The 121,896-nt window shown below is 43.3% G+C and overlaps 6 protein-coding genes across 8 annotated transcripts in view; 3 read left to right on the top strand and 3 right to left on the bottom strand.

The window, feature by feature from the left end:
- Positions 1-398: 398 nt before the first annotated feature.
- On the top strand, positions 399-9,887 carry LOC118389031 (ubiquitin-conjugating enzyme E2 R2-like). Of its 2 annotated transcripts, none has more exons than XM_035778724.2 (6): positions 399-480; positions 1,448-1,637; positions 8,006-8,092; positions 8,178-8,275; positions 9,119-9,253; positions 9,377-9,887. In XM_035778724.2, exons 2-6 carry the CDS (start codon positions 1,461-1,463, stop codon positions 9,666-9,668), a joined length of 789 nt encoding a protein of 262 aa, XP_035634617.1. In that variant the 5' UTR covers positions 399-480; positions 1,448-1,460; the 3' UTR covers positions 9,669-9,887. The 2 variants fall into 2 exon arrangements, with proteins under 2 accessions (XP_035634617.1, XP_035634616.1); XM_035778723.2 differs by having other exon boundaries at positions 437-1,064.
- Positions 9,888-17,917: 8,030 nt separating this feature from the next.
- rfesd (Rieske (Fe-S) domain containing) lies at positions 17,918-23,521 on the top strand. Its single transcript, XM_035778721.2, has 4 exons — positions 17,918-18,076; positions 18,638-18,828; positions 20,919-20,953; positions 22,691-23,521. Exons 2-4 carry the CDS (start codon positions 18,663-18,665, stop codon positions 22,991-22,993), a joined length of 504 nt encoding a protein of 167 aa, XP_035634614.1. The 5' UTR covers positions 17,918-18,076; positions 18,638-18,662; the 3' UTR covers positions 22,994-23,521.
- Positions 23,522-44,555: 21,034 nt separating this feature from the next.
- LOC118389029 (rho-related BTB domain-containing protein 3-like) lies at positions 44,556-71,712 on the top strand. Its single transcript, XM_035778720.2, has 12 exons — positions 44,556-45,102; positions 45,610-45,838; positions 46,663-46,855; positions 48,584-48,741; positions 48,968-49,076; positions 50,992-51,396; positions 61,511-61,620; positions 62,379-62,484; positions 63,672-63,845; positions 66,364-66,530; positions 70,641-70,737; positions 71,587-71,712. Coding segments are annotated over exons 1-12 (1,869 nt in total). The 5' UTR covers positions 44,556-45,100; the 3' UTR covers positions 71,706-71,712.
- glrx (glutaredoxin (thioltransferase)) lies at positions 71,238-76,879 on the bottom strand. Its single transcript, XM_035778718.2, has 3 exons — positions 76,577-76,879; positions 74,879-75,007; positions 71,238-71,725 (listed from the first exon to the last, which is right to left on the bottom strand). Exons 1-2 carry the CDS (start codon positions 76,781-76,783, stop codon positions 74,894-74,896), a joined length of 321 nt encoding a protein of 106 aa, XP_035634611.1. The 5' UTR covers positions 76,784-76,879; the 3' UTR covers positions 71,238-71,725; positions 74,879-74,893.
- An 8,611-nt stretch (positions 76,880-85,490) lies between these two features.
- LOC118389027 (RNA polymerase II elongation factor ELL2-like) lies at positions 85,491-107,173 on the bottom strand. Of its 2 annotated transcripts, none has more exons than XM_035778717.2 (12): positions 106,975-107,173; positions 101,614-101,661; positions 100,494-100,615; positions 100,121-100,284; positions 97,016-97,275; positions 95,344-95,468; positions 95,133-95,205; positions 94,106-94,889; positions 91,177-91,243; positions 90,811-90,982; positions 90,161-90,205; positions 85,491-88,439 (listed from the first exon to the last, which is right to left on the bottom strand). In XM_035778717.2, exons 1-12 carry the CDS (start codon positions 107,146-107,148, stop codon positions 88,323-88,325), a joined length of 2,151 nt encoding a protein of 716 aa, XP_035634610.1. In that variant the 5' UTR covers positions 107,149-107,173; the 3' UTR covers positions 85,491-88,322. The 2 variants fall into 2 exon arrangements, with proteins under 2 accessions (XP_035634610.1, XP_035634609.1); XM_035778716.2 differs by having other exon boundaries at positions 94,106-94,892; positions 106,975-107,172.
- An 8,086-nt stretch (positions 107,174-115,259) lies between these two features.
- The window catches only part of LOC118389556 (globoside alpha-1,3-N-acetylgalactosaminyltransferase 1-like), a 10,876-nt gene continuing 4,239 nt past the window's right edge, over positions 115,260-121,896 (bottom strand). Inside the window, exon 3 of the mRNA XM_035779453.2 lies at positions 115,260-121,878. Coding sequence (XP_035635346.1) covers positions 120,917-121,878 — 962 coding nt within the window. The 3' untranslated portion in view covers positions 115,260-120,916. The remainder of the gene's footprint in view (positions 121,879-121,896) is intronic.

Below are 121,896 nucleotides of genomic sequence, written 5' to 3'. Positions count from 1 at the left end.
AGATTGAAATGTGTCATAGGCCGGATTCGGCCCGTGGGGCTTGTGTTTGATACGATACGTGTTCTAGAGTGACTCTAACTTGTTTTGTTATTGCTTTAATGGTATGAATTGTAAATGGGTTTGTCCTTGTCTCCCTCGGCAGAAGGGGTTCCTCACACATTAATTGCCCTAGGTCTGTGATTTCCCGAGACTAGGGTATAGAGACTAATTACCATTGAGGGTTTTATACCCATCATCTGGGTGCCGATTCACCATATTTTGTTGTCACTATTGAAAATCCATTGTCTATCAACTCTATCTGTAAATTATACGTGAGGAAAAACTATAGGCTTTAATTACACGAAATTATGTTATTGTCGATACATTAAAAACATGCCAAAGTGCACATCATTCTGAGAAGACCGCGCACGTTGGACGTGAGTCTAGCTACGCAAGTACGTCGTGGAGACACGCGCAATGATAGCCGGAAGCATCGATAGGGTGAGACTATAATTCGATGAAATTCACTGTATTTCGTAAGTGCAAAGCTTTCACTGTCTTTCTTTTTCACGAAAGTTAGCTCGATAAAATACAGACCTCTCGACGTGGCGGTGGAGGAAATGCTGTGGAGAAGGCAGTTCCTTTTTTCGACTTAGTTACTCGGTGGGGTTTGAGCTGACGTGGGGAGAAGTTCGAGATGCCAGAAAAGAGCAGATAAACAAACAGCCAGCGGATTAATCAACTGAGCGACTGTCCGAACGGGGGCTAAGCAGGGGACACGGGGGAATTATCAACGAGACCAATTCGTCGCTAGAGTTTTGGACCCAAGAATGTCTCAAATAATTTTCTAACGTTGTTGTTTATCCCCATGCCAAGTGCCAGCAGTGGCACAAAGAAGAAAAATACCACGCGAGGAGAGAATTTTTTCCCCCAATGTGTTCCTGTCCAGCTTGTCAAGATAGAACACTTCTGTCAATATGAAACTTGACATGATTTGACTGTATGCTTCACCAGTTACAAACTAAATAGCTTGCTATATCCCATTGAAAACAGTACAAGATAGTACAAACACTGCGTGGATATAGGTAATTAAATGTTTAATTAGCTTGAATCCATTTGAGTTGTCAAAGGCCTAATCGTTGCAGTCAGCCCCAGGCTTTGCTACACGATACAAAACATGTCCTACTTTGAATTCGACATGAATTCGCTATTTGCCAGCCTTGTCACTGCTTTCTCTGTACTCAAACTGCATGCAAACCTTCCTTAATAGCCTAATTAAACTATTGTTTAATATTGCTCCTGAGGTTGTATAGGAGCCAACCGTATAAATGTATGGCCTGTGTATTTTTTTTTTGTAGCCAGTAAGTCAACAAGGTCAAGTTATTAGTTGATTTGGTTGTCATTATACGTCAAACAGTAAACTTAGAAGGAGGAAATAAATGAATTCTGAAATGTCCCCTGGTGTCAGAAGTGGGATAGCCATGGCCCACCATTCGACGCCCAGTTCCCAGAAGGCCCTGATGATGGAGCTGAAGTCCCTGCAGGAGCAGCCAGTGGAGGGCTTCCGCATCGGCCTGGTGGAGGAGTCGGACCTTTACAACTGGGAGGTGGCCATCTTTGGCCCCCCCAACACACTGTACGAGGGAGGCTATTTTAAGGTGAGGTTACTATGTAGGGGTGTAGCAGGTTTATGTGTGGTGAGCCAACCGCGGAGGGAGGGGGGTGGGTCATGGGTGGGATGTACAACAAGCTGCTTTGTTGCCTAAGGGTGTAGCAGGTTTGTGTATGTCTTCAGGTGTTTCTCCCTCCAATCTCGCTCGCTTTGTCTGTTTCTCGCTTCCTTTCTTTCCCACTCACCCCTCCCTACCCAGCCTCCTTCCCCCTTGCAGTTTGATCGTTATGCTCCAGACTCCTATTTTTAGCTGTGGACGGATATAAATGGCACCTAAGCATAGAGCGAGTGAGGAAGAGAAGGGCATGATGAGACTCTTCTCCTTTCCCCTGAGTGACTTATTCAGTGTGTCTAGTACACCACATTAGCATAAAAGTCTTGTGAGCGGGAGCCCACATCCAGGCCATGGCATGTACTCTTCCAAGTGTGCAAAACTGGTTGCAATGACATCAGTGCAATGATTATTATAACATATTTTGTGAGTGATGTCATTGTCAGGTTGTATACTGGTTGTAAAGTGAAGTTTTGTAAATGTTTTTCTAGCAACCACAAAGTATCTATTTATCTGGTTATCGGACCAAATAACTACTAGGGCTGTGATGATACCAGTGTCGCAATATATTTTTTTTCAAAAATGAAAGCCGAAGCTTGGAAAATAAATAATTACTCATGTGATTCTGGATGACAACATGTTTGTTTCCAACATTAGGGTTGTTTTGCTAAAGAAGTTAAATCCGCTTCGTGATTTGTTTCCTTGCCGCGATACTAACGAGTATCACAATACTGGTATCGTCCCGGTTCTAATAACTACCAGTATTATCAGATAGCCTAACAACTAAAATGTGACGTATTTCTGAGGAACAAAGATGCCATGTGACTAATCTAGTTGCATGACGTCTTCTCAACCAGAAAACCGGTTTACAATTAGAGAACGACCAATCTTGATTTATTTTATTATTATTTTTGTGTCTCTACCGATTTCTGGGCCTCAAGGAGGCTGATATTTTAGACTGATATTCAATATAATAAAAATGTTAATAATTTGGTGACAATTTGCCAGAAACAGCCATGTATGCATTAATAAATCAATTTGAAAATCAAACAATACATTTAACTTTGGTAACAACAACGATCTAACTACATACCAGCATGGTAATAATTTAATATTTTATAATGGTAAATCTCTTTATAAACTGTGTAAATTAAAAGATTGCATAGTCCTACTCACAATATAGGTTAATACATATTTAATAGGAGTGTGTGCATGCATTGAGTTACTGAGCTTGTTTTGGCTCACCAGTTGTGTCTATGGTGCTACAGATGACAAACAACATTTGCGTAGAAGCACCACTCCAGCGTGTCGTTCCTGTATGTAAGGACATCATATAGGCACTGCTGTTAGTTTGAGAATATAAAACGACATATATTAAATGGAAATTGGTCCAATATAACGTCATGATTTGTGATCACAGATAGTATTTTTGTTAATTTTCTGTTATCGGGGAAACGTGTTTTTATTTCAGCTGTCAGGACACATCTCTAAACAACTCAGCTGCCAGGACAAAATTAGAAACGACTCAGTTGGCTAGTTCAACTATCTGTCACGAAACAGGCAGGTTGTAACTTGAACCTATTGCTACGATTGGCTAGAGCGAGGCTCTCTTTCACATCCCCTCACAGCTCTCTCCATTGCTCATATCACTTGTTACTGTTTATTGCTACTATGAGAACTAGCTCAAAGGCGATGACATTTGCTTCCAAGCCATAAATATGGATAATATCTAACAATTAGAGCGAGGGTTGGAAAACAGATGAAACGACGATGCACGTTCTGTCTAAATTACTCTAATCTGCCCATAGTTTGAGAAGTGAGAATGCACACATGTTTGCTGATCTAACGCTTATTGGTCTATAAACATGCAGGAAAATTCTTAGGTAGCTAAACCTATTGTCAACCTTTATTTTGATATTTTAAAACACTACTATCCCTGTTACGACAATCATCTAATCCAACTATTAACTGTCAATTTACGGATATGATTGTGGCTGGTCAGATCAACGCACCAGGAAATGGCTAATGTTACACTGCAAGTCAGATGGCTCGTTGCCAAAAAGTTTGCATGTTCAAAATGATAACCAGCTAACATTAGCTAACTATGTTGGGTATTAGCTCCTATCTGATCTTAGCACCATGTTTATCTAGTCAGCTTGCTAGTATAGTAGCTAATATAGCTATCTAACACCACAGATGAAAGGTGTTAGTTAGCAAAATAACATGAAGTCTATTGTTTGCACATGTTAAAAGTGCTCTGTTTGGTAAAAACAATTTAGGGGCCATATGAATAAAATTGTATTGGTCACATACATGTGTTAAGCATATGTTATTGTGGGTGTAGCAAAATGCTTGTGCTTCTAGCTCCGCCAGTGCAGTAATATCTAACAAGTAATATCTAACAGTTTCACAACGTATACACCAAAAAACACGTAAATCTAAGTACAAAATGGATTAAGTATATGTATGTGCGCATATATATATATATATTAGTTAAGTTTGCATACACATATGTTGGAGTCTTTAAAACTCATTTTCAACCACTCCACAAATTTCTTGTTAACAAACTATAGTTTTGTGAAGTCCGTTAGGACATCTACTTTGTGCATGACACAAATAATTTTTCCAACTATTGTTTACAGACAGATTATTTCACTTATAATTCACTATCACAATTCAAGGTATTGGAATGGCCATCACAAAGCCCTGACCTAAATCCTATAGAAAATTTGTGGGCAGAACTGAAAAAGTGTGTGCGAGTAAGGAGGCCTACTAACCTGACTAAGTTACACCAGCTCTGTCCGGAGGAATGGGCCAAAATTCACCCAGCTTATTGTGGGAAGCTTGTAGAAGCGTTGGACTAGTAACCGAAAGGTTGCAAGTTCGAATCCCCGAGCTGACAAGGTACAAATCTGTCGTTCTGCCCCTGAACAGGCAGTTAACCCACTGTTCCTAGGCCGTCATTGAAAATAAGAATTTGTTCTTCACTGACTTGCCTAGTAAAATAAAGGTTTAAAAAAAAGGCTACCCAAAAATGTTTGACCCAAGTTAAACAATTTAAAGGCAATGCTACCACATACTAATTGAGTGTATGTAAACTACTGACCCACTGGGAATGTGATGAAAGAAATAAAAGCTGAAATAAATCACTCTCAACTATTCACACATTTCACATTTTTAAAATAAAGTGGTGATTCTAACTGACCTAAAACATGGAATTTTTACTCTGATTCAATGTCAGGAATTGTGAAAAACTGAGTTTAAATGTGTTTTGCTAAAGTGTATGTAAACCTCTGACTTCAACTGTATGCGCACACACACACACATACATATTTATATGTATGTATGTCAGAGCAGCATTGGACTAAGAAAGTGGCATTTATATAGAGTACAGTATATACATATGAGATGGCTGATGCAATATTTAAACGGGTAAAGTGACTAAGATAATGTAGAATAGTGTATAGTTTACACTCGAGATGAGTAATGCAAGATACGGAGACATTATTAAAGTGGCCAGTGATTCCTAATCTGTCTATAGGCAGCCGCCCCTGACGTGCTAGTGATGGCTGTTTAGCAGTCTGATGGCCTTGAGATTGAAAACTAGCTTCTGTCTCTCGGTCTTAGCTTTGATGCACTTGTACTGACCTCGCCTTCTGGATGATAGCGGGGTGAACGGGCAGTGGCTCGGGTGGTTGATCTTTTTGGCCTTCCTGTGACATGGGGTGCTGTAGGTGTCCAGGAGGGGGATGTTTGGCCCCAGTAATGCATTGGGCAGACCGCACCACCCTCTGGAGAGCTTTGCAGTTGTGAGCGGTGCAGTTGCCATACCAGGCGGTGATACAGCCCGGCAGGATGCTCTCAATTGTGCATCTATAAAAGTTTGTGGTGGTTTTAAGCCTAATTTCGTTAGCCTCCTGAGGTTGAAGAGGCGCTATTGCGCCTTCACTACACTGTCTGTGTGGGTGGACCATTTCAGTTTGTCAGTGATGTGAACGCCAAGGAAGTTTTCCACCTTTTCCACTGCGGTCCCATCGACGTGGATAGGGGGGTGCTCCCTCTGCTGTTTCCTGAAGTCCATGATCATCTCCTTTTAGTTTTGTTGACTTTGAGTGAGAGGTTATTTTCCTGGCACCACACTCCGAGACCTCCCCTTCTCTCATTGTTGTTGATAATCATGTTTACTACTGTTGTGTCGTCTGCAAACTTGATTGAGTTGGAGGCGTGCTTTGCCACTCAGTCATGGGTGAACAGGGAGTACAGGAGGGGGCTGAGCACGCACCCTTGCGGGGCCCCATTCCATTCTTGAGGATCAGCGAAGATGTGGTTTCCTACCTTCACCCACTGAGGGTGACCCGTCAGGAAGTTCAGGACCCAGTTGCACAGGTCGGGGTTCAGACTCAGGGCCTCGAGCTTGATGATGAGTTTGGAGGGTACTATGGTGTTGAATGCAGAGCTATAGTCAATGAACAGCATTCTTACATAGGTATGCTTCTTGTCCAGATGGGACAGGGCAGTGTGGTGGTGATTTTATCGTCTGTGGATCTATTGGGGTGGTAAGAAAGTTGAAGAGGGTCTAGGGTGGCAGCTAAGGTTGAGGTGATATGATCCTTGACTAGTCTCAAAGCACTTCATGTTGACATGGGTGAGTGCTATGGGGAGATTGTCATTTAGTTCAGTTACCTTTGCTTTCTTATGTACAGGGACAATGGTGGCCATCTTGAAGCATGTGGGAACAGCAGACTGGGATAGGGAGAGATTGAATAGCTCTGTGAACACACAAGCCAGCTGGTCTGCGCATGCTCTGAGGACACTGCTAGGGATACCATCTGGGCTGGCAGCCTTGCAAGGTTTAACACTTAAATGTCTTACTCACGTCGGGCATGGAGAAGAAGAGCCCACAGGTCCTACCACTTACGTCTTGTCTGAGCTGCTGAACTGTGACTGAGCTTTATCCCTATACTGACGTTTAGCCGGCTTGATTGCTTTGAGGAGGGAATAACTACACTGTTTGTATTCTTCCATATTCCTAGTCTTCTTGCCTTGGTTAATTGCGGTGGTCCGCGCTTTCAGTTTGGCATGAATGCTCCCATCTATCCACGGTTTCTGGTTGGGGTAGGTTTTAATAGTCACAGTCGGTACAACATCTCCAATGCACTTCCTGATAAACTCATTCGACGTATCTGTATACACTACCATTCAAAAGTTTGGGGTCACTTAGAAATGTCTTTTTTGTTTTTTAAAGAAGCAAATTCTCAATTTTTAAAATAACATCAAATTGTTCAGAAATACAGTAGACATTGTTAATGTTGTAAGTGACTATTACAGATGGAAACGTCAGATTTTTTAACTTTATTTTTATTGTATGCCTATGTAGCTATCAGAGAGGCCCATTATCAGCAACCATCAATCAATCCTGTGTTCCAATGGCATGCTGTGTTAGCTAATCCAAGTTTAGTATACAGCATTATACGAGATCTTCAGTTTCTTGCCAATTTCTTGCATGGAAAAACCTTCATTTCTCAGAACAAGAATAGACTGACGAGTTTCAGAAGACAGGCCTTTGTTTCTGGCTATTTTGAGCCTGTAATCGAACCCACAAATGCTGATGCTCCAGATACTCACTAGTCTAAAGGTGAGTTTTATTGCTTCTTTAATTAGATCAACAGTTTTCAGCTGTGCTAACATAATTGCTAAAGGGTTTTCTAATGATCAATTGACCTTATAAAATGATAAACTTGGATAAGCTAACACAACGTGCCATTGGAACCCAGGAGTGATGGTTGTTGATAGTGGTCCTATGTAGTTATCAATAAAAAAAAGCAGCCGTTTACCGCTACAATAGTCATTCACAACATTAACAATGTCTACACAGTATTTCTGATCAATTTTATGTAATTTTAATGGACAAAAGCTACAACAAAAATATTTTAACTTTTCCAGGGACCTGATCCAAAAGGGAAGCAGTGAAGTGTATCAAGTAAAACTCACAACGAGCTTATCATGTCTGCACAGGGCATGTTTTGAAACGGTGATAATACTATCTGATGTGAAGCAGAGCAGTGCCTCTCCCCAAAGGGCTAGCGCTGCTGGACACAATGTTCTCACAGACCTCCATGCTTGCTCATACATACGGACACACACTTGGCCCCCAATAGCTCATACACACTAATATGACAAACTAGGGGATCATTCTCATGCTCTCTGAATTGTATCCAACTAATTTTTTAAGGGTTATTTGGCTTTAATAAATGGAATTAAATATGTCTGAAGCTGATGGTCATTTCTGTTGTCTCTATCAGTCTCACATCAAGTTCCCCATCGACTACCCCTACTCCCCTCCGACCTTCCGTTTTCTCACCAAGATGTGGCATCCCAACATCTACGAGGTAAGTGTATTCCCAAAGTATATGAATCTTAACATATTTCAAGAGTTTTCTCCATCCAGAATTTGACTTTTTTGTGTTCCAACAGAATGGTGACGTGTGCATCTCCATCCTCCACCCTCCCGTTGATGACCCCCAGAGCGGGGAGCTCCCCTCAGAGAGGTGGAACCCCACCCAGAACATCAGGTACCTCAACCCGCTTACAAACCTTGTGTTCTTTAATTATGGCATGCAATTGAAAACATTTAGGTGTTTCGCTACGGAAAACAAAAATAAGCTTTTAATAAGAATTTTATTTGCTGCCTAATGAGTACACTTTGGCTCAACCACAAAGCTCAAACACTTTGTTACTCAAGATGCACTTGATATAGCTTGATGAAATGGTAGAATCAAGCGAGTAGTTCCAAAAGGGCAAACATTGCACACCTGTATTTCTAATGATTTCCCATTTGTATTTGACCTAGGTCAGGTCTATCGCACTTCACATTTTTACCTAATTTGAGCACAAAAAAATGTAAATGAAAAGACAATCAACTTTTAGACTATACGTTGAAACAAATGACAGAGGACTACGCATGCAGAAAAAGCCATTGACATCACAACCTTACAGATCTTTGGGGGAGACCAAAAGACAATATGGAGTGTCATCATAATGCCTCAATTGGGGGTGTCAAAGGTTTAAAGGGCAGTGCTCGGGAGTAGACAGTCCCTAACAGTCAAAGTGCCAAAAGGATAATGCATGCCAGTCGGCGAGACACTTTCTCAACCCCCGGGGCAGGTTGAAAGTGCTGAGTGTGTGTTTAACCAAACATCCAGAGAGGAAGTAGCATCTAATGGAGCCACATGGGTGAAATGGTGAGGTAACATTGCTGTCACAGAGGAAGTCCGTTCAAATAACTCAATCATTCAAGGAAATCAAGTAAAGCCACATTACTTAGAAACTAAGGTAAAGGACCCATTGTCAATGAAATATTCAGGTAATGTTTTAGAGGACATAAAGTCAAATTAGTAACGTGTGTGTGTGTACAGGACCATCTTGTTGAGTGTGATCTCTCTGCTGAACGAGCCCAACACATTTTCACCGGCCAACGTGGATGCCTCCGTTATGTTCCGCAAGTGGAGGGACAGCAAGGGCAAGGACAAAGAATACGCTGAAATTATCAGGTAGGAAGGACATGCACACTAACCCAACCATTTGATTGACCTTTTTCACAACAAAGTTGACACACACAGTCACAGTGAGTGAACCCTTTGCGATGTTTCTCTCCCCAACCCCGCCCCCAACAGGAAGCAGGTGGTGTCCACGGTGGCAGAGGCGGAGCGCGACGGTGTCAAGGTTCCCACTACGCTGGCTGAGTACTGCGTTCAGACTCGGGTTCCCTCCCAAGACAGCAGCTCAGACCTGCTCTACGATGACCTCTATGACGATGATATGGAGGAGGAGGAAGAGGAGGATGAAGACGAGGAGAGCGACATGGAGTCAGGAGGAGAGGCAGGGGGGACCAGTGGAGGAGAAGGAGGGGTCACTACTGGCTGCTATGACGACGACCAGGAGGATTCTGGAAACGAGGACTCTTGATGATGATGATGATGATGATGAACGCCCCAAATTGACGCCCCACTCCCTGCCACATCCGATCCTAGCCCCCTCCTGGTCCTGTTAAGCCTGGATCATCACCTAAAACAAATACTTGTACATCTGGTACATTGATAGTAAATTAATAACTGGACAAATTAGTGGATTCCAAATACAGACGTGGTCGACCGCAAAATAAAACAAAAATATCTCCAAATATAATTTGTCTAGTTGAGAGCAGTCGGAAATGTCTTAATTTGTCCTTTTGATATTTGACTTGACCGCATGGTTTTGGTTTCCTTATTCGATGGTCACATAGTCAAAGCATGCCTCCCTCGTCTGATGGATTGATAGAAAGCAGACAGTCGATGATGAACACAAACAAACAGCTGAGCCCACAGGAGTTTGTTTTGTTGCGAGATGCGCAGATATCTGCTTTTTGCAGAGGATCAAGTATAGTATCTGTTCATACCAGTTTAATATCCAAATGGAATTGATGAACAAGGAGTCGGAAAAGGGGCTTGCTCCATGTAAACGACCCAGTATTGCAGTGCATCTGGGAACGGAGCACACACAAAAAGATGCAGCTGAATGGAATGTGTGCTACTGAGGTTGCTATATTGTTTCTGTTCAACTGTCTGCGTTTTATCATGTCAGTAGACTCATTTGCTTTAAGTATGTTCCGAGCTTAAGTCTTTAATTTTCTAACCAAATTCTCAGAATCCAGACACCTCTTGGCCCATTCACACCCTGGTAGTCTTTCATATTCAAGTGTAAGCTGGTTGGCTTTCTGTCTGGATGGCTGAAATTTTGTATTTTTGTTAGCCTGGCAGGCTGTGTTGCTCAGTCAATGTGCCCCTCTTTCCGTCTCTGGCTTGTCTCACCCTCGTTGTCAGCCAGCCAGCCTCAGTCGTTATGACTGTTTGACAAACACCCAAATATACAGACAAACTGCCCTGACTGACCCCACCCCACACCTCCTTTCACCTCTGACCTCTCCAGAGCTGGGGTGTGTTCATTAGGAACCAAACGGCAGAAAACAGACAAACGGGGAAGGACTACCACTTGTTTTTGTTTTCCATTGCAAAACAGTTTGCTACAGTGTTCCCTAATGAGTACAACCCTGTATATGGCACTAGGAGGAAGTGCTGTCTCGGACATGGAACCAAAGGAGTTCATTCTCCTCTCCCGCCCTCCCTCTCTATCCATCCTTTCCCTGCCTCCAAACCTCAGGGCCTCCATAGACTCTCACTGGGAGAAAACCAGGGATGTAGTGGAGGACAAACGCACCTTAACACCGTCTACGCAACTATATGTTATGAAAAGTGTTCCTGCGCCTATTACGCTAAATTAGCGTTGTTAGCGTCCGCATCATTCATTCATTCAGCGTTTACCCACCTTATTTCTTTACGACTACATCCCTGGAGAGAGCTCACACTCAAACTGCTCCTCAGCTTGAGCTTGGTATTGTTTTAAAGGGTGTGTTTTTTGCAGGGGGTTTAGAGGGAACTTCAGATCTCCAACACCATCGGTCCCCATGTCTCCTACCTTTTTCCCTTCCAACCTCTTTGTGAGTTAGTCAGAGTAGGTTGGTGGGAGGAGCTATAGGAGGATGGGCTCATTGTTATTGCTGCAATGGGATAAATGGACCAGATTCAAACATGTGGCTTCCATATATTTGATGTGTTTGGAGAAGCTATAGAGCCTGTCCTCTATAGCTTCTCCCACAAGCCTCCTCTGGATTCAGTGTGTTTTTTTTTCTTTTTCTCATCGCCACCCATTTCTGTGTGTTGCCCTCTTCCATTGGCCATGCTTCACAAAACTACACCTGAAAAGGCTTCTCATCATACATGCTTGATATGCTTTCTTGGAATTGGCGCAAACTCCTGGAATTCTAGTTAGCAAGCCAGTTAGGTGGTCAAAATGGAAAGTGAAGTTAAATGAGTGGGATTCTGTATTTTAATCAACTATTTACACATGCCAAGAGGCATTAGCCATTGTTTGTTAGTTAGCACATATAGCTAAAAGAGCACATTTAGTTGTCATCAACATTTATCAGCTATGACTTGAGCACATGCCACATTGGTGATTCAGAGCTACATGGGCACTATTGCATTTTGTGTGTGAAAAAGGATGTTTCTTGAAACTCTGCTGCAAATACTTTGTCTAAAGAACAGCATAGGCCCTAAGTAGTAATGTTGAAGTTGTGTAAGTGGGGCAAAGTCAGTCAGGCCAACCCATCAACTGTGCTCATTAGGCCTGCAGTTTTCATATGGGTGCGTGTGTTTTACCATTACCTGTTTAAAGGAACACAGGACCCGTTACACCTTTCACTCACATGGAGGTGCTGGCCTGGATTGTATGCCAAGGAGATTACGTTTCATCACCGCTTCCAGTGACACTACAATCAATCAGTTATAGATAGGTGTGGAGTATTCATTTTCTGTTTGTAATAGGGAGAGACTTGACTATTCAGTCTGAGGAAGACTAACAGAATCAAAATGAGAACTTTCCTCCTACCTTGTTCTGTTGAACTGGGGCTGGCGTCAAGTCAAAAATGAGTTGACCGATGGATCACATGGATTGTTCTTCTCCTCAGCCACTGGCTGTTCAGGGATGTGATGTCAATGACCTGGGTGAGCCATGTCTCAATACTCTAAAATGACTTCCTCTCTTCACCCCCTTTTCTTCATGATCACTGATCGGTGAAAGGAGTGGATGCATTTCCACCATATTGCTTTTTTCCCCCCAACCTGCCATGTTCTTTCAGATCTGTGGTAATAAAGAGGGCAAGGAGAAGAGGGAAGGAAGCCATTGAAGAGTCCTGAGATGCAGCCGGGGGTACTGTCTCATGCTCACTGACATTTTGCCTTGTGTGTATTAACTAGTAGGAGACTGTTGGAACAGTGTTTACCTGGTTGAAATGACACTCGACTAGAAGGACCACATGCTAAGCTGTCAGACTCAGTGTTGCAAAGGTGGAGAGCAGTGGACATTTTTTCTCATGTATTGTGTGGGTAAGTGTGTGTGTGTGTGTGGTGATTTTTATTTTATTATTTTTTTAAAGGAGATTTTCCCTCTGAGGCTGAAAATGGTCTCATTTGGACAAAAATCAACTGTCACAGCCAGTGATGTGGACAATGCAGTCCTCCTTTTTAATTTCATTTTCTCTACCTTTTGTGTTGAGGATGCAAATGTCACCTATAACATGTATATTATAAAATGTTGAATGGACAGGATTGTCTGAAATGTCTTCAAATGTTCATTTATTATCTGTTGTGAATGATGACATTTGTTTCCTAGAAAGCATCAGCTGCTGTACTTTGACATGGAAAAACTGGGAATGACAAATTGTTTTTCAAAGCAGGTAGTAACCGTTGTAAAGACACTGGGCCCTGTTTGAGTAGTTTTCAAATGAGTCTTTCCTTGAACCATTACTGAATCATCATGATTGTGTAGGTGAAAACCGGGGTTACACTTACATACTAAAACACTGATCTGACATGAGATTGTATCCTCATCTTGAAAGTATCCAAACACTGCCCCAGTTTCTCACTGAATTTACCACAACTGTGCAACACAATTCTCCTGCCCTTTTTAATAAAATTCCTAATTAAAATGGTATGAACCATTGGGCTATGCAATTATGGAAATTAAGCTTGAAGAGGGAAAGTGTAGGACAATTAAATAAGTTTAAACTCCCAACTTTTTGTCCCAACTTTCAAAGGACACACTGAAAATTAATTTAAGGTTAAATCAACCATGTCCTTTTACAGTGTCGAGAACTGGCTCACTGCTCTTGGCTCTTCTCAAATACGTTTACCACAGGAGTGCACATGTCCCCAATGGATGTAAAGACCTGCTCATTTTAATTTAAATATGAATCAAGATTAATTATTGTCAAAAGTACGTACCTTAATCTGATTTCGCAAGCATGAAATGAGCCACCGGCTGAATGATACCCTGGCTGGCCTGAGACTTAACTGGTGCACCTCCTGTGAACTACAATTTTTTGTCTCCACCTAGTGTTGATATTTGTTGCAGGAGCACATCTTGCTGACAGTGGAGTTGGGATTTATACACTACTGTGTGATAGTTAATTGGATAAGGTAACTACTGCTGACATTGAGATCATAAACATAAATCACCATTTTACTGTGTATTTTCAATAAATATCTCAGGAGTAAAGCTGGAATATTGGAGACAAGTTATGTAATAAAGGTCAATTTTGAAGAGATGGTTTTTATTCTTGTTTAAAGTGCAAGACAAGTAGGCTATTAGGCATAACAATGTTAATGTGCAATTCTGCCACTTTTTAACCTCATCTCCAGCACCCTACCAGTGTCTGCATATGTGAAAACGGTGCGTTTCTATGATCTATGGTTAAGATAAAGGTCCTAAAACATGCTCCTCTGTAGCTAGGTTTCCATCCTATTGGAGACAGATTTGAATGCGAATATTCTCAAATCTGCTCAAAACTATATGTGCATTTTCAAAACCAGAGATTTTTCTATCAAAATGACTTATTGCGTGATGACGTAGGTCACATAAAATAACTTTACATTTACATTTACATTTAAGTCATTTAGCAGACGCTCTTATCCAGAGCGACTTACAAATTGGTGCATTCACCTTATGACATCCAGTGGAACAGCCACTTTACAATAGTGCATCTAAATCTTTTAAGGGGGGGGGGGGTGAGAAGGATTACTTTATCCTATCCTAGGTATTCCTTAAAAAGTTTCAGGTGTCTCCGGAAGGTGGTGATTGACTCCGCTGTCCTGGCGTCGTGAGGGAGTTTGTTCCACCATTGGGGAGCCAGAGCAGCGAACAGTTTTGACTGGACTGAGCGGGAACTGTACTTCCTCAGTGGTAGGGAGGCGAGCAGGCCAGAGGTGGATGAACGCAGTGCCCTTGTTTGGGTGTAGGGCCTGATCAGAGCCTGGAGGTACTGAGGTGCCGTTCCCCTCACAGCTCCGTAGGCAAGCACCATGGTCTTGTAGCGGATGCGAGCTTCAACTGGAAGCCAGTGGAGAGAGCGGAGGAGCGGGGTGACGTGAGAGAACTTGGGAAGGTTGAACACCAGACGGGTGTTTAACTTGGGTTAAATTCCCATGTACTGAATTAAAAATACAAATGAAATGGATTTCCATCGGTTTTGTCACAGCTGTTGCGTTAGCACATTATAACCTATATACCTTACATTTGACTGTTTCCACTATCCAGTCTTTACTTTTTTAATGCATCAGTTAATTCATCGGTATGACATGCTTGGATGGAAACATGGTTTGTGACATCACAGGGTATAGGATTAGAAGTGATTTTCAAAACCTGCAACGAGTTTCTAGTCAGAAGGCATAGCACACACCGGCCACGAAATATGTGTTTACAATACAGCGTTGGTAATAAGGCATTATTTGTTCGACCGCAACTTCAGGGGTAGCTAGCTTTAGCTTGGTACCTAGCTAGCACCAATACAACCACCCTAAAAACAATGAACAGTAGAAACTGCAGTCATTTTTATTAATCTTAGCCATGATTTTGGAATTCTTGTAAGTATTAGCTAGGTAGCCACTTGTTGTTCGCCCATTGAAATTGAACTTCAGTTCATTAAATAAATAGCTAGCCAGTGACTTAACCCTGTTGCCCAAAGCTAACGTTTGTGAGCAGCCAGCTAGCTTCATCTGGCTAGGGATGCTCGACCGGACCGGGTTATGTGTTGTGAAAATAGCCACAATAAGGATTAGGCACAATAGTGAAATTTGCGTTTTGCCTTCAAAATAAAAGTTCATATTTGAAAGTGATGCAGAATACTACAATTGATGGAATCACGCCATATGTAGCCTAGATCAGGTTAAACAATGCTAGAGTGTGGAGCAATTCAATTATAAATAAGTCTACTCAATGACACCCACAGAACACAACTGTGAAGAATTTATGCAAATATGAGCATCTTAGTTCTTATTGTGGGAAATCACCTCCCCAGTCAGTGCGTATTGACATTCATATTTTTATTTATTTAACTAGGCAAGTCTGTTAAGAAATTCTTATTTATAATGACGGCCTAGGAACAGTGGGTTAATTGCCTTGTTCAGGGGCAGAACAACAGATGTTTACCTTGTCAGCTCTGGGATTCAATCTAGCAACCTTTCGGTTACTGGCCCAACGCTTTAACCATTAGGATACCTGCCGCCCCATGTCATTGATCCACAATCCATAGGTATGGCTGTACAGTGAAATAAGTATGCCCCCGTTGCAATTCTATAGTCTTAACACATTCACAGTGTGATTTCAACCGATTTTTGTCAAATGAACAAATTATTGTCTATTGTTGAATTTATATAAGAACATTCCAACCTCGTTAAGCATGATCTATTCCATTATGTCATGATTCCACTATTTGTATTCATTTGCATTACTTTCTTTGGTAGACTTTTATTTTGAAGGCGAATCACAAATCCACTTTGTGGCTAATCCTTATTGTGGCTAGCTTCACATAGGTGGGTCCGAACAACATTAATCAAATAAGAACTGTCTTCGAAATTAGGGGTATTTTAGATGATGCCACCTAGCTAGAAAGTTAGCTAACTATAGCTACTAAAATAGGTTGTCGTTTTGCTATGTTTTTGGGGAATAACATTGTTTGCGTCCATCAGCTAGCTAGCTTTTTTTTATGACAAGCACTGTTCATAGTTTGGGGAAGTGTGACAGCGGCAGGTGCGCGAGACAACTTTACCAGCGTCATAGCATACGTATCGGTGAATGGTTGTGACATGAAATACAAGTGATTGTGTAATCAACGTGTAAAAAATGTATGAGCGTGTTAAATTATAAAGACCAAAACGGCGGGTATTTTCTTACTCCTCACGTTACCGCGAATCTCATGTTTGAAAATAACTTTTGATGATGTCATCGGGATTATTCTTTTTTTTCTTTTTTTTTTTCTACAAAACAGAAATGCGCCGTTTTCACATATGTAGACACTGGTATTGTCCTGGAGATACTTTATGAGTTTGAAAAGTGACGGAATTACCATTTAACACAAAAACAGTGGTAGTCAATGATTGGAAATACATTAGCATTTTCTGCCCATTCGTTTGCTGTCTATTCCTTGGGTGTATAGCTCACAGAAGGGAGAGTGGGGTATGTTGAGCCATTTTTACAGTCAGCATCACTACGTCAAGGGAAATATAGTATTCTTTCAAACAAAAATATCTACATATATTTCAAGATGTGTATCCCTGGAAATAATCAGAAGTCATGTAAACATAGTTTGTCCAAAAATTGGGTAAATTGAGCATCGGGACAGGGTAAAATGAGCCGCCTTATTTGTCCGCTAAATTCTTGATATGTTTAGCATGCCCAGAATCCATTTTGTTAGACAAGATCTTGTGTGCCTCTGCGACTCTATCATAGCCTCTCTTTCGCACAGGTACATGGTAATTTTATTTTTTGCAATGCCAACGTACCTCATCAGTGTCATTCGGTCAATTTTTAAAATCCCTTGCTGCTGATCGTATGTACTTTTTCTCTTCATTCACTTTCTTGGTTGCTCTTTTAAGAACCTCAAGAGGGGCCAGACTTCTGCTTGTTATACGTTTGTATACACGGGACATGATGGTGTCTGCTCTGTTAACAATAAATTCATATGCATGACAAACTGCAGAAACACTATGCATATTATGCATAAAACGGACACATGTAATCAGTATTTGTATGGGGTATGTTGAGCAATTGGCTAGTTTGTTCCCACAATAATCTCAAATGTATTTTTATACGAAGTTGTATACATTCACAACACTTACTTTGAAATTAGCCACTTTTTTTTAGAAATACATTTCTTGATTTCAGACACTGGACGTAGATCTCCTCATTCTCGCGTTCCGATTGCCTGAATGGCTACTGGCTATGTAATCTGAAAAAGGGGTCTGGAGTGTTCATAGTGAACATAGATTAAAGGTCCGCTCTCCGAAGGTCATCGCATTAAAAAAATATATATACGAATTAATTAACAACAACAAAAATGACAGCACACATCTTAAGAGAATTAACATGTTGATAGTTAAGATGATTGTTGTATTTTGAAATATTTAGCAGGCTATCACTTTGCAATTCATGTATGATATATCCATTTACTAAATAATACTGATTGATTCATTTTAAAATACGTCATCCTTTATTTTACAGAGAAAATATTAGTCTGTCTGTGTGAATATCCACCTTGTGTTAGACAGAGATAAGAACAACATCCCCCCCTTCAGAAAGTGAGATGGGTAGATAGGGACAACTGAAATGGACCGGAGGGGCAAGATAACGACATGGTATACCGCCTTATTAGACTAGGCCTCTGGGTTACATATAAAATGAGCTCATTACAACTTCTGCAAGAGAGGAAACAAGCTGCTACCAAGGTAAACATTTAAAAAACACAATTTAACATTGATTTGAAACTGGGAATGGAAACCTGTTTTCACTTTCTGATGGAGAGAGAGGGAGATTAAGGATTCATTAAGGATAAAATACATGTATCTTGTTAGCGTCAATTGATTATCTAAATAGGCCTATTAAATAGAATGCATCAGGGCAACATGAAATATGCAGTTTACTAAATTACATGGTTTAGCCAGAGGGTGTTGGACATGTGGCACAGGCTCCTGCTAATCATACTATTTATGTGCTCTCAGAAATGACTCAACTTGAACTGATATGCTCATTATCTGTAATACATCAAATATGCTCATTATTTGATTTATTTGCATAAAATACTTAAGGGTCAGATTCCATCAAGTATCCGTGACTGTGACTTTTTAATTATATGGACATGCTCACAGACAAATGTTTTGAAGATGTGAGAAATCAAATACATTATGAATTGCATCTGCCTTTTAATCCAAAACATTTTGTTGATGTTTTGTTGATGTTGATGTATACAACATTAAATATTGAACTGGCACTATATTTTGTACTACAAGCAGTGTTTGGAGTATCATCATACCCATGGAGGACAGGGGAGAGGGGGGAGAGCCTGCAGCCGGTCTGCACTTTGTGGGCACGAAGGAAGACCTGATAAAAGCCAAGCGGTCGTTCAGGACCCTGGAGGGCAGGGACATACTGGTGCTCTATCACCAGGAGATTTTCTATGCTCTGGACTTCCACTGTTACCGTGAGTAGAATAGATGGTCCTTCCTGTGCTTTAAAGATAGCCTAAGTCCCAGATCTGTTTGTGCTGTCTTGACAATTGCCATTACCAACTCCTGGCACCCTGTATATGTGGCGCTAACATGCATCTTTTGTACTGATATTGTCAACATTATGATTGTGACCACATTTTTTTGATAGGTGTAGACGGTTAATTAATATTGTGATCTAATTGTGATCAGATCTTCCTGCCTACCTACGGAGGTACACTCTTTAAAAAAAGGTTCTATCTAGATCCAAAAGGGGTTTTAAGAACCCATTTTGCTTCCAGGTAGAACCCTTTACGTTCCAGATAGAACATAGAACTCTTTCCATGTAGAACCCTTTCCATAGAGGTGTAAAATAGCACTTTTGTTTGTTGTGCCAATGATAGGAGTTGGGCAAGTCTGCACAAACAGATCTTTGACTCAAGCTAATTCGAAGATGCATTCTGGAACATTCTCAGTAGCGGTTGTTAATGTACAGTGCCTTCAGAAAGTATTCAGACCCCTTGACTTTTTCGTAATTTTGTTACGTTATAGCCTTATTCTAAAATATATATATTTTTATATTCTCAGCAATCTACACACAATACACACAATACCCGATAATAACAAAGCGAAAACAGTTTTTTAGACATGCAATGTATTAAATGTATTAAAAACAGAAATAACTTATTTACATAAGTATTCCGACCCTTTGCTGTGAGACTCGAAATTGAGCTCAGATGCCTCCTGTTTCTATTGGTACACAACTGTCTATAAAAGGTCCCACAGTTGACAGTGCATGTCACAGCAAAAACCAAGCCATGAGGTCGAAGGAATCATCCGTAGACCTCCAAGACAGGATTGTGTCGAGGCACAGATCTGGGGAAGGGTACCAAAAAATGTATGCAGCATTGAAGGTCCCAAAAAACACAGTGGCCTCCATCATTCTTAAATGGAAGAAGTTTGGAACCACCAAGACTCTTCCTAGAGCTGGCCGCCCGGCCAAACTGAGCAATCGGGAGAGAAAGGCCTTGGTCAGGGAGGTGACCAAGAACCCGATGGTCACTCTGACAGGGCTCCAGAGTTCCTCTGTGGAGATGGGATAACCTTCCAGAAGGACATCCATCTCTGCAGCACTCCATTAATTAGGCCTTTATGGTAGAGTGGCCAGAGGGAAGCCACTCCTCAGTAAAAGGCACATGACAGCCTGCTTGGAGTTTGCCAAAGGCACCTAAAGACTCTCATAACTTGAGAAACAAGATTCTCTGATCTGATGAAACCAAGATTGAACTCTTTGGCCTGAATGCCAAGCGTCACATCTGGAGGAAACCTGCCACCATGGAGGTGGCAGCATCATGCTGTGGGGATGTTTTTCAGCGGCAGGGACTGGGAGACTAGCCGGGATCGAGGCAAAGATGAACAGATCAAAATACAGAGAGAGCTTTGATGAACACCTGCTCAGGACCTCAGACTGGGGTGAAGGTTCACCTTCCAACAGGACAATGAACCTAAGCACATAGCCAAGACAACGCAGGAGTGGCTTCGGGACAAGTCTCTGAATGTCCTTGAGTGGTCCAGCCAGAGCCCGGACTTGAACCCGATTGAACATCTCTGGAGAGACCTGAAAATAGCTGTGCAGCAACGCTCCCCATCCAACCCGACAGAGCTTGAGAGGATCTGCAGAGAAGAATGGGAGAAACTCTCCAAATACAGGTATGCCAAGCTTGTAGCGTCATGCCCAAGAAGACCCAAGGCTGTAATCACTCCCAAAGGTGCTCCAACAAAGCCCTCAGCAAAGTCTCTAAGTACTTATGTAAATGTGATATTTCAGTTTTTTTTGTCATTATGGGGTATTGTGTGTACATTGAGGGGGGGGGGACGGGACAATTTAATCCATTTTAGAACAAGACAGAAAGTCATGGGGTTTGCAATGGGGAGCATCTTTATACCGGTGTGGTAGATTTACTTTGTTTTCTATGGGATATTTTCCCACATAACATCTGAATGGTGTGTCCAGTCAGCAAATTGTTACAGTGCCATAAACTGTTTTCTTATTCTGCAATACTCTGATCCTTTCCTCCTTGGACAGATGCTGGGGGACCATTGCAAAATGGAGACATAGAGGTGAGTGACTTAGTATTGTAAGCTTGATCCAAATGAATGATCCAGATTAATAAATATCTCAGGTGCCACATACAGCCGTGGTGCCTTTGATCAAGGCACTTAACTCCCAAACTGCTCCAGGGTCGCTGCTCTGCAGCTGGCCCTGTGCCTCTCCCGGCCTGAGTGTGTGTTCATGTGTGCGCAGGGCTGTAACCAGGGTTTGAGTTTAGTGAGGTCCCCCACCCCCTCATTTACTGCATTTATATACAATTAAAACACTTTAAAATGCTATTGGGAGAACAGAAAAAACAAGCAAAAATGACCCCAGCCTCGATCACGCCTCGAGCACACCGACAGTGTCTTTGCATTTTGGTACACCAGAAGTATTCATTTCCAATGGGACGCTGCGTTTGCCTTGCAGCATTGCATTGCAGAGGCAGTTGCAGTGGGTTCTGTGTGGTGCATTGGTTGGATTTGTCGAATTTACGCCTTGATCACACCTACAGTGTTTTGCGCAAAATGGTATGCAGCATCATCTGGATATGTGTGCAACAAAAGTTCAACACTCACCTTCTGCTACCATTTCTGTCAAAACGTCTACGCATACAGTTTGACGCATATGATTGATAAGTCAAATGTATGCACCACACAGAACGCACTGCAACTGCCTCTGCAACGCAATGCTACAAAGCAAACGCAGCGTTCCATTGGAAATGAATGTACTTCTGTTGTACCGAAATGCCTGACGCTGTCGGTGCGTCGAGGCATTATGGATGGTGTGACGCAATGCTGAGCCTCCAGAGGCAGACAAAGGCAAAATTGAGCTCTGTGCCGCATCACCGAGCGCCTCTCAAATGTTTTAACAATACGGAGGGCTTCCTATAGCTCTGCATTGACATGATTGGTTGACGTTAGGTGAGGGCGGGAGGTCCTGTATAACACAAACTCTCTTCCTTGACAACTTTCCTCACAACAGCTCTGAGCTGCTCCGAGAAACACAAGAAGTATGATGCCCTGACCTCTGCATAGGCCAGATCACCTTAAATGCTGCACGGCCAATGCAGACTTCGGATTGACCCATGTAGCGCCTTCCACTACAATATAAATCTCTGCCCGCTGCTTGACACCTGACTATTCATACGCAGCCACTCATCAGTTGTGCACTAATTTCCAGAGAGTCGGTTTAAAAATGGCCTTTTATCCGGCGTCTCGCAAACACATCTCGCTTACTTGAGCCGACTCTTAGCTGGTGTTGTTGGTTTCACAGAGTTAACCGTTTGAGAGATTGGTGAATGTAGGCTACTGCTAAAAACGTAAATCTGGGGGATGCAGGCTAATGTAATGAACAATTCACTGTTCATGATTCTTGTCTACTTGTTCGCAAAGAGTCAGGCGCGATTAGAACTCAGTCAGATCAAAAATATAAGCATTCTGAGCTTTGATCACCGCTGGGACCAACATAACCGTAATTGATTTTCTTTGTGTTCAAAATATTTATTTTTATTCTTATACTTTTTTTCAAATTAGAAAAGAAGACCTTAGTGTCCTCATAGGTAGTTACGGCCCTGTGTGTGTTCCAGGTTGGTAACTGTGTCAGCAAAGAAGTAATTGGTTTCACATTTACAGTTTGCTCCACTATTCATGTACCCTGATTGGAAACGAGCTACTAGCGACATACCTTTTCCTCTGTACGTGCATGCCCAATCTAAATATAATCTATTTGATAAATACCTTTTCTTGATTTCATTCTTCTTGCAGGAATTTGACGGCAAGCTGTGCATAGTGTGTCCAAAGCACAAGTACAAGATCTCTCTCGCTGAGGGGGAGGGCATCTACAGGGCCACCAACCCTTATGCCCCGGTGCCCACAAAAAAGTGGTACTCCAAGGGCATCAAGCAAAGAGTCCACACGGTGACCGAGACTGACGGGGACGTTTATGTCACACTGTCCCACATGTCCCGTTTTATCGAGTCTGACTACTTCCAGGGAGAGAAGGGCAAAGTAGAGAGGGAGAGAATGGAGGCCGAAGATTCTTCTAAGAAATCTAACACAACCTCCTGATGGACTGTATGTCAATAGTCTAAAATGGCTTCCTCTCCTTGCCTCCTCATCTGCACTGATCTGAAGGGAAGGTAAAGGAGGGAAGGAGTCGAGGAGAGGAAGCCAGGTCCAACTATTAACATACATTTGGGGTTTTCCTGAAGTTTACTTGTCTTCAAATGGGGATGTAGTAATTATGGCAACCTTGACATTTGATTTGTGTCCAGAGACTTGAGCAGCCAATCAGATCTCTGACATAAATATGCTAAAGGAAGGATGTGAGTGAACTGAGTTTAAAAACAACCAATCACATGTTTCCTTAATGTATGGGGTAGGGGTAACATTATCAGTTTTATTTTGGTGTACATTTCATACATTCCACAAGAATCTGTTTTTATGTGTTTTAGGCTGTTACGTTATCTTATACAGATGATCTCACTCACTGCTCAGCCGACTTGTGAATTGTAGCTCCTTCTCACGTGGGATGAGTTAAGTCTACAGAGCACAACACTCCTGGGGTTCAGTAATAAAGCTAATAAAATGAGTGCTGATGGCTTGTTTTCTTTTGGTTTGGATGTGTAGCAGCCTATTTATTATATAATGGCATTATGTCCCAGTGGGGATGAGCAGGATTAAGAAGTAGGCCTAAGTAAGATGTGTATTCAGTGCTTCACAGCAGCCTTGAACTCCCCTTTCTCTTGTTCATAGGAACACCTATTGATATTGTTAACATTGAACTCAATTAAATCTGTGGAAAGACAAAATAACCCATAAACTCATTGATTACAATAATGCAGAAAAATACACTGAGTACACAAAACATTAAGAACACCTGCTCTTTCCAAGACATACTGACCAGGTGAATCCAGGTGAAAGCTATGATTCTTTATTGATGTCACTTGTGAAATTCACTTTAACCTGTCTCCTCCCCTTCATCTACACTGATTTAAGAAGGATTTTCAAGCTTTGAGACATGAATTGTGTATGTATGCCATTCAGAGGGTGAATGGGCAAGACAAAATATTGAAGTGCCTTTGAATGGGATATGGTAGTAGGTGTCAGGTGCACCGGCTTGCGTCAAGAACTGCAACACTGCTGGGTTTTTCACCATCAACGGTTTCCCATGTGTATCAAGAATGGTCCACCACCCAAAGGATATCCAGCCAACTTGACACAACTGTAGGAAGCATTGGGGTCAACATGGGCCATCATCCCTGTGGAACACTCGACACCTTGTAGATTCCATGCCCCGATGAATTTAGTCAATTTAGTGTATCTGCATGCATGTATTGCTATTGTAATAGGCTACATGTGTATCTTGAAAGGATAGCCGATAGACATGTATCAGTTACCTCTCTCTGAGAACGTTTTCAGCAGGTTGCAGCAGAACCAACCCAGCCGCTGCATCAATGGTCTGCAATAAGCACCAAATTAACATTATCCCCGGGACATAAATTCATTAATTTAAGAAAAATATATTAATACAAGAAAAACGTTCTGATGGGATGAAATGTTAACCAAAAACATGGAAAATGTAAACTGTTCAAATAGAAAGACTCAAAACACCATCATTGTGTACTGAAACCATGAAAAGTAGTGCACCTTAACTAAGATCTGGTGTTTGGATGGGCTTTGAATGTAAACCTAATGTAAGTATTTTGTTTTAAAACAGAATGGAAGTACTCTGAAACACTCAAAAGTGGATCTTCAATATGAATGTTGGTGTTTTTAAAAGTATTGTGGGAAAAAATGTGGGGTTTCAGTACAAAAATATTTTTGCAGACTCTCACACAATCCTTTCCAGTGACTCATTTTAGAAATGTATTGAGTGTAAGAGCCAGGGCTGATATATTTCTCCATGGTTTGCTGAAATATGTTAATATTTTAAAGAGGATACAATACTCTTCCTAGGGTAGACAATGGCACTAGGTATAGATTATTACAGTTTCCAGGCTCATTGTGAGATTATAAATTATATTACAATCAAAATATTTCAAGTAAGTAAGTTATAGTAGAGGACACATGTATAAAGCTGGTGTATGTGTGATAATATGGATTTGAACCTGGGTCTCCTGCTTGTCAAAACACTGCCTTAGTCCATTCAGCCAGTCTTCAGTCTTAACAGCTGTGCTGACCACCATTGTTGCATTGAGCACATTGGGGCCGATTCAGTCTTGAGATAAATAGACTTAACATGGATTTGAGTCAATAAAACATGGACATTTGTTTTACTTGATCCATGTTAAATCAACATATGTGCACCTATATTTTTGTTCAATAATTTATTTAGACAGATTAGAAACAGAAGGAGTGAAGGTGAGATATGCGGAAGTGGGGATTAAACCCACTCAAGCATATATCCACATGACTTGTAAGGAACTTGAAAATCACATTGAGTTAAACTCTGGGTCCCCATATCAGAAGACACATGTTTAGATTAAAGGTCAAATGTGAATTTCAAACATTGTGCTGCCATACTGATCAGAATTCCCACAGTCTGGGGCATGGGAGGTGGAGAGAGGGCATTCACAGCAGGAGTGATTATTCTTTATTCTTGTCTAAAAAACAGGCAAGTTTGTGTGCCTCCCCTCTTTTCGGGTCCTTCGAAAAATCAGACAGGCGAAAGCACACCAAAAGCTCAGGTGAAACTTTCCAAAACAATCCAAGAAAGTGTGCGTTAATGAAAACTTCAGTACAAAATGTTTTCAAATTGAAGAAGGAAACAGAAAAGGAATTCACTCAACATGAACATGTGTTTTGTGTAGCATTTCGGACGCTAATGGTTCAAGTCAAGCTGTCAAGTCAGGTTTAAGTCAATAGTGTAATAAGTCCAAGCCAAGCAGCCATTTTGATTAATTGATCAGTTTTCTTTACGCTAAATGTAGTTGTCAATTGACACGTTGTTGTTTGCACCGTTTGTGCATGTTTTTTTTAATGCAAATTGCATCCGTTTTAGTTAATACTGCTGGCTTGTTTGCCTACTAGCTTTATGAGCTTCATAATTTTTTTATGCTTGCCCCACATGCTGCTACAGTGAATAGCCACTGCTAGTCTGCTCTAGGTTTCGCCTTTCATGCCACATTATACCCTACTTTAAAATGTAATGTTATCTTGTTGCTATATTTGCATAGCTTTATTCACATATTTGGATTTTGCTTATTGATAATGATATGTGTAATAATTGTGTATTCATATCTATGTATTAATATTATAACAGTTAATAAGTAATGATGTATTGTGATACTATTTCTCTGTCTCCACCCAGAAAATCATGAATATGGGTCAATTCTAATCAAAGCCAATCAAGACAAGGATCAGACTAATGCAAATTTTCTCATCTAGCTCAACTGTACTGTGATTCAATCCATTGCAACATGTACCATCTGAATATAAATACTCAGGTCAGAGATGTAGTTTGTACATGTGTAGAGTCATAACTACATATCTGCCTATCTTCTCTAACCAGAATCCCACCGTAGATGGTCATCTTTCAGCAGCCCTATCTATACCACTCATTCTTTATATGTATATTGTAGTACACTTAAGCCTCTTTCTATTGGCACTTTGAAGTCAACCCAGGTTGGGCTGGTATTGGTGGGCTAGCTCAAATTGCGTTTCCACTGCCTCCAGAAATGAGAAATTATGTCATGTTGCGAGATAGCCAATATGTGACTGCAGTTGGCTTCGCTGATGTTGCTAGCTAGCAGAATGTTGAAGAATTTAATTCGCCCTCACCATGCTGCATTTAACTTTACTCTATACTGCTTTCAGTGCCAGTCAGACTCCGAGCCATGCATTTAGCTTGCTAACGTTAGCTAGCTGTTTAGCGTCGTCGCTAGCATTACAAGCTAGCTAGCTTAATTCCTACCTTGACATTGGCTATTAGCTAGCTAGCTAACCAGACGACAGGCTTGATAACATGTAGCTAGTTAGCTAGCTTTCAATGCGACCAGGACTGCTAAAATTCCTGCTTAGTTCGCCTGCTAGTTTTTTTCAACTCTGATTGGCTAGCTAACTTTAGATAGCTAGCATTTGAGGTCTGACTGGTCTCATACGCGTTTATTGTGTCGTGCAAAAATGAAGAATCCAGCTATGGTGGTAATTTGTGTCATGTCTGACTACTGCAGTCCTGCTTGTCCATGAACTAGCTAACAGCAACAAGCCCAGAATAGCTATCTATATGTTGTCAGTATCCAGCAGTAATGAACTTGGTGGTTGTAAAAAATATATAACAACCTTGGTGGTTGTATAGTAATGGCGTCACCAGCCCGTCATTCGACCCAACTCGAATTTGGCCGTAATCGGAAATTGGGCTTTTAGAGGTAGCCCTTATTCAGGACTCCAATTACATTAGAGTGGAGCCATTCCACGTCGCCTTTTGCCTTGTAAGGGAAATGCCCAGACGCTCCGACGCTGACAAGGTCCTGTACTTTCCCCAATCAAGCATTGGACCTGCAATTTACTGTACAACAACACCCAATCCTGAGAATACGAATACGCTAAATATGTTTCAGATCTTGGAACTGTCTTTATCAATCTACAAATGTGAATGACCTGTTAATGTTTTGTCATTTTATAAAATGCAAAGAAAATAAAGCATTTAAAGCTTCAATGTACTCATGAAATATTACTCTGGACAAACTTACAAAAGTATATTTTCACCAAACAATCCTTTCTCGTGTTCTTTGTTTGAGCATAATACTTTGACCTTTTGGAATTACCAATGAGAGGTTTATCAGCACCCCATACAAGAGCAGGGAACACAATAAGAGCGACTCTCATTTACAGTATTTTGAAACTCCAGAAGAAGGGATCTAATTCTGCACTACACAGGATTCGAAACACCAAAATAGTGTTTTGCAGCTTTAAAGAAAGGAAACAACACCAAACGAGAAGGGAACTAATTCTGTGCTAGACAGGATTCTGAACACATAGTATTTAGAAGCTTTAAAGAGGAAACGACACCAAAAGAGTAGGGAACTCATTCTGTGCTAGATAGGATTCTAAACATTGTTATAGTATTTAGAAGCTTTAAAGAGAGGATATGACAACAAAAAGAAGGGAGCTAATTCTGTGCTAGACAGGATTCTAAACACTGTTAAAGTATTTAGAAACTTTAAAGAGGAAACAACACCAAAAGAGAATGGAACTCATTCTGTGCTAGACAGGATTCTACACACTATTATAATATTTTGAAGCTTTTAAAGAGGAAAATACACACTATAACAGTGTTTAGAATCTTTAAAGAGAGGAAACAACACCAAAAGGGAAATTATTTAATTCTGCACTAAACAGGACTTGAAACACCATAATGTTTTCAACCCTTTCCGGCAGTGCTCCCTGTCTCTGGCAAGGTCTTGCACAACTCTTGATTAAGTGGTACAACACACTGTATCGTGTTTCAGAACATCTCAGGGTCATGTTTTATTAATACTCCAACAAAGTTAAGGTTTTGTCTCCTTTAAGTTGGTGGCATCTCAGTTGCCACTAGTTTTAGTGTTTCAAAGCACTTCATTTTAACAGTGGAGCATGTGACAGGTGTAAAGGGACCAACCAGGAAGTTACCAAACTACTGAAGAAGATTATCCCCTAAAATGGGTTTAGGGGATAGCTAGCAACTTATGAATAATTACCCATTCCTATAAATGAGCAGTGGCGACCCATCATTCAGGGCTACCCCACCTGTTTTGAGACCCACATTTTTAGCATGTTATTTTGGAATTAATACGTGTCACATATATGTTTGCAAACAATGTAAGAAAAAACATAATTGAGTTAACAAAGCCGTATACAAATATGGTCACTATTTTGCTTAATTGAGTAAGGTATCTCCAAAATGCAGGTGTTTCAGCCTAGCTCAGTGCTTACTGTGGTAGTGGGGCAGCCAGCGGAAATATGGAGCGTAGGGGTTGGTAATGTTCTCTTGTTGTGCTGTGATTGGCTCAGTGTTCTGTCACTCATGGGAACACTAAAAAAATCCAAGCCCCTTGGGTGCTGCCATAGAGTTACATTAGAAGTGCCCATCCATGAAGGCACAGGGGCATTGGCCACAGATAAAATTATGTCACATCACGTTATATCTACCGTAACTTTGATTGGACTGATCATCTCAAAATCATACTTTCAAAATTATAGTAAACTAGCAGTCATCATCATGAATCAAGTGGACAATCAACTGGCAAATCCTTTTCAATCCTTGTCATATGAAGAGGAATTATAAAGATAAATGAAAGATAAAACGTATCGGTGCTCATCGGCCATTGGACATAAACATAAACATTGCACAACAAGTTGGAAATTGCAAATTCAACAATGAGTGGTTTGGAAGGAATCAGTGGCTAACTGCAAGTTTTGCAAAGTAATCACAAGCCTGCTATTCAGTGGAGTGGGTGCATAGTTCAAGTCTAAAATTAGCCCACGAAGGACCACCACGCCACCTTCCTGTTCATGTGAGCACATCACAACAAGGTGAGTCCAAACATGTATTTTATGCTGCTGAGTTAATTATGTAATATGCCAGGGAGATATCTATACTCTAGCTAAGAAAGTAATACTAAATGTATGTTGTATCGTAAGCTGTTAGTAGCCCATGTGACTCCCCCTAACAATTTGGTCCCTTTCCCCCTTTGGTCCCTTAGCCTATTGTTCTGACTTGGTGGTGCACATGTAGCCTATAGCATGTTTTAGAGAAAAGTAATGATCAAATATTGTAAGAGATTTCATTGTCTGCTTATATGCACCCTTTATTCATCCTACGGTCCTGAATTGGTGTACAGGGAGAATACTGTAAGAACGGCCCGTGTTCTGTATTCTGTCGCTGTACATTTCAAAAGTGCTTAACAAATAGTTATATTGACTACGTCCATCCTAACTCGCTCATTACTGTCTGAAATAAAATTATGGATTGCCTCTTATCCATTTGTCATCCCCTTATGACATTGTTTGTTCATTTCAATTGTCAGTAGAAACCACATTTGTTTAAGCAAGTCAGCCATATCAGCTATGTTTTTTTAAAAGGCAGTAAATGAGTCAGAATGAACTGTTTTGCTGCCAGACAAGGCTTCGCTGATAGCCAGGTGTAGCAGTGGTAAGGATTCACTCCATGGTGCTGAAAATAAAGCTCTGCTGTTGGGACAGGTTTATGTAGACCCTAACAGTTTGTGGGCACCGATTGTCACCATTATAGTGCAATTAATGTGTTGTGTAGTGGCTTTGCTGGCATGCCTCTAAAAATGTTTTTGTTGAGATTGCCGCACCAAGATTTACATGCTAAAATCGCCATTGTAAATGAGTACTATTTTAATAGTATTGTAATGACCTGACTAGATCATAAATGAACAATTGTCCAGACAGAGGCTTGAGTTTACGAATTGACGGTTTATTACACCAACTTTACACAGGCTACTGTTTGGGCCGTAGCACACGCCAAATAGATGACAGATAACCCACAAGCCAATCGTGACCTTCTCTTGTGAAACCCAGACGTAAGAGAGAGAGAACAAAGGCTGAACCTGGTCTTAACTTCCAATGCTCCACCCCCCTGCCCAACCCCCCTCCACGCCACTCCGCCAACCACCAGGATGCCCGGCATCAGAACATTCCAGGCATTCCCGTGATTGGCAGATAGCAGGTTGATTGACAGGCCGGACCCCGCGAACACCGGGTACTGGTCAGTACAACACAACCACCTCCTAGCCTAACACATAACACACAGCTGTCTGTGCGGGTCGCTACAGTATGTTAAAAAATAATACATATTGGCTGTTAAGCCAATTATAGGTTACTTTATGAATGTTGCCTCCTGTTTTAGTTTATTGTGTTGGTAATGACTTTTGTTTAGTTTTTGATGATAATTGTTAGGTAGAGTGGAGGTCGCTCGCTACAGTATAGCCTAGCTTTTAGAAGGCGGCTCTGTAAGCTAGTTTAACTTGCTAGAAAGTTATAGAAACAAGTTGAGGAAAAAGTAACCTAACTGAACAAAACATGTTTTATTATCAACTGAAACAGTATGTTTCCCCTGTCTTAAATAAAAAGGTCACCTTTTACAATCTCCCAAAATAAATGCAATCCCTGACGAGAGACTAGGCCACTGTAACGGTCTTGAGCCGACAGACGCTGGGAGACAGGAGGAAAGTACAGAGTCAAGATTTAATAATAAATAGACATGAAACAAAGCAAAAACAGAGTCTGGACAAAATAAACAAAACGGCATCAATGCAGAGACGAGGAAGAAACTGAGGAAGTGACAGATACAGGAGAGGCAATCTATGACATCATGGAGTGCAGGTGAGTCCGGTGAAGCGCTAACACACGTAATGATGGTGACAGGTGTGCGTAATGATGAGCAGCCTAGCCGCCTTGAGAGCCAGAGAGCGGGAGCTGGAGCGGACATGACAGCCACAGATCGAACAATTAGCAAGATATTTCACTGGATGTATAAATGTGAAGTATCTGGTTGCCGTTTCCACTCACTACCAAATATGGTGACTGATGAGCATAATCCCAGTGGCTGGCGGTGGGAGAAGATGGAGTGAGATAGATTTTGGCCGACATTCTGCACATTTTCTCATCGATGAAACATTTGATCTCAATACAGTTTTCTGTTTCCAAAATTAGAATCTATAACAAACAGAGTGGACTATGTTTTGTAGACTTTACCCTTTGCCAAAGTTTCCTTGCTTTTTCTGCCCACTATGATTAATTTGCTCCAATTGGAAATTACATGCAATGGTCTATCTTGGTTTAGTTATAAAAAATATTTGACTCTCCTCCATCTTGTCTTGCATTGTGAAACGCTCCCTATGCTCTCTGTCCAGTAGCGGAACGAGATTGCATGAAGATGACTTACAGCGTAATGAAATAGGGCATAATGAAATAAGTCAAGATGTTAACAGGACATTAGAAAAAGAAAACTTAGGCAGAATTTTGTTTAGACCTAGGCCTATGCAATGATGTGTGAATAAATGTTTAGTAACAAAGTCTAAGAACAGTATTGCAATAATAACATTCTAGCTTATTTATTTCCAATATATTCACAATTCAAATTTTCAGGGGAAAGAGGAACGAGAACAATAGTAAAAGCATGGCAGGATGTCTTATTAGCAGGCCTTCCTGCAACCACAGGCCCAACCATTGCATGAGCAGCCTGCCAGGGGCGCCGCACTGTTCAATGGACGTGGTGCTGAATTGTGGTGCCCTAATCTTGGCACTGTCCAGAATGTTTCTGCACCGGATTTCCGCAGGCTAGTAATGTGCTGTCACAGGCTTCTTATTTGAGTTTGCAAAAATAGTAGTAGGCTATCTAATTTCAAACCCAAATAAATATAATTTAGGTCAACAGGCCTCGATATATAGGATACAGTTGAAGTCGGAAGTTTACAAACACCTTAGCCAAATACATTTAAACTCAGTTTTTCACAATTACTGACATTTAATCCAAGTAAAATTTCCCTTTCTTAGGTCAGATAGGATCACCACTTTATTTTAAGAATGTGAAATGTCAGAATAATAGTAGAGAGAATGATTTATTCCAGTTCTTTCTTTCATCAAATTCCCAGTGGGTCAGAAGTTTACATACACTCAATTAGTATTTGGTAGCATTGCCTTTAAATTGTTTAACTTGGGTCAAACGTTATGGGTTGCCTTCCACAAGCTTTCCACAAGCTTGAGTGAATTTTGGCCTTTTCCTCCTGACAGAGTTTGTAGGCCTCCTTGCTCGCATACACTTTTTCAGTTCTGCTCACAAATCTTCTATAGGATTGAGGTCAGGGCTTTGAGATGGCAACTCCAATACCTTGACTTTGTTGTCCTTAAGCCATTTTGCCACAACTTTGGAAGTATGCTTGTGGTCGTTATCCATTTGGCAAACCCATTTGTGACCAAGCTTTAACTTCCTGACTGATGTCTTGAGATGTTGCTTCAATATATCCACATAATGTTCCTCCCTCATGATGCCATCTATTTTGTGCTCATGATGCCATCTATTTTGTGAAGTGCACCAGTCCCTCTTGCAGAAAAGCACACAGACAACATGATGCTGCCACCCCCGTGTTTCACAGTTGGGATGGTGTTCTTCGGCTTGCAAGCCTCCCCATTTTTCCTCCAAACATAACGATGGTCATTATGACCAAACAGTTATATTTTTGTTTCAACAGACCAGAGGACATTTCTCCAAAAAGTACGATCTTTGTCCCCATGAGCAGTTGCAAACCCCAGAGCGGCCTTTCAGGTTATGTCGATATAGGACTCGTTTTACTGTGGATATAGATACTTTTGTACCTGTTTCCTCCAGCATCATCACAAGGTCCTTTGCTGTTGTTCTGGGATTGATTTGCACTTTTCGCACTAAAGTATGTTCATCTCTAGGAGACAGAACGCGTCTACTTCCTGAGCGGTATGACGGCTGCGTGGTCCCATGGTGTTTATACTTGCGTACTATTGTTTGTACAGATGGTACCTTCAGGCGTTTGGAAATTGCTCCCAAGGATGAAACAGATTTGTGGAGGTCTAAAAAACCCATTTCAGAGGTCTTGGATGATTTATTTTGATTTTTCCATGATGTCAAGCAAAGAGGCACTGAGTTTGAAGGTATTCCTTGAAATACATCCACAGGTACACCTCCAATTGACTCAAATGATGTCAGTTAGCCTATCAGAAGCTTCTAAAGCCATGACATCATTTTCTGCAATTTTCCAAGCTGTGTAAAGGCACAGTCAACTTAATGTGTATGTTAACTTCTGACCCACTAGAATTGTGATACAGTGAATTATAAGTGAAATAATCTGTCTGTAAACAATTGTTGGAAAAATTACTTGTGTCTTGAACAAAGTAGATGTCTGATACGACTTGCCAAAACTATAGTTTGTTAACAAGACATTTGTGGAGTGGTTGACAAATTAGTTTTAATGACTTTTAATGAAAATAAATATAAATGCAACATGTAAAGTGTTGGTCCCATGTTTCATGAGCTGAAATAAAAGATCCCAGAATTTTTCCATACGTACAAAAAGCTTATTTCTCTCAAATTTTGTGCAAATTTGTTTGTCATCCCTGTTAGTAATCATTTCTCCTTTGCCAAGACAATCCATCCACCTGAAAGGTGTGGCATATCTAGAAGCTGATTAAACAGCATGTGAATTACACAGGTGCACCTTGTGCTGGGGACAATAAAAGGCCACTTTAAAATGTGCAGTGTTGTCACACAACACAATGCTACACAAGTTTTGAGGGACCGTACAATTGGCATGCTGACTGCAGGAATGTCCACCAGAGCTGTTACCAGATTTCTCTACCATAAGCCGCTTTCAACGTCGTTTTAGAGAATGTGGCAGTCCGTTCAGCCGGCCTCACAACCACAGACCATGTGTAACTACGCCAGCCCGGGACTTCCATTTCCCGGCTTCTTCACCTGCGGAAACGTCTGAGACCAGCCAATCGGGCAGCTGATGAAACTGAAGAATATTTCTGTCTGTAATAAAGCCCTTTTGTGGGGACATTCTCTGATTGGTTGGGCCTGGCTCCCCAGTGGTTGGGCCTGGCTCCCAAGTGAGTGGGCCTATGCCCTTCCAGGCCCACCCATGGCTGCGCCCCTGCCCAGTCATGTGAAATCCATAGATTAGGGCCTAATGAATTTATTTAAATTGACTGGTTTCCTTATCTGAACTGTAACTCAGTAAAATCGTTGAAATTGGTGCATGTTGCATTTCTATTTTTGTTCAGTATAGAATAGTGCAATGCGACTTCAAATTCAACATGCAAACTAAAGAGGTCCGTAAAATAATCTTAGTGTCCCCTTTGTCTCTTTGAATAGCAACATACTATGAGCCAGTTTCTCACCACAAAGGAGCATAATTATCAGTCGGGTTGAGAGTGATAGGCTTAGCTGTGCTTAATCGCCTGTGGAATAGCAGAAGTCAGTGGCCAGAAATTTGTGTGGGGGGCATATGAATATGCTCTTGTTAATGATCCCGTTCTCTTCTGCTGACCTGCAGTAACCTCCGATGCACGCTGATAGAGCCTCTATCCCCTTATGTGACGCATTGTATTGCATCAAGACAAGACAAAGCCCAAGGTAACACGAATAAGAAAGCTGAACACGAAATAACTAAGAAATGGAATATTAAAATATGCTAATGCTTTTAACAAACATTGGGGTGCACAGTCAAACAATGCTGAATTAGCAAAAAATATATATTTTTAGGGGTCATGCCATGAAAAGGTAGTCTAATAGGCTCTTATGCCTTGATCCACTGATAGATTTATTGCGCAAAATAGTATACAGCATCATCTGAATATGTTTGTAACAGAAGTTCAACATTCACCTTCTGCTACCATTTCTGTCGAGCCGGCTATGCATACAGTTTGACACATATGTTTGATAAATACAAGGTAGGCACCACACAGAACGCACTGCAACTGAATCTGCAACAGAATGCTGCAAGACAAACATAGCGTTCCATTGGAAATTAATGTACTTCTGGTGTACCAAATTGCAACAGCACTTTCAGTGTGACCGAGTCATTATGTGCTGACCACACCGCACATTATGTGCTGACCACACCACTCGAGTTACAAAATAAATGTACACATTCTTGTTATTCAATCATTGCGTCCAAACTGCTTGCTTGTCAATGAGCGTCTGCAAAGCCAGACACTAAAATAGAACTTGGTTCTATTTGTGATGCTTGAAGCGCTGCAAGAACTGCCTCACCCATCTCCTCATTGATTTTTAGGAGCATATACCACTTGGGTGATTGTTAAGGGAATTTTTATCAATGATGACTAATTATGTATACATTTCAATCAGGACTGACTAATCCGAATACTATTATGTTACTGTACATGTATGAATTTTCTCTCTTGCTCCCAGTATTGAATATAATGTAGTCAAGAGTTTAGAACGGTCTGTTCCTTGGTACAAATGAATGAACTATCTCCAGACTGTCTAGAATGCTTAACTACACTGACTGACCTTGGCTCTAGACGAGGAGGGAAGGCTTGAGAGCTATAGAGCCTTTCTACCAGTGTCAAGAAGAGACGGAACATTTAGAAAACGCTGACGTCATTTTCAGTTTATAAACTGTGGTAAAATGTGTATGTACTCAGTACTCTCTTGAATAAAGGCTGTTACTTGACTTCAAGACCGGGACTCTGTCCATTCCTATAAAATAAGGGTCTTACAAATCCTTATGAATTGACAGTGTTTCATTTTAATTGTGAATTAAAACAGAGGAATTAAATTCCTTCAACAGTGATTTAAGCAATAAGGCCCGAGGTGGTGTGGTATATGGCCAATATACCACGGCTAAGGGGTGTTCTTATGCATGACGCAACACGGAGTGCCTGGACACAGCCCTTAGCCATGGTATATTGGCCATATATCACAAATCCCATAGGTGCCTTATTGCTATTGTAAATGGGTTACTGACATAATTAGAGAAGTAAAAATGTATGTTCTGTCATACCCGTGGTATACGGTCTAATATACCACAGCTGTCAGCCAATCAGCATTCAGGGCTCGATCCACCCAATTTATAATGAAAGATGAACTGATGTCCACACTTCAGTCCAGTTGGTGGTGGTAATGCACTTTAAAGTTGGTTGCCAACCACCATATAAAGTCCAAAGAAGAACAAGATGACTGAAGGAGGAGAGATTACTAGAAATTTACTCGGTTTACCCTTTTATCTGTGGATTAATTGTCGGAGTAGAGGACCTTGTGCATTTCAGGTAAAATAACAACCCAATGTTTATATCCCAGGACAAATTAACTAGCAACAGCAAGCTAGCTAGCTAAATTTCCATGAATATTTAATGCTTTTCGACCTGTCCCCAAATTACTATAGTTGGTTCAGAGTTTGTTTGATATTTGAACCTGCATGTCCTGATCACGTCTGGTGTGGATGGACAAAATCAACATGAGCATGATGGTGCACACAGAGCATGCGCACACCCGGTCTAGTCAGCATCTTAGGCTACACACACAAAAAAATTGTTGTAGTGCCAAATTGGGGTTATTTGGCTTGTAATCATAGCAGATACCTTTTGGGTGCTATATTGAACTATTTTTTTGAAGGTTCTATAAAGAACCATGCTCATGGGGTTCTAAATGGAACATTAATGGTGCTATAAAGAACCCTTTCCTAAGGTTCTACAAAGAACGGTTCTATATAGCAAGAAAAACGGCTCCGCTATTGTTCCAACCTTTTTTGGGTTTATATAGAACCCTTGTTAATGGTTCTATAAAGAACTTTTCTCAATCTCAAAGGTTAAAAAAACGTTTGAAGAACCATACATGTTTTTTTCCTTCTGGTTAGCTATATTATAGTGTTAAAATTACATAGGTGTTAATATTGTGTTAATTGACAAGTTGAATCATGTGTGCTGGTGTCATGACTCCTACCGAAGGTGGCTCCCCTTCTTGTTCGGGTGGCACCTGGCGGTCGTCGTCACCGGCCTACTAGCTGACACTGATCCTTTTGTTTGGGTGGCGTCGTTTTCACCGGTGTTGTGAATTAAAAAGTATCGCTATCTTGAACTCTCTGTTTCCTGCGCCTGACTTCTTCCTCCACTACACCCCAGGCATTACAGAATCCCGCACCATTAAGAATGGAGTCAGCAGGAGCAGCTGCCAACCCCCTCCCATCGATGGAGGAACGTGTCCTCCACCACACCACCGTCCTCCATCGGATCGGATCAGGAATGGACCAGATGATGGAGAGAATGGACCGATGGGAGAGGAGTGGTCTCCTCTCTCCACCTTCAGGTCCCCCAGCTCTGGATTCCCCTTCTCCTCTCTCCCCATACCCCCGGCTCCAGCGCTCTCCGTCTTGCGCTCCGGAGGGATTATGATGGAGCGGCGGCGGGGTGTCAAGTGTTCTTGCTCCAACTAGAACCTTACCTGGCGACCGTGAAGCCCACTCCCTCGGGAGCGGAGAGGGTGAGTGTCCTCGTCTCCTGCCTGACGGGTCGTGCTCTGGAGTGGGCAAACGCGGTCTGGAATGGCCCAGACTCGGCGAAGGAGCACTACCCGGAATTCACCTGGAGAGCGACTGTTCCACCTTCGGCAGGAGAAGAGGAGTGCCCAGGATTACGCCTTGGAGTTCCGGACCTTGGCCGCTGGGTCTGGGTGGAACGACAGGGCCCTGATAGACCACTACCGGTGTAATCTCCGGGAGGACATTCGCAGGGAGCTAGCGTGTCGGGACACCGCTCTCTCCCTAGATTAACTTATTGACTATCCTTACATGTCTATCCGGCTGGACAATCTGCTGGCTGCCCCCGGGCGTTCGGAGAGGTTCCTGTGCGCTCCACCGCCCAGGGCCCCCGCTCCCATTCCTATGGAGTTGGGGGGGCCGTGCTGAGGGGTACCGGAGGAGGAGGCTCCCCCTGCACCAGCTGTGGTCGGAGAGGGCACACGGCTGATCGGTGCTGGGGGGCCCGTCTGGGAGTCGAGATGGCAGGCGGAACGCTTCTCGGTCCCCCCAGGTAAGTCAGCACCAAACTCACCCAGAACCCCCTGTTGGTCACATGTTTGTCTTGATTTTGTTTCTTGATTTTTTCCCCTCTTCCCAGCATAAGGCGCTAGTCGATTCAGGTGCAGCTGGGAACTTTATGGATCGCGGCCTTGCTAACAAGTTGGGTGTTCCGCTCGTGCCGATAGATTCTCCCTTCCCTGTGCACTCCCTAGATAGCCGGCCATTATGGTCAGGGTTGGTCAGGGAGGCCACGGTTCCACTGGACATGGTGACGCAGGGGAATCATAGGGAGCGAATTAGTCTCTTCATTATCGATTTGCCTGCGTTTCCAGTGGTGCTGGGGATTCCCTGGCTGGCCAATCACAATCCCAAGATTTCGCAGAGACAGGGGATTCTCCAGGGGTGGTCAGAGGAGTGTTCTGGGAGGTGTCTGGGAGTTTCCATCTGTGCCACGTCGGTGGAGAGTCCAGACCAGGGTTCCACGGTGCGCATCCCCCCCGAATATGCCGATTTGGCAATCGCTTTCAGTAAAAAGAGAGCGACTAAATTACCACCTCATCGACCGGGAGGGGATTGTGCGATAAATCTCCAGGTAAATGCTGGGCTTCCCAAGAGTCACGTGTACCCATTGTCCCAGGAGGAGACGTTGGCTATGGAGTCATATGTTACGGAATCTCTGGGACATTCAGCCCTAATCTCACCCGTCTCCTCGAGTTTCTTTTTTGTGAAGAAAAAGGAGGGAGGTCTGCATCCGTGCATTGATTATAGAGGTCTAAATGCCATCACAGTGGGGTTTAGTTACTGTTAGGAATTTTATGAATAAATGACTAAACAATATCCCCATTTTAAATAGAACTGTAACTAAGTAAACTATACCATGTTTTACAATATCTGATTAATAATGTTAGTTCATAAAGAAGGGATTATGTGGCATGAACAAGGAGTAATTAAACATAATGAACACCATTCCAACTAGTCTGGGGAGGAATGGGTTGTGGGTTAAGTAAGCAGATAGGGTCGTTAACCTATGGTTGAACCGACGAGACATAGATAAGGCAGTGAGTGCATTCCTAGGTTTTCTGTTAACTAGAACTGTCAGCTAAGTGGTGATTGATAATGGTGAGGGGTCAAGAGTTAACCTGTTACTCCTACCCCCTACTTTTTCGAACATTCTGTTAAAAATCGCGCAACATTTCAGCGCCCTGCTGCTCATGCCAGGAATATAGTATATGCATATGATCAGTATGTGTGGATAGAAAACACTCAGATGTTTATAAAACTGGTTAAATCACGGCTGTGACTATAACAGAGCGTGCGTTTCATCGAAAAGTGCAGGAAAATCTGATCACTGAAAATGGAAAAATATATCCATGCGCGACTTGAACCCATTGATAAAGGTGAACCACATTTAATGGGGCTGAGGTTGCAATACCTACAGCTTCCACACGTTGTCTAGAGTCTTGTCATTTGCCTACTATTTGTTTCTTGGTCAAACAGACGCAAGGAAGCGCATTTCTTCCGGTCTCCGACCGGATATTTTGGTTGAGATTTACCAGGACATTATTTCCAGACAGACAGCTAAAGAATATACTTCGCCTCGTGATCAATTTGATCGCTTATTAACGTTTACTAATACCTAAAGTTGCATTACAAAAGTATTTTGAAGTGTTTTGTGAAAGTTTATCGTCGACTTTTTTTATTTAAAAAAATTATGTTACGTTATAAGACGCTATTTTTTTTCGTTTATCAAAAAAAGTTGAAAAAATCGAAAAAAAAAAAGACCCAATAATGATTATGGAACATCTAGGAGTGCCAACAAAGAAGATGGTCAAAGGTAATGAATGTTTTATATTTTATTTGTGCGGTTTGTGTAGCGACGACTATGCTAATTATTTTGTTTACGTCCCCTGCGGGTCTTTTGGGGTGTTACATGCTATCAGATAATAGCTTCTCATGCTTTCGCCGAAAAGCATTTTAAAAATCGGACTTGTTGCCTGGATTCACAACGAGTGTAGCTTTAATTCAATACCCTGCATGTGTATTTTAATGAACGTTTGAGTTTTAACTAGTACTATTAGCATTTAGCGTAGCGCATTTGCATTTCCAGATGTCTAGATGGGACGCCTGTGTGTCAGGTAGGAGCAAGAGGTTAATTCAGTTATGTTGTGTGTCCTGCGTGTGTGCTAGTGGGTCAGAATTAACTTTTAAAGTTGCTCTGTCTTGGTCGGGAGAAGGAGATTCATTCACCAATGACGTCATATTTTGTATATAAGCTGTTGTTCATGGTAACATGGTAGCGCGCTCCGCAAATAAATACTTTTATCAATTTTTGATAAGACTGGTCTCTGTCTATTTTATGCAAATAAGAATCTTACAAATTCTCATAAAATAGACTAAGTGAATTCAATTAATGAAAACATATTGGAAATAATGAAATTACAGTAACAGTTACCCACTACCTCTCATCGCTACGGCGGTGGAATCATTTCACGGAAAACAGTTTTTCACAAAACTGGATCTCAGAGCGTGTATAGTCTGGTGCGTATTCGGGATAGAGACGAGTGGAAAACCACGTTTAGTACCACATCGGGCCACTATGAGTACCTCGCCATGCTGTATGGGTTAAAGAATGCTCCCGCCGTCTTTCAATCCTTTGTAAACGAGATTCTCAGGGACCTGCATGGGCAGGGTGTGGTTGTTTATATCGATGATATTCTGATCTTTTCCGCCACCCGCGCTGCGCATGTATATGCCATTTAATGTGTCTCTGGTACGCAAGGTGCTTGGTAGACTGCTGGAGCATGACCTATACATCAAGGCTGAGAAGTGTGTGTTCTCCAAACGAGCCGTCTCCTTCCTGGGTTATCGCATTTCCACCTCGGGGGTGGTGATGGAGTGTGACTGCATTAAGGCTGTGCGTAATTGGCTGACTCCTACCACGGTGAAGGAGGTGCAGCAGTTCTTGGGGTTTGCCAATTACTACTGGAGGTTTATCCAGGGTTTTGGCCAGTTAGCGGCCCCATTACCTCACTGCTGAAGGGGGGGGCGATGCATTTGCGGTGGTCGGCAGAGGCGGATGCACCCGTGTTGGCGCACCCGGACCCCTCTCTAGCATTCATAGTGGAGGTGGACGCGTCTGAGGCTGGGGTGGGTGCCGTGCTATCACAGAGCTCGGGTACGCCACCAAAACTCTGCCCCTGCACTTTCTTTTCGAGGAAGCTCAGTCCGGTGGAGCGTAACTATGATATGGGGGACCTGGAGTTGTTAGCGGTGGTCAAGGCCCTGAGGGTGTGGAGGCACTGGCTTGAGGGGGCTAAGCACCCCTTTCTCATCTGGACCGACCACCAGAATCTGGAATATATTTGGGCAGCTAGGAGACTGAATCCACGTCAGGCAAGGTGGGCCATGTTCTTCACCCGATTCAGGTTTACTCTGTCGTATAGACCAGGCTCCCTGAACGTAAAGGCTCACGCGCTATTCCGTCTATATGACACGGAGGATCGGTCCACCGAGTCTACTCCCATCCTTCCAGCCTCGAGTCTGATGGCACCAGTGGTATGGGAGGTGGACTCGGACATCGAGCGGGCGTTACGGGCGGAGCCTGTGCCTCCTCAGTGTCCGGCTGGGCGTAAGTATGTGCCGCTTGGTGTTCGGGAACAACTGATTTGGTGGGCTCACACCCTACCCTCATCGGGTCATCCTGGGGTGGTGAGGACAGTGCGGGGCCTCCGGGGGAAGTATTGGTGGCCTTGGCTAGGGACGTTAGGGTTTATGTCTCTTCCTGTTCAGTGTGCGCCCAGAGTAAGGCTCCTAGGCACCTTCCTAGAGGGAAGTTACACCCCCTCCCCGTTCCACAACGGCCATGGTCTCACTTATCAGTAGATTTCCTGACCGATCTCCCCATGTCTCAAGGGAAAACTACGGTTTTGCTGGTTGTGGATCGGTTTTCTAAGTTCTGCCGTCTCCTCCCGTTGCCCGGTCTCCCTACAGCCCTACAGACTGCGGAGGCGTTATTCACCCACGTCTTCCGGCACTACGGGGTGCCGGAGGACATCGTCTCTGATCAGGGTCCCCAGTTCACGTCCCGGGTATGGAGGGCGTTCATGGAGCGTCTGGGGGTCTCGGTCAGCCTGACCTCCGGTTATCACCCCGAGAGTAATGGGCAGGTGGAGAGAGTGAGCCAGGAGGTGGGTAGGTTTCTGCGGTCGTATTGCCAGGACCGACCCAGCGAGTGGTCTAGGTATGTCCCATAGGCGAAAACCTACCCCTCCGCTTGCCCTGCCGGAAGCTGGCGCCGCAATGTGTGGGGCCCTTCAAAGTCCTGAGGAGGATAAACGAGGTGTGTTATCGATTACAACTCCCTTCCTATTATCGTATTAACCCCTCGTTTCATGTGTCTCTCCTCAGGCCGGTGGTAGCTGGTCCCCTGCAGGATGGTGAGGTGCCGGAGGTCCCTCCTCCCCCTCTGGACATCGAGGGGTCCCCGGCGTACACGATACGGGCCATTCTGGACTCGAGACGCCGGGTGAGGGGCCTGCAGTACCTCGTGGACTGGGAGGGGTACGGTCCGGAGGAGAGGTGCTGGGTACCGGTGGGGGACATCTTGGATCCGTCAATGTTGAGGGATTTCCATCGCCTCCATCCGGATCGCCCTGCGCTTCGCCCTCCAGGTCGCCCTCGAGGCCGGTGTCGGCGTTGCTAAGCATTTGAGTGCAAAGTTTGCAACTCTTTCTTCTGAAGACATTAATATAAATATGTAAACATAGGCTACTATGTCAGTCATAGTGAAGGTCTTTGACTCCTCTGCATCAATAGGGTTGGAACCATAGCCACGGGAAGTAGGGGTGTTGAGGGCGCTGCAGCACCCAGGATAATATACAAAAATACAAAAAATATATATTAAATCATCACTGCACCCCCACCCCCAAACTACTTCCCGTGGCTATGGTTGGAACCATGGTCTTCCATACACTGAACTAAAGCAAACGCATCACACAATCCAAAACATGTTACACTTCACCCCCTTTTGACCTCTACATCCAAGTCAGAACACCACTGTGACTGCGGACTCAGACTGTGTTAGCCCACTGAGCTAAAGCCGGTAGCCTAGCGGTTAGAGTGTTGGGCCAGTAACCGAAAGGTCGCTGGTTTGAATATCAGAGCCAGCAAAGTGAAAAGTCTGTCGATGTGCCATTCAGCTAGGAACTTTACCCTAATTTGCTCCAGGGGATCTATACTACTATGGGTGACCCTGTAAAACAACACATGCACCTATATGGTGTATGTGACAATAACAAAAAAAATGTGTATAGGCATTAGCTCTGAGTGTCAACGCAGGTCTTCAGGTCTCACTCAGGCAAGGTTATTATCTGAGCGTGGTTCACCGCTTGTCTTGAGGTCCATCCCTCACAGTGAACAACCCCCTTAGGTCCTACAGACTCTACTTATACTGCACATAACTCATTAGAATTGACTATAGTATCACACCGCATCAACCCTAACACCAATTATTCCACCGACTCAAGATTAATCAGCATAACAGCCCACTTCAACACTTCTTCATTATCATGTCATTATCATTGTATAGGGCAACATGTCTTGGTGTGCACATGGTGTCTTGGTGTATAGGCCCTATTAGCAATCATGTCATAAACTTAAAGTATTGCAAGTCAATTCCATACATTGGAAGAGTAAATTAGGCTTATTCGTTATATATGATCCTGAGAGACACAATGTTGGAGCGGTCAAATAGCCTACAGTGAGAATAGAGCCGTGTTTGTCACTTTTGTCGATGTTCCATGTTTTAAAGATTATCCGGCCTAATTACATTTTATTGGAATGTATTTGTGTTCACAGCCACTGAATAATGCTAATCTAAGACCATGTTGGGAAACTCCATCCCTTGCATTAATTAATAATGGGAGCTGGAATAATGAGAATAAATAAGATTAGGTTAACCAACGGGCGAGATTTTTTTTCGCAGTCCGGAGAAAACACAGTGGGTGTGTGGTTCGCCTAATGAGGTAAGGACATAACAATAGCAATTTGTGCTGCGCGTCATTTTGTGGCTGTAGATGTGTACTGCTGTTGGCGTGCGTGTGCGCGTGTATTGTTTGCTGCTGAGTCAGGCGCGTCCACTCTCCATCAACACGGTCTGTTGCTCTATCCCAGTCTCTCTCGCTCTCTCCGTGCATTACCTCCCCACTTTTCTTCCTCTGCCCAGTGGACTTTGTTTTATACAGCGACGTCAATTGTCATTGGATAAACGGTGGCATGAGTGCCAGGAATATTGAGGTGCTGGTTTCTCCGCGTCGTTTATTAAAAAAAATATTTTTTAGCTATTGACAACTTGTTTATTTTTTAGCGCAGTGGTAGTCCACGGCGCCGGCTGGATCCAACCAGTAGTGTTTACATTCCTTTACATTACCGTAAACTGTAAGAGGTTTTGCTTTATGAATGAACAACGAGAAGGAAATACACGGGATTGTGAAACTCTTCAACCACGGTCGCGGGGAGCGAGTCACGGATATGAGGGATTAACGTCCCCATACTCCGGACTCATTGCGGAAAAGCCTCTCACTGCGGACCCATGTGAAAACGCACGGTGGGAGAACGTGTTCAAGGCATTGACCAGCAGAAACCCGTGGTGACCATGTAAGTTGCTGTCTGCACCTCATGAATTGATGCAAAAGACAGGGTAGCCTACTTTCCTCCCGCGTTTCTACTGTGCCCTTGTACCACGCATGTTTTTGCCAATAATGGGCTATGAATGGGATAATTGCATAATAACAATTCATTTCTCAATTGTTTTTTAATCTAAACATCCGACAGAGCAACGCCTGTCGGTGTCATTCGCTCAATGACACAACCTGATGCAGTGTCTCCGTGATAGACATGTATAATAAGAGGAAAAGGCTCTTAATTCCCTTCTTGTTGCATCTCTCACAGGCGCAGTATTAGAGACACGTTCACCTGACTTCCCCCTAATTCCCTCCTTTGCAGCATCCCACACTGCATTTGAGAGACACATCACATTCACCCTACCTACCCCCATAGTGTACCAGGCAGCACACCATATCTGTCAGCCCATCTCTGCTTGTCTGGTTCTTAATGGGTCTGACCCTGACTGTGTCCCCCCCATCTGGTGTGCTTTACTTACAGGTCCATTCATATTGTTGCGCTGGGCAGTGAGTGCCCCGGGGGAGTGGGGCCAGGAGAAGAGGCCATGGGTCAGGGCCAGCTCCAGGGGGGCCTGCTGTGGAGTTATTTGGGCCACGGCGCCATGGCCGGAGGGCCTGAGGAGAGCAGCCTGTCCAACCCGGCCTTCATGGAGTACACGTCCCACGTTTTTGGAGACGTCACTGTGGTGGTGCAGGACTGCCCTAGCTGGGTAAGTGTGTGTGTGTGTTTTGGCTCTGGAGATGTTGGGGTGGGTGATTATTTTTTACATTATTTCAAAATGTTTTTCGCTGCATTGTTGGGAAGGGCCCTATAAAGTAAGCATTTCACTGTTAGTCTACTTTCCTGAGCTTTGTCTTCACCCAACGGTGGCTAATCTTTTCCCTTTCAGAATAGATTTCATTAGTGGAGACAGATGTAGGTTATCAGGGGCCAAGCCAGACCAATAAGCAGGCAGGGAAAAATGCATTTGTATTGTCAGATGAATATTGTCGTTAGAAAGGAGTGAGTCACTCTTCCAGTCACTGTTTGTGTTTGTTTACCTGGCTTCCTTGAGTGTGAGGAGCGCTCTTGAGATGCACATGCATTTTGAATTCCGAAACTGTTTTCAGCAAGGGCAGTGGAACAAATCTGACCACTTCTTCTCAGGTCTGATGGAGACTGATTACAAGTCGCAATTAACAGTTATTTTTTTTAGGGGGAGTGGGGCTTAAACTGGATCTGGGAAACGGGCCCTATAATGTTGATACTAAAAACACCAGCCCCTTGTGTCACACTTAAACAGCCTTGGTTATCAGTGCAACTTGTAGTGCATATATTTAGGGGTCTCGGGCATGACAGTACATGGCCTTCAGATTGCAGGACTGCATAGGACAAAGGCAAAGCAGCTAGCAAAGTACTGCTCTGTGTCAGCTGTCATGGGCAGCCTAGCAGTTTGGAGAAAAATATATCCGTGTCCTGTAAAATGTTTGAATCCTCGACTGTAATGTGATTTGTGGATTCAAAAATGTGTGTATGTACTCTGTGTGTGGACAGGATCTGTTGGACAGTGACTGGGCCAGTGTGCGGAGCGTTCTAGAACAGGCTGACATCCTGGTCATCAAGTACTCGATCAACGACAAGATGGCCTTCCAGCAGGTGCGCAATGGATATGCCCCTAGACTCCGCCCCCTGCTACGTCACTGGGGCGTGCCCGTCATTTTGGTTGCTGTGGGCGCACGCCTAAACGGTGAGATCCCATTGGTCTATCCTTGACCACAACACCATTTTGTCCTGTTGGGACATGTTGTGTCTTCTTGTGCTGTATTACCATGCACTTACCACATGCCAGGTCATCATCTTAAATAAAATACAAATCTTAATGGACCTGCCTGGCTAAATAAGGATGATATTTTGTATCATGAGTCAAGTGGTGAAGTTTTGCTAGGCAGTCTTACATTCCGTTGCAGTCAGTGGTTGCCTCATAGCACTTAAGAGTATAGAGATATTGACAATGATTGGTTATGTGGCCTCACACCATTCATAAAAGGTTATGACATCCAACCATGTTTATGACATTTGACTCAACACTGTTTTTACGATCCAATAAACCCAAACTAATATCATACAAAAATCACAGAATTTTGAGTCTCAGAATTTTGAAATAGTCTTAATTAATTGATCTTTATATTTGCACATTTTACAAATATTGCTTACCAAACGAATGCTACATTACATACTCTCGGAGCAGGGAAAATTGCTGAAGGAGTGGATGTGTCTTTTCCCTGTCCTCTCAGTTAAGAGCATGATGCTCATCTTATGATTCAATCTCAAACAGGCCCCAGGATTTTGTCTCTAAGTAATGTCTTTGTGGCTAAAACGGCAAACAAACCAAACATCATTTGGTGCAAGAAAGAAGTAGGCAAAGTCCAAAGCCTGACACACACACACACACACACACACACACACACACACACACACACACACACACACACACACACACACACACACACACACACACACACACACACACACACACACACACACACACACACACACACACACACACACACACACACACACACACAAAGAACCACAGTACATTTTGGTGGTACAGTGTGACATGTAGCATTGCCCAGGTCGGTGGTATTAAACTAGCAAAGTATTAACCATGAAGCCCACTTTAATGTCTATATGCGTGACCATAAGTCATTTTCATTTCAACGGTATAAACAATTCCAGGACATTCATGATGGGTTACTTTTTAGCACAGTGAGATGGTTTTAGATCTTGCCAGAGCTTCATTGCAAGATGATAATAGTATTTGATAACTCTTTGGTGGTGAAAGAGGGGCCTTGTGGGATAGTGGTGGACCTGACACTATGACCTACACATGTTTTTTGTGTTGTTTTGTCACTGCTTTTATTGTCTATGCTAAAACTATCCCCTAATGAATGTGGAGAATGACAGCTGTGTTTCCTGTTGCCTTGGTTTAGGAGACCACCTAGGGCAGAGTCATTGCAGGAGAGTCACACACACATACCACAGACAGTGTCTGGCTTTCACTCTATGCCTGTAGTTTTATTATCAGAGTGATTTATCCCTTGCATTTGGCACTGAGCAGACCGCCACACTCTTTCTGTCTCTCTCTCTGGCTCCTTCTCTGCTTTTATGCTGTTTCTGTATCTCTTTACTCCTCCCTCCATTTCCCTGTAATTTTCTCTTCATATTCTCACACGCTGACTGTCTCTCTGCATGTAGGCTACAGTATGTGCATGCACGGTGTGCCTCTGTGCATGCATTGTAAATCTGTCTGAATTTCAGTATGTGGTTATATCTTTGATGGATAAAAGAAAATCTTGATATGTTCTGCTGGAAGTTCTGTGGGTAATATCTATTTTTTGCAGGTGTGCGTTTAGAGGAGGTAAATGTTGTCCTGTCTCACTCACCTCTTCTCCTCTGTCCCCTCACTGTCCAGATGAGGGGCCCCCCTGCACGTGCCCCCTGTGTGCATCAGACTGGAGCAGCTGTGTCCCCCATAGTGAGGGCCTGCAGCTCTCTAGGGACCTGGGGGCCACTTACCTGGAGCTGCCCTCTCTGAACCATGTCTTTGTGGGTCGCTACTTTGGCAGCGTGGTGAGTGTCGGCATCAGCCAGTTATGAACGGATTATATTGTTTGATGGTGTGATATATGATTGGAGTGTTCTATGTTATCAATCATCATCGATGATGCAGATGGCAAATTATTGGCCATTGTACTAGTGAAGATAAGAATGGGGACCGGCTGCTATGTGATAAAAAAAAATGTATTGGTGTGTGTGGGTTTATTCTAACAAGCGTGTGTTTTGTGTATGTTTTCAGCTGGAGTACTTCATGATTCAGTGTTTGAAGCAGAAGGCCAAAGAGAGGCCGGAGAAGAGGCGGAGCAACAAGCTGAATGAGCCCCACCCCCCTCATCTGGAACAGCCAGGTGAGAGACTGGCATTGCAAGATGAGAAGCCCCTTTAAATAATTTATATGCGTCTTTGTATGGTATCAACTTTACTTGTGGTGTTCCTCAAATGGTTTAATTCTCAACCCTTTCTTGTTCTCTCTGCACATGCTGCTGTTGTTGTTAACATGCTACTAGATATTATTGTTAACTTAAATTATATTTAACATTTTTAAATCAGCCAACAGTTTGAGTTTGAACTAAATCGATAGCAGACACAGATTAGTGGAATAGTGTTAAGATTTCTTCGACAATTGCTCCAGTATAGTAGATTCATTACTTTTGGGGATTTATTATTGCATGGATCCAAAGTCTGTGAGATCTGAGATGAGAACGCCAGGGCTATTTTGGGCTCATGGACTTAATTTTGAATTATGAAAAGAGAGTAATTGCACACATCCAAACATGCCACAGGAGACAAATAAAGCAATGAAAATGAATACAGACTCACCGTTTGCTGCTCCTAAAGAACAGTTAGTGAAGCTTAGTGATAGTACTACAATACTCAAGTGACGAAGATCATATCATGTTGGTTGAAACCTTGTTGAAACGTTGTCACTTCAATAGAAGATAGCATTTCTGTGTAGCAAACAGTTAGTGGACAATTTTCTTCCTTTACTAAATATAGAATATAGACTTTCATTGCTTTATCAAAGTGTCGAATCATCTGTTAGTCAGCCCTTCACCCTATAGTGTTTATTATTTTATTCTTTATTCCTGTAAATGTGCTATTACAAATTTGACACCTATCTGTGTTCATGGACACAGAAATAGAACACACGGCTAAGCCGGCCGTGACCACGAGTCCCATAGGGTGGTGCACAATTGGCCCAGCGTCGTCCAGGTTTAGGGAGGGTTTGGCCGGGGTGCTTTACTTGGCTCATCGCATTCTAGTTACTCCTTGTGACGGGCTGGGCGCCTGCAGGCGGATTTCGGTCGTCAGTTGAACTGTATTTCCTCCAACACATTGGTGCAGCTGGCTTCCGGTTTAAGCGAGCGGGTGTTAAGAGATACGGCTTCGGCGGGTCATGTTTCGGAGAATGCATGACTCAACCTTCGACTCTCCTGAGCCTGTTGGGGAGTTGCAGCGATGAAATAAGATCATAATCACGTAATTGGGGAGAAAAAGGGGGCAGAAATTACAAAAATAAAATCTAAAATAAAAATACGAACACATGGCTAAGCTACAGTTAACGTACTGAATATAGCAGCCTTCCATTTTGCTATGTCTGATGAACTTTGGCCTGGTGATTGACAGATAAGAGCAACACTGCCAAAGTGGGTGCGTGGGTGGGCTGGCTTGGCTGGTGCCCGTCCAACTACTTAACTTTCTCTCGTTATAGTGCACAGTCCATGAAATATGAAGTGCATTGATTCCTGGACAGCCTTGCCTGTATACCAGGCTAAAACAGAGTGGCCATAAAAAAGTGATGAGGTGCACAGGGGTACAGCATGGATTAAGCATAAATAGGTTTATAATAGAACAGTGATTTACATACCTTCACACTCTCTCGCTCTGTTTACCTTTTACTTAATATTCTCTGCTTTCCCTCATCCCTCGTTCCCACGCCCAACTCCCTAAGCTAACTGTCTGATCATCTTTCTGTTCTCCCTCTTTTTTTCCCTCATCAATCCTTTATTCTTTCGCCCCCTCTTTCAACCTTCTCCCCTCCATCCATTTTCTGTCTGTTTCTTTCTCTTGATCTCTCTCTCGCTAACCTTCCCCATTTTTATTCCATCCGAGCCACATACGTAACAATGTTGACACTTACTCCTCCCCTTTTCCCTCTGTGCTTTTTACTCTCCTCTCTCATTCCAACATCTCATCTCCTCTCTTCCCTTTTCTCCCACGACTCCCCCTTTCCTGTACCCATCTCTCACTCCATCCCTTCAGCGCGTCTTCCCCCCATCCGAGTGGAGGAGTCCAGCTTCTCTAAGGACCTACAGTGGCTGCTGGAGCGTGGCGGCCAGTTCGCCGACGTGGCCTTCTACTCTGGGGACTCTGGCAAGGAACTGGGCTGGGGGCACGCCGCTGTGCTCTGTGCTGTCAGTCCCTATTTCAGACAGCTGCTGCTGGGCCCCAAGGCCAGGGAGAGGCCCATATCGCGCTGCGCCTGCCGGGGGGATGGCCGGGGGGATGGTGGCCCCCCATCGCTGCTCTCCACCTGGGATGGGGGCCTGGGCATGGAGGACGGGTCGCGGCCCGACGGGCATCTGGCTGGACGGCTATCGCGCCTGGTGGTGAAGGACCCACTGCTGTGCTTGTGTCTATGGGAGACACTCATGTTCCTCTACCGAGGTAAACTACTGGTTTAAGTGCTGTTGTTTTGAAACAAGCTTAAATGTCAAAGTTAGTTTAAGTGCCAAGTGCTTGAAGCATGCGGATCAGCACTAGAGAGCGAGGCTTTAGCTAAGTGAGCTAATGTCTGCTTTGGTAGGTGCAATCATTTGCAGTGGATAATTTCCCATCACTGTATGAAACATCCTGCTATGACTCTATCCGTAGTCTCCGTTGTGTGTGTGTGTGTGTGTGTGTGTGTGTGTGTGTGTGTGTGTGTGTGTGTGTGTGTGTGTGTGTGTGTGTGTGTGTGTTGGCTGTGCTTAGTCATGGTACCACATAAAGATCATCAGTGTTTAATTAAGATGATCTTACCCTCCATTTACCCTGCATTGTGGACCAAACTAACCAATTAACCCTTTGCCTTGAGTCGACCTACCGTTGTCTTGGAGGAAATTTCAGCAGTTGATTTTCTGCGAGAAAGCTTTATGTCACAGCTTGGAATTAATCTCCCGAATGAGGTGTTTGTGGGATATTACCCTGCGCTGGGTGTTTAAATTAATCCTTGTATCAGCTAAAGTACCTCCATAAAAAGTGATGAGCTAATACCCCTATAACTCACCTCCTCCTGCTGCAATGGTCTGTTTGCCTTCATATATGAAGGAATACTCCACCCACCCCTTCCACCTTCAAGGCTGCCTGAAGGACTGTTGTTTGATGATTTCAAGGAATATGCTAATTGAAAGAGTTTTCCTGCCTATTCCTTGGGATACTAACTCACGGTCAATGGTTTTTCTTTCTCGCAGGTACTTTCGGAAAAGTAGGCCACTGTGATGTAGTTATGAGTGTGACTCCTATGCGACTCTGTGGATCTTTTCGTATTTGCATTGGTGTTCCTACAATATTATGTTATATGAGAGAGAGTACACAAAGTTGTTTATATTTGAGTCAATAACCATGTTTCCAACCACAGTTTTTATGCGAGCGATGGAAGTTTCGGTACAATTTCATTCTGGTGACATGATGATGGAAGCTTGACTGCCATTTGACAAATAAATATTCTCGCTCTTATCCATAATAATCTCATCATTTAGACTACCCGCACTGTATCTGCGAGCTGTTGTCTAGAATGCATGTCAAGACTAGAATAGGCCCATATTCTATTTAACGCAACAGTTTTTGTGACAAAACCATCGGTAGAGTTGAAAATGCGATGGAAACATATTGCAATTTAGATTTGTATTCGGTAGATGAAAATGTAAGCGAAAAAGTAAATTTTTATCCGTAAACAAGTCAGTTGGTGAAAACACTCCACTGGTGGGGAAATTAGCATATTTTCTTTATGCAGATTTATGTGGTAGCATATGTATTCGTTTTTCTGTGGTAGCCTATATATTAGTATTAGGGTTTATGTGAGTCTGTGTCCGGGGTATATATGAGTATATCTGTTTCCGTGGTATGAGTATTATAGTGTTTCTATGGTATGCATGAGTGTTTATACACTGAGTATACCAAACATTAGGAACACCTTCCTAATATTGAGTTACACCCTTCCCCCCCAATTTGTCGGGCCGTATACTCTACAAGGTGTCAAGCGTTCCACAGGGATGCTGGCCCATGTTGACTCCAATGCTTCTCACACTTGTGTCAAGTTGACTGGATGTTCTTTGGGTAGTGGACCATTCATGAGACACACGGAAAACTGTTGAGTGTGAAAAATCCAGCAGTATTGCAGTTCTTGACACAAACCGGTGCACCTGGCACCTACTACTGTACCCCGTTTGAAGGCACTTAAATCTTTTGTCTTGACCCATTCACCCTCTGAATGGCACACATGCACAATCCATGTCTCAATTGTCTCAATCTTCTTTAATCTGTCTCCTCCCCTTCATCTACACTGATTGAAGTGGATTTAACAAGTGACATCAATAAGGGATCATGGCTTTCACCTGGTCAGTCTGTCATGGAAATAGCAGGTGTTCTTAATGTTTTGTATACAGACTCAATACTGTATATGAGTGTCTGTTTTTGTGGTATACAGTGGCAGGAAAAAGTATGTGAACCCTTTGCAATTACCTGGATTTCTGCATAAATTGGTCATCAAATTTGATCTGGTCTTCATCTAAGTCACAATAGACAAACACAGTGTGCTTAAACTAATAACACACAAAGTATTTTTCTTGTCTATATTGAATATATAATTTAAACATTCACAGTGTAGGTTAGAAAAAGTATGTGAACCCCAAGGCTAATGACTTCTCCAAAAGCTAATTGGAGTCAGGAGTCATCTAACCTGGAGTCCAATCAATGAGACGAGTTTGGAGATGGTTGGTTAGAGCTGCCCTATAAAAATACTCACAAAATTTGAGTTTGCTATTCACAAGAATCATTGCCTGATGTAAACCATGCCTTGAACAAAAGAGATCTCAGAAGACCTACGATTAATAATTATTGACTTGCATAAAGCTGGAAAGGGTTACAAAAGTATCTCTAAAAGCCTTAATGTTCATCAGTCCACGATAAGACAAATTGTCTATAAATTGAGAAAATTCAGCACTGTTGCTACTCTCCCTAGGAGTGGCCATCCTGTAAAGATGACTGCAAGAGCACAGCGCAGAATGCTCAATGAAGTTTAGAAGAATCCTAGTGTCAGCTAAAGACTTATAGAAATCTCTGGAACATGCTAACATCTCTTGACGAGTCTACGACACGTAAAACACTAAACAAGAATAGTGTTCATTGGAGGACACCATGGAAGAAGCCACTGTTGTCCAAAAAAAACATTGCTGCACGTCTGAAGTTAGCAAATGAGAACCAGGATGTTCCACAGCGCTACTGGCAAAATATTCTGTGGACAGATTAAGCTAAAGTTGAGTTGTTTGGAAAGAACAGACAACACTATGTGTGGAGATAAAAAGGCACAGCACACCAACATCAAACCTCATCCCAACTGTAAAGTATGGGGGAGGGAGCATCATGGTTTGGGGCTGCTTTGCTGCCTCAGGGCCTGGACAGCTTGCTATCATCTACAGAAAAATGAATTCCCGAGTTTATCAAGGCATTTTGCAGGAGAATGTAAGGCTATCTGTCCGCCAATTGAAGCTCAACAGACGTTGGGTGATGCAACAGGACAACGACCCGAAACAGAGAAGTAAATCAACAACAGAATGTCTTCAACAGAAGAAAATACGCCTTCTGGACCTCAACATGATTGAGATGCTGTGGCATGACCTTGAGAGCGGTTCACACCAGACATCCCAAGAATATTTCTGAACTAAAACAGTTTTGTAAAGAGGAACGGTCCAAAATTCTGCCTGATCCGCAACTACAGAAAATGTTTAGTTGAGGTTATTGCTGCCAAAGGAGAGTCAACCGGATATTAAATCCAAGGGTTCACATACTTTGCCCACCCTGCACTGTGAATGTTTACACGGTGTGTTCAATAAAGACAAGAAAACATATAATTGTGTGTGTTATAAGTGTAAAGCAAATTGTGTTTGTCTATTGTTGTGACTTAGATGAAGATCCAATTTTATGACCAATTCATGCAGAAATCCAGGTAATTCCAAGGGGTTCACATACTTTTTCTTGCCACTGTACATGCGTTAAAAAGATCAATTGAACTCGGACAAATCAATGGAAACACCCCTATCAGGTCCCGCCGTGTGGGAAAGATTCTGAATCTCCTTATTGTCTCCCAGCAGAATTAGCATTAAGGCTAATGTTTATGTGTATTCACACTATTTTGGGGTAAAGATCAGAGTATAATGCTGATATGGATGTCAACACGAGTACATGTCCACGTCATTGTTACCAGTCAACTGCATTACACTTACAAAAGACTCCAACTACCACTTCCCATTTCTATATGGCTAGCCATGCTACCAGCTTACATGAACTGGAGTTAGCATTTAGCAAAAGGACAAATATTTTCATTTTAGTAACCACATTGTGGGCTTGTTAGAATGCTGACATCGTGACGGATTTGAGGAATATCCACTTTGTTAGATCAGATTTTTTGAATGGGCACCAATTTATTTCCCAATGGTCTGCGTTCCATTGACCTCTTTGCCGCATCTATATATACACTACTGGTCAAAAGCTTTAGAACACCTACTCATTCAAGGGTTTTTCTTTATTTGTACTATGTTCTACATTGTAGAATAATAGTGAAGACATCAACACTATGAAATAACACATATGGAATCATGTAGTAACCAAAAAAAGTGTTAAACAAATCAAAATACACTGCTCAAAGAAATAAAGGTGGCTCAGGTAGTGCAGCTCATCCAGGATGGCACATCAATGCGAGCTGTGGCAAGAATGTTTGCTGTGTCTGTCAGCGTAGTGTCCAGAGCATGAAGGGGCTACATGGAGACAGACCAGTATATCAGGAGGCCGTAGGAGGGCAACAACCCAGCAGCAGGACCGCTACCTCCGCCTTTGTGCAAGGAGGAGCAGGAGGAGCATTGCCAGAGCCCTGCAAAATGACCTCCAGCAGGCCACAAATGTGCATGTGTCTGCTCAAACGGTCAGAAACAGACTCCATGAGGGTGGTATGAGGGCCCGACGTCCACAGGTGGGGGGTTGTGCTTACAGCCCAACACCGTGCAGGACGTTTGGCATTTGCCAGAGAACACCAAGATTGGCAAATTTGCCACTGGTGCCCTGTGCTCTTCACAGATGAAGTCATGGTGTGGGGTGGCATTTCTTTGTGGGGCCGCACAGCCCTCCATGTGCTCGCCAGAGGTAGCCTGACTGCCATTAGGTACCGAGATGAGATTCTCAAATCCCTTGTGAGACCATATGCTGGTGCTGTTGGCCCTGGGTTCCTCCTAATGCAAGACAATGCTAGACCTCATGTGGCTGGAGTGTGTCAGCAGTTCCTGCAAGAGGAAGGCATTGATGCTATGGACTGGCCCGCCCGTTCCCCAGACCTGAATCAAATTGAGCACATCTGGGACATCATGTCTCGCTCCATTGCATCACAGACTGTCCAGAAGTTGGCGGATGCTTTAGTCCAGGTCTGGGAGGAGATCCCTCAGGAGACCATCCGCCACCTCATCAGGAGCATGCCCAGGCATTGTACGGAGGTCATACAGGCACGTGGAGGCCACACACACTACTGAGCCTCATTTTGACTTGTTTTAAGGACATTACATCAAAGTTGGATCAGCCTGTAGTGTGGTTTTCCACTTTAATTTTGAGTGTGACTCCAAATCCAGACTTCCATGGGTTGATAAATTTGATTTCCATTGATAATTTGTGTGTGATTGTATTGTCAGCACATTCAACTATGTAAATAAAAAAGTATTTAATAAGAATATTTCATTCATTCAGATCTAGGATGTGTTATTTTAGTGTTCCCTTTATTTTTTTGAGCAGTGTATATTTTACATTTGAGATTCTTCAAATATCCACCCTTTGCCTTGATGACAACTTTGCAAACTATTGGCATTCTCTCAACCAGCTTCACCTGGAATGATTTCCAACAGTCTTGAAGGAGTTCCCACATATGCCTTGCACTTGTTGGCTGCTTTTCCTTCACTCTGCGGTCCGACTCATCCCAAACCATCTCAATTTGGTTGAGGTCGGGGGATTGTGGAGACCAGGTCATCTGATGCAGCACTCCATCACTCTCACACAGCCTGGCGGTGTGTTGGGTCATTGATCTGTTGAAAAATAAATTATAGTCCCATTAAGCCCAAACCAGATTGGATGGCGTATCGCTGCGGAATGCTGTGGTAGCTATGCTGGTTAAGTGTGCCTTGAAGTTTAAATAAATCACAGACAGTGTCACCAGCAAAGCACCTACACACCATCTATAGCACATGCGGAGATCATCCGTTCACCCACACAAATCTCCAATTTGGACTCCATACCAAAATACACATTTCCACCGGTCTAATGTCAATTGCTCGTGTTTCTTGGCCCAATCAAGTCTCTTCTTCTTATTGGTGTCCTTTAGTAGTGTTTTTTGCAGCAATTCAACCATGAAGGCCTGATTCACACAGTCTCCTCTGAACAGTTGATGTTGAGATGTGGCTGTTACTTGAAGTCTGTGAAGCATTTATTTGGGCTGCAATTTATGAGGCAGGCAACTCTAATAAACGTGTCCTCTGCAGCAGAGGTAACTCTGGGTCTTCCATTCCTGTGGCGGTCCTCATGAGAGCCAGTTTCATCATAGCGCTTGATGGTGTTTGCGATTGCACGTGAAGATACTTTAAAAGTTCTTGAAATGTTCCGCATTGACTGACCTTCATGTCTTAAAGTACTGATGAACTGTCATTTCTCTTTGCTTATTTGAGCTGTTTTTTTCTCAAACGCATTAAGAAGGAACTAAATTCCACAAATTAACTCCCTCATTGTCGTCACACGTCATCGGAGTGCGCAGCTGAACACTGTATGCTGGAAAACACCCGGTTTGTTATTTTTGATTAAAACAAAACCGCTACATATATTGCTAGAACCTATTTTTTTTTATTTTAAATATCAGACATTTGAAAGATCTAGTTTTGACTGTCATAATACCTCTGACGGCAGTAACTTTACGAGCACTAATTATGGCCAATTTAGACTGAGAAAAGTATCTAGTTATGGTAAGGGGTGAAGTAAGTATAGCCAGTTATAATTTTAATGGTTTAGCAGATTATAAAAAAAGATCAGTCTTTACGTGGCTAAAAGAAAAGGAATATAACACGTACTGTTTACAGGAAACACACTCTACATCCTTAGATGAAGTTGTGTAGAAAAAGGAATGGGGTGGTGAAATATTTTCTGTCATGGACAAAGGAACTCAAAAGGTATGATATTAACAAAAATGTTGATCTGAATGTGCAAATAGTTGGGAATTATTCGCAATTTTAGGTGGATCTTTTTTAATATGAAAGTGGACGAAAAATAGATTTGGCTCATTAATCTACAGTGGGGCAAAAATGTATTTAGTCAGCCACCAATTGTGCAAGTTCTCCCACTTAAAAATATGAGAGGCCTGTAATGTTGATCATAGGTACACTTCAACTATGACAAAATGAGAGAAAAAAAATCCAGAAAATCACATTGTAGGATTTTACTTAATTAATTTGCAAATTATGGTGGAAAATACGTATTTGGTCACCTACAAACATGCAAGATGTCTGGCTCTCAGAGACCTGTAACTTCTTCTTTAAGAGGCTCCTCTGTCATCCACTCGTTATCTGTATTAATGGCACCTGTTTGAACTTGTTATCAGTATAAAAGACACCTGTCCACAACCTCAAACAGTCACACTCCACACTCCACTATGGCCAAGACCAAAGAGCTGTCAAAGGACACCAGAAACAAATTTGTAGACCTGCACCAGACTGGGAAGACTGAATCTGCAATAGGTAAGCAGCTTGGTTTGAAGAAATCAACTGTGGGAGCAATTATTAGGAAATGGAAGACATACATGAACACTGATAATCTCCCTCGATCTGGGGCTCCACGCAAGATCTCACCCCGTGGGGTCAAAAGGATCACAAGAACGGTGAGCAAAAATCCCAGAACCACACGGGGGGACCTAGTGAATGACCTGCAGAGAGCTGGGACCAAAGTAACAAAGCCTACCATCAGTAACACACTACGCCGCCAGGGACTCAAATCCTGCAGTGCCAGACGTGTCCCCCTGCTTAAGCCAGTACATGTCGAGGCCCGTCTGAAGTTTGCTAGAGAGCATTTGGATGATCCAGAAGAAGATTAAGAGAATGTCATATGGTCAGATTAAACCAAAATATAACTTTTTGGTAAAAACTCAACTCGTCGTGTTTGGAGGACAAAGAATGCTGAGTTGCATCCAAAGAACACCATAACTACTGTGAAGCATGGGGCTGGAAACATCATGCTTTGGGGCTGTTTTTCTGCAAAGGGACCAGGACGACTGATCCGTGTAAAGGAAAGAATGAATAGGGCCATGTATCGTGAGATTTTGAATGAAAACCTCCTTCCATCAGCAAGGGCATTGAAGATGAAACGTGGCTGGGTCTTTCAGCATGACAATGATCCCAAACACACCACCCGGGCAACAAAGGAGTGGCTTAGTAAGAAGCATTTCAAGGTCCTAGAGTGGCCTAGCCAGTCTCCAGATCTCAACCCCATAGAAAATCTTTGGAGGAAGTTGAAAGTCCGTGTTGCCCAGCAACAGCCCCAAAATATCACTGTTCTAGAGGAGATCTGCATGGAGGAATGAGCCAAAATACCAGCAACAGTGTGTGAAAACCTTGTGAAAGCCTTACAGAAAACGTTTGACCTCTGTCATTGCCAACAAAGGGTATATAACAAATAATTGAGAAACTTTTGTTATTGACCAAATACTTATTTTCCACCATAATTTGCAAATAAATTAATAAAAAAATCCTACAATCTGATTTTTTTTCTTCTCATTTTGTCTGTCATAGTTGAAGTGTACCTATGATGAAAATTACAGGCCTCTCTCATCTTTTTTAAGTGGGAGAACTTGCACAATTGGTGGCTGACTAAATACTTTTTTGCCCCACTGTATATATAAGTATTATAGTGTTTCTATGATATACAGTGCATTTGGAAAGTATTCAGACCCCTTGACTTTTTCGACATTTAAATCGTTTTGTTGTCCTCATCAATATACACACAATACCCCATAATGACAAAGCAAAAACTGTTTTTTAGACATTTACATAAGTATTCAGACCCATTACTCAGTACTTTGTTGAAGCACGTTTGGCAGCGATTACAGCCTCGAGGCTTCTTGGGTATTATTACGCTACGAGCTTGGCACACCAGTATTTGGGGAGTTTCTCCCATTCTTCTCTGCAAATCCTCTCAAGCTCTGTCAGGTTGGATGGGGAGCATCGCTGCACAGCTCTTTTCAGGTCTGTCCAGAGATGTTCGATCGGGTTCATGTCCGGGCTCTGGCTTGGCCATTCAAGGACATTCAGAGACTTGTCCCGAAGCCACTCCTGTGTTGTCTTGGCTGTGTGTTTAGGATCATTGTCTTGATGGAAGGTGAATATTCGCCCCAGTTTGAGGTCCTGAGCACTTTGGATCAGGTTTCATCAAGGATCTCTGTACTTTGTTCCGTTCATCTTTCCCTCGATCCTAACTAGTCTCCCAGTCCCTGCCGCTGAAAAATATCCCCACAGCATGATGCTGCCACCACAATGCTTCACCTTATGGATCAGTTTCCACCAGACGTGACACTTGGCATTCAGGCCAAATAATTCAATCTTGGTTTCATCAGACTTGAGAGTCCTTTAGGTGCCTTTTGGCAAACTACAAGCGGGCTGTCATGTGCCTTTTACTGAGGAGTGGCTTCCGCCTGGCCACTCTACCATAAAGGCATGATTGGTGGGGTGCTGCAGAGATGAATGTCCTTCTGGAAGGTTCTCCCATATAGACAGAGGAACTCTGGAGCTCTGTCAGAGTGACCATCAGGTACTTGGTCACCTCCTTGACCAAGGCTCTTCTCTCCCGATTGCTCAGTTTGGCCAGGTAGCCAGCTCAAGGAAGAGTCTTGGTGGTACCACACTTCTTGAATTTAAGAATGATGGAGGCTACTGTGTTCTTGGGGACCTTGAATGCTGCAGACGTTTTTTGGTACCCTCCCCCAGATCTGTGCCTCGACACAATCCTGTCTCTGAGCTCTACGGACAATTCCTGACCTCATGGCTTGGTTTTTGCTCTGACATGTACCGTCAACTGTGGGACCTTATTTAGATAGGGGTGTGCTTTTCCAAATCATGTCCAATCAATTGAATTTACCATAGGTGTACTCCAATCAAGTTGTAGAAAAGTCTCAAGGATAATCAATGGAAACAGGATGCACATGTGCTCACTTTTGAGTCTCATAGCAAATGGTCTGAATACCTATGTAAATAAAGTATGTTTTTTCATTTTTTAATAATTGCAAAAATGTCTAAAATGCTGTTTTTTTGCTTTGTCAATATGGAGTATTGTGAGTAGATTGGTGTGAGAAATGTATTTATTCCATTTTAGAATAAGTCTGTAACGTAACAGAATGTGGAAAAAAGGGGTCTGAATACTTTCCGAAGGCACTCTATACGGTATGAGTGTTTTTATATTTTGTCTGTTGCTGTGGTATATATGTTATTTGTGTGCCTGTGGTTCTGGTGTGACCCAGGGGCGTGGGAGTGGGAGCACCTCCAGGAGGCCGTGGGGGAGAAGCTGAAGAACTCTCTGGCCGTGGCTCAACTCATGGACCGCGTCCGCTCCTTTATGGGCAGAGACAAGGTGACCCATGGTTAACATGGACTCGCACATGCAAAAAAATACACCCTGTGATACCCTATTCCCCCATATAATACAATACATGTGGTTTTGATCAAAAGCAGTGTACTAGCAGTGCACTAATTGATTGAATTGGGATAATGTTTACTCTCAGATTGAGCAAAGGGAATGGGATGTGGGCTCTTAACATCGGGAGACATGTGACATGCAGGTTCATAATTCGATCTGGTGACCAGGCTTGAGTTCCTTCTATTTCAATTCCATCAGAAGTGAAGTGCCACTTTTGCACTCATCATTTACATGTATCATTTCTCAATACAAGTCATACGCTTGGTTCCAATCCATCTACAGGATTGACTAAGCAGTTGAAAGTCAATGATTTGTGTACTCTAAACCAGCAGGCTCTGGCACAATGCGAGCGATGTTATATCACTGCAGCATAATGAAGCCAATGGGTTTGATATGCAGACTGCTCTGGAAGCGAGCCTGCCTGCCAGTCTGTTTCAGCATTAGCCAGCTCCATTGAGGCGGTCTTGGCAGGGAGGGCAGGGACAGTGGAGTTGGCCACTGCTGAGGCAGGCGTGTAGACGGGCTATTTCTATGCCACGGGTGGGTGGTGGAGATGGAAGCTCAGAATGAATGGCACTCATGGTAGTAAATACCAACAGTGGTGGAATCCTCAGACATAACCCACGCTGTGTGTGTGTGTGTGTGTGTGTGTGTGTGTGTGTGTGTGTGTGTGTGTGTGTGTGTGTGTGTAGGGCTCCAGGGATACGCCTAACGCTCGGCCCGCCCAGCTTGGTCCTCAGTCTCTGGTCAACCTCTTCAACTCTCCTCTCTACTCTGATGTCATCTTCATGGTGCAAGGCAAGTACACACACACACAAAGTAAACTTTTTTCTATTACACAGGATTAACTGATTTCTTCACTGAGGGCCCTCAGGTAGTCAGTCCATTTCATTATTGCACCAGAGAAAAAATGCCATCAACATATTTAGGGTGCCTTGTATGACGTACACTTGATATACAATAGTCGCAGTGCTTTAGACATTCATGCCAGATTTTGTACAATTCTTCTGTTTTGTTTATAAGAGCTTAGTAATACTACAGACACCCTAATATTATGTTTACAGATGTTATATTATGTATACAATTTTATAAATGACTTTGCTGCAGAAACAGTACATCGTTTTTATGACAAACTCTCTCGCAGGGTGATGCCAAGCTCCAAATTCATAAGCAATCATCTACAATAACCCATGTAATGAAATATATATATATTTTTTAAAATATGCCCGACACTTCAAAATGTATCCACTTTGCAGCATGTTCTTCACCTGCGCTGCACCCAACTATAGAGGTCTGTCATAAGTGACACAATGCCTGTCAAGACTTCAAGACAACCATTATGTCATGCTTTATAGCTGTCATAAGCTCTGGGTTCATTTAAACAACCCGTTCGGAGACGGTACATGAGCAGATCATTCGGTAGATGTGAAGCTGTAGAGGCTTGTCTGTTTCTTTCAAGAAAATGACAAAATACAGTGAATAGCTTTCGCTATTATCCTCCACTGTATCGTGAAGATGCTAAAAACCTTCCCCTTACAATAGAGGTATGTCAAGAGTGTGATTAGCAACACGTTACCGAAAGCTCTCTCTCTTCACCTGAACCATCATTCAACCCCGCTCCTCCTCAACTCTTCACCAAGGCCTTGCTGGCATAGAGAATGTGTTCTCAGCAAAGTAACCTGGTAAAATAAGGACTACATTCAAGCAATAAGGTCCGGGGGGGGGTGTGGTGTATGGCCAATATACCACACGGCTAAGGGCTGTTCTTAGCACGACACATCGCAGAGTGCCTGGACACAGCCCCTAGCTGAGGTATATGGCCAATATACCACAAACCCCCAAGGTGCCTTATTACTATTATAAACTGGTTACCAATGTAATTCAAAATAAATTGGTCATACCTTTGGTATATGGTCTGATTCAGGGCAATCAGCATTCAGGGCTCGAACCACCCAGATTATATTTAAAAATAGACTGTGTTTCAGGGAGTGTGTTACCAGCTCACCGGGCGGTCCTGGTGGCTCGCTGCGATGTCATGGCGGCCATGTTCAGCGGGAAGTACGCGGAGGCACGGAGTCGGGTGGTGCCCATCCACGGAGTCTCCTCTGACACCTTCCTCTCCTTCCTGGAGTACCTCTACACTGACACCTGCTGTCCTGGTGGGTCCACTGGCGCAGGGCAGGAGCAAAAACAGGCACTTTGTAAAGGTCCCACTCCGGGTAAACATGGGTTAGGGCTAGACATGGCCTTGAGACCAGGGGTGGCCAAACCATCATTCTGGAGAACTATTGTTTCAACCTTGTTCTAACTTATGCTGCGTTTAGATGGTACGAGGTAGACGGCAAACCCGGATGTCATTGTTTTCAATAAAAGCACAATGGTAGACGGGACTTGTCGCCAGAGTTCAGATATTTCAATGTTGATTTGCCCTGTTTGTTACTGAAATCACCATAGCAACGCATACCATCGTGCTGGCTTGCTTTTGCATTCACCCTCTTTCTTGCTTTCTTGTTCCGCTATACCGATTGGTATGACGTTTTTTTTGTGTCCCTCATCTAAACGCGGCATAACACTCAGTATTCAGCCAATTAAGGTCCTTATTATGAGCAGCTGATTCCCTAGAATAACAGGAAATTAGCTGTAAAAATTCTATATTCTCTCAGCCTCATTGTGTAGAATAGCATGAGATTAGCTATAAAACTGCACATTATTTTTTTAAGTCCCATGGCAATATGTGTAGAATTGCAGGAAATTAGCTTTAGCTCAGACTAGGGGTGTAACAGCTCACCAAACCCAGTTTGGGTTGGTTTCGGTACAGTGGGAAAATGAAATGCCAACAGTTACTGCAGTAAATATTTGTTAATTTAAGAATATATTAAGTGTTGGTATTCATGTTTCCATATACTGTATGATCATGAGTCATAATGATGAGGGCACAATCAGGAATACCAACACATTGTATTTTCTTAAATGAAAACACGATTACTCATGACCAACACTAAAGTAAAGTGAAATATGCTTGTGAAATCAATGTGTAACCATGGCTAAGATATTGTATAATGTTATCTTACAAAGAGAAAAATATGTGACTCTCACAAAGAGGGTGTGTCTGATGCATGGTACTTCACATTTCCTACTCCAGGGTAATGTGATGGGCTATCACTATTAAGTAGCTCTCTGTAGCCCTGGAGGTCCATCCATCTGTATTACGCAAAACACGGGGTGCATTGGCCAATTCTTTGACAACATTTTGCTTTAGTTTGCTAATATAGAGCGGGTACTCCCAGTTTGCTGAAATGGGTGCGAGAGAGCCACGTTCATAATGTGGCTCGAGCACTTTCACGAGGTGCTGAAACCCCCTATTCTTCTCAACCACTGAGAATGGGCGCATATTCATGGCCAGGGGGGCAACTTTCACTGGGGATGGGCATATCCCCCCCACATTCTGAAATTGCATTTTTGTCCCCCCGTTTTGTCATTGGAATGTGATACAAAACGTGGCAACGGTGTGCTTTAGGACCATGCGGACGCCTCCAAGAGGTCGGGTAGGCTGTTTGGAGTGTTTATCCGACTGGATAAAAAAAAATATATATATATATATATAAAATCCCCCCCACACACACACTTCTAAAGCCAAAGTTGCGCCTCTGTCCGCAGCTATAAACATACCTATCGCTCTAGTAATTTCTTTGCCCCGGTCAGAATCCGCTGCAAAGGGCTGCTTAAATGCAGAGGGGAGACAAAGTTGTGTTGTTTTTGTGTGTTTCTGTCTTGCTCTGTTAATAAGAAACATGGGCTGAAGTAGGCGTAAATGTGTCAACATGTTTGAGGTGATGGCAGCTGCATAGGCTATACTCATTGAGCATTGTCGACATACTCGCTCTGTCGATCACCGTTGTAATCTACTGGGAAGTGCAAATGTTCCCAAACTAGAGATTTAAATTATGGAGAATTCTCCTCCGACCCCACCACTCGCCATTGTACAGAACTAGCTCCCAGCTGCGACAAAAGGATATATTGAAATGCTCCAATTAAGATGAGAATTTTGATAACGTTGATGTTTTCTTATTTCAGATTTACTCAAGCCTATAGGCCCAGCGATTTTATATTTTAAATATATATTTTTATGTATTCAGTCAGGTTCACAGTGCGGACCGAACAGAGGTCTCCATACCAAACGGTTCGGTACGAATACGTGTACCATTACACCCCTAGCTCAGACCTCGAAGGGGCCCCGCAAAACTGCAGTACGCCACTGTCCGGGTCCTCGGTGCTGCTCAGTAGAGGCTGTGACATGATTTACGGTGGATTTACATGCTCAGATGGTATAAATAGTATCTCTTATGGCCGAAAGGGATTTGACTGTCAGCCCCCCAAAAAATTGACAGGCTGGGGGGACATCAAAAGAAATTGGAGTGGACACTGACCCTAGTACGATATGATAAATAGTACTGTAATGCCCGATTTGTTTGGAGGGTGAGCGAGTGAGTGTGAGTTGTTATCTGGTCGTTGGTTTATTTTTCACAGCTGTGTGTAATGTGATATGATTGACAGTCTGTGCGGTTTATAAATCCCAACAATGGCATGGATTTCAACCACAATTTACGATCAAATCCGTGCATGATTTTCTAAATGAGGCTCCAGTATGTTTGACAGTGTCTATGTATGTGTGTCCAGCCAGTGTGTTGCAGGCCATGGCCGTGCTGGTCTGTGCAGAGATGTACCAGGTGAAGCGCCTGCAGCACCTGTGTGAGGTGTGTGTGTGCGCCTACCTCCAGAGCATGCCTAGCCGAGAGCTGGCATCAACCGGCATCAGTGTGATCCGGCTTCTCCGTAGGGCTAAGGTAGGTGTGTGAAAGATATTCTCCATTTCATCTTGGCACTCCTGTAGATCTGAAACGTTTGATAGGTGTGAGCAATATAGTGAAGATTCTCATACGCGTTTGATTCTTTAAAATCTACCAACATGGTCTCAGGGAAATCAATAGGATTTGGGAAGTTTATTTGTACCCCTCCTTTTAGTATGATATGTTACAAATGGAATAGTGGTCATACATCATCATTCGAATTGGAGGAAATATAGTATTGTAATGAAACAGGCAGGGAGCAGATCTCAAACACTCAACCTTCTAGCCCGAAGTCTGGCGCGCTATCGACTGTGCCCCAAAAAACATGCTCAAGCGGCAGAGTCGATATCCGCACTTATAAACCCAGGGTTGTTACACTACTCCCTCCTTTCAAAGAGCGCGTCCTCATGCTAGCTTACAACTCTGCCTTATATGAACGCACTCCATTGGCCAAGCACACGCACTGTCGTGGATGCAAGGTCTGATCACTTCTGACACCAATGTAATGAAACAGGCAGGGAGCAGGTCTCAAACCCTTGACGTTCTAGCCCGAAGTCCAGCGCGCTATCGACTGTGCCCCAAAAGCATGCTCTAGCGGCAGAGTCAATATCCGCGCTTATAAACCCAGGGTCGTTACAGTATCATTCTACTGTAACAATGGCGCCGTAGAAGAAAGCTGACGTTTTACATGTCCCCAACTGATGGTGTTTTTTTGTTTGTTTATTTGTAACTTATTTTTTTAAACTTATTTTGTACAGTGTTCCGCTTATGTCTCTTATGATCGAAAATAACTTCTGGACTTACTCACCACGGACTGGCAGAATCCTTTTTTTCCTTTTAACGAGTCTGACGCAAATGATATACTGCTTTCTCGGGAACAGGCCCAGATCCCTGTGATTTGGGTGGAGAAAAGGGGTCCAGAGGGCGGACTGCCTTCGGAGAATTCATAGGCGATCGAATAAACCTCCACTTCCTTCCATTCTGCTAGCAAATGTGCAATCTTTGGAGAATAAAACAGATGACCTAAGTGGGAAGATGAATCTACCAATGGTAATATCTTATGTTTCACGGAGTCATGGCTGAACGATAACACTATCAACATACAGCTGGCTGGTAATATGGCGGCGTCTGGTAAGACAAGGGGCGACGGACTATGTATTTTTGTAAATAACAGCTGGTGCACAATATCTAAGGAGGTCTCAAGCTATTGCTCGCCTGAGGTAGAGTATCTCATGATAAGCTGTAGACCACACTATCTACCTAGAGAGTTTCTGTATTTTTCGTAGCTGTTTACATACCACCACAGACGGAGGCTGGCACTAAGACAGCATTGAATAAGCTGTATTCCGCCATAAGCAAACAAGAAAACGCCTACCCAGAGGCGGCGCTCCTAGTAGCCTGGGACTTTATTGTAGGGAAACTTCTGTTTTACCAAATTTCTATCAGCATGTTAAATATGCAAACCGATGGAAAATAATTCTGCACCACCTTTACTCCAAATACAAAGCTCTCTCTCGCCCTCCATTTTTCAAATCTGACCATAATTATGTCCTCCTGATTCGTGCTTACAAGTAAAACATTAAAGCAGGAAGCACCAGTGACTAGATCAATAAAAAAAAGTGGTCAGATGAAGCAGATGCTAAGCTACAGGACTGTTTTGCTAGCAGACTGGAATATGTTTCAGGATTCCTCCAATGGCATTGAGGAATACACCACATCTGTCATTGGCTTCATCAACAAGTGCATCAATGACATTGTCCCCATAGTGTCCGTACATACATACCATAAACCATGGATTACAGGCAACATCCAAACTGAGCTAAAGGCTAGAGCTGACACTTTCAAAGGAGCGGGACTCTTAACCCAGAAGCTTATAAGAAATCCCGCTATGCCCTCCGACAAACCTTCAAACAGGCAAAGCGTCAATACAGGACTAAGATCGAATTGTACTACACCGGCTCTGATGCTCGTCGGATATGGCAGGGCTTGCCAACCATTACAGACTACAAAGGGAAGCACAGCCGAGAGCTGCCCAGTGACACGAGCCTACAAGACGAGCTAAACTACTTCTATGCTCGCTTCGAGGCAAATAACACTGAAACGTGCATGAGAGCATCATCTGTTCCGGAAGACTGTGATCACGCTCTCCGCAGCCGATGTGAGTAAGACCTTTAAACAGGTCAACATTCACAAGGCTGCAGGGTTAGATGGATTACCAGGACATGTACTGCGAGCATGCGCTGACCATCTGGCAAGTATCTTCACTGACATTTTCAACCTCTCCCTGTCCAAGTCTGTAATACCAACATGTTTTAAGCAGACCACCATAGTGCCTGTGCCCAAGAACACCGAGGTAACCTGCCTAAATGACTACCGACCTGTAGCACTTACATCTGTAGCAATGAAGTGCTTTGAAAGGCTGGTCATGGCTAGGCCTGATCAACGACAAGACAGCCTATAGGGAGGTCAGCACACCAAGACCGTCGTGAAGAGGGCACGACAAAACCTATTCCCTCTCAGGAGACTGAAAAGATTTGGCATGGATCCTCAGATCCTCAAAAAGTTCTACAGCTGCACCATCGAGAGCATCCTGACCAGTTGCATCACTGCCTGGTATGGCAACTGCTCAGCCATCACTGGGGCCAAGCTTCCTGCCATCCAGGAACTCAATACCAGGCGGTGTCAGACAAAGGCCCTAACAATTGTCAAAGACTCTAGCCACCCTAGTCATAGACCGTTCTCTCTGCTACCGCATGGCAAGCTGGACCGGAGTGCCAAGTCTAGGGCCAAGAGGCTTCTAAACAGCTTCTACCCCCAAGCCATAAGACTCCTGAACATCTAATCAAATGGCTACCCAGACTATTTGCATTGCCCCCCTTCTCTCTTTTACACCGCTGCTACTCTCAGCTGTTATCATTATACATAGTCACATTAATAACTCTACCAACATGTACATATTACCTCAACTAACCGGTGCCCCCACACATGGACTCCGTACCGGTACCCCCCTGTATATAGTATCGCTATTGTTATTTTACTACTGCTCTTTAATTACTTGTTACTTTTATTTCTTATTCTTATCCATTTTTTGTAAACTGCATTGTTGGGTGGCGGCTCGCAAGTAATCATTTCACTGAAAGGTCTACTACAGCTGTTGTATTCGTCGCATGTGACTAATAGAATTTGATACGCTATACCCGGGTCATACAATATCATACGAATTGGAGGACGTATAGTATCCTACGTTATACAATATCACACAAATTGGATGTCGTTAGCACCCAGCAGGTTGAGAATTTACATTGCAGGTTAGTAGAATAAGGTTAAGTGGAAGGGTTATCTAAAATGCTACAGTCGTCCCCGACACGACCATGCAACCTTTGGGTTGCTAGACGGTCATGTTATATGCCAACCCGTCCAACTGCCCTACTTTTTAAGTAATCGTAAGCATTATTTTATTGGTAATGTAACACGTCATAGCAAATAGAGGTACAAATGTAAGTAACATACCCTACATCTGTTTAATATGGTCAGGGTGAATTTACAGAAGTAAGAAGCCTAGGGGAAGGATTTTGGATTCAGCAAGAGTGTATGTGTGTTCTGACACAAAATAGCTTATCTTCAGTAGCATCCACCACATTGCGTTCCACTCAGTGGAGGTATAGAGTGAGAGAAGACAAGGAAGTCACTTCAGACTATTCAGATGATGCACCCCTTGATGTTTCAATGTTTCTAATATTCAGTGCCAAAAAATAAATGTATGATTAAATAATTGTAGTTTTATTAATGATCCTTACCACAAACCTGAGAGGATTTGGTTAAGGAAATAACTTGTACCGAACGCTGTGAAGGATTAACCCACCAATGTGCTGTCACCTATCCAGTTCTTTCTGGTCATTGGTTTAAAAACACTGGAGGCAGGGAAAGCAGAGAATATGCATGCATGCACATTGCACATGCACAGGGTTGGAAAATGTCATTTTCCGTGTGGAAGTCATTGCTGGTGTTAATTTATTCCGCCCCATATATTCTAAATCTTCAACAGTTACACAATACATCTTTACTCAAATAGCTGACTCCTCCCCTCTCTCTACCTCTCTCTCACAGTGCCACAACGCAGAGCAGCTGTACGTATGGCTCCTCCACTTCATAGCCAATAACTACCTAATCTTCAGTCACAAGCCAGACTTCCTGGAGCTCTCAGGTGAGAGATCAGACACAAGACACATTGATAACTCAAACTCACCAAGTGTGACTGGTGTTGCAAAATCCATGCTATGTCCAACTAAGGAAATGGACACGTGCGAGTCACCATGAGCTAAAACCGATGCCAGCTGTTGTGAAAGCGAATGACATTTTACTGACAGCTTTATGTAGACCGTATGTTAAAGGGAAGTAGTGAAGTGTAATCCATTTAGGCATAATGTTAGTTTTGAAAGCACAAATTAAGTAGGGGACATATGAATTCTGAAAGGGAACATACTACAGGTCAAATAAGCAGTTCTGATTGAGGATGTAGTAGATTGTCATCGCATGTAAAACATTTACACACCTTTACATTTCCTAAATAGAGCTTGCACACACACCTATGACGCTAAATTAGCATTGTTAGCGTTTACCTTTCTTGACGCTCGTCAAGCCACTTCATCCCAGACTATGACACATCTATAAAGCCCACACGGTTTAATAAGCACACAGGGAAGGTTTAGTTGCATCTACAACAGGTTTATTTCCATTGACAATGTCATCGTACACCAGTGCATATTTAAGGTCAAATGGACGGATCTTTAAGGGCACAAGTGAAGTGATACACGATACAAAGACTAAATAGTACTACAATATTATTCACATTGGTCCAGCTCTTGGGTGTAAACACAAGTGTTTCAGGCAGAGCATGCATGTGGCTTGATGGCTTCATAGAAATGTTGGTTTAGGCAATGACGGATAAAAATAAATACTGGCACTGTGTGTGTACGTGCGCATCCATGTGTGTGAGAGAGCGGGGTGACATCGTCATGGCAACCTTGTTTTTTGTTGTTGTCTTGGTTGACAGAGGAGGAGCGGGAACAGGTGGAGAGACTGCGCTGGCCTTCCCGAGGTTACCTTCAAGAACTGAGCGAGTACCAGCAGCGCCGACGCAAACTCAAGAAGTCCCGCTGCCTCGTCATGTGACACCCACCCGCCGCCACACCCTGGAGAAGTAGTGAGAGGCAGAGAGGAGAAGAGGAAGGTGTGGGGCGAGAGGAGTTGAGAGAAGGCATTAAAAACAGAACAGAACATAATTGAGTCATCTGCCTCAAATGGACAGTGAAAAAGAGGGACAGAAAGCTAACCAGCTCGGGAGGAAACCCAGAGGGTTAAGCACAGAGCTGAAAGGTCGAAGTGGCCTGGTCGAAAGGCGACGTCTACGGGAGGTGACAAAAGACTGACGCACTCTGGTCCCCGAGGACCAACACGTGACTGTGTCCCCAGGACAAAATGACTGATTTACTTAACCAGGGAGAATTTCAAATGACAGCTGAATACCACTGGAAACCAGGGCGTAAAAAAGTCAATAATGGCCATGTTCGTCCTTTTTGCAGTCGCGCTGGCTGCATAGCTCATACGTTTTCTATATCATACTAATGTGGTTTCTGATATGTAAATCCTTCTCCAGGCATTGTGCACATGCAAAAAAGATGACCTGGAAAGCCACCATTATCTGTTCATGGAGGACTGTATCTGTAGCCCAATGACTAACAGTATAGAAATGGCCCTTTCCATGGCAAATAACTATCCATGGAGAATGGACAGTGATCCTCTTTGCCATCTCCACACAGGAGAGAGAACATTTTGGTTTTTAGCAGAGAATTTAAAAAATGTGCCTGGAAACATTCAAAGGAACATGGCTGAAATGTATCCAAAACATTTGGGAGTCTGTCTAATGAACGTGACCCGGGATTGTGCGTCTATAGAGGATGTCTGTATCTAATCTATACTTGACACAGAATCCTACAGTCCCAAATCAACCCAAGGCGCTACACCCTTCTCATTGAAGCCATGAAAGTTCAAGATCGACCATGGTACTGCAGGCATTGGTAGCAGGAAACAGGATCCCCCATTAGAGTAAATGGAAAAATGGCAACCTTCGTGTTGATAAAAAAAATGTTTTTTTAAATGCTTCTAATATACCAGATGTCCTTGAACCGATTATTTTCAAAATCGCACACAGAAGTTAAGGACAATTGAGTTGCTAATATTGGCGGCCTGCGGTACCCTGGTCAGCCTTCAACTTGAGGTACTCAATGAGAGGGGGCAGCACTTTGCTAGCCTGCAACATCACTTCCTGGAGTAGCTGAAACAGCGCATGTCACCATGAGACACCATCTTAACCGACTTAATTTGGATTCAATGCGCTATTGAGTATTCACATAGGAATGAATGGTGTCACGGGATTGATGGCTTTGTCCATTCAATATATACAGTTATTGGCTACACCCTACATACAACTTAATGTCCCCTTCTTTTATGTCTGTAATGGGTCATCAAGAAGTGCCTAGGGCTATAGGAGTTGATCTGGGACTAGGCCAACATAACTGTGAGTACATAATGGTCCTACATGGCTGTCTTATTGGGTTATTCTGCAATGCTAAATCCTCTTAAGAGTGTTAACAGCATTGGGGCACCTGGAGACTTAAATCACCACATACACACCTTCTGTGGTGAACAAATGATTTGATCTGTTCATTGAAACCATAACCAAACAACACCTCTGGTTTGACCTCATTTTTGCCACGAGATTATAATTTGACAGTGCTGCGACTATTTTTGTAATGTGTACTGTCTGTACCAGGGGGTGTTCTGTGTTTTTTTTTTAAACATCTGGAGTAGAGCTAACTGCGTAATGCACCCAGCATGTGGAGACTAGAGGGTGCGGGGTGTTTAGTTTCGTGGCCCTCTAGCCACAGGGGATGGCCGTGTACAGTAGTTGTGACCTCTGAGTCACTGGGAATAAAGACATGTTTTAGAAGAACACGTTGGCACGTCGCCTACTGAATCGTTGACATGCATCTGCTCGGTACGAGAGGTCTTCTGTCGCGTGTGTGTGTGTTACTGCTTAGTGTGCATTAATAATGCACATACATATTCACATACAGCATGTCATGTGTTGAAGGTTAGTCTGAAGCTTGGTTGCTTTTGGCTTGAATTTAAACTACATGCATTTATACACACACAATATGATTTGAAGCAATTTCAACCTCAAACCACAAAACACATAAGCAAATGACTTGCATTCCTAAGCTTTTTGTGGGTGTATGGCTCTTTATTACTCATGACCACTTATGTTGAAAATGTTAGAGTAGTTAACGGCTCTGCATAAGCTCTAAATTAATCAACCTTGCGCAATCTTAACATTTTCAATTTCACCTCATCCACGTGCGTGTGACGGAGAGTAAGTCACATGTTGGTGTGAGTAACGTGCATTTATGCCCCCCCCCGGGTTGTATCAATGTTGCCAACAACATAAGTTGTGACTAACAGGCCAACTGGTGTATTGAGACATACTGTATGTTGGGATCTCTAGCAGAGAGGTTGAGGGATACCTTGTAAAAATGCTTTTGTTTCACAGTTAGCTCCCTTCTGCCTTGTTAACAAGCTAAAATGCAGCATGCACCGCAAACGTCAATTTAATCTTGTGTTGCCAGATTCCGTAATCTCACATTTGCTCTGAAAGGGAAGGCTGAATTGAGGCTAACAACAATCTAATCCATACACTCTTTAGTCTGTTTCTGGAGGAGAATAGCTCCCACTCTCTGTACCTTGGTAGAAGCTTATGACTTATGACCTTTGCCTCTGGGGTCATTCATAAGTCAAAACGGGTCCCCTAAATGGACAGAAATATTATTTAAATCTAGGTCCTTAGGCTATGTGTTGTTTTTTATTTAACTAGTCAAGTCAGTTAAGAACAAATACTTAGTTACATGTGTCCCAAGGTGGCTGTGGAGGATCCGTTTGGCCAGCAGGTGGCGTGGTTCTCTGGCCCCTGAGCTATCTGTTCTCTAGCCTCCCGAAACACCACCTCAGCTTTTCCCAGTCTGGAGGCTTGCTGAAGAGCCACATTACTCCCCCACAACTTCCCTCTCTACATTACAAACTCTAATCCCCTGCCTTGTGCCTCCCTCTCAACTTCCCTCTGTACATTACAAACTCTAATCCCCTGCCTTGTGCCTCCCTCTCAACTTCCCCCTCTACATTACAAACTCTAATCCCCTGCCTTGTGCCTCCCTCTCAACTTCCCTCTCTACATTACAAACTGTAATCCCCTGCCTTGTGCCTCCCTCTCTCCCTTTCATGCGTGTACATACCTGGGGCAGTGTGTGTCACTGCAGCGCACCAATGGACTGCAGCATCCCCTCCAGTTTCCCACTTTCGTCCAGATCTGCCACGTCACTGCCCCCTCCCACACACTCCTCACCGATGAACACCCGCGGGACCTACACACACACACACACACACACCACACACACAGTACTATTTATATTTGACAACTTTATACTTCTCTACATTCTTAAAGAAAATGTGTGCTTTTCACTCCATACATTCCCTGACACCCAAAAGTACTAATTACATTTTGAATGCTTAGCAGGTCAGGAAAATGGTCTAATTCACACACTTATCAAGAGAACATCCCTGGTCATCCCTACTGCCTCTGATCTGGCAGACGCACTAAACACATGCTTTTTGTAAATTATGTCTGAGGGTTGGAGTGTACCCCTGGCTATCCGTACATTTTTAAAAACAAGAAAATGGTGCCGTCTGGTTTGCGTAATATAAGGAATTTGAAATAATTTTTTACTTTCAAATCAAATGTTATTGGTCACATACACATGATTAGCAGATGGTATTGCAGGTGTAGTGAAATGCGTGTGCTTCCAGCTCCGACAGTGCAGTAATATCTAACAAATTACACAACATATACCCAATACACACACATCTAAGTAGGAATGAATTAAGACGATATACATGTATGAGCAATGTCAGAGTGGAACGGACTAAGATACCATAGAACACAGTATATATAGATATGAGATGAGTAATGGCAGATATGTGAACATTATTAAAGTGACTAGCGTTCCATTTCTTAAAGTGGCCAGTGATTTCTAGTCTATGTCTATAGGCAGCAGCTTCTAATGTGCGAGTGATGGCTTTAACAGTCTGATGGCCTTGAGATAGAGACTGAAAAACAGCTTCTCGGTCCCAGTGATCTGTACGGCAAGGAACTTGAAGCTTTCCACCTTCTCCACTGCGGTCCCTTTTATGTAGGAAGTCCAAGATCATCTCCTTTGTTTTGTTGACATTGAGTGAGTAGTTGTTTTCCAGGCACCACACTTTGATACTTAAGTATATTTAAAACCAAATACTTTTAGACTTTTACTCTAGTAGGACTTTACTGGGTGACTCACTTTTACTTAAATCCATTAATAAGGATAGTAAATTAATAGCTGAATACATTCACATGTGATGAGCTTCAAGCCAATCAGCGTTCATAGATTGCTGAGTCATTGCGATGGACGATCGAACTGTTATGCCGCGTTCAGAACAACTGGGAATTCGGGAAAAAACGAACTCAGACTGGGAAAAATCGATTTGAACGGTCATCCAACTCGGAATTCCAAATTGTGAACTAGGGCCTCTTTCGAGAGCTCCAACTTTCCTACCTGAAAATCATTGACGTCATTAGTTGTTTTTTAAAGGGAAATAACACAAACAAATGTATCATGTAACGTTACAATAGTCCGCATATATTTTTTTAAACTACGGTATGTACATTTACATTTAAGTCATTTAGCTACAAAAAAATGAGACGTCGAGATATTACGCTCGTCATGAACTCCTTCACCGAAAAGCACTCTTTGTTCTCAAAAATCATCAATTGAACGACAGCCATCTTTGAGATCGCGCCCAATTGTCTGGATACAAAGTTACATGCAGTGTTGTACTAATCACAACAACAAAGGAATGACGAGTTGAAATACTGGCAATACTGGAATGAAGACACTCACCGTCCGAGCTCCAGTTATCTCCAAAAAGTAGTCCTGTAAACTACTCATATCGCTCCGTCCAGTGATGTCAATAAATTCTAAATGCCCAGCTTTGAATTTGTACTTTGTCAATACCTCTTTGGCCGTAACGCAATACGGGCACGATGGTTTGAGAAATATTGTAACTTTGTCTCCTCTAAGTTTAGTTTCGACAAATTCCTGTGCCATTCTAGCGTTAGTTGAAAGACAAATTTGATATGAACAGCTCGGCGCGATTAATGTTTTGATGAGCAGTCTACTTCCGTATTGTGTCAGAGGAGGCGTGTTAATAAATCGTTAGGACATGTGTGAAGATAGCCACAATTGTGGCATATTCGGTTTGCCTTCAAAATAAAAGTGGCCCTATTGAAACTGATCAAAACGGACACATATAGTGGAATAATGCCATATTTGGACTAGATAATGTTTAACAATGTTAGAAATTAAAATAAATACAAAAATTAATGCATGTTTCAATAAACAGTCAAAGAAAAACTGTTCAAATCCCACTGTGAATGTATTACATTTACATTTTACATTTAAGTCATTTAGCAGACGCTCTTATCCAGAGCGACTTACAAATTGGTGCATTCACCTTATGACATCCAGTGAAACAGCCACTTTACAATAGTGCATCTAGATCTTTTAGGGGGGGTGAGAAGGATTACTTATCCTATCCTAGGTATTCCTTAAAGAGGTGGGGTTTCAGGTGTCTCCGGTAGGTGGTGATTGACTCCGCTGTCCTGGCGTCGTGAGGGAGTTTGTTCCACCATTGGGGGGCCAGAGCAGCGAACAGTTTTGACTGGGCTGAGCGGGAACTGTACTTCCTCAGTGGTAGGGAGGCGAGCAGGCCAGAGGTGGATGAACGCGGTAGTGGGTTCGATTCCCGGGACCACCCATACGTAGAATGTATGCACACATGACTGTATGTCGCTTTGGATAAAAGCGTCTGCTAAATGGCATATATTATATTATTATTATAACGCAGTGCCCTTGTTTGGGTGTAGGGCCTGATCAGAGCCTGGAGGTACTGAGGTGCCGTTCCCCTCACAGCTCCGTAGGCAAGCACCATGGTCTTGTAGCGGATGCGAGCTTCAACTGGAAGCCAGTGGAGAGAGCGGAGGAGCGGGGTGACGTGAGAGAACTTGGGAAGGTTGAACACCAGACGGGCTGCGGCGTTCTGGATGAGTTGTAGGGGTTTAATGGCACAGGCAGGGAGCCCAGCCAACAGCGAGTTGCAGTAATCCAGACGGGAGATGACAAGTGCCTGGATTAGGACCTGCGCCGCTTCCTGTGTGAGGCAGGGTCGTACTCTGCGGATGTTGTAGAGCATGAACCTACAGGAACGGGCCACCGCCTTGATGTTAGTTGAGAACGACAGGGTGTTGTCCAGGATCACGCCAAGGTTCTTAGCGCTCTGGGAGGAGGACACAATGGAGTTGTCAACTGTGATGGCGAGATCATGGAACGGGCAGTCCTTCCCGGGAGGAAGAGCAGCTCCGTCTTGCCGAGGTTCAGCTTGAGGTGGTGATCCGTCATCCACACTGATATGTCTGCCAGACATGCAGAGATGCGATTCGCCACCTGGTCATCAGAAGGGGAAAGGAGAAGATTAATTGTGTGTCGTCTGCATAGCAATGATAGGAGAGACCATGTGAGGTTATGACAGAGCCAAGTGACTTGGTGTATAGCGAGAATAGGAGAGGGCCTAGAACAGAGCCCTGGGGGACACCAGTGGTGAGAGCGCGTGGTGAGGAGACAGATTCTCGCCACGCCACCTGGTAGGGGCGACCTGTTAGGTAGGACGCAATCCAAGCGTGGCCGCGCCGGAGATGCCCAACTCGGAGAGGGTGGAGAGGAGGATCTGATGGTTCACAGTATCGAAGGCAGCCGATAGGTCTAGAAGATGAGAGCAGAGGAGAGAGAGTTAGCTTTAGCAGTGCGGAGCGCCTCCGTGATGCAGAGAAGAGCAGTCTCAGTTGAATGACTAGTCTTGAAACCTGACTGATTTGGATCAAGAAGGTCATTCTGAGAGAGATAGCGGTAGAGCTGGCCAAGGACAGCACGTTCAAGAGTTTTGGAGAGAGAAGAGAGAAGGGATACTGGTCTGTAGTTGTTGACATCGGAGGGATCGAGTGTAGGGTTTTTCAGAAGGGGTGCAACTCTCGCTCTCTTGAAGACGGAAGGGACGTAGCCAGCGGTCAGGGATGAGTTGATGAGCGAGGTGAGGTAAGGGAGAAGGTCTCCGGAAATGGTCTGGAGAAGAGAGGAGGGGATAGGGTCAAGCGGGCAGGTTGTTGGGCAGCCGGCCGTCACAAGACGCGAGATTTCATCTGGAGAGAGAGGGAGAAAGAGGTCAGAGCACAGGGTAGGGCAGTGTGAGCAGAACCAGCGGTGTCGTTTGACTTAGCAAACGAGGATCGGATGTCGTCGACCTTCTTTTCAAAATGGTTGACGAAGTCATCTGCAGAGAGGGAGGAGGGGGAGGGGGAGGAGGATTCAGGAGGGAGGAGAAGGTGGCAAAGAGCTTCCTAGGGTTAGAGGCAGATGCTTGGAATTTAGAGTGGTAGAAAGTGGCTTTAGCAGCAGAGACAGAGGAGGAAAATGTAGAGAGGAGGGAGTGAAAGGATGCCAGGTCCGCAGGGAGGCGAGTTTTCCTCCATTTCCGCCTCGGCTGCCCGGAGCCCTGTTCTGTGAGCTCGCAATGAGTCGTCGAGCCACGGAGCGGGAGGGGAGGACCAAGCCGGCCTGGAGGATAGGGGACATAGAGAGTCAAAGGATGCAGAAAGGGAGGAGAGGAGGGTTGAGGAGGCAGAATCAGGAGATAGGTTGGAGAAGGTTTGAGCAGAGGGAAGAGATGATAGGATGGAAGAGGAGAGAGTAGCGGGGGAGAGAGAGCGAAGGTTGGGACGGCGCGATACCATCCGAGTAGGGGCAGTGTGGGAAGTGTTGGATGAGAGCGAGAGGGAAAAGGATACAAGGATACGGAGACTTGGAGGGGAGTTGCAATGAGGTTAGTGGAAGAACAGCATCTAGTAAAGATGAGGTCGAGCGTATTGCCTGCCTTGTGAGTAGGGGGAAGGTGAGAGGGTGAGGTCAAAAGAGGAGAGGAGTGGAAAGAAGGAGGCAGAGAGGAATGAGTCAAAGGTAGACGTGGGCAGGTTAAAGTCGCCCAGAACTGTGAGAGGTGAGCCGTCCTCAGGAAAGGAGCTTATCAAGGCATCAAGCTCATTGATGAACTCTCCGAGGGAACCTGGAGGGCGATAAATGATAAGGATGTTAAGCTTGAAAGGGCTGGTAACTGTGACAGCATGGAATTCAAAGGAGGCGATAGACAGATGGGTAAGGGGAGAAAGAGAGAATGACCACTTGGGAGAGATGAGGATCCCGGTGCCACCACCCCGCTGACCAGAAGCTCTCGGGGTGTGCGAGAACACGTGGGCGGACGAGGAGAGAGCAGTAGGAGTAGCAGTGTTATCTGTGGTGATCCATGTTTCCGTCAGTGCCAAGAAGTCGAGGGATTAGACTGCATAAATGTATTGGAGGCATACATACAGCTTAGAGGCCACTGCAAATATCAGTTTCTCTGGTTTTACTATTTATAGGTGTGTGTTTGGTCAAATTAACGTTTTTGTTTTATTCTATAAACTACTGACAACATTTCTCCCAAATTCCACCTGCTGTCCCCAGTCCACCTGCTTCTGCTCCAGTATTAACTGTTATGCCTGCGGCTATGGAACCCTGACCTGTTCACCGGACGTGCTACCTTGTCCCGTACTGTTATAATCTCCACCCAGCACAGCCAGATAGGGCCACCCCTCAGAGCCTGGTTCCTCTCTAGGTTTCTTCCTATGTTCCTGCCTTTCTACGGCGTTTTTCCTAGCCACCGTGCTTCTACATCTGCATTGATTGCTGTTTGGGGTTTTAGGCTGGGTTTCTGTATAGCACTTTGTGTCATCGGCTGATGTAAAAAGGGCTTTATAAATACATTCGATTGATTTGATTTATTTTCAATCACAGCTTTAATGCGTCTTGTCATGCTCTCCTCCAGTCTTTCACATTGATGTTGGGTGACTTTATGCCACTCCTGGTGCAAAAATTAAATCAGCTCGGCTTTGTTTGATGGCTTGTGACCATCGATCTTCCTATTTCAATGCGGTTCAGGTCTGGAGATTGGACTGGCCATGACAGGGTCTTGATCTGGCGGTCCTCCATCCACACCTTGATTGACCTGACTGTGTGGCATGGAGCATTGTCCTGCTGGAAAAAAACAATCCTCAGAGTTGGGGAACATTGTCAGAGCAGAAGGAACCAAGTTTTCTTCCAGGACAACCTTGTACGTGGCTTGATTCATGCGTCCTTCACAAAGACAAATCTGCTCGATTACCGGCCTTGCTGAAGCACCACCAGATCATCACCGATCCTCCACCAAATTTCACAGTGGGTGCGAGACCTGGAGAGGCCTACAAGCCACAGTGTCTCGCACCCACTGTAACATTTGGTGAGTATGTCTTTGTGAAGGACGCATGAATCAAGCTACATGCTCTAATTGAAAATATATTTATTTGGAATTTGGGAGGAATGTTGTCAGTAGTTTATAGAATAAAACAAAAATTTTAATTTTACCCAAACACATACCTATAAATAGTAAAACAAGAGAAACTGATCATGTTGCAGTGGACTCTTCATTTTTTTCCAGAGCTGTACATGCACTGTACAGCCAAGCCCTAGCACTTGATCATGACTCTCAGTTCCATGACATTACACATAAGAGTCATCGAACGAAGACGTCTTCTGTACGGGGGAGTGTTGTTAAGAGCCCCAACGCTTGGTCTGAACATAAACTCGTATTCTTATCTTTCATGTCAGCGAGAAATCATTCCACAAATAAAAAGTTCAATTGATACACACCTTTTAAAGGGTTAGGGTTCCCACACGGCCATATCTTCATGTTACAGTCAACCACCTCTCTTAATTAGCTATTAGCTAATTAGCTTCTAACACCTGTGTGTAATCGGAAGACGGACGCCACAAAACGGTTGTCACTGAAAAATACTGTTGGCTGCAACTGTGTTAAAACAGTGTACATACAGTAAATGTGTATTTTGCATTTGTGAAATTATTCTGATACGATATGAAAGTAGATATATTTATGTTTCTAGAACCATCGGATGACCCAAGCAATTGAGAATCGATTCATGTTTAGGTGGAGTATTTGGCTGTTTTGGCTTCCAGAGCAAATTTTCTTTTTTGGCTTCCAGAGCCTTTAAAATGTAAGGTCCATGTAAGGTCCTTGGACTATAACGGGTAACATTAGACTCCTTTAGTCCCACTTTGGGCTATGTACTGCCTTACCTGCACCCATGGAATTGGGTATGTGCCTTCTCAGTGACACCCACAGATTACAATTCCAAAGAGTTTACACAAATACCAGCTTCATAGCTCTTATTGCAGGACTATAAAAGGAACCACATTGACACATTAAACTCACCAGTCATTCATATTGGACTGCAAAGCCTTACCTTTAGATTGTGCACCAATGACCAGGGGCGGCAGCGTAGCGTAGCCTAGTGGTTAGAGCGTTGGACTAGTAACCGGAAGGTTGCAAGTTCAAACCCCCGAGCTGACAAGGTACAAATCTGTCGTTCTGCCCCTGAACAGGCAGTTAACATGTTCCTAGGCCATCATTGAAAATAAGAATTTGTTCTTAACTGACTTGCCTAGTTAAATAAAGGTTAAAAAAAATATATATATAGTGTGTATTGGACATTCATATTGTACTGTACAGCCTTACAGTGGTTTGAAATGAACCCAACCCATGGAAAACATTGACGAGACCATTCATTCATACATTATTTTCCTAATTATAATTAACAAATCAAAATCTACAATGGAATGGTTAAAAAATAAACATATCCAGGTGTTAGAATGGCCAAGTCAAAGTCCAGACCTGAATCCAATCGAGAATCTGTGGAAAGAACTGAAAACTGCTGTTCACAAATGCTCTCCATCCAACCTCACTGAGCTCGAGCTGTTTTGAAAGGAGGAATGGGAAAAAATGTCAGTCTCTCGATGTGCAAAACTGATAGAGACATACCCCAAGCGACTTACAGCTGTAATCGCAGCAAAAGGTGGCGCTACAAAGTATTAACTTAAGGAGGCTGAATAATTTTGCACGCCCAATTTTTCAGTTTTTGATTTGTTAAAAAAGTTTGAAATATCCAATAAATGTCGTTCCACTTCATGATTGTCTCCCACTTGTTGTTGATTCTTCACAAAAAAATATAGTTTTATATCTTTATGTTTGAAGCCTGAAATGTGGCAAAAGGTCGCAAAGTTCAAGGGGGCCGAATACTTTCGCAAGGCACTGTATGTCCTTTGGTATCTCCAAATTTGAGATTTTTGGTTACAACCGCAGTGAGACGCTGAGTAGGTGAACGGATAATCTCTGCATGTGTTGTTCCCACCGTGAAGCATGGAGGAGGAAGTGTGATGGTGTGGGGGTGCTTTGCTGGTGACACTGTCTGTGATTTATTTAGAATTCAAGGCACACTTCACCAGCATGGCTACCACAGCATTCTGCAGTGATACACCATCCCATCTGGTTTGCGCTTAGTGGGACTATTATTTGTTTTTTTAACAGGACAATGACCCAACACACCTCCAGGCTGTGTAAGGGCTATTTGACCAAGAAGGAGAGTGATGGAGTGCTGCATCAGATGACCTGGCCTCCATAATCACCTGACCTAAACCCAATTGAGATGGTTTGGGATGAGTTGGACCGCAGAGTGAAGGAGAAGCAGCCAACAAGGGCTCAGCACATGTGAGAACTCCTTCAAGACTGTTGGAAAAGCATTCCACATAAAGCTGGTTGAGAGAATGTCAAGAGTGTACAAAGCTGTCAAGGCAAAGGGTGGCTACTTTGAAGAATCTAAAATATATTTTAGCACTTTTTTGGTTACTACATGATTCCATGTGTTATTTCATAGTTTGATGTCTACAATGTAGAACATGGTAAACAAAGAAAAACACTGAAATGAATAGGTGTGTCCAAACTTTTAACTGGCACTGTATATACACAGTTATTATTTGACCATAATAACCATTATTATTATTTGACCATGCTGGTCATTTATGAACATTTTAACATCTTGGCCATGTTCTGTTATAATCTCCACCCGGCACAGCCAGAAGAGGACTGGCCACTCCTCATAGCCTGGTTCCGCTCTAGGTTTCTTCCTTGGTTTTGGCCTTTCTAGGGAGTTTTTCCTAGCCACCGTGCTTCTACACCTGCATTACTTGCTGTTTGGGGTTTTAGGCTGGGTTTCTGTACAGCACTTTGAGATATCAGCTGATGTACGAAGGGCTATATAAATACATTTGATTTGATATACACACAGACACACACAAAATATGGGGGATTGGAAATTATGCAGATAATTACATTGATGGAAGCTACAATCTGCAATATTAAAACGGTTCTACACCCATTTTTTATAAAATATTTAATCTCAAAAGAACACGGCTTGGGTCATGGACACAAATCAGGTCATCCAAAAGAAAACCAAACCCAAGAAGGAAAATTCCTCTGCAGAGGAGTAGCTGCCATCGATTAAGGAGCCACACGGATGCCAGACCCTATCGGATAACAGGACGACAACACTTGCTCTTCCCCAGATGGTCTTTCAATGCGGTATTCCCTAATCACATTTGCAGAGATCTCAGATACTGTTGCATTGATGACATTCTGACAAATATGGGGCATCTCAGGTCATGGAGGACTGAATGCCGTAATCTTGGATTCAAACCAAATACTACTTTGAACGGCCAAATTAAGATATATCCTTCATTTTCCTTGCGAAGCAGCAACATAAGTTAACATTGAGCGATCATCAGGACCGTGATTAGTTGATTCAGGTGTTAAGAGCAGGGCTGCTGCCAGTGCAAGTGATTGGGATTTGCACAAGACTTTGTTTGGGGGAAGCGAACCGAAGTCCTCAGGCAAGGTTACGTGTCCCGACTGTGGCGAACCAAACTACCTTTGCTACACCTCACCCTTCTTCAACCACTTCCTCTCTGAATCAACTGAATGAATCCAAGTCACTGCACCAATGTGACTGGCTGGGTTTGAACCTGGGTCACCCGCGTGCCATGTCTGTTAGCACGCAGAGCTAAAGCCTGTAGGCATTTGCTCAAGGAGACAGCTTGTTTTCAGGCAAGATTACTCGTCACATGGTTCACCAAACCACTTCTTACAATAGTTAACATTTAATTATAAAATGGAAAAAGTACCGTCTCTGCCCTGGAATGTATAAAATTGCAGGCACATGCATGTGTTGAAATATTAATGTAGTCACTGACACTTGGAAGGAAATGTGCATTTGTCCATTCAAACTTAGACCAGCTCTGCGAGTCGCCCCCAGACCACAACATTGCCAAGAGCTTCCCGGTACAATCCAACTTGTTTGCGACTGTTCAAACAAATGACTTTTCCATGTGCGCACTAGTCCCGGATCTGGATACCTTTGCAAAGATGGAGCATCTTCCCAGTTTGCAACTGTCTAAGTTCCTATTGGCTCAGAGGCCATACTGACAGAACAATCATTCAACATCATGATTTTCACACCAATCATGGTGAGACATAAATGTGAAGTCTTCTTAGCCGCAATAATCTATCAACATTAAAGCATCCAACCCACCTTCTTAACAATGGGTTGCATTTATATGACACTTTACATTGTGCTGGGGGTACATGACACTAATATGTATCCATGTCAATACACAACTTATTGACCATAACATGGGACCTGTTGGAGGACAGTAGTCATTTCACATGGGAAAGAAATGGATGGCAATGCAAAAAAAAAAATGTAAATAAAATAAACTCTCCACAACGTTCAATGTAGAACCAAGTTGGCTTTTATTGTACTGATTTGATGCATTTTCAGGTGGGCAGGTTTACCACTCCTTCACAATTCATAGTTTTGAAATGGTGTTTAACACTTGTTTGCCCTTTCTCATTAAAACTTGACCCCTCCTCCCCCAACATAACAAAAACAACTCCTCTACTCTTGTGCTCTCAGCCCTCCTTCCTTGCTTCCCGCAATACTGATGAGTCACTTAGCGGCCTGCCATGTTAAGACCCCGCTAAATGTCCTCTGACCCATCTCCTGGCTGACGCTCCTTTAGCTAGGCATTAGCCTGCGGGGTCGCGGCGAGGACAGCCTCTCCCTGAGCCGCAGTATGAGAACGATTAGCAGAGTGGCTTACTGCTTCAGAGGGGCTGGAAGGGAGTGGGGCTTAGCAGCAATGCAGCTATGTTACAGAGCTGTCTTTAAAAAGGAGGAAGGAGGGGGGGGCAGTGAGATGGACTAGACCTTGGGAGTTGTGTGCAGCCTAGCGTACATTTTGGCTATTGGGTCAACCTTGGGTGACTCACAAATTCTGGGAAACGACTGCAATAGTTATGGGAAAAGGGGAAAAAAATAAAATAAAAGCAGCCCATCACACAAGTTATTTGAGTGAGGCTCCGACCATGTACCCACTTTCCTGGGAATGGACCCTGTACTTCAGTACTCCTCTTGGGGACTCACGAGTGTCACAATTATTCAGGATCTGCAAATAAGTATTTTTCACATCTACAAATCCCTCATAAGCATGTTGAGCTCATGGTCCTTAGAGTTTGACTATTAAATTGAAATACAGCAACACTGAAATATAGTTGGCTTTTGTGACTGGAGAGAGCCAAGCACCTGTTTTAAAAAGTGACACTACCTCTGGAAAGAGTCGGTCTGCTGCAGAGACTGGCCCATTCAAAAGGAAGCCCCAATCATTTCACGACAGTTGATATGAGCTCTATCACAGACTTACATTACACCATACTGCAGCAAGTTTGCATCTTCAGTTCCTTACAATTATATATAATTATAATTTTTTTTATACCCCCTCCCCAGAAACAGAAAAAAAGTTCAAATGAAGAAGTATTAGAATATCTCCACCCCCCCGCAAAAAAAGAAAAAAAAAGCAATTTTCCAAAAGAAAAAAAAGCAATTTTCCAGGGAATACATTTCACATCCTGTCTCTGGTATCAGTGTGACAACTGGTAGGTAGATGCCCCACTGGAATACCAGAACAGTACATTTTTGGGCAAACATTCTAACACAGGTTTGTAAACATAATGTTTCCCTTGAGCTCAAAGGAGCTTGTTAATTAACGAGATCATGAAATAAAGACTCAAAAGTTGATTTTCATAACCCATCCGTCAAACTAAATCAGCATGAGTTTAATTCAAAAACCTAAAACAGAAATGCTAAATCGTCGTTCTTCCATAGTTCTGCTGCACTGCCAAAACTGGAATCGAGAAGAAAATAATACATTTTGCATCGTAACACAGATTTGTCTTCAGGTGGATGCATTCTTTTTTTTTTCCATTTTTCTCATCAAACAGAACACAGCCTGTTTTCCATTAAATAAGCTGGCGAGGCAACGCTGTAGTCCTAGAGATCTGCTACTCTAGAACAGCCTCCCAATTAAGAACATGTAACTTTAGCCAGGTTGATCCTGAGGGCTCTGGCTCTTCAAACAAAGACTAAAGCAGCTTTTTTTTTTTTACATTTTTCTTTCCCCACTTGTGTTTTCGCCCCAACCCGTTAATTCCCCCCCCCCCCACCCCGTTTTACATTGGCGCCCACCCATACACAGGTCACACTCACGCACACACAAACCACCCTGACCTTTGTAGCCCCTCTTGATACTCCCTCACCTCTCAAAAAGGTACCACCTAACCTCAGACATATTCTTTACTGTGTCCCCCCCAAAACACACACACACTGGTCTGTGTGACCTGTAGCCAGGTGGTTGTAGTTCCCCCGTGTTGCCTTGGGGACCCTAGAAGTCTCAGCGACTCGACATTGCAGTGTAAACTAAACACGTTAAGGCACCCTTTTGCACTGAGGGCAGAAACACTGGTGGTGCTCAGGGTAGCACGCCCCTGCTGTCAGGGGACAGATACTCCTAATTTACCCATCCCACCCCCATAAGCCATTTATAACCCATGCACACACACATAGGTGTTACATCTCAATTGCTCAAGTGGATTCCTTTCCTTGAGCCCCCTACTTTACAATGAAAATGAGCCACTTTGGACCACTGGGATGCAGCATGGGATCTCCTCTCACGTGCAAAATGGCTTCATAAAGTCAAACACATAAGGCCCATGTTTTTTTGCATTGCTTTTGGAAAATATAAACTTTTTAAACAATAAATCATCTGTGGACCGCTCCTCCATCATAACAGTCCAAAATAAATAGATCTCCCTCTTTATTTACTTAAATACAAGTGTAAGTATAATATTTTCTCTGCTTTCAAAAATAAGTTTAATTTTTGTTGTTCATTTTTAGGGATAAGTCCTTCAAAAGGTAAGAAGCGTTAAGTATTTTTGCCCTACCACCCCCTCACATGTAGATCCCTTCCTCTAGACCAGTGTTGTAGTAATAGAGAGGAGGTCCAGGAGAAACCAATACGAGAAAAGGTAGGGGGGGGGCAGTGAATAAGAATTTTAAGATGGTGTACTGTAGCCTCCTGCAGCCTGTGGAATCAAAAGGTAGAAAGAAAGGGTAAAGGAAGGAAGCGGTGGCAGAGGGTCTGAATAAATAAAAAGCCAGTTGGACTCCCCTTGCTCTGCCCACCCCTTAAACCACCTCAACACTGTGGTCTTGAAGCTGGTGCTCTAGCGCCAGGACTGGGCCCTGCGCTGGTCAAAGTCAGCGATGAGGCGCTTGATGTGGGCCAGCTTGTTGTGCAGGTACTCGCAGCGCTGCTTCTCCACCTGGTAGTTTGGGCTGTGCTGCAGGGTGACAGACAAAGAAATTAGAGACTACATAATATGTTACATGAGAAAGCTATTTAAAAAGGTTTGTGTTTATTTACTTTTATTTGACTGTTCAAAGTTCCAACGCTGTGTTTGGTTGATAACGCAGTGCCTTGAAGTGTACAGAATGCTTGCTTTTGTTGGCGGCCGCCCTGCGCTGACTCAGCCAAGCAAATCAACCTAGGTAATGTTAGAAAGTTCCCACTAATATTAACCATTGGTTCACCCATTTTTGTGACACTAACAAGCTAGAGTCAGTGGTTTGCTAGCAATTAGCACTGGTCACATAAACTAATGCACAGCGAGTAAGCCAGATAGCTAGCCAACCCTTTGGCTGTAAACAAGTTTCAAGTCTTCCCTCCACAACTAGTTATGACTCGTGGAGCACAAGTACACAGTCAGACTTCAACTCCACCTGGTGCTATATAGCTAGCGATTAGTGTCATGTAAAAAGTGTTGGTCCCATGTTTGTGATCTTTTATTTCAGCTCATGAAATGTTCCATATGCAAATTTCTTTCACATCCCTTTTAGTGAGCATGTCTCCTTTGCCAAGATAATCTGACAGGTGTGGCATATCAAGAAGCTGATTAAACACCATGATCATTACATGTGCACCTTGTGCTGGGAACAATAAAAAGGCCACTAAAAATGTGCAGTTGTCACAACACCACAGATGTCTCAAGTTGAGGGAGCTGTTGCCAGATATTTGAATGTTCATTTCTCTACCATAAGCCACCTCCATTTTAGAGAATTTGGTAGTATATCCAACTGGCCTCACAACCGCAGACCACATGTAACCACGCAAGTCCAGGACCTCCACATCCAGCATCTTCACCTGCGGGATCGTCTGAGACCAGCCACTTGGACAGCTGATGAAACTGGGGGTTTGCGCAACCAAAGAATTTCTGCAAAAACTGTCAGAAACGTTCTCAGGAAGCTCATCAGTGTACTTGTCGTTCTCAACAGGGTCTTGACATGACTGCAGTTCAACGTAGTAACAGACTTCAGTGGGCAAATACTCAATTTTGATGGCAACTGGCACACTGGAGAAGTGTGCTCTTCACAGATGAATCCTGGTTTCAACCGTACCGGGCAGATGGCGGTGTGGGCGAGCAGTTCGCTGATGTCAACATCGTGAACAGAGTGCCCCATGGCGGCGGTGAGGTTATGTATTAGCAGGCATAAGATACAGACAACAAACACAATTGCATTTTATCAATGGCAATTTGAATGCACGGAGATACCGTGACAAGATCCTGAGGCTCATTGTCGTGACATTCATCCACCGCCATCACCTGATGTTTCAACATGATAATGCACGGCCCCAAGACGCAAGGATCTGTACACAAAGCTGAAAATGTCCCAGTTCTTCCATGGCTTGTATACTCACCAGACATGTCACCCATTGGGCATGTTTGGGATGCTCTGGATTGACGTGTACAACAGCGTGTTCCAGTTCCTGTCAACATCCAGCAACTTCGCACATCCATTGAAAACACATCTATATTTTTAAAGGCATCTGTGATCAGATGCATTTCTGTATTCCCAGTCATGTGAAGTCCACAGACCAGGTCCTAATGAATTTATTCCAATTGACTGATTTCCTTATTAGCTTTCAATCAGTAAAATCTTAGAAATTGTTGCATGTTGCATTTATATATTTTTCAGTGTATACTGCATTATTTGTTTTACTTACTTGTCTCATTTTATTGTACTCCTGCAACACTTCTTCATGTACTTCCTGAAAAAGTACAAACAATGCTTACAGTTACATGAGCAAAATGTGTTGACATTTTCCCATACATTAAAAACAAAACAAAAAATCTGACCTGGTACTCGTGTAGTTTGTTATATTTAGACCTGGTACTAATTAATGGTGCCGTCAGAGTTACCGGCAATTCCGACTGACGTTTCACTTTAACGACCCTCCAAGTAGCAATTACTAGTGGGAAACTCAAAAGACAATATTGCTACTCGAGTTGCGATGTTTCACCACTGACCTTCCACCTTTTCAACAAAAAGATGTAGCTAGTTTGACCATATTGTCAATGCAAGCTAGCTAACTTCAATTATTAGCAATGTTAGCCATCTTATCTAGCTAGCTAAAATCAAATTGGTAGAACAATCGTCTTCCGACTTCAAAAGCACTTGGAACACAATCACGTCGGACTTCTTATTGGGACGTTTTTGCATTTCCGACGAGCACATGAATGCAGCATTACTCGGTGGTGAAGTTTGGTAGAATCTGGCCTGGTACTCTTTGGTGTAGTTTATTATAATTTGATCTGGTGGTGAAGTTTGTAATATTTTCTCCTTGTATTGTGGTGTAGCTTGTTATAATCTGACCTGGTACTCTTTGGTGCCGGGAGGCAGCCTCCTGGACTCGGTGTCTAGATGGTGGAACCGGCGGGTGATGTTCTCCACACGGGTATGCAGGACGCGGTACTCCTCATACTCGGCGTTGAATTCGTCCTTGTAGGTCTGCCTCTGGTCCATAGACACCACTGCCGTGTACTTACTGTAGGGGGACAGCAGCACAGGTCAGCGACAAGGAGACACACACAGGGTCCTTCATGTGTATTTGAGAGGGGTAAAAAAAGGAGATACCATCCCCCGAAAGGCTGATGATTGGTAGCAGTGGTGCTCTTCTGTGGAAGCCTCATGTCCCACATAGGAACAAAGAGTATTAAGTAAAAAGGGGGTAGTACTGACCTTATGTAATCTGGCATCACAGTGGTGGAGGATAGGTCTGACGAGTGGACTGGCCTCTCTTTAGTGTCTGGGGAACAGCAAAGACAATTATACTCCATAACGAACTGACAGCCGAACAGCTCTCTTCACTAGCGGTAGCCTTAAACTTGAGCCATTCAAAAGTACTGGTATTGAAACAGTTGTTAGAGGCAGAACAAAGAGTCAAATGGACTGATTTCTGAGTCTGCTGCTCAGGGCAGGTCATTCTTTGACCACCTTAATATCATATTATATTTAGTGTAAGTACTACCTACTAAATATCAGACCCCGAATAAATGCTAACCTCCCCCGTTATTGGTAATGTCTTGTGGGTATGATCTTTGTGCCTCCAACTTTCTCACTCATTCACAATTCATTCAGGATTATCAGTAATCATGGTTGCATCCACATTAATGTAGAAGTGTTTAGAAACATATTCTATTAATTTACAATTAAAGTGACAAAATGACAATACATCATTTACCATTAATTTCATATTGGGCACAACATAATCTGAAACAACCAAAACAAACTGCAAATACATCCAACAAGTCTGCAGAGTCACAAGCTTGATGTAATCATTGCGTGCTAGGAATATGGGACCAAATACAAAACTTTTGACTACGTTAATTCACATATACACACAAACAAGTGTACAAAACATTAAGAACATTTTCCTAATATTGAATAGCACACACACTATCCATGTCTAAACCACTGCTAGCGGTCATCAGCTAACCTTCAGCTCGAAAAGCTCTCACCAGTTTGAACAACGCGACTCAAACCAGAGCATACCAGACCTATTTTCTCTCCATATCCCCGGATTCCTACCGCAAGCTCTGGACATTTACACCCTGATCATCGCAGATAGCTAGCTGCTATCCGAGTGACTACTCCTGGCTAATCATCTATCCGAAATCAAGCACCAATTAGCCTGGAGCTAGCCCATCCTATAGGCCCTCCTGTGCTACAATACCCGGACCCCTTCTACTGCCGGTACGGGGCATGGAACCCCGACAATCCTTCACGACTGGACTACGACGCAATCAGCTTGAGGGGGTATTCAACTGGCCCCAACATCGCAACGTCAACTGAATGCCCATCTGCTAGCCACAGCCCGCTAGCTGTCTCGAGCATATTGGACTGTTAGCTGCATAGAGCCATCGGCCAATTTCTTGGCCCACTATACCTATTTTGCCAATTGGACTTGGACCCCTCTGCTACTCGGAACGCTACTAATCCATCACGACTGATCTATCGACGTCACTGCACGCGGAGGCTAAAACAGACTTTCCTCCGTCGAGACATCCCTCTGAGGCCCTTCTGCTAGATTGCTAGTCCCGGCCTGCTAGCTGTCTGAATCGCAGTGTCTCTAACCAGCCCAACCACTCACTGGACCCCTATGATCACCCAGCTACGCATGCCTCTCCCTAATATCAATATGCCTTGTCCATTACTGTCCTGGTTAGTGATCGTCTTATTTCACTGTAGAGCCTCTAGCCCGGCTCAATATGCCTTAACCAACCACTTAGTTCCACCTCCCACATATGCGGTGACATCACCTGGTTTAAACGTCTCTAGAGACAATCACTCGCTCATCATTACATAACGCCTAGGTTTACCTCCAATGTACTCACATCCTACCATACCTTCGTCTGTACATTATGCCTTGAATCTATTCTATCGCGCCCAGAAACCTGCTCCTTTAACTCTGTTCCGAACGTACTACCCGTTCTGATAGCCTTTAGCCGTACCCTTATCCTACTCCTCCTCTGGTGATGTAGAGGTTAATCCAGGCCCTGCAGTGCCTAGCTCCACTCCTACTCCCAATTGTTGACTTCTGTAACCATAAAAGCCTTGGTTTCATGCATGTTAACATTAGAAGCCTCCTCCCTAAGTTTGTTTTATTCACTGCTTTAGCACACTGCCAACCCGGATGTCCTAGCCGTGTCTGAATCCTGGCTTAGGAAGAACACCAAAAACCCTGACATTTCCATCCCTAACTATGACATTTTCCGACAAGATAGAACTGCCAAAGGGGGCGGTGTTGCAATCTACTGCAGAGATACCTGGATAGTAAAGACAGAACTCTGCAAGCTATGTACCCAAACAATTCGAGCTTCTTAAAAAAAAAAAATCTACCTTTCCTGAAACAAGTCTCTCACTGTTGCCGCTTGCTATAGACCACCCTCTGCCCTGGACACCATATGTGAATCGATTGCCCCCCATCCATCTTCAGAGCTCGTGCTGCTAGGTGACGTAAACTGGGACATGCTTAACACCCCGGACATCCTACAATCTAAGCTCGATGCCCCCAATCTCACACAAATGATCAATTCCGTAAACATGGGCACCTATCATCCTAACCAACTTGCCCTCCAAATACACCTTTGCCTTTTTCAACCAAGATCTCAGCGATCACTGCCTGCATCCGTAATGGGTCTGCAGTCAAACGACCACCCCTCAATCACTGTCAAACGCTCCCTAAAACACTTTCTAACCAACCTGGCCCAGGAATCCTGGAAGGATATTGACCTCATCCTGGCAGTAGAGGATGCCTTGTTATTCTTTAAAAATTGCCTTCCTCTAAGTCTTAAATAAGCATGCCCCATTCAAAAATTGTAGAACCAGGAACAGATATCCCTTGGTTATCTCCAGACCCGACTGCCCTTGACCAGCACAAAAAAATACATACATGCTCCAACGGACAAGGCAATGCAAGCATGCCATCGTGTTCAAAGCATGCACACACTTATTGCAGTGTTATTTTTTTCCCCCCTCCCGAGGTTTGAAAGCAACCACTACGTCACTTGAAAATGAAACCTTTGGGAATTGGGCCATGCACGCTAATAAGCAAGCACACTTTTCCCTTTTAACCATGAAACCAAACCAAGACATTAAGGCAGACTACCTTCGTCCAGGCAGACTGGGCTCTTGGCGGGGATGACTGGCGTTTGTCTCTCCTCCGCCTTGTCGCGGTGTCTCTTCCTTGGCCTCTGAGCGTCCACAACCGGCACCCCTCGGGGGCTGACACCAGGGCCATCGCCTTTACTGCTTCGCACATCCTTGTGCCTCTCCTTCTCGCGGTCCTTCTCTTTGTGCTTCTTTGACTTTTTCTTGGACTTCTTGCTACTGCTTGGCGAGGGAGGGGGGATAATGGTAGAGGATGAGGAGGATGAAGAGATGGTGAGGGCTGGGTGGCTTTGGGGACTGGAGCTGGCTGGTGGCGGCATGCAGGGGGCATAACGGTCAGTGGTCCTGCTCGGGGGGCTGGAGGTGGCTATCGGTGAGGGGGGTTCCAGGCAGGTGGAGCTCTGGTCCAGGGGCAGGTCCTGGGTGCCACGGCCCTCGGGCGTGCTGGGCGAGTTGGAGTTGGAGCCCGGGCCAGACTGATGCGACGGGGGAGGGCGTTGAGAAACCTGGAGCTGGGACGGAGGGGGAAGGTGGTGGTGGTTGAGGGGCGGGCCAGCAGTGGTGGTGGTACTGGCTGGGAGAGATGAGCGCTTTGTGTTGGTGGTGGCAGCAGCGCTGTGGTGGCTGTCGTCCTCCTTCGGGGGGGCGCGGCGCTCTCTAGAGGACGAGGTGGGGATGGGGGTTGGGGCAGCAGGGGGCCCTTGGCTGGTGACATGGGAGATGCGGGGCTTCTTCGGCATCAGGGGGTCGGTGAAGTGAACCGGCAACTCGGGCTGGCACTTCTGCTGAAAGACCATAACCAAACCATCAAACAAGGATTTCTACGGTGAATGAGTGATAAAGGACCAATGTTTCCTTCTGATCTTAGCAAACAATTCATTGCATAGGTTTAAGATAAAAATGTGTCTTTACAGGAGAGAACTGGTCATTTAGTTTGGGTCGGCTTGTCTGTTCGCTCTGCATTGGTTTGTGCGAGTAATACTGAAAGTGTTTGTGTCCAGCAGGGTGTACTGTTGAGGGGTTACCTGTGGGGAAGCCGGGAGGCCGTCTTTAAGAGGACTGCTGGAGGAAAGTGTCTCAGTGGGAAGGCCCAGTTTCCTGAGAGAAAGAGGAGACGAGAGGGTCAACTGACCGTAAGCCGCCGCTACACGGAGTCCCGTTCGCAATAAAATGGAGGGGCCTGTTCAGGAGGGTGCAACGTCGCAAAAACATTCAGACAAATGCGTTGTGACCTACCGAACCAAGATCCCGTTGACCTGAACGCGGTCATCCTCGGAGTAGCCCGGCCAGTCCCTCTGCACATCGCGGTACACAAAGTCCTTCAGAGAGTAAGAGTTATCTTTGGGGTTCAGGTTGGCCACCTGCGGACAAACAGACACGCGAACAAGATCAGCAGCGTCTAATTTTGTAGTTGTTCCTTTTCAAAAAAAGTGCTGCCCAATAATTTGGGATCATTAAAAGCAACAAATACAACCGCTGGTAATATTTTTGCCTCTTTACTTGAGTCAAACAATTCCTAAGGGTTAAAGACTTTTGTTGGTCCCTGCCCTACTTGCGTCAACCTGGGTATGAAGTCAGTGCATTTAATTAGCATTTCATCCCCAAACTCAGTGTCTCTGCATTCTCCATCACAACATTATGCAAATTCCTAAGTGAGTCTATGTGTTGTGTTTCATGTATCCCAAGCATGGGTGTAGTCAGCATTGTAGTCAGACAACTCATTTGCTTTAGGCAAATAAACCAGTTTGAGTATGTTATCTATAAATGTGTGGTTCATGCTGTCTGTGTGTGTGTACGACTAATGGCTTTAATGTATAGCTGCTTCATTCTTGCTGTGTGCTATGTTCAGTAGTGGTGAATGAAGGTCTTTGTACTCCAGGGAACAGGTCCTCTGTGATTTGCATTCTGTGGTCTAATGCTTCAGAAGGGTGAAGATTCCTAGGGGCAAACCGGGACATGTGTCTTCTCATACAGTGCTACCAGTTACTCATACTTTAAAATATCTATGAACTTAAGTGCATATTTAGGAATCACTTTATATATTCACATATTATTTATTCAAGCGCTAACCATCTTATCTATGTGTTCTAGTGCTGAGCGATTAACAGACATCGGTTTTTAAAACTAATTGACCGACATCGGTTCAACGATTAGAATGTCATTGTTAGGTTTTTTTCTGTGAGCTCAATGTGCACATTGCGCAGTTTCTCTAGAAATAACATCAAGCCCGAGCGGTGCAATGTAGTAGGGAGTTGTAGTTTCCAAAAGGCCAATAGTGAACATAATCACCATGTTTTCTGTGCTAAACTAACTACAATGACCATAATCCATTGTGCTCGTACTTTCCCAGTTTGTGTTTCTTTTACATCTGCTAAGTTAAAGACCGTGTGATCAATATTAACTTGAGAGCAGTTGATTCGCAAGGCATCTCTACCTGAAAATACATGATCTACTGCAAGTGATTGATAGCTGGTATTCAGCAGTCATAAAAGCATCTCTTCTTTACGTTTAAGAACTTCTCAAATAATGATTTTGCCAGAGAGCGTAGGCAGCAGCTCTATAGAAATGACTTGGAATGAAATAGTAATCAAATAATAATGTATGTAATAATTACAACAACTTATTCAAGTGATTAATAAGTGATAATGTAATGGGCAGTCGCTACCATTTATGGGACTTTTATTATTTTATTCTGTGTGTTCAACCCACATATTGCATGTAATTATTATTATTATTTTTTTTAAACGTGCTTATAAAAAAGATTATCAGCGCTAATGTGTTCCCCTACCAGTTTCGGGGAAGGCTCTGTAGATTTGTTGGCCCCTTCTACCCCCGGTTTCATCAAAAACTACCTATGAAACACTATCCTCCACCCTCTTGGTTACTTGTTGCAGGGCACTAGCCTTACTTGTTGCAGGGTGCTCCCCAGAGAGCTGCGGTCCTTCTGGCTGACCCCGTCCCGTTGCAACCTGGCCAGTAGCTCCAGCTTCTTGTAAGAGCGCAGAGCCAGCAGGTGGACGAGGCGGTCGCGGTAGGGCCGCTGGGACACCGGGTTGTTGGCAAGGCACTTGCGGATGGTGTTGGCTGGGTTGATGGGGGTGGAGCGTTTGCGCTCCGCAACTGGTTCGGAGCCTGACGGCGCTGGCTTGCGGATCTGGACTTTCTTACCTGATGTTAGAGGGGTGAGGAAGGCATAGACGAGAAATGTATTTATTTGATCTGTTTTTGGTTTCTCTTATGCTTAAAATGGACCACTTAAAATGTTTTCTTGCTAATACCTCAGAATTGGGTTTACAGCAGAAATGACTAACTCGCTAACTAGCAGCTAAGTCACTTGCTGTCAATCCCACAATGACAACAATGTTATAAGGTTATTGGATACTGACTGAAAGATAAGGACAAAAGCCAGCAGACACTTGGAACCCTAGAGGGTCAAAGTCGTTTGGCAACCATTTTGTGTTCGGAAATGTATGTGGATTGAATTTGAACTAACCGTGCACTACTAGTACAAGTTGAATCATACAAGCCTGATTTGAAGAGACTGAGTTCCCAATGTAAATGTCATTAAGAGCCTACATAGAATCTGGCCCCCAGCTCATTAGTCTTCTGCTTAGTCAGGATGCCTTGACATCTCTTCATACTGTTCTCAGTGATCATGAAAACCTAAAGCTCTTTAAGAGATTAAGGTTAGAGAGAAACTTGTACCCTCATCTGCCCCCTAGTCCCTTCGTCTGGGCAAATGCTGATAGACATGCGAGAGATCTCTAAGCACACAAACCACACACATTTTTGCTGTCTCAGCCTGGTGAGACTGAGGCAGGTATGAGTTGTGTCTGCAAGCATTTGGCCAGCCTAGTGAGTCTATACAGTGAGAGATAAAGGACTGCAAGACAACACAGCAAGTCTGTTGGTTTCCTAACAGAATTACATGGTTTCTGCCATGATATGCATGTGTTTAGTGTACTAAACTCTGAATGACATCAAGTAAATAGGCTCTTATTTATGACAAACACTGTATAGGGTCCCAGACCAATATACCTAACTGACATACCCTAAACAAACAAGATAAAATGCAGGTTAGGACTCATTTTTGCTAATGTTAATAGGGTGCTTCTATTGAGCCAGCTGTTACATGCCCAAACTCCACCCCTTTCCTCTGCTCCCCTCTCAGTTTCCATCTGAGCCATTGTATGCAAATGAATTCCCAAGGGAAAGAGGGTTTAACTGACTAAGTTTCTGAGTGGGTGGGACTTCAAGTTCAGAGCCACAACGAGTAAAGCAGATTTCAGGGATTCCTGCAGTCAACTATAGTTCAAGATTGGCGTTAAGAGGCATTAGAATAAACCTCCCACCAAAGATAAGAATGTGCTTACTGTTGAATTTTGTTAGACAGACAATACCAATTTATATGTGGATAACTGTTAGTTTATTTCTACTGGTAAGCCCTGACCCCCCCCCTCTGTTAAATACTTTGCCCAACTCAGTTTGATTGATTGATTCCTCCATTTTGTTTTTACAGGTTTCAGATTTGTTCATGTTTTTGCTCTCAAAAAAAAAAAAATCACAATTAGTTTAATTTAAGTCACATAAGAACACATTCTTATTTACAATGACGGCCTTGGGGCAGAACGACTGATTCTTTTACATTGTCCGCTCGGGGATTTGATCGAGCAACCTTACGGTTACTGGCCCAACGCTCTAACCACTAGGCTACCTGCCGCCCTTGGTTTTTATTATAGATTTAGGTGTTTTAAGTCCCCAACATAATTATTTTGGGGGCGTAGATATCCTTTTATTCAAGTGTGCAGCAGCAAGAGACTTGCTTGGTTAGAGGTGTTTCTGTAGCACACATGTGATTGCAGTTTGCTAAACAAATCACCACTGGATTGATGCAAATAATCATGATAACATTCTGCCTGGTAGAGCGACTACTTTGTAGGCCACGTTTAATTGAGGTTTTTGAGAAAGCATTTCCAGCTACTGGAAAACGGTTGTCATTAGCATAATCGCTAACAGCGACACAAAGTGTTATACAAATGCTCACACACACAGAGGGGAATGTCCACACGGTTTCCTCTTGAGAAAGATTAAGGAAAATACAAATCACTTATGCATTTTGTTCATGTCTTATAATCTTGGGCAAATTAATACAAATTTGAATAAGTTTAATATATTTAGAAGCTATACGAGTTGAATTCCGTAATTTCTGGATTCCGTGAATCGGTCATCACGGATTTTAGAGCCACACCCATGTGAGAACAAGACAGATTTATACTAGAATATATCACATATAAAGATGTTTATGGGGAACATATTTTAGAGTTCTATAACTGGTAACAAAAAGGGCAATTTCTGTGACACCAAAACCTCTGTAGCAGTTTGGGGCTAGAAAAGAAACGATTTACCAGTGAAGCTCAGTATATGGTTCTCTGCTGTGGGAGAACTGAGTCCCAGGTCAGCAGAGGCAGATTTGGCATGACCAGTTAAATCAACACTGAGCTGTTACATTGCACACTCTCAATCTCCATCATATCTCCACAGGCCAGACAGGACGGGAGATTGTGACAGAGCGAGGGGCCAAATTAGATTAGCTTTTACTTTTCCACTTGCCCAACCTCAATCTAGTTGCAGCGTATTAGAAAAGGCAAGACAATTGGTTTACAGGTGTGTGTGTGTGTTGGGAGAGTGGGGCTGTAGGCCAGGGTTGTTAAATAAGCACTACTTAGAGTGCAACTTTAACCCAGATTTGGCTGTGTTGGCAGACCGTCTCAATATTCATAAATAGCCTACTTCCCTTGCCTTTTGTAACCACTAATAGACTGAACCCAAAGGGCTTAGTCAGGTACAAACGATGGAAAAGTGGGCTTTAAGTTCCATTGCTTTTGACCAAGCTAGTTCTTAAGAGAATCAGTGGTTCAAAAAGAGAGGTTGGGAAAACAAAGCCATTTTGGAGTAGTGGGACCCGGCCTGTGAGAATACTACTGTTGGGGGTAGATTAGTGCATGGAACTTGCCTCTGAACTGGCCCACAGGCTTGAGGACCTTGGTCCCCCGTTTGCGACTGTCCTCCTCGGCCTGCGCCATGCGCTCCCGGGTCACCTGGTAGGAGTCGTTGGTGGCACACACCGTGACTTTGTCCTGAACCGTCCCCAAGGACACCAGGTGGGGGGTCCCTGAGCTGGAAAGGACGGGGGGTTCAGTCATACAGCATAGGGTTTCTCACCTTGGACCCAATTCAATTAAACCAATTCCTCATTAACAAGGCTCAATGACATGGTCAAATTCTGACACCAGAGTGACATGCATTCCAGTTAACGAACCAGGTTATGTTGGGTCTTCAGTAGCGAGCACTGGCGCATGCTCAGTTTAGTTCCAGAGGGTGCTTACCTGGACACATATTGTTGGATGCACTCAAAGCTTCCCTGAGGGTTGTCCTTGCCCACATTGGACAGATAGAAGTCAAAGTTCTGAGAGCCATCCAGAGAGTCAGTCCTTGGGATCTTAATGCGCTGTGAGGTTCACAAAAAAAGGACAATTAAAGAAAATTAATTGTAAAAATGTTTTACCACAGAAAACCAGGAAGGCCTCTCTTTGCCCTCAAGATGTATGCATTAGTGAGAAATTGAATGGAGGTACTCAATCATTCTGAATGGGGTGTGAAATGGGGATTCATTTTGCTCTACTGCTATAGCGTCGGGCTGGGAAGAGATTTCGCTCATATTTGAATGTGAGAGTCAGTCATGGCAAATAGCGAACCATCTGTAAAAACACTTCAAGTGGGCCTCATTTCTCATGGTCTTGTAACATTATCCCTTTACAGTGATGTGTGTGTGTATTGTCTCTGTCAATATAGACTGATCTGAGCTATGGGATCTCAGATTAATGAATGCGAGTTTGCATGACAGGCAGATCTTTGAGGTCTAAGTTGCTGGTAGTGTGTGTGTTGACAGTCTGCAGCTGGGCCCAAAGCACAGGTACCAGACTAGGGTTGCTACATTCTGGGAAACTTCAATAAATTCCCTGGTTTTTCTGAAATCCTGGTTGGAGGTTTCCAGATTTACTGCTTTCTCCCCCCTGATGCTGGGAATCCACAAAAATTAGATGTTGGGAAAACCAGGGAATTTATGGACATTTTGTAACCTTAGTCTGGTCCCTGTGCTCTGGGCCCAGTTGCAGACTGTTAGAGCAGTATTTATAGATCTTGGGACATTGGAGAGTTAAACTCTTTATAGTGCACAGCCAGGGTAGTCAGGGGTTAACCGGATGCTTTCAGAGGGGTAGAAAGTGTCAGGCAACAAGCCACCACACCTCGTAGCTGAACAAATGCACATTTCACTGAAATCAAGACAATCATTGGGTCTTCAACAACATTGGTCATCATTTTCAGCACTCAAATGTTAACTTATTCAACCTTTCATGGTTGATTTACAAAACTCAGTCTACCAGCCACAGGGTTGGCCCGTAGTACTGTAGTCAAAATGAAGATTTTAGGTGTGAACATACTTACCCCTTGGAGTCCCTTGAATTGTATTGTTGGCCGCGAGGACGGTACATTCTGAAAAAGAGAGGACAGGGATTGGACATCTTCAACGCAAGCGTTGACTGCGAGATTGACATTTGACTGATTATGATGGAAAATCTCTGTTACAATTGGAGTATCACTGAGCTGTGGTTGAGAAAAACACCCAAAGCGTTTTCTAATTTAGTGACAAAATTAGGCTATTCTGTTACTACTGGTGACGAAATTAGGGTATTCTGTTACTACTATCCTACTGATGTGCTAGCTAGCATGTTTATAGTTTCATACATTTGTGACGAGTAAAAGTAGGAATTAAGAGCAGGAATTAGCAACTCCACTCGCCTAAATCATAGGCATCTCAAACAAAGTGGTCAGGAATATCAGCTTTTCCTCAGAATTAGCAAATGGAATTTATGTCAGATTATGATAGCAAATCACACGTATTCCAATTACATCAGCAGGTTGCATATAATGGTAGCACCATGAGGAAACATCGGCACTGCAGAATAGGTTCTTCACTGGCTGTTTTCAAACTTCAGGAACTTCCCTCCAGCAACTTTCCCTTAACAGTGTACACCGAAAATGATTAGAGTAAGTAAACTTGCACAGGGATAGACCATACGAACATTTCCCAAAGTTTGTTTCCTGGGCAGGGCTTACAGGCCACAAACCATTTTCTGAGCTCACAACATCAATTCTAAACAACAAAATGCCAATAACACACAGCCTAAGCCACACGAAATTCACGAGTTAACGTATATTTGTGGCTCTTCAGCATAAATATCTTTAGAGTAGGCTAAAGCCTAGTCTCAAATAAACAAGGTTTTATTTCTGGGTTTCTAAGAAAACTCGTTGCCATACTCCCATCATTCAGCCATTTCCTAACAAACATGTATCACCATTTTATTTTAATATCTGTCCTCAAACAATAGGTAAGTGATAGTTTACACTAAAAAAAAAGTGCAGTTCACTTCACACACACCAAACTAACTAGCTACAGTCCATTAGCCCATGATGAGTAAAGTTCTGTAAAGTAAACAGTGTTCTCTTGCATTTGGTCTGAATGCTGAATTCGGCACAGTTTCCTCTACAGAAGTTTGTAGAACCAGCCACAGCATTTCACCCATCCCCCAACACACACTCCCAGATCATCCAGTCCACACATACACACTCCTGATCACATTTCATGCCACCACACAGTGCCAGGGCTAGGCAGCTTTCCCACTCCAGTAGATATAGTTCAGCCCCCACACAAATCAGAGAGAGAGAAAGAAACAAAAAGCAGGCAGTTTTGGCTGCTCAGTCAGCAAGAGATGGTAGGCTGGTCAGTGCAGCATACAAGGCCTACTGTTATACTTCCAATAAGGTTGTTGGGTCATCAGAATATAGGCCTAGGCTAACTACTAGGACATGGAATAGATTTTAGTATAGAGGTTTCATTATCTCCCTACGGCAATATACTTTGCAGCAAGTAGGTCTAGTCAGAAACCATTTAGATATAAAAACAGGCAATAGAATACAAAACACTTGTGTGATGTCTGCTAGGCCTATCACGTATTTGTGTGTTCTGTCAGATACAGTGACGCGATCCTGTTAATTTTCTAACTTTGGCTTGTCCTAAGCGCCTATTCACCAAGGCGGTGTTCCTTCCCATAGCACCGCCTGACACCCTTTCAACCCCAGACTTTAATTAGCCTACTCCAGAGGGGTATACTAACTACGAAACAAGCTAGATCTACTCAGCGTTTTCTAAAGCTAGCTTCCCATTCCAGCTCAGGCTTTATCTATACTACGACTGTGGACATTTTTTTTTTGTATCTGCCTGCCGCTATCTCTAGCAGGCTTGTGACTGCGCCTGTTTCACAATTTCAAATTAAATCATTTTGATCTGGATTTTTTTATTTTATTAACTAGGCCCTGAACATGTGCTACACCAAGTCCGACTAGCTTGTTGCTGGAATTATGTAACAGTTGTTGACAGTCCATTGAACTTCCCAGGGCTCCTGGCCTCAGTTGATCACAGAGACCTGAGGCCCGTTTACTGCATCTCTGAAGTGCATCCAGATAATACAGGTTGTACGGCCATCGGATTAACATGTTAGTTTATTTGGTCCCTACTAGAGGTTGACCGATTATGATTTTTTTTAACACCGATACTAGCTAGCCATTTCACATCGGTTACACCAGCCTATTCTTGGGAGTTGATAGGCTTGAAGTCATAAACAGCTCAACGCTTGAAGCATTGCGAAGAGCTGCTGGCAAAACGCAGGAAAGTGCTGTTTGAATGAATGCGTACGAGCCTGCTGCTGCCTACCATCGTTCAGTCAGACTGCTCTATCAAATATCAAATCATAAACTTAATTATAACACAGAAATACGAGCCTTTGGTCATTAATATGGTCGAATCCGGAAACTATCATTTCGAAAACAAAACGTTTATTCTTTCAGTGAAATACAGAACCAAATACAGTCTAAATATGGCTGTTACATTGTACAACCTTCAATGTTATGTCATAATTATGTACAATTCTGGAAAATTAATTACTGTCTTTGTTAGGAATAAATGGACTTCACACAGTTCGCAACGAGCCAGGCGGCCCAAACTGCTGCATATACTGCTTGCACGGAACGCAAGAGAAGTGACATAATTTCCATAATTATAAGAAATTCATGTTAGCAGGCAATATTAACTAAATATGCAGGTTTAAAAATATATACTTGTGTATTGATTTTAAAGAAAGGCATTCATGTTTATGGTTAGGTTTGGTGCAACGAGTGCTAAATCGTCACCCGTTTGGCAAAGTAGGTTGTGATTCGATGAGAAATTAACAGGCACCGCATCAATTATATGCAACACAGGACACGCTAGATAAACTAGTAATATCAACCATGTGTAGTTAACTAGTGATTATGTGAAGATTGATTGTTTTTTTATAAGTTTAATGCTAGCTAGCAACTTACCTTGGCTTCTTGCTGCCCTCACGTAACAGGTCGTCAGCCTGCCACGCAGGCTCCTTGTGGAGTGCAATGTAAGGCAGGTGGTTAGAGCATTGGCCTAGTAACCGGAAGGTTGCAAAAACTAATCCCCGAGCTGACAAGGTAAAAACAAAATCAGTCGTTCTGCCCCTGAACAAGGCAGTTTACCCACCGTTCCTAGGCCGTCATTGAAAATAAGAATGTGTTCTTTAACTGACTTGCCTAGTTAAATAAAGGTGTAAATATATATATATATAAAAAAAATGTGGTGTCCAAAAATACAGATTTCCGATTGTTATGAAAACTTGTGAAACCGGCCCTAATTAAATCGGTCGACCTCTAGTCCCTACAGGTTGGTTCCCTAACAGCATCTGTAAGGGCCCAGACATAATAGGCCTCTGCTACAGCAATTTTCATCAGCACAAAATCTGCAATTCTGTTGCAGTGTGAGATATGCAACAACATATTTTGAGAAGGGTGATCAGCAATTGCCAATGAGAGCTTGCCAGAAAGGAAGCCAGTGAGATGTTGTATCACACATAGAAATCCTATTAAATTACTATTTATTCCTAATTCTATGGTATCGCATCACCCCGAATGTATCTGGAATCTGGTTTTCGACAAAACCAAATCGTTAAAGCTCTGAAGTTCACAAGCAATGGGATTCAATGAAAAATGTAGGCTATTGGCTAAATATTTAAACTATGTATGGCAAGTGAGAATGCCTGACTGAAAATGTCTGCTTTGAGCCACAGCTTGTTCTATCTAAATCACATACTTGTTTTAACGAGACAACGTAGTCTTCAGGATTCTCTACGCCACGCTAAGAATCTTAGTGTGTGTGACCCACGTACTTGTATGCCACATCGTTTAGTGTGCGCACCAACCACTATGCTGGTAAAACTAAAAAGGAAAGAGTCAGTGACTGTTAGTGTCATGGCTAGATGGGATCTAGCTTCTGTCAAATTAACGTAGATTTTACTTTTCGTAGGAGGTTATGACAATTTACGCAGCATGTTAGGATAATTATCGCAAAGGGTTAGGCGAATGAGGTTAAGGTTAGAAAAGGGTTAAGGTTAGCTAAAATGCACAGAAAAATAACATTTGACGCTAATTTGACAAAAGCTGGATCCCTTCTAGCCGGGACCCCATTTAGAGGCTCAGCGATGTTGGGATTTTGAAAGTTGTGTAAGGTACAGTACTGTAGCTTTAAGGGAGAACACCAGATTATGGTCATCGAGTGAATAGTATTTTGAGGAAAACAGCAAATAATCCGATCAATATTAAATTGGCCTAGCTGTAACGTTTTCATAACAAATAGCAGTTAACCGACAACATATCCTAGGCTACATGACTGTGTACTTACAAAGATTAGCAACATTTGTCGTAAAATTACTCGCCTGGGAAGATAGCTAGAGAAAATAACATTCACATTTAAATCAAGAGTTTAGTCATGAACATAACGCGCCGTAAAAAATAAAATGGACGAACTTTCAGTGTGGAATGCAAGAGCAACTGGATAGGTCTATGGCCAAAACAGTAAAGTTATGTCATATGGTGTAGCCTACTGCCATTCTAATTTTGGGGGGGTATAAAATTAACATTTTGATGCGGATTACAGGAAGTGACAGTGCCAATGGAGTGAATTTGATCATTTGTGAATAAAATGTGATTTTTGGGGGAGATAAATGTAAGTGGTAAAATACACGTAAGAAAATATCGACCATAGTGGCGTGAAAATGTAAGGTATATTTTTTTAAATATTGAGAATTGATTTGAACTCCTCCCTATAATGGTATGGTAACAGCCGGTGATAGTGGCTAAGTAAACACAAACGGTTGACTACATTCAACATTAGCCAATTTATTTTGTAATTTGAGTTAATGTCACTTCAGCTACTTTGTTAGTAGCTAGCCATTTTGCCAGGTAACGTTTAACGTTATCCGATAATATTTTTTTCTCAACTAGATTGGCTGTCTAACGTTTGACTATTGTCAGAAATTCAGTTTACGTCTGCCAACTTCTTTATAGGTAGGACGTTTGTCACTCATAGCCCCCAGATTACAAGTTTAGCTCGCTAACGTTAGTTATGTTAAACTCTTTAACACATATCCAAACGCCCAAATACTGACTGCAGTGCCAATCCTCCTCAACATACGGTAAATTATCGTTAGCGAAAGATGTCACGCGAAACTGCCATCCAAATATTAATCTATTTCACCAAAGTACTTGAAGTAGAATAAAACTGACTTGGCCTGGGATAATGTAGCTCTAGACAGCTAACGTTAGCTCAAACTGGCTGTGCGTGGCAGTTTGTTCACCAGTTTTGATAGCCTCGTATAACGTAAGCTATAAAACATTCATTCAACTTACCTTACAGGTTTGGTGGCTCTCTATTGCTCTGAAAGCTGTCTCTGTCAATTTTACGTGCAATACGGTGACTCGATCTGCATTCCGTCGGCCACAATTCAGTCCATACCTCCCATCCTCGGAGAGCGCCGCCATCTTTACCAGCCCTCCACCATCGTCCCTCTGACGTCCGAGCATATAGCAGCTCTACCTCGCTAAAATTCAAGGGAGGGACTTCCACAAAGGCTTGTTCTAGATTTTTTCGTCTGATTGGGTTGACTTTTTTTTGCTCCCTCACAGACTTCTCTCCCTCAGTATATGAATGCTAGTACAGTTCGTAATTGTAGAACTATTTGAAAGGTGATCGGATCGAATCAGATGTGTTCTGTCCACTATTATGTCATATAGCTATGTATACTTTGAATTTTGATCAGTCATGTCATTATGCTTAACAACAGAACAACCTTCACTGCTATCAGTAGAAATGTATGTGTGCTGACATGGTACAACGAACAACGTTTTATTGCTGACATTTTTTTACTCTATAAAGTCATACTTACAGGGATTACTTTGACATCTATTATTTTTGTTTGCTTTTCACTGACAATTCAGATGATCTCACAATTAATATATCTTGAAGGGAACCCAGTTGTCTCAACCTTTTTTGTTTACACATTTTGCTCTGTCTGGAGTACCCCCGAGGTACCCCCACGTATATTTTACCAGTACCCTCTGTGGATAGGCCAAGTACCTCCAGGGGTACATGTAGGCTACCCCAGGTTGAGAACCACTGTTCTATAATGCACTTTTTTTTTTATCATGCTTGAAAATAGTAGGGGAGTGAACTCAAAAGGGCATTAAAGCACAAGTCTCCTTGTGTGTACACACCTGCACTATCTCACCCAGTCAGTCCTCACTGAAGGTTGATTATGCAGCATGTTTTGGTGTGGTGTAGCATCAGCCAGGGTGTGGGAAAGCCTGTGTGAATCCAGCAGATTACTGTAGCCTGTCCACCACACCCATCCTGTCAGTTTAGTCAATCTCACAGACACACACACAGACACACACTAGAGAATGACCGATAATCGGCCGGGCCGATATATCAGGCCGATATTGACTTTTTCTAGTCTATTGGCCCTTCTCTATCGGTTTTGCCGATAGTCCCGCTACATAGCAAACTGCTGCTATACCAGCCGCCACTCACCACTTGAGCCATGAGCACTGCACAAGGCAGAGGAATGTCTATCTGGGAAAATCAGCAGAAGCAACGAGCTAGCTAATTTTTCAACATAAAGGTGCGGTATTGAGAAATGGAGGAATTGACACTGTGACCAAAATGTAACACCTGTTGCAAATATTAATAAGCCTTGTGTTGACGTGCCTGTTCTTTAACACACACACATGATGTAAATGCAATACATAAGCTAGCTATGTAACCTGTTAGCAAAGATTACAATACCTAACCCTTTCATCTGTGGTGTTAGCTAGCTAGCTATATTAGCTAGTATACTAGCTAGCTGGCTAGATAAACATGGTGCTAAGATATCAGATAGGAGATAATAACAAACGTAGCTAGCTAACGTTAGCTAGTTATCATTTTGAACAAGAACCATTTTTAGGCAACAAGACATCTGACTTGCGGTGTAACTTTAGCTATTTACTGGTGTGCTGATCTGACCAGCGAGAATCGTATCCTTAAATTGACAGTTGATAGTCAGATTAGATGACTGTCATAATAGGAAAATAAGTGTTTTAAAATTCCAAAATAAAGGTTGGTGATAGGTTTAGATACCTAAGAATTTTTCTGCATGTTTATGGACAAAGAAAGCTGTAGATCAGCGTGTGTATGTGTGCTGACTGTGCGGCCACGCACTTCTCCAACTCAACTATCAAGTTTCCAGATGACAACAGTGGTAGGCCTGATTACCAACAGCAACGAGACAGCCTACATGGAGGAGGTGAAGGCCCTGGCAGAGTGGTGCCAGGAAAATAACCTTATCACTCAATGTCAACAAAATGAAGGAGCTGATCGTGGACTTCGGGAGAGCAGAGAGAGCACATCCCTATCCACATGGATGGGGCTGCAGTGTCGAGGGTGAAAAGCTTCAAGTTCCCCGGCGTGCACATCACTGACAAGCTGAAATGGTCCACCCAAACAGACAGTGCGGTGAAGAAGTCACAACAGTGCATTTTCAACCACACTTGGCTTTTACAGATGCACCATTCAGGGCATCCTATCGGGCTGTGTCACCGCCTGGTACTGCAACAGCACCGTTCGCAACTGCAGGGTTCTCCAGAGGGTGGTGCGGTCTGTCCAACACATCACTCTGCCTTCCCTGAAGGACCTCTACAGCACCCGGTGTCACAGGAAGGCCAAGAAAATGATCAAGGACCTCAGCCGTCCAAGCCATGGCCTGTTCACCCTGCTACCATCCAGAAGGAGGAGACAGTACAGGTGCATCAAAACTGTGACAAAGAGACTGAAAAACAGCTTCTATCTACTGGCCATTAGACTGTTAAATAGTCACCACTTGCCGGCCTCCGCCCAGTACCCTGCCCTGAACGTAGTCACTGTTACTAGCCGGCTACCATCCTGTACTCTACATTGCACCTGAGACTGCTGCCCTATGTACAGTGCATTCGGAAAGTATTCAGACCCCTTGATTTTTTCCACATTTTGTTACATTACAGCCTTAATCTAAAGTTGATTCAATTGTTTTCCCCCCTCATCAGTCTACATACAATACCCCATAATAACAAAGAAAAAGGTTTTTAGAAATGGTAACACATGAAATATCACATTTACATAAGTATTCAGACCCTTTACTCAATACTTTGTTGAAGCACCTTTCGCAGCGAATACAGCCTAGAGTCTTCTTGGGTATGACGCTACAAACTTGTCACACCTGTATTTGGGGAGTTTCTCCCATTCTTCTCTGCAGATCTTCTCAACCTCTGTCAGGTTGGATGGGGATCGTTGCTGCACAGCTATTTTCAGGTGTCTCCACAGATGTTCAACCTGGTTCAAGTCCAGGCTCTGGCTGAGCCACTCAAGGACATTCAGAGGCTTGTCCCGAAGCCACTCCTGTGTTGTCTAGGCTGTGTGCTTAGGGTCATTGTCCTGTTGGAAGGTGAACTTTTGCCTCAGCCTGAGGTCCTGAGTGCTCTGGAGCAGGTTTTCGTCAAATATCTCTCTGTACTTTGCTCCATTCAGCTTTCCCTCGATCCTGACTAGTCTCCCAGTCCCTGCCACTGAAAAACATCCCCACAGCATGATGCTGCCACCACCATGCTTCACCATAGGGATGATGCCAGGTTGCAGTTGTAAATGAGAACTTGTTCTCAACTGGCTTACCTGGTTAAATAAATAAATAAAACATTTAAATGCCAAGTGTCCTCCAGGCGTGACACTTGGCGTTCAGGCCGAATAGTTCAATCTTGGCTTCATCAGACCAAAACATCTTGTTTCTCATGGTCTGAGAGTCTTTAGGTGCCTTTTTGCAAACTCTAAGTGGGCTGTCATGTGCCTTTTAATGAGGAGTGGCTTCCGTCTGGCCACTCTACCATAAAGGCCTGATTGGTGGAGTGCTGCAGAGATGGTTGTCCTTCTGGAAGGTTCTACTGTACCATCTCCACAGAGGAACTCTGGAGCTTTGTCAGAGTGACCATCGGGTTCTTGGTCACCTCCCTGATCAATGCACTTCTCCCCCGATTGCTCAGTTTGGCCGGGCGGACAGCTCTAGGTAGAGTCTTAATGGTTCCAAACTTCTTCCATTTAAGAATGATGGAGGCCACTGTGTTCTTGGGGACCTTCAACGCTGCAGAAATTCTTTGATACCCTTCCCCGGATCTGTGCCTTGACACCATCCTGTCACGAACAATTCCTTCGACCTCATGGCTTGGTTTTTGCTCTGACATGCACTGTCAACTGTGGGACCTTATATTGAAAGGTGTGTGCCTTTCCAAATCATGCGCAATCAATTGAATTTACCCCATGTGGACTCCAATGAAGTTGTAGAAACATCTCAAGGATGATCAATGGAAACAGGATGCACCTGAGCTCAATTTCAATTTTCATAGCAAAGGGTCTGAATACTAATGTAAATAAAGTGTTTCTGTTTAATATTTTGAATGAATTTGCTTAAATGTCTAAAAACCTGTTTTCGCTACAGACGCTGGTTCGATCCCGGGCTGTATCACAAGCGGCCATAATCGGGAGTCCCATAGGGCGGCGCACAATTGGCTCAGCGTCGTCAGGGTTAGGGGAGGGTTTGTCCGGGGTAGGCCGTCATTGTAAATAAGAATTTGTTCTTAACTGACTTTCCTAGTTAAATAAATGTTAAATATTATATATATACACTGCTAAAAAAATAAAGGGAACACTTAAACAACACAATGTAACTCCAAGTCAATCACACTGTCCACTTAGGAAGCAACACTGATTGACAATACATTTCAAAAGCTGTTGTGCAAATGGAATAGACAACAGGTGGAAATTATAGGCAATTAGCAAGACACCCCCAATAAAGGAGGGGTTCTGCAGGCGGTGACCACAGACCACTTCTCAGTTCCTATGCTTCCTGGCTGATGTTTTGGTCAATTTTGAATGCTGGCGGTGCTTTCATTCTAGTGGTAGCATGAGACGGAGTCTACAACCCACACAAGTGGCTCAGGTAGTGCAGCTCATCCAGTATAGCACATCAATGCGAGCTGTGGCAAGAAGGTTTGCTGTGTCTGTCAGCGTAGTGTCCAGAGCATGGAGGCGCTACCAGGAGACAGGCCAGTACATCAGGAGACGTGGAGGAGGCCGTAGGAGGGCAACAACCCAGCAGCAGGACCGCTACCTCTGCCTTTGTGCAAGGAGGAGCAGGAGGAGCACTGCCAGAGCCCTGCAAAATGACCTCCAGCAGGCCACAAATGTGCATGTGTCTGCTCAAACGGTCAGAAACAGACTCCATGAGGGTGGTATGAGGGCCCGACGTCCACAGGTGGGGTTGGGCATTTGCCAGAGAACACCAAGATTGGCAAATTCGCCACTGGCGCCCTGTGCTCTTCACAGATGAAAGCAAGTTCACACTGAGCACATGTGACAGACGTGACAGAGTCTAGAGACGCTGTGGAGAACGTTCTGCTGCCTGCAACATCCTCCAGCATGACCGGTTTGGCGGTGGGTCAGTCATGGTGTGGGGTGGCATTTCTTCGGGGGGCCGCACAGCCCTCCATGTGCTCGCCAGAGGTAGCCTGACTGCCATTAGGTACCGAGATGAGATTCTCAAATCCCTTGTGAGACCATATGCTGGTGCTGTTGGCCCTGGGTTCCTCCTAATGCAAGACAATGCTAGACCTCATGTGGCTGGAGTGTGTCAGCAGTTCCTGCAAGAGGAAGGCATTGATGCTATGGACTGGCCCGCCCGTTCCCCAGACCTGAATCAAATTGAGCATATCTGGGACATCATGTCTCACTCCATCCACCAACGACACGTTGCACCACAGACTGTCCAGGAGTTGGCGGATGCTTTAGTCCATGTCTGGGAGGAGATCCCTCAGGAGACCATCATGCCACCTCATCAGGAACATGCCCAGGCATTGTACGGAGGTCATACAGGCACGTGGAGGCCACACACACTACTGAGCCTCATTTTGACTTGTTTTAAGGACATTACATCAAAGTTGGATCAGCCTGTAGTGTGGTTTTCCACTTTAATTTTGAGTGTGACTCCAAATCCAGACTTCCATGGGTTGATACATTTGATTTCCATTGATAATTTGTGTGTGATTGTATTGTCAGCATTTAATAAGAATATTTCATTCATTCAGATCTAGGATGTGTTATTTTAGTGTTCCCTTTATTTTTTTGAGCAGTGTATATTTTTAGAATAATGCTGTAACGTAACAAAATGTGGAAAAAGTCAAGACGTCTGAATACTTTCCGAATGCACTGTACATAGTCATTGAACACTGGTCACTGTAATAATGTTTACATACTGTTTTACCCACTTCATATGTATAAACTGTATTTTAGTCCAGGCTCCTGTATAACTACTGCTGTATACACATTTTCTATTCATATACATAATGGATGTATTTATATTCAGGACTCTTGACATTGCTTGTTCTAAATATTTCTTCATTCCTGTCTTTAAATTTGTGTGTATTGTTTTGTATTGTTAGGTACTACTGCACTGTTGGAGCTAGAAACAGAAGCATTTTGTTGCACCTGTGATAACATCTGCAAAATACACCGAGTGTACAAAACATTAGGAAAACCTTCCTAATATTGAGTTGCACCCACGTTTGCCCTCAGAACAGCCTCAATACATCGGGCATGAACTCTACAAGGTTTCAAAAGCGTTCCACAGGGATGCTGGCCCACGTTGACTCCATTGCTTCTCACAGTTGTGTCTAGTTGGCTGGATGTGCTTTGGATGGTGGCCCATTCTTCGTACGACTGTTGAGCGTGAAAAACAGAGCAGAGTTGCAGTTCTTGACAGCCTCAAACCGGTGTGCCTGGCACCTACTTCCATACAGACCCAGTTCAAAGGCACTTAAATATTTTGCCTTGCCCATTCACCCTCTGAATGACACACATGAATGGCTTAAAAATCCTTAGTTAAATTGTCTCCATCTTCATCTACACTGATTGAAGTTCATTTAACAAGTGACATCAGTAAGGGATCATAGTTTTCACCTGGTCAGATTATCTCATGGAAAGAGCATGTGTTCCTGTTTCGTATGTATGGGTGCGCGACTAATACAATTTGATTTGCGTTCTCACTTCTCAAACTATGAGCAGATTTGAGGCATTCAGAGGCATACCCTCGCTCTCCTTGTTAGATATTATCCACATTTATGGCTTGGTAACACATTTCATCACCATTGAGCTACAGGAGTTCTCATAGTAGCAGTAAATGGCAGCAAGCGATATGAGAGATTTGAAAGGGACAGGAGTTACAGCCTCACTCTTATCTAATCGAAAACAGTAGGATCCAGTTACACCGTGTCTTGACAGATAGCTGAACTAGCCAATTGATTTGTTTCTAATTTCTAATTTTGTTCTGTTAGCAGAGATGCGTTCTGATCAGCCCCCAAAAAATGACATTTTCCCGATCATGGAAAATGACAAAGAAATACTAGTTTCATAAGCATCAGTGATCACAAATCATGACGTTACGTTGGACCCATTTTCACTGAATAGATTTTGTCGTCAACAGTTTCAAATGTAATTATATTGAATATCTGCCAAAAATATCAGCCATTGGCCTCGTTGACCCCCCCCAAAATCGATATCGGTCGTAAAAAAAATACATATTGTCGTTCTCTAACACAAACACACACCTGAAACAGTCATCCAGACCTTGATAAACCAGTCAACGTACCCTGATGACATATTGTCATCGTCGTTTTACAGGAATTACTGCATAATAACAGTGAGATTTCTTCACAGAATCATGTAATCTCATATGATGACATTTCCTCTGTAGCATGCCTCCTCTTTGTTGACACAAGTGCTCATTGTTTGAGGTTGTCAGTACTGAGTGGGGTGACAGAAGAGGTCCTCAAGACTGTGCTCCTATTCAAGCCAGGCACCCTGCTGGGCACATAAAGCGCAACGGATGTGATTGTGCTAATTCACTTAACATATCAATAACATATCCTAAAGCATCCACTACACAGGGTCTTAAGACCTGTGTCACTGAAGAAAGTCACTTTGGGCCCTATTTATTTACATTTGCATAATGTTAGACAAAGAAATACATTAGATTGAGTACTGAGTACACCTCCCTTTGTTTAGGCTGATTTTAAAGTGAAAGTGATCATGACATTTACCTACAGTACCTTCAGAAAGTATTCATACCCCTTGACTTATTCCAAGTCTTGTTGTGTTATAACCGTAATTCAAATAAAAATCAAATAAAATTTTATTAGTCACATGCGCCGAATAAACCAGTGTAGACCATACAGTGAAATGCTTACTTACTAGCCCCTAACCAACAATGCAGTTTAAAAAATACGGATAAGAATAAGAAATTAAGTATCAAGTAATTAAAGAGCAGTAGTAAAATAACAATAGCCAGACTATATACAGGGGGTACTGGTACAGAGTCAATGTGCGGGGGCACCGGTTAGTTTAGGTAATATGTACATGTAGGTAGAGTTATTAAAGTGACTATGCATAGATGATAACAACAGAGAGTAAGTAGCAGCAGTATAAAAGAGGGGAGTGGGGCATTGCAAATAGTCTGGGTATGTAACGGACCTCTTCGTCGTCTGACGACGAGTATGAAGGATCGGACCAATACGCAGCGTGGTACGTGTCCAGGTTACTTTATTAGCAGTGAACACACGAAACAAAATAACAAAGTGAATGGAAGAAACAAAGCAGTTCCTTCTGTAAGGTGACATACACTAAACAGAACTACCCACAAATCATAGTGGGAACACAGGCTACCTAAGTATGGTTCTCAATCAGAGACAACGATTGACAGCTGCCTCCGATTGGGAACCATACCAGGCCAAAAGCAGAAATACAAAACATAGAACAAAAACATTGAATGCCCACCCCAACTCTCACGCCCTGACCAAGCTAAAACAGACATAAAAAAGGAACTAAGGTCAGGACTTGACAGGGTAGCCATTTGATTGAATCTCTTTTACATAATATCTCATTTACATAAGTATTCACACCCTGAGTCAATACTTTGTAAAGCACCTTTGGCAGCAATTACAGCTGTGAGTCTTTCTGGGTAAGTCTGTAACACCATGCTCAAACCGCACGCATAATAAGGTCTATTACCACGACCGACGACCATGTGCCAGCTCCTCATTGGTTATCTGCTTCTATAAACCAATGAGAAGGGAGAGGCAGGATTTGCACCGCTTTCAGCGTCACAAATATAATTGACTTCTATTTTAGCGCCTCGCAACACAGACGCTCGTTGGCACGTGCGAGCAGTGTGGGTGCAATGATTAAATAACATGTAGGTGTAACTTTATTTTGCAACGCTCGCAAATGCGACGCGAGCGGAGTTGGCAGCATGTAAGAGCTTTCCACACCTGAATTGTACAATATTTGCACATTATTCGTTAAAAAAAATATTCAAGCTCTGTCAAGTTGGTTGTTGATCATGGCTAAACAGCCATTTTCAAGTCTTGCCATAGATTTTCAAGCCGATTTAAGTCAAAACAGTAACTAGGCCACTCAGGAATATTCAATGTCGTCTTGGTAAACAAATCCAGTGCATATTTGGCCTTGTGTTTTAGGTTGTTGTCCTGCTCAAAGGTGAGTTTGTGTCACATCCGTTGAAAGGATCGGACCAAGGCGCAGCGTTGTATGCGTACATATTCTTTTAATAAATGAATCCCGAACAAACCAACTAAATATAACAAACGAAACGTGAAGCTATACAAAATAGTGCTGACAGGCAACTAAACATAGATAAGATCCCACAAGTAACAATGAAAAAATGTCTACCTAAATATGTTCCCCAATCAGAGACAACGATAAACAGCTGTCTCTGATTGGGAACCATATCAGGCCAACATAGTCATACAAAAACCCTAAATGACAAAAACCCTAGACATACAACAACTAGAGTACCCACCCTAGTCACACCCTGACCTAACCAAAATATATAGAAAAAACGAGAAACTAAGGTCAGGGCGTGACAGTTTGTCTCCCAGTGTCTGTTGGAAAGCAGACTGAACCAGGTTTTTCCTCTTGAATTTGGCCTTGCTTAGCACTATTAGTTTATTTTTATCCCCCAAAAAACGATATGGTCCTTGCTGATGACAAACATACCCATACATGATGCAGCCACCACCATGCTTGAAAATACGAATAGTGGGACTCAGTGATGTGTTGTGTTGGATTTGCTCCAAACATAACGAAATTTATTCAGGACATAAAGTTAATATCTGAGCCACATTTTTTGCAATTTTACTTCAGTGCCTTATTGCGAACAGAATGCATGTTTTGGAATATTTGTTATTCTGTACAGGCGTTCTTCTTTTCACTCTGTCATGTAGGTTAAAAACAAAATGTGGACAAAGTGAAAGGGGTGTGAATACTTTCTGAAGGCACTGTAAAGCCTTAAGTGTCCATTTTTATTCCAAAATGGCTTCTTTGGATTCATTAAGCTTATATCACATTGCATTGTGAATACCCGTAGGTAAGGTTCAGCACAGGGATTCTTGACAGCGGAGAAATGTACATCCCTGAGATACACAGGTTCTGGCCTATCTCCATATGCATATTGTACAAGAACTCAATTCTTATAAGTTCCATTCATTTTGCAATACACGCTCTACCTGTCTGGCACTCAGACTCTCCTCCCACCTCTGAATCTATTTTGAACGACAAGAAAAAAAGTAAATCATTAATCAGCGTGCTATTTGGACAGGCTCCCTCATCGGTGATAATCAACAGCACATGCTCACTGGACTGCCCCTAAAGCCTCTAATCAGTACACAAAGAGATAAAGATGCTCTTTCTCCTTTGCCAATACTCAGAGGTCCTGTTAATGAATGTGTTATGCCCCAGTATTTAGGTCAATTGTAGGATATTGATTTTTATCACAAATCTACATTTGAGTTAGAAATAGCATTTGGAAGAAATCCACTTGATAAGCCGCACCCCAGAAAAGTTTAAGTGAAACACTAATTCTGGCTTATTCTAAAATTGTGGCCCTCCAGATTGTTCAGACTCTTGGCCAGGTCATAATCCAACCGAAACCCAATTGAGATGGTTTGGGATGAGTTGGACAACGGAGTGAAGGAAAAGCAGCCAACAAGTGCTCAGCATATGTGGGAACTCCCTCAAAAAGCATTCCAGTTGAAGCTGGTTGAGAGAATGCCAAGAGTGTGCAAAGCAGTCATCAAGGGAAAGGCGGGCTACTTTGAAGAATCTCAAATGTCAAATATATTTTCATTTGTTTAACACTTCTTTGGTTACTACATGTGTTATTTCATAGTTTTGATACCTCCACTATTATTCTACAATGTAGAAGATAGTAAAAAATAAATGAATGAGTAGGTGTGTCCAAACTTTTGACTGGTACTATATCTAAAATGTTATACTGGGATGCAAACTCAAAACTGAATACATTTCAACCATATATATCTGACATGGTACAGGTGTCTTCTTTTTTAACCATGTGTGTATACTTTTGTTTCAAAGTAGATGTGTTTAAGAATACCAAGAAACACTCTGTGTGACCCTGCTTTAGCCCACTGCAGTAAAAGGTTTAAGACACTGCCCAGACAAACTCGTAAAAGTTTATCTCAGCTGGTAATCACAACATTTTGAGGTACCGCAAATGAAAAATTGTGATGATGCTCATTGACATTGTAGGAAATGATAGGGAATAACCAATTGCGACAAGGCATCACCAGTTAGTTAGTTGACCCACTTTTCCTAGGCAGTCATTGTAAATATGAATTTGTTCTTAACTTACTTGCCTAGTTAAATAAAGGTAAAAAATAATAATAATGTTGAACTCTTATTGAAACACATGAAAGTCTGCTATGGACCCAGAGAGTCAGTGATCCTACATTTGGGGGTTTGTTTACTAAGCAACAGCTTAAAATGATTGAGTTCAAAAGAAGAGGTAGGAACTCTGTTAGCATTCTTCAAGTAGCATGAGAAAATCACTTATTCCTTTTATGTTTAAAGTTAATATCGGTGTATAAAGATGAAACATAGTGGTTTATTTGAAGTTTGAGCTTGCTTTTCTGTTAACTTGCACTAAAGATGAGGATGCATAGTTGTGACAATTAAAGGGCAACTCTGCCACTTTTCAACCTCATATTCATTATCTCCAGCACCAAAGCACACACCATCCAGCACCCTGAACACACCATCCCCACTGTCAAACATGGTGGTGGCAGCATCATGGTTTGGGCCTGCTTTTCTTCAGCAGGGACAGGGAAGATGGTTAAAATTGATGGGAAGATGGATGGAGCCAAATACAGGATCATTCTGGAAGAAAACCTGATGGAGTCTGCAAAAGACCTGAGACTGGGACGGAGATTTGTCTTCCAACAAGACAATGATCCAAAACATAAAGCAAAATCTACAATGGAATGGTTCAAAAATAAACATATCCAGGTGTTAGAATGGCCAAGTCAAAGTCCAGACCTGAATCCAATCGAGAATCTGTGGAAAGAACTGAAAACTGCTGTTCACAAATGCTCTCCATCTTGTTTTGCAAGGAGGAATGGGAAAAAAATTCAGTCTCTCGATGTGCAAAACTGATAGAGACATACCCCAAGCGACTTACAGCTGTAATCGCAGCAAAAGGTGGCGCTACAAAGTATTAACTTAAGGGGGCTGAATAATTTTGCACGCCCAATTTTTCCGTTTTTGATTTGTTAAAAAAGTTTGAAATATCCAATAAATGTCGTTCCACTTCATGATTGTGTCCCACTTGTTGTTGATTCTTCACAAAAAAACACAGTTTTATATCTTTATGTTTGAAGCCTGAAATGTGGCAAAAGGTCGCAAAGTTCAAGGGGGCCGAATACTTTTGCAAGGCACTGTACATGTGAAAACAGTGCGTTTCTATGATCTGTTGTCAAAAATATTAGAAGAAAGGGCCTAAAAAAATGCTTCTCTGTGACTTCACATGGTAGGATTAAAAGTAAGAAAAACAGTGATTTTCCAAACCTGGAACAATTTTCTAGCCAGAGAGAGCGTATCTTCTTGCTGCCCACATCACAATCTCATAGTGTTTGAAGATCAGGTGTACATTTAGAAAAAAACTTTTGATGATGTCACTGGGTAGAACTTTTTAACATTTATATTATGTTTCTACAAAATGTAGAAATGCAAAGTTTTCACATATGTAGACACTGGTTTGGTGCTGGAGATAATGAATATGAGGTTGAAAAGTGGCGAAGTTGCCCTTTCAGCTAACAGCTATGCAAATGACATAAATATCCAAAAACTTGTTTGTGGATATTTTGGATAGTTTGAACCTCTACATATGTGTTCTATCAAAAGGAAGTGTTACTGTGGAAGCGTGACCAAGACTGTTAAGAGTTCACTGGGACTGTGAGACAGTAAAAACTGAAGAATGACTACACGTGGCGATTTGGCCATGGAGACAGCCACTTTTGGCAGTGGGTAAAAGCCATCTGCCTGTGTTAGCCTTCCCATTGAAGAGTAGTAGCATGCAAGAATGGGAGGAGAGAGAGCGCGAGAGAGAAACAGAGAGAGAGCGTAATGCCAGAACATGTTAAAGAACCTAAAAAAGTACAATTTTATTAAATACATAAAACTAAGAATGAGTGTCTTATGAGATGGATATCGCTAAGCTTCTCTTCACCTGAGGAAGATATTGAAACATTTGTGCGTTTAAAAAGTTGGTGAGTTATAGCGGGTCTTTTTGTGGAATTTTCAGTATTCTCATGTTTCTTCCGAAGCACCTGTCACTATATTGATATGCCGAGGTTGGGGAATATTATATTGACAATGGGAAAACTTTGCCTAGCGTCCTCTAGTTCTGCACACACACAGCCCTGAACACAAAGGCCAACATGGCATGTGGGGAAGCAGCATCCCACTGCTGTGTATTTAAAGACCTTGAAACGGCAGCTCCACCAGTTAATGATTGGCCAGTGCAGTGAAAGTGGGCACTTATAATGTTGACTCTTATTGGAAACCACAAAAGCCTTTGGAGTCGTATCTCCAAGCTGACATTAATGGTATAGGCCTGTGTCTAAAGAGACAGGTTCATTCATTTTTTTTGTCTGGTGCAGAAGAGATTGCAAACACACGCACGCATGCACGCACGCACGCACGCACGCACACACAGTATTCACTCCAATGGGTCTGCTGCCATTAGTTTATTTACTGACACATCAACAGATTCCAAGGGATCCTTGTGTTTGCCTTAAAATTGCTTTTTGAATTTGTCTACATTTTATGGTCGTTCTAATTCTATGACAAAGCAAAGAAATAACCCTCTCAGCAGTCCTGCTCCTGTCTCTTTTGTGGCTCCAGGGAGTCACACTGCCTCCCCAGGGACACCACCCTTCTTGTGGGCACGTCGGCGGCCAGGGCTGAGTCCCACCAGCTGTACTCGGGCGAGAGGACACAGGTGGGCCTGCGGTTGATCAGGTAGCGGTTGAGGTAGCTCTCCTCCAGTCCACGAGCCCTCAGACCCTTTTCTTGGTCCTGGAGGATGAGCTGGGAGCAGGCCTGGGCCATGGCGTACACATCAGCGCACAGACCCCCGTACAGCTCCGACGTGTAGTAGTAGTCGCCCTCGTCCTCCTCCACGTGGGCCAGCGAGGCGGGCTCGTGCTCGTACGGGAAGGTGTGGCGGGGCATGCCGTAGAGCTCCGGGTGCAGCGCGGCCACCAGCTCCCCCAGGATCTCAGTTCCCACCGGGGCCACCAGCTCCTGGTCCACGTCCATGCAGAAGACATACTCCACCTCGTGCCTAACCGGCTCTTTAATGGCAGCCGCCAGCAGGGCCATGCGGCCCTGGGCCAGACGCTCCCAGCCGTGCATCTCTGCCACAGGGACCACCCTCAGCTCTCTGCCAGGGCCCAGCGGGGTCGGGGGATCCAGGGCGCGAGGGCTGTCCGTAAGGACGTAGTAGACCACGGTGTTACCGGGCAGGAAGTAGAGCTCGGCCGAGGAGAGGAAGCGGCGTAGAAAGTGGCCGTAGGGCCCCACGGCGAGCGTCAGCAGGCCTGTGCGGACGCTGCGGTGGGCAAACTCGGCCCTCCGCCACGCTGAGCTGTCAGAGTCGCCCCACACCAGAGGAGCGCCCCAGGATGTCTCCAGCGGGAGGCGCTGTTGCTGTTCCTCCACACTGCCCACCACTATGTCTCTGACCACACTTCCTGATTCCGCCTCCAGGGAAAGAGGAAGAGGGTGCGTGTCCACCTTGAGCACTGCTCTCCTCCATCTTAAAAAGTCTGAGGAGAAAAAAAGTC

Source organism: Oncorhynchus keta, chromosome 10 (assembly GCF_023373465.1).
Source record: "Oncorhynchus keta strain PuntledgeMale-10-30-2019 chromosome 10, Oket_V2, whole genome shotgun sequence".
Taxonomy (NCBI): Eukaryota; Metazoa; Chordata; class Actinopteri; order Salmoniformes; family Salmonidae; genus Oncorhynchus; species Oncorhynchus keta.
Note: the sequence above shows the minus strand (reverse complement) of the source record. Positions and strands in the feature narration are given on the sequence as shown.

Coding starts and splice junctions, on each gene's coding strand:
- glrx (XM_035778718.2), bottom strand. CDS start 76,783: ATGGCACAGGAATTTGTCGAAACTAAACTTAGAGGAGACAAAGTTACA. Junction 75,008..76,576: donor AGATAACTGGAGCTCGGACG/GTGAGTGTCTTC, acceptor GTGTGTGTGTAG/GTCCCGCGGGTGTTCATCGG.
- rfesd (XM_035778721.2), top strand. CDS start 18,663: ATGGAGGACAGGGGAGAGGGGGGAGAGCCTGCAGCCGGTCTGCACTTT. Junction 18,829..20,918: donor TCTGGACTTCCACTGTTACC/GTGAGTAGAATA, acceptor CTCCTTGGACAG/ATGCTGGGGGACCATTGCAA. Junction 20,954..22,690: donor TGCAAAATGGAGACATAGAG/GTGAGTGACTTA, acceptor TTCTTCTTGCAG/GAATTTGACGGCAAGCTGTG.
- LOC118389031 (XM_035778724.2), top strand. CDS start 1,461: ATGGCCCACCATTCGACGCCCAGTTCCCAGAAGGCCCTGATGATGGAG. Junction 1,638..8,005: donor ACGAGGGAGGCTATTTTAAG/GTGAGGTTACTA, acceptor TGTCTCTATCAG/TCTCACATCAAGTTCCCCAT. Junction 9,254..9,376: donor GAATACGCTGAAATTATCAG/GTAGGAAGGACA, acceptor CGCCCCCAACAG/GAAGCAGGTGGTGTCCACGG.
- LOC118389027 (XM_035778716.2), bottom strand. CDS start 107,148: ATGCTCGGACGTCAGAGGGACGATGGTGGAGGGCTGGTAAAGATGGCG. Junction 97,276..100,120: donor GCCTGTGGGCCAGTTCAGAG/GCAAGTTCCATG, acceptor CTCTAACATCAG/GTAAGAAAGTCCAGATCCGC. Junction 90,206..90,810: donor CCGGCACCAAAGAGTACCAG/GTCAGATTATAA, acceptor GTACTTTTTCAG/GAAGTACATGAAGAAGTGTT.
- LOC118389029 (XM_035778720.2), top strand. Junction 48,742..48,967: donor GTCGCTACTTTGGCAGCGTG/GTGAGTGTCGGC, acceptor GTATGTTTTCAG/CTGGAGTACTTCATGATTCA. Junction 61,621..62,378: donor CCTTTATGGGCAGAGACAAG/GTGACCCATGGT, acceptor GTGTGTGTGTAG/GGCTCCAGGGATACGCCTAA.